Source organism: Engystomops pustulosus, chromosome 6 (genome assembly GCF_040894005.1).
Source record: "Engystomops pustulosus chromosome 6, aEngPut4.maternal, whole genome shotgun sequence".
Taxonomy (NCBI): Eukaryota; Metazoa; Chordata; class Amphibia; order Anura; family Leptodactylidae; genus Engystomops; species Engystomops pustulosus.
The window spans coordinates 138,209,609-138,338,704 of NC_092416.1; the positions used below are offsets into that span (position 1 = coordinate 138,209,609).

General features: G+C 41.8%; 3 protein-coding genes across 6 annotated transcripts; 2 read left to right on the top strand and 1 right to left on the bottom strand.

Moving 5' to 3' along the window:
- Positions 1-33,691: 33,691 nt before the first annotated feature.
- COL1A1 (collagen type I alpha 1 chain) lies at positions 33,692-52,829 on the top strand. The gene is made up of 51 exons (XM_072111287.1): positions 33,692-33,907; positions 35,603-35,794; positions 36,030-36,049; positions 36,153-36,188; positions 36,531-36,623; positions 36,717-36,785; positions 36,982-37,026; positions 37,141-37,194; positions 37,800-37,853; positions 38,198-38,251; positions 38,780-38,833; positions 38,918-38,971; positions 39,066-39,110; positions 39,422-39,475; positions 39,567-39,611; positions 39,818-39,871; positions 40,122-40,220; positions 40,305-40,349; positions 40,512-40,610; positions 40,834-40,887; positions 40,975-41,082; positions 41,979-42,032; positions 42,263-42,361; positions 42,497-42,550; positions 42,645-42,743; positions 42,832-42,885; positions 43,203-43,256; positions 43,340-43,393; positions 43,712-43,765; positions 43,881-43,925; positions 44,215-44,313; positions 44,624-44,731; positions 44,908-45,015; positions 45,856-45,909; positions 46,004-46,057; positions 46,500-46,607; positions 46,703-46,756; positions 46,874-46,927; positions 47,347-47,508; positions 47,703-47,810; positions 48,139-48,246; positions 48,723-48,776; positions 48,865-48,972; positions 49,772-49,825; positions 49,913-50,020; positions 50,135-50,188; positions 50,306-50,413; positions 50,514-50,787; positions 50,878-51,068; positions 51,193-51,435; positions 51,544-52,829. Exons 1-51 carry the CDS (start codon positions 33,826-33,828, stop codon positions 51,688-51,690), a joined length of 4,335 nt encoding a protein of 1,444 aa, XP_071967388.1. The 5' UTR covers positions 33,692-33,825; the 3' UTR covers positions 51,691-52,829.
- Positions 52,830-63,936: 11,107 nt separating this feature from the next.
- SGCA (sarcoglycan alpha) lies at positions 63,937-88,053 on the bottom strand. 4 transcript variants are annotated; one of them, XM_072111288.1, is made up of 11 exons: positions 88,000-88,053; positions 87,821-87,902; positions 75,662-75,784; positions 71,312-71,454; positions 71,154-71,226; positions 68,871-69,069; positions 67,168-67,327; positions 66,646-66,845; positions 65,164-65,190; positions 64,533-64,750; positions 63,937-64,094 (listed from the first exon to the last, which is right to left on the bottom strand). In XM_072111288.1, the coding sequence occupies exons 2-10, from the start codon at positions 87,879-87,881 to the stop codon at positions 64,561-64,563; spliced, it is 1,176 nt and encodes a 391-aa protein (XP_071967389.1). In that variant the 5' UTR covers positions 87,882-87,902; positions 88,000-88,053; the 3' UTR covers positions 63,937-64,094; positions 64,533-64,560. The 4 variants fall into 4 exon arrangements, with proteins under 4 accessions (XP_071967389.1, XP_071967391.1, XP_071967390.1 ...); XM_072111290.1 differs by lacking the exons at positions 87,821-87,902; positions 88,000-88,053 and adding an exon at positions 85,807-85,831; XM_072111289.1 differs by lacking the exons at positions 87,821-87,902; positions 88,000-88,053 and adding an exon at positions 78,459-78,560.
- Positions 88,054-89,509: 1,456 nt separating this feature from the next.
- Positions 89,510-106,272, top strand: PPP1R9B (protein phosphatase 1 regulatory subunit 9B). Its single transcript, XM_072111292.1, has 10 exons — positions 89,510-90,936; positions 96,430-96,562; positions 101,306-101,426; positions 101,559-101,663; positions 101,921-102,056; positions 102,140-102,295; positions 102,390-102,443; positions 102,827-103,056; positions 103,204-103,300; positions 104,599-106,272. The coding sequence occupies exons 1-10, from the start codon at positions 89,800-89,802 to the stop codon at positions 104,650-104,652; spliced, it is 2,223 nt and encodes a 740-aa protein (XP_071967393.1). The 5' UTR covers positions 89,510-89,799; the 3' UTR covers positions 104,653-106,272.
- The last annotated feature ends 22,824 nt before the right edge of the window (positions 106,273-129,096 follow it).

Here is a 129,096-nt window from a genome sequence, read left to right on the forward strand (position 1 = left end):
AACAGCAAGTTCACCTCTGAATTGCTTAAGAAAAAACTAAATCAAGACTTTGGTGTGGCCATTTATCTGAAAGAGCAGCTCATGCTTGGAAACCCTTCTATGTGGATGAATTACATCAATTCTGCAAAGATGTGTGGCCAAAAAATGCTTGAATGTCGTTGTTGCTGCTAAGGGCAGCCCAACCAGTTATTTAGTTTGGGGGGCAATTCGTTTTTCACACAGGTCCCTGAAGGTTTTGATTACTTTATTTCTAAACTGCATTTTATGTTCACTTGTTTTATGTTTGTCCATTCTGTAAAACTGTTTGGTGATGGGAAACATTCAAGTGGGACAAACATCCAAACGATTATGAAATCAGAAAGGGGGCAAATACTTTTTCACACCACTGTAATTACATTCATGCCTTTCTTGATCGAAAATTGAAATGCTGCTTTGTAAGGTTTTCATGTCTATCTATCTCTCATTCTGTCTTTATGTGCATATACTTTGCCAAAACTGTAAAACCAAGTGACAAGTCTTTTGATAAATGTCATATGGCTATTCCTCTTATGGTTGGTAGGAATGAAGAGCTGCAGGACTTTCCTGATGTATCATATGAGCGACCATACCTCTAACAGGTCATTACATGAATCCCAAAAAGCAAAGCTATGTCTGAAGAGTAATATTCCTAGGCCAGGTGGAAGCCTACACGGTCAATTTGTTGTGTGTAACATGAGTCTATCGTCTAAGGAAATTGCTCATAATATATATGGCAGCTTTATTGCTTATTGTTTTATGTACCTGCCAATAGCCAGGTAGTAGGAGTATTGCAGAATATATAAAGGGGCTTATGTGTAAAAAGCAGGTCTTGCTCACAGGACAGTTAAGGACAGACAAGGCATCAGTGTCAGCACCAATCTAGGACAGGAGAGATTTTGGCTTCTGCTTTGTGCTCGACTCTTTGATATACTGTTAGAAGCCCATCAGCTCTGTTAGATATTACATCACTAGTTGCTAATCATAAATCCAAGAGCTGAAAAGAAGCCTGGTCTGAGATATTGCTTGGAGTGATTGTACAGGGTTATCAGAGCCTTCAGGAACTCCTATTTCCTACACCCCCTGCTGATACTACCCCATTTCTTACTACCTCCACAACCTCACCCACTTTTCCAAAAATTACACTAGACGCAGTCTCTATTTTTTGTAGTGGAAGGCCACAGCTTTATTAACTTTTCTTAAATGACAAAATGATGTGTCAGCTGGGCGAGGCTGTCCTTTCAAGGGGTTGTCCTAAACATGGAATAATTAAACACATAAACATGTAATAATTAAAACACCCACCTAGATAGTATAGAGGGCAAGACACGGGTCCATGTTAACCTTTTACTGCCTTCTTACTAATCGCTCCCCCAATTACAACACTTCCACCACTTCTTTCCCTTCCATGCAGGAGTGCAATGATCAGCAGTCTTTGTTATATTGTCCAAGCCCTGAGGCATCTACATCTTTACTCAAGCGCAGGTTGAAGGGTCCCTGTGCCCTTTCTTGAAGCAGGTGGCACAATGATGTCATCACTCTGCCTACATTATTCACTAGAAGCCCAGACGGAATAGAGTCACCAACAACCACCAGCTAAGTTATGACTTTATGACTTTTGTTACTGGCCAGTGTCATGGTGCTTAATAATTAATTGATAAAAATTAATGAAGCCTTAATCCCTTATGGGTGCATCATTTATTTGTTCATTTTTTGCTCCCCACCTTCAAAAATATATAACTTTTTCATTTTTCATGTACAGAGCTGTGTGCGGGATTCTTTTCTGTGTATCAAATTTTACTTCTCAGTGATGTTATTTATTATTTCATGCCGTGTAAGATGTCATTTTTTGCTAGATGAGCTGATGTTTTCATTGCTACCATTTTGAGGACTGCGCCACCTTTTGATCACTTTTATTACATTTTTTTATGTGATGTAAAATGGTGTAAAAGTGGCGTTTTGGACATTTGGGTGCTATTTTCCATTATGGGATTCACCACCAGGAATAACCATTTTTATATTTTGATAGATTAGGCATTTTTGAACGCACCGATACCTAACATATTTGTGGTTTTTTAATGTTTATTTAGTTATATATAGGTTCTACGGGAAAGGGGGTGATTTAAATTTTTAGCGGTTTTTTTTACATTTTTTTTTACTTTATTTTACATTTTTTTAACAATTTTTTAGACCTTTAACCCTAGATGACTTAGCATAGATGATTCTTTAACCCTAGATTATTCTTACCATATACTGCAATACTACTGTATGGCAGTACAGGCAGTCCCCGGGTTATGTACAAGATAGGTTCTTTAGGTTTGTACTTAAGATGAATTTGTACGTAAGTCGGACTGTAATCCCAGTGAGAATTTTTGCAATTGGATTTTAAAAATGTTGGGTTGTCATAAGAAGCAAGATTAACAATAAATCTTAATTACAGACATCTTCAATAACAGTTTTTAGATAGAATTCATTACAATTTGCCACAGGCACATTGTAACGAATCTTCAGAAGCCATAAAGCTTTGGATCTTACAAAGACCCAAGGCTGTCATGGCAAACGATCCCCGATGACATCATGAGGAGCTCCGATCTCAACAACTATTTCTGCTATGCAACATATTATTTAATGGGGTTTTTATACATCATTAATATGTGGTATACATATTCATTAGGGGGTTTGTATGTAAATTAGGAGGGTACGGTACATAAAGTAATCAAGGGACCAGAGGCAACACTTGGGCAAAAGATCCGGGGCTTGGGACCTGGATCTTTAGCCAGGACCTCAAAAGTCCCTGTCAGCTGTACAGTTTTACCTCTGCTCGGGTAGCATTCCTAACTCAGTCCTCAGGATGCATATATTGTAGAATGCAATAGTGGAATGGAGAGCCATCCACCCTGTTCCACCATGCAGCCTCCGCTGCTATTTTAATCAGCTATGAGATTTGTTTGGTGTAAGAGGCATGGAGTAATCACATTACTATTCTGCGCCTCTACACCAAGATGCTCATGACAGATTATCGGAAGAAGCCTGCACGGAAGGAGTGGAGGTGAGTATTCATTGTTTTTTTTGTTGTTATATTATACAGAGTGGAGACATTATTATAAAGATTGACGTATAATAAGCACAGTATTAAGAGGGCTTCATTAGGACTTGGACAGTGTGAGGACATTACAGAGACAAGGGCAGAGTGGGGACAGAATTAAAACCTTGGCAGACTGGAAGGCTGGGGGCAATATTATTAAGTGAGGGCAGTATTAAGAGTGGGGACGTTATGAAGAATGGGGGCAGAGTGGCAGCATTATTAAAGAGGTTGTGGGAAAAAATATTGTCTCCAGGAGAACGTGATTATGCTTACCTCTGTCCTCTCCTTTCTTTTTTCATGTTGGACCAGAGGTAAGGATAGAGGTAAGTAAACGTTCATTCTTATTTTTACACCACCTACTGCCAAGCTTTTGTTCACATGATGCATTTTGAAACACATGTTTTTTATGTAGCAACATGTGCTTTGCATTTAACACATTGCTACTTAACCCCTTCAGGACTCTGCCTATTTTGTCCCCAGGAAACAAACCCATTTTTGTCTTCTGCCTTGTGTGACTATAGCTGGTGTATAACTTTGGAACACTTTAACATATCCAGGGGATTTTGAGATTGTTTTCTGGTGCTAATTTGTGCTTCAAATTAGTTTAACAATTTGGATGATATCTTTTGTGTTTGGTTATGAAAAAAATGGAAATTTGCCCAAAATTTTGAAAGATTCTCCATGTTCAAAGTACTACATTTTCTACTTTTCAGCACCCAAATGAATTCACTGCCTTTTTAAATATCTGCTTTACGTTGGCTTGATTTTTTTAAGCATCCGCTCATTTTTATAGAATATTATGAGGCTTAGAATTTGGGTGTGGGAGGCAACCAAACCAGGAATTTCTTTCTGATGGTTATTCAGATAACAATTGATAATTTGGTGGAAATTGACCTTCATCAGAAATGGATTAGGAGGCAGACATATGTCTAATAATGGAATCCACTATCAGGAGGGTCACATATGGTATAGTGGCATACCTTAACTGCCTAAGGGGAAGAGCCAGATCATTGCAGCCATCAATTTCCTTCCTTTATGCTGTAAGATTCTAGTAGAGAGGAAAAATTCCAAGGGATATTCAGGAAAAAAATTTATATTCTTGAAAAACTCATTACCTCACCAACTAAACTTAACCTCATAACAAGCCTTAGCGTGATAAACCATGTCCTGTCAAAGTTGAATTGTACCTAAAAAATTTTTGAACATTGTCAACTATGCTGGTTGGCCAAGGAATGTAAACAAAAATATTACCATTCACAAATGTGCAGAAAAGAAAGAGTATTAAAGGAGCTTTCCATATAATAATGATGGTTGTGCATCACGAGAGGGGGTGGAGCCTGACACACTGATTAAAAGGCTGTATCAGAGAGTATCCTTGTGTCATGCTCCACCTCCTCGAGCCTTCCATAAACATAGTGTTCACATAAATGTTCTTTTAAAATAATTTTCAGCCCGTGCCTGTCCATTATGAATAAGGGTAAGCGACAACTTTGCTAGCGTTAGCGGAATTATTTTTATTTTACAAAAATGGGGCATTAAAATTCCCATGTACACATGCTAAATCACCTAAGGATGTTTCATTTGCTGAAGGACACCTATGTGTAACAATAAATACTATCAGGTTCTTTGTAGGGGCAATTATAAGAGGAATATGGACTGGGTGTAAGACATGACCTTAAAAATTGAATGAAGGAGAAAGAAGGTGATTTGGCTTGGAATAGATCTTAGATCCTCAAGCTCTGTATACAAGTCCTGACAGTTACGTCTAATGTTCCTGGTTATATTAATGCCGACAGGATACGCACAGTATTAGGGAGTGAAGTTTAGTAAATTCTTTACTTTTTAAATTTATAGCATATCAAGGAAGGAAAAGGATGCCAGAACCCAAGAAGATGTCACATTGGTAAGAACACAGAAGTTGTCCAGTCTCTTACTTTACCCCAGTCATGTGACATACAGCCATGTGACCACTGTATCCAGTCACTTGGCTCAGCAGTTGGCTGTACTGTAGTTTACAGCCTTAGTCCCCATTCACACTGCTGTATATACAGCCGGAATCTTACGGCTGTGTATAGATACCCATAGATGGCAATAGGCAATAATAGGGGGCTGTACGATATCACAAACATGTTCTATCTTTCCCCGTTCGTACGGCCATGCTCACATGCTGTATGCTCCATACGGTAGTGTGAATGGAGCCTTAGTCTCTTGCATGTAGGGCTACTTTGACAGTCTTTTTCTAACGAAGATCAATTTGGGACCAAAAAGTTAAAACATTTGTTGACAATTTTTTATTGATTAATTCTAAATTATTTGTGGATTCCTATCGATATGATTGTGGGGGCTGGCATCACACCTCTACACTGATCCCATGTTTGGCTTGTTGTACAAGCACAGAGAATGGAGCTGGAAACATTAAGCCCCATGTTCTGCGCAGTGGTACTCACTGCGGCTACTTTTATGGCGCCCAGCCACGACAAAGAACACGCAGACAACTGTTTCCAACTTAGTGCACCGGGCCGAACAGCTGATTGGTACAGAGCTGGGAAGGCCATCCTGTGGATAAATCATGAATTGTAGTTTTTTTTTGGAAAAAATACTATTGGCGTACATCAAGATCAAAAGGCTTTTGCATAGCCATAGCCTACTTCCCCAACATGTACACCGTGTAAAATTACATGTAGATGTCATTTCATATGGAATATTTACAACGTATATTTTTCCTTAGCAACTATAATAGGCAAAGTGACTGTCCAACCAAGAGTACAGCCATGAGCCACATAAAAAAATTTAATTAATGCAAACCAGTTATCAACATCATTGTATTCCATGAAAAAGGTAAGTGGTTCATGCAATACAAGTATCATTGTCCCATATTTGCTTCTGTCCCATCAAACCACATTGGTTCTTCCTGATGTACTAACTTTTAACCTCTGACCATCCAATTGCTTTTGTGTTCCCATATTTGCTTATGTTGAAGTCCCACAGGACATAAAACCTTGTGCAAGTTCAAGAAGACCTGGTTTTGGACCCTTCCTTCATGGTCCACATGATAACTGCCTTGTCTTCTGATGTATATGCTGATGCAGGATTTCCTTAACCGTTTCTCATGCAGACAATCTATTCTGCATTATTCTTTGTGAATTAGGAATAAATAAAGGAAAGTAGGGATTAGAGGGGAGGGTTTCTTGTCTTTGAGTTGTGTCCAGTATGGATAAACAAAATTAATTTCAAATCCTAGACAACTCCATTATTTCTCTCCTTACAATAAACACATTAGTAGTTTTAATTATTACTGAATTACTACCCCTCACTGAACCTTGTTACCTATATACCATTTTTTCTGGGCATCCAGAAGTGGAGATTTCAAAATACACAATTGCCTATCTGGCAAAGATTCCTGGTTTACTTAGTTCTTGGCATCGAGAATAATTCACTGTATACCGTCTGTATACGCAGAACGAGGGGGGTTACAATAGAGGAGAAGATCACAGGTGTTGCACAAATGAATCCTCTCTATTCGTCTTTTTTTCAGCTCCAACTCTCTTACCACAATTTTCCAGGAGACAAGATGCTGGGGACAAGCTCCAACCTGTGGAAGCCTAGAGGCTGCTACCGACTGTTCCTTGTGGCTTTAAGACTTGACTTTGAGAAGGGGGAGGGAGGACGGGTGTGCTGAATTTGGGCAAATATTAAGCATATTTTCACTTCTTGGCCTGAGGTTGGATAGCAGAAAGCAGAAAGTTTCCAAATAACTCAGATGAGCTTCAATCCTTTTTATTACTTATCAGCCATAGACTGTGCACGGTTCTCATTTAACGTCTTCCTAATGTGTTATTGGGGGTGATTCCCATCATCGCCAGCTGAAATGATAGGCTGTGGCTGCCACGCATGATGGTGTATAAAAGTATTTTATGATGAGGTGGCTGGACCTCCCCTTTCATGAAGAATGCAAGTTCTGCCCTTATTCCTGACACAATGACAACCTTCATGTGTCTAATTCTAGAGCGATGCTAGGCTCTCTTTTGTTATTCTACTCCCTGCATTATAGCCATCTAATGCTTCATTATACTAGTCCCTCATTATAGTGCGTCATATAAGATATGTACTTAAACATTCATTATATATAGAGAGAGATATAAATACACATAGTAGGGAAAATAAGTATTTGATACATGCAAATTGTGCAAATTCAGGGATTTGAAGGAGTAAACATTTTTTATCGTAGATACACTTCAACTGTGAAACAGAATACAAAAAAAATTAATCCAGAAAACAGAGCCAGCGCCAGGTTTCAGTAGGCCCCTGGGTGATAGAGCCTCAGTGGGCCCCTTTGCAGTGAACACACGTGGCGGCATTAAAAAAGAAACTAAAGCAGTCCCCTGTTCCCTAAAATATTCCTTAGTTTATCATCCCAAAAAACCTTGTTATGGTTATTTTACATAAAACCCCCTCATAGTTTAATTATATACAGACCCCCCTCATGGTTATATTACATGAAGCACCCTCATGGGTTATATTATATACAGCCACCTATGGATTCATTATATACAGCCCCCCTCATGAACCCATGGATTTATTATAATATACCTCTCACCAGACACTGCCAGGCTGCCGGGCACAACTCCTCCCACACTCTCCCCACCACCACCTTCCCGGTGCTTGCTCTGTGCTTTGGACCCCAGCACTTGCCGGGTGCTGGCGATAGCCCTGCCAGAAAATCCCATTGTATGATTTGATCACCTACCAACCATCAAGAATTCAGTCTCTCTCAAGCCTACAAGTTTTTCTTTAAGTAGCTCCTCCTACTCTGCACTTGTTTCAACTTTTTACCTGTATAAAAGACAACTCTCCCCACACTCAGTCAATCAACACTCCAACGTCTCCACCATGGCTAAGACCAAAGAGCTGTCTAAGAATACCAGGAACAAATTTGTAGATCTATATACAAAAAGGGAAAAATACAATTACAAGTACTGTATAAAAGAAAAAAGGTTCCAACAAACATACACAGACACAACAAACATTTAATTTAATAGACACAATTATCTAAAACCTTGTCAGACAATAGGAATGACCATTTGAATTGGTTACTTTTAATTCACAAATTCAGTAGCTTCCACTAAATTCACTATGTGGGAGAAACACAAGATCATTGTCAATATTCCTTGCAGGTGAATAACTGGGTGTCACGGGTGACCCCCGCGATCCATGTCTCGGATCGCGGGGGCACCCGTGTCCTGCTGTGCCACACAGCCCCCTTTCTGGATTACAGTCCCCGCAATCCATGTTGCAGATCGCGGGTGCACCCGTCCCCCGCTGTCCTGCCCTGCTCCCCCTCTTCACTCACCTCTCCAGGCTCCTGGCACCGCTATGGTCCCGGCGTGTGGTCTGCGCGTCTCCTTCCTTCCTGGCCGCACGCTCCCGCTGCTAGGGCGCGCGCGAGAGCCCCTTCAAGAATTTAAAGGGCCAGCGTCCTTCTTATTGGCGCTGGCATTCCCGGCTCAGCTCTATAGCCTGGCTACTCCCAGCATCCCCTGCCGGATCTTCAGCTCATTCTTCTGAGGAGAAAGCCTTCTTGAGCGTTTCCAGATGCCTCTGAGTTCCCGTGTTCCCGGTTTCCTATGTTTTGTGGTGTTCCCTTGTTCCGTGTTATCCTGTGGCGGTCCTGTTATCCTGTGGCGGTCCTGTTATCCTGTGGCAGTCCTGGTATCCTGCCAGCCATCCGAGGTCCTGCCAGCCATCCGAGGTCCTGCCAGCCATCTGAGGTCATGCCAGCCATCCGTGGTCCTGCCAGCCATCCGTGGTCCTGCCAGCCATCCGAGGTCCTGCCAGCCATCCGTGGTCCTGCCTGCCATCCGTGGTCCTGCCTGCCATCCGTGGTCCTGCCTGCCATCCGTGGTCCCCGTGTCCCTACCTTGGCTGCCACCACGGGCCTAGTCGCACCCGCGGAGCGACCTGGTGACTCCTGCCATAGCAAGACCATCCCGATTTGCGGCAGGCTCTGGCGAAGGCCAGGAGATCACTTAGACTCCGCTCCCGGGTGCGGCTAAGGTTGTTATCTCCCGCGGTAGTCCAGGAAGTCCACTGTTTATCCCCCGAGATTGTGACAGTAAGATCCGGCCATGGACTCTGCCAAGCAACGGACTATGTCGAGGATCCGTACCTGCTACTGGGGGACCTCCCTAGCACCATCGCCCGGCAGTCCCAAGAGATTGCTGCCCAAAAGGAACTCTTGGACAAACTCGCTGCCACTCTTTGGATGATTGCCTCCCAGCAGCAGGCTCCCACGACTCCTCCCATTGCTGGACCCGAAAATTTTTTGCCGGACAAATTTGATGGCGACCCCAAATTGTGCCGGAGATTTATTTCCCATTGCTCGCAGCACCTTGAACTGTTATCCTCCCAGTACCCCACCGAACGCTCTAAGGTGGCGTTCATCTACTTTCTGTTCTCTGGAGAGGCCCTGGCCTGGGCTACCCCTCTATTGGATAGTGGTGACCCGGACCTAGTCTCCCATACTAAGTTCCTGGCAAAAATCCCGTCCAGGTTTGAACCACCTCAAGTTCGGCTACCTCGCCTGTCCAGCTTGGTCCCGGTGTCCCCAGTGTCTCCACTGCCTCCCAGAGCTGCTCCAGTCACTCCGCAGCTTCCCAGAGCTGCTCCAGCAGCACCCAAGAATCCGCAGCTTCCCAGAGCTGCTCCAACGGCGCCAAAGCCTCCACAGCTTCCCAGAGCTGCTCCAGCGGCGCCTAAGCCTCCGCAGCTTCTCGCAGCTGCTCCAGTGGCGCCCAAGCCTTCGCAGCTTCCCGCAGCTGCTCCAGCGGCGCCCAAGCCTTCGCAGCTTCCCAGAGCTGCTCCAGCGGTACCCAAGCCTTCGCAGCTTCCCGCAGCTGCTCCAGTGTCTCTGCAACTTCCCAGAGCTGCTCCAGCAGTACCCAAGCCTCCGCAGCTTCCCAGAGCTGCTCCAGCAGTACCCAAGCCTCCGCAGCTCCCCGCTGCTGCTCCAGTGGCTCCGCAGCTCCCTGCAGCTGCTCCAGTAGCTCCGCAGCTTCCCGCAGTTCCCCGCAGCTGCTTCAGTGGCTCCGCAGCTCCCCGCAGCTGCTCCAGTGGCTCCGCTGCTCCCCGCAGTTGCGCCAGTGGCTCTGCAGCTCCCCGCAGCTGCTCCAGAGACTCCACAGCTTGCCAGTGTTGCTCCAGAGACTCCGCAGCTTGCCAGTGCTGCCCCAGTGGTGCCCCAGACTCTGCAGCTTGCCAGTGCTGCCCCAGTGGCGCTCCAGACTCCGCAGCTTCCTACGGCTGTTCCGGCCTCCCCTGAGGCCGCTCCAGAGCCTCCACCGGCCTCCCCTGAGGCCGCTCCAGAGCCTCCACCGGCCTCCCCTGAGGCCGCTCCAGAGCCTCCACCGGCCTCCCCTGAGGCCGCTCCAGAGCCTCCACCGGCCTCCCCTGAGGCCTCTCCAGAGCCTCCACTGACCTCCCCTGAGGCAGCTCCAGAGCCTCCACCGACCTCCCCTGAGGACACTCCAGAGCCTCCACAGCCGACCCAGCCTGCGACTTCCCAAGTCTTCTCTGTGCCTGCTCTCCTCCTAAGGTGTCTCATCACCAAGAAGAATTGGAGGAGGCGAAGAAAGAAGAACAGCGGGCTGAAGAAGAAGAGAAGAGGGGCCCTAAGGGGGGGGGTACTGTCACGGGTGACCCCGTGATCCATGTCTCGGATCGCGGGGGCACCCGTGTCCTGCTGTGCCACACAGCCCCCTGTCTGGATCTTGTCACGGGTGTCCCCGCAATCCATGTTGCAGATCGCGGGTGCACCTGTCCACCGCTGTCCTGCCCTGCTCCCCCTCCTCTTCACTCACCTCTCCAGGCTTCTGGCACCGCTCTGGTCCAGGCGTGTGGTCCACGAGACTCCTTCCTTCCCGGCCACACGTTCCCGCTGCTAGGGCGCGTGCGCGCCTCTTCAAGAATTTGAAGGGCCAGCGTCCTCCTTATTGGCGCTGGCATTCCCGGCTCGGCTATATAGCCTGGCTACTCCCAGCATCCCCCAGCTCATTCTTCTGAGGAGAAAGCCTTCTTTAGCGTTTCCAGACGCCTCTGAGTTCCCATGTTCCTGGTTTCCTGTGTTTCATGGTGTTCCCTTGTTCCGTGTTATCCTGTGGCGGTCCTGTTATCCTGTGGCGGTCCTGTTATCCTGTGGTGGTCCTGGTATCCTGCCAGACATCCGAGGTCCTGCCAGCCATCCGAGGTCCTGCCAGCCATCCGAGGTCCTGCCAGCCATCCGTGGTCCTGCCAGCCATCCGTGGTCCTGCCAGCCATCCGAGGTCCTGCCAGCCATCCGTGGTCCTGCCTGCCATCCGTGGTCCTGCCAGCCATCCGTGGTGTGGCTAAGGTTGTTATCTCCCGCAGTGGTCCAGGGAGTCCACTGTTTATCCCCCGAGATTGTGACACTGGGCACCATAGCAGCCTTCTGAATGTGGCCCACTTAAAAAATATACATGTTTGTACACACACATGTGAGTTATAATCACACACTCATATATACACAAACCATTTATATTTATATATATATATATATATATATATATATATATATATATACACACTGTATATACTCAAGTATAAGCCGACCCGAGTATGAGCCGAGTTACCTATAAGCCGATAAACCGATGGTAGGAAGTGCATTGGTCCCAACCTGCCCCAGTATACAGCTAGCCAGTGCATGGGCCCCAGTTTACAGCCTGCAGCCCCTGAATATATAATCTGCAGCCCCTGCCCACCAGTTTAAAGCCTGAAGTCCCTGCCCCCCAGTATATAGTCTGCAGCCCCTGCCCCCAGTATATTGCCTGCAGCCCCTGCCATCAAAGTATACTGCCAGCAGCCCCCTGCCCCCAAGTATACAGCCAGCAGCCCCCTGTCCCCATTATACAGCCAGCAGACCCCTGTCCCTAGTATACAGCCAGCAGCCCCCTGTCACTAGTATACAGCCATCAGCCCCCTGTCCCTAGTATATAGCCTGCAGCCCCCTGTCCCTAGTATACAGCCAGCAGCCCCCTGTCCCTAGTATGCAGCCAGCAGCCCCCAGTATACAGCCCCTCACAAGGAATGACCAGCCTATAAGAAAGGCTCGCTGAATTTCTAGTGTGTGCGCCGCAATCGGCACACACTGTCATGTCAGCGAGCCGCTGACGTCACAGCTCAAGAGACGGCACTACATGGAGAGAGGGAGCCGGAACATTGATGGACAGGAGAGGACCTCCCGAGGGTGCGTCGGAAGGTGAGTACACAGTTTTTTTTAATAGACTCAAGTATAAGCTAAATTTTTTTGTGCTGAAAAAATCGGCTTATACTCTAGTATGTGTCTAGTATGTGTCTAGTATATGTCTTCACTCATACACATTTATTTTACACTGTATAGTTACACTTATACATACAGTATAAACACATCCTAAATACACATCTAATATACACATCTAATATATACACATCACATATACTCACACACGCATATAGCAAATACACACACATACAGCATATACACATATACAGTCATATAGGATATATACACGTACCTACAAAGTGAACATAAATGGATAAGATATTTCAGTACTGCCCTTCTGCTGTCCCCTCTCTCTCCCCCAACATTTCTTATCTGAGCTGCTAACACAGGTTTATACTGTGGAAGAAATGGACTGTTATATACTTATTATGCTGTACAATGCACAGCATAACATGTGAAAAATGGTGCACATCCTCCATTCTTTAGTCTTTCAGGCCAGATGCCGGGGCCCCCTGACACTGTGGGCCCCATAGCAGCTGCTATGGCTACCACTACAGTAGTTATGCCTCTGCTTCCTTGGTCTGAGGAGGACCTGGTCAATGACCTGAGGTAAGCACTTAGTAACACACTATGCCATCATGGATTCAAATTCTTCAGGGCATGGATGGCCCCCTGATTACAGCATATATCCAGGCCTGTTTGAAGTTTGCCAATGCCCATCTGGATGATCCAGGCATGGAAGAACATCATATTTTGGCCTACAAACTTCTTCCCTCAAAAGGAACATTGAATATGGGTTGTGGCTGGGTCTTCCGGGATGACAGTGACCTAAAACACACAGCCAGGGCCAGGGCAAGCACTACATGTTTCCGTTTTTTTAAAATGTAAACATTTTAAAAAATTTTAAGTACTTGATTCTTTGTATTGCCCTATCATATAAAATATCACTAAGACACATTTAGGCAATGTTTAAAAATGAGGAAATACTCAAGGAGTATGAATACTTTTGCAATCCTGTAAATCCAGTAAAGATTTTATAGGCTTTAAAGAACATTTTTTTTAAGGATTTTGTAATTTTGAAGCCTATTTTTTTCATATTAAATGAATAAGGTCTATTCTGATGCATGGAGTACTGCTCTTCCTGTATGATAAAAACGCAGTGAGGCCACCACTTGTAAAGAATGAGGAATAAAAACAAAGACATTAAACCCTAAAGAGAATGGAAAATCCAACCACCTCTCAGTGGTGTCTGTACGACTCATAGTAATACGAGGCTAACATCTTCCCTACGGTGCTAGATTCTTTTTACAGTTTCCTTTATGAAATAGCAATGTGTCTTACTGTCTGTAAAAAGGTCGTACGTTAAAGAAACTATTTTGACGTTAATATTCTAGCTGGTCAAGAGACATCACAATATGTGGTGACTTAAGTAAACAGTCAGTAGTTGGTATATTTTATTTTATAAATTTACATTTTATATAACTTTTTCCTGCTCTCACCTCCCAGAAGTTTTCAAGGGTTACCTATCTATAACTGACTCCATAGGATCTCCCCATGGAAACAAAAGTGGCTCCCTACTGGAACAGGGGTGTTTAGAATTAATTATCTACATTTTTAATCTATTGACTCACAAATAATCTAATGGGATCTCCATTGTGTTTGTAGCAGCCAACCATCTGTAAAGCAGGATCTTGAACTTAGTGGTTGACCCGCTTGCTGGTCAGGTTAGTGTCACAGTGGCGATTGGGCTACGACCAATTCTCCACAGCCCACAGTAGTTGACATCAGCCTAGTGTAGGTTTTCTAGATGCAGATGGGCAGCTTAAGGGACATTTTCAATGTTTACAATTTTCCAAATGAACTGTAGGCTTATGCCACTTAAATGCAAGGTCTCCTTCATCCATGTGTGGGACTGCTTCTTGTTCAATTCACTTATAACCTAATACCCTAATACCATTGGGCAATATTGCTTCTCCAAATCCAATATCTCTAGGGGTCATACACATTCTGAGGTCTCTTCAGTGTGATAGCTGTGTGAGGCTCCTTGCACATGATGTATGCTATGCCTGGGCCAGGACCTGGGCATACCATACATTTGGCTGGAGAGAGGGGTACATTAATGGTACATTACGGTGGGCAATGCGGTCCATTTATATGGATCGACGTATTGCCCATTGAAATGAATGTGGCTGTATGTTACCCGTACCAAAATGGTATGATATACGTAGCATAAAGCAAAATTTCCTGAGTGCAGGCAAGGGGCCATAGGGTACAAGAAAATAAGAAAGTCTAGAAAATTGCACTAGAAGGCTTTTTTTAAAGGCATTCACCTCAGCCGTGAAACACATCGGCCAAGTTCCTTCCGTGTTGCATACGTTTTTCACAGGTGCTTATACAATATAGCTTCTATGAATCGTTCAGCGAAGCTTACATGATGAAAGGGGAGAATCCATTGGAAAATAATAATGTGGCCCATATGTGGTTGTTGTCCCTGGGTTACAAGGAATAATGTCAAATAAACACACAGTAAATGTAATCCAGAACTGGAGTATGAGGAAGTAATGGCAATATCTGATACCACTGGTTTCACTCACAGGTCATAACTAAACATTACAGAGACTCAGAGCATATGTTACTGGGGCCCTAAAGGTTCTGTTCTTCAAGAAATAATACATGATCTTCCACTGAACCAAACTGAAGAAATTGGGGCACATTTAATTACCCGTCCCTTGTGCGATCCCCGCTGTGCGTTGTCCAACGATCATGGACTCCAGCGCGATTCACTAAGATTGTGCTCCCGATATCCTACATGTGTCACTCCCCGCTCAGGTCCACTGGAGTTCTCCTTCTTCTTCCCGTTGCATGTAAGAGCATAACTTGCGACACAAATTCAAATGTTAAATCCCGCGCTCAGCTGGAATCCGTCGAATCGTCCGATGGCCTTCCCCCCCGATTTATGTCGCATGAAAGCCAGCGCGTGCGCCACAATCCCCTTTTAAGTGTGGCGAAAAACGGTAATCATCCATGGACCCTTAGTAAATGAGCCCCAATATGTTGCTCTTAGGTAAGATTTTAAATGGAGCAATACACAATACTCAAACTAGGTATTACATCCCAACATTGGTGGATGAGGCAGCATTTCACCTTCTGAACACTTAGTTGTTAGATCATTCTAAAGTGGACTAGCCCTTTAAGTCCTACCAATGTTATGTGCCAAGACGCCTGGTTTATTTATACACCAGCTGTAGTCTGGAGACATCTCTACTAACTTGTGTGAGAAGTTTTAAACACTAGACTGTATCCTTCAACACTGAAGTAAGCTCAGATCTTACTTCATCAGAGAGTTTACATCTTGTAGCCCCTTTCTCTTCCTAGCAACAGCGAGCTCTCTGACCATCAGCAGGGTCCCACCCCTCACATATTATATCCCAGCTGTAATCTATAAAACAGTACTTTCTGGCAAGAATTCCAGAGTTGTGGGATCTGCGTCTCTAAACCCCCCCATCCCCACCTCCCCCTTTAAATCCCAGTGCTGGCGGCTGGTGCAGTGATATGGAAAGTATTACTTCTCCATATGCAAAGCTCAGACCCCCACACACTGCACACATGGTAACTATAGGAAATGTAGGCTTCAAAGGGTTAAGTAGCAGTGTGATGTGGCTTGAAATGTATATGTGACGTCAACAATCCTGATGGGCTGGGGCAGTCTGGTACAGTGGTGGATACGTTGTACACTGGTGGACATTTGTAATCACTTTTGGGAGCCCCCTACTGACACCCATCTTTGTGTAGACAGCAAACGTTTTTTTATTTCTTCCATGTAAAATCCAAGTTTCCTATAATCTCCACGTCTCCATGTCGGATCTCCCCTATAACTTTATGAGTTGTTTTCTAGACTCTCACCTCCCCCCTCTCCTTTCTAGTTCTGCGTTTTACCATTCTTTCCTTTTTCTTTATTATTTTTTGTCTTTCTCCACCCTCACCCCCCCCTTCACTTTTAGTCTATAATTCTTTTTTGCCTCTGTGTCTCTCCCCCTTCCTTCTCGTTCTGCTCCTGAAGAATCTGGAAAGTCAGACACAGTGGAAAAAGTGATGGTACAGCCCTCGGCTAAAATACTTCCACATCTCTGGTCCAAGGAATAACCTGCCTCCTGCCACTGGTCCATATAAAAAGGAGCATACTCCTTTGTCATGCATTTCAATGACAATAATGCATTCTCACATAAGAAAAATGCCATTGTTATAATAAAATCCCTCCCCCTACATCCATATATTACATACTATACATGTTGAGCGCAATTTTGGGTGATTGGGTCAATGGTTTAGACTCCAATCATGTACAATTATGTACATGTGTATGTAGAGCATTAACAGATATATGAGGATTTTATGGGTGACGGTCCTTCTCAGTATAACATTTGGTGGGTGGTTTGGGTGGCCATGGACCCCTCGAAGGCTTAGGCCCTGGGCTACCACCCAAACCTCCTATATTATAATCCACTACTATGTGTTAACAATGTCTGTAAAGCTGTCAAATCTGCCCTTATTGCGCCTTAACTCTTTGAAATAAATTTACATGTAGTGATCTGACTATGTCCATGACATATCCTCATCTAATAACCTAGTTCTCATTTTATTCCTGGCAAAACCCCAATTTGTACCCTCCCACCAGCCTTGAACACTGCACTAAAATAATTATTTGTTGTATGGTTGGCCACAGCTTTCATTAACATCAAATGGTTAACATAACTTAAACTCATTAAGGCATAACTTAGTATACAACCTGCAAGCTGGGAAGCAGTATGCCAACTGCTGGAATCCTGGTGGGCAAGCCGGCCTTCAAATTTACCCGCAAAACCATCAAATCCTCAAAATATTGTGACGTAAAGAAGACCTGTCACCAGAATTTTACCCCTCACACTAGTATTGCCTGCTGGTAGAGGGTGACAAGTCCTCCCCACATCACCTAGAATTAGCAGCCAGTGAGGCACTGTACCTTAATTGCAGCCATTTTTCTCATATTCAAATTAGCATACTTGACTCTTTTACTCAAGAATTTGACTCTCTTTTTTCTACCAGGCTGCCAGACAGCTCTGCGTCTCTACAAATCACTGCTCTGCCTCCTTGTACTTAGGGACCATCTGCTAATATTGGACTATAAACATGTAAAACTCTATTTACTTATAGGAAATATTGGTGTAGATTTACTTACCTGGTCCATTCGCGATCCAGCGGCGCGTTCTCTGCGCTGGATTCGGGTCCGGCCGGGATTCATTAAGGCAGTTCCTCCGCCATCCACCAGGTGGAGCTGCTGCGCTAACAAGCATCGGAACGCGCTGGAATACACCGAGCTGGGCTAAGTGAAGGTAAGTGCAACCCCCGCGACAGATTTTTTTTTTAAATGCGGCGGTTTTTCCAAATCCGTCGGGTTTTCATTCGGCCACACCCCCCCCCCCATTTCCGTCGCGTGCATGCCAGCGCCGATGCGCCAAAATCCGATCGCGTGCGCCAAAATCCCGGAGCAATTCAGGGGAATTCGCCGCAAATCGGAAATATTTGGGTAACACGTCGGGAAAACGTGAATCAGGCCCTTAGTAAATGACCCCCATTGTGTCAGTTTTTTCACACGGTGCCTTGTGTTACATTCATGTCATGTGACCAGGGTGATGTCATCTAAGGTACTTTATACTTTACATTTGCAAAATCTACTCCATGTAAGTATCTGATCAGATAAAATCACAACATGTCTCCATGGACTTCTAATCATTCCCATCCTCCATAGAGACTGCTGCGATTTCATGTGAACAGATACATACATAGGGTAACATTTGCAAATGTAAAAAGCAGGGTCAGCGCCAGCACTGTGCATACCTAGGCAAGTAATATAAAATAGCCACAAGGGGGCTGTTTGGTATGATAAACTAGGGAATATTTTAGGGAACATGAGACATGAGACCACCGGAGTTCACTGCAAAGGGGCCCACTGAGGAGCTGCCGCACAGGGGCCTACTGAAACCTGAAGCCGACCCTAGTATAGGACTTTGGATGAAATCACCCTAGTAACATGACATGAACTGCTGAATAGTAAGGAGGCATAAAGCAAAGGGAGGAGTAGCAGCATTGTGGCTTAGTGGTTAGCATTACAGCCTTGCAGCACTGGGGACCTGGGTTCAAGTCCCAGGGTCAACATCTGCAAAGAGTTTGTATGTTCTTTCTGTGTTTACATGGGTGTCCTCCGGTTTCCTCCCACACTCCAAAAATATACAGGTAAGTTGATTAGATTGCAAGGCCCATGGGGACAGGAACCGTTTTGGCAAGTTCTGTGCAGCGCTGCGTAATCTAATCTGTGTGTGCTATATAAATAAAGAATTATTATTATGTGAAGGGCTGGACACGCCCCCTTTGATGACAGGTTATATAAGATAAAGTTGATGTAAGGGAAACAATTTTTAAAGGAACCGGTCACTAGCTGTATTTGTGAAAATGTAGTGACAGGTTCCCTTTAAAGAGAACCTGTCAGGGAGATTTGGGACACTAAACCACCCACTTGTTCTTATAGACCAGTGGTTTAATATCTCAAATGACCAATTAGTTTTCCCTCCATGGCTTGTAAAAAAAAAAACTTGTCCTCTTACCTTGGTCTGTAGCTCTTGACATCTGCTCAACCACGCAATGAAGCTGCGTTCTACATCCTGGCTTTACTGTGCATGTGAAGGAGCTTGTACAATGAAGCCGGGATGTACTGCTCAGGATTCACTGAATCACTCCACACGCACGGGGCACACCAGAGATGGGTCTGATGTGCCTTAGTGGACTCATCTCTAGGTCTAAATATAGAGGTTAGTTTTATTTTATAGCTTCCACTCTTAAATTGCATTAAGGACACTGAACCATAGTTGATTTAGGGTTTAAAGTTGCCCTGACACTCACTTTAAAGGGGCATTCCCATCTGGGCATTGACATTTAAATTAATTCATTTGCCCTATATATACATTTCTTATATGCTTGTTATTAAAATTACCAGTGTGAAGATAATTTCCAGCCATAATGGAAGACAGCTGTCCTTGGATATGACCATCACTGCTGGAGGAAATGTTGTCAGTTAAAAACGAGATAGTCCTCCTTGGATAGGACCACCATGGTTTACATGGGTAAATATTTTATATAACATCCAACTGGAGAAATGTATGTTCATGGCAGATGAATAAAATTAAATATGAGTACCCAGATGAGAATCTTGGTAAATTAATTTTATTTAATTTTATTATCTCTTGAGTTATCTCGTCCTGTGTTCATCATCAGGTCTACATAATCTTGTTAGCTGCAGCATAGTATATAGAATTTTTGACACAGCTGTAATTACTGTTCTATAAGGCAGTTATAGCAAAGAACTACAGTGTTCGCCTACATGCACACGACAAACCATGTACCATGTGGCATAATACAGTCATAGCAAAAATGTATGAGTGACACTAAACATTCATCCTAGAGAAGTCAGCCGTAGAGTTTTGTAGTGCAGACTTATGATGTACTATAGTGCCTACAATCATTCATCATCCAGTATTATACTGCATTTCTAGTGTCATATAGTATATATAACACAGATCTAAGGTTACAGCTCTAGTGACATAAAGCATTCATCATCCAATACTTTAGTGTTCTAATGTGGTTTATGTTGGTACTGTATATTGTAAGTTCCCTCATTCAGTGTATAATATACTCTTACAGCAATATATTGTATTGTATTGTATTCCTACAGCAGGTACGGAAAGTATTCAGACTTCTTTAAATTTTTCACTCTTTGTTTCATTGCAGCTAATTGTTAAGATCAAGAAAGTTTTTTTGCTCATTAATGTACACTCTGCACCCCATCATGACCGAAAAAACTGAAATGTAGATAATATCACGGGTTATGGGGAAAGAACATTTGTTTCATTCTTAAAGGTTGGACTTGATGGACTTGGATCCACACCTGGATTTGGGGATCCTCTGCCATTCTTCCTTGCAGATCATCACCAGTTCCCTCAGGTTGGATGGTGAACATTGGTGGAAGCCATTTTCAACTCTTCATAGATGCTTAATTGGATGTAGGTCTGGGCTCTGGCTGGGCCAGTCAGGAATGGTCACAGAGATGTTCTGAAGCTTCTGCTTTGTTATTATAGCTGTGTGCTTAGGGTCATTGACTTGTTGGAAGGTGAACCCTCAACCCAGTCTGAGGTCCAGAACACTCTGGAAGAGGTTTTCATCCAGGACATATTTGTACCTTTCCTTGACAGCAGTGCCGCATTTCCACAGACGTTACACCACATGTTATCGCTTCAGCCATGGAAATCCGTTTTCTATTGCATGTCCAGAGGTAGGACTGAAACGTTGAAATTAATATTTGGATTGCATTAATAAGTGTGAAATATTCCTCAATAAAAGAAGATTGCATAAGAATTCTTGAGTGCCAGGCATTCATTTTCTGAATAGGACTGAGGATGGTTCCCTAGCTTGTGCACCAAACCTTACCCTTTTCCATACAAGGAGTGACATGTATTCAACTATTATCTCTGTACTTGGCCACATACATCTTTCCTTCAATTGCAACAAGTCGTCCTGTCCTCGCAGCTGACAAACACCCCCATAGCATGATGCTGCCACCACCGTGTCACTGTTGGGATTGTATTTGACAGGTGATGAGCAGTGCCTGATTTTCTCCACACAAATTGCTTACAATTAACACCAAAAAGTTCAATCTACATCTCATCAGACCATAGAATCTTATTTCTCATAGTCTGGGAGTCCTTCCTGTGTTTTTTTCCACACTGTATGCAGGCTTTGCACTGAGGAGAGGCTTTCATCAGCATACTCTGCCATAAAGCCCCAACTGATGGAGGCAGCAGTGACAGTTGACTTTGTGGAACTTTCTCTCATCTCTGGAGAACAGCCACAATGAGTGTGGGGTTCTTTTTTACCTCTCTCACCAAGGCTCTTCTCTAACGATTGTTTGGCTGGATGGCCAGATAAAGAAAGAGTTGTGGTCATCCCAAACCTCTTCCATTTAAGGATTATGGAGGCCACTGTGCTCTTAGGAACCTTGGCAAGATCTGTGCCTTGTTACAATTTTTCACTGAGAGACTTGGGCAGTTCCTATGACCTCATGATTCTCATGTGCTCTGACATGCACTGTGAGCTGTGAGGTCTCATATAGACAGGTGTGTGCCTTTCCTAATCAAGTCCAATCAGTTTAATTAAACAGAGCTGGATTCCAATGAAGGCATAGAACCATCTCAAGGAGGCTCAGAAGGAAATGTACAGCATTTGAGCTAAAAATGAGTGTCACAGCAACGGGTCTGAATATTTATGATATTTCATTTTTTTCTGTTTAATAAATTAGCAAAAATATCTACATTTCCGTTTTTTTCTGTGAAGATGGAATGCACAGTGTACAACTACAAATAACTTTTTTGATCTTACCAATTGGCTGCAATGAAACAAAGAGTGAAAAATGCAAAGGGGTCTGAATACTTTACGTACCCACTGTATATCTATTCCATACAGCTCTATGATATACAGCTATAGCGTTATATTGTATTAGTTAGAATCATAGTGTACTATTTTAACATATTGCGGCACATTTACTTACCCAGTCTGGAGGAAATCTGGAAAGTGCATTGTCCAACGACAATGCACTGTGCTGCGAATCAAGAAGATTATGCGCCCGACTTGCTGAATATGTCACTTCCCCGTTCTGGTCCGTCGGAGTTCACCATCTTCCTCCCGGTGTATGTAAGTGCATGGCTTGCGACACAATTTTTAAGTGAAATCCTGCGGTTTGTCTGAATCCGTCGGATCCTCCAACGGCCCGCCCCCCAAATTGTATCACATGAAAGCCGTCACGATTGCGCCAAAATCCTATTGCGTGCGACACAATAACCTTTTAAATGCTGTGCAAATCGGTAATCGTCAGGATATCCGACGTTTGTGCAGTCCGTGCACCCTTAGTAAATAAGCCCAATGGAAATATCATTCAGCTCTAGTATTATAGCAACACCAACTCTTTATTGTTCTTTTATCTTATGTTTGATGAACCTCTATAGTGTACTAGTCCATCATTATATTGTACAGGTGGTCCCCTACTTAAGAACACCTGACTTACATACGACCCCTAGTTACAAACGGACCACTGGATTTTAGTAATTTGCTGTACTTAAGTCCCAGGCTACAATAAACAGCTATAACAGTTATCACAGGTGCCTATAATTAAGATGTATTGTTAATCCTGATTCTTATGACAACCCAACATTTTTAAAATCCAACTGTCACAGAGACCAAAAAAATTTTGACCGGGGTTACAATAATAAAGTATACGGTTCCGACTTACATACAAACTCAACTTACAAACAAACCTACAGAATCTTGTATGTAATCCGGGGACTGCCTGTATAGCTTTCAGAGTGCTTAATAACAATGATGTATCATACATATATGATTCATTTTTGTCACCTAGTTACCCTTATACACCGAGGTCACTATACAGTATTTGCCAAGTGATTGAGTCTGATCAGCGCCAGTGATTCATGTACTATATGGTCTAATACATGCTGGCACAGGCACGCTCATACATTGACCCTCTAGGCTCCAGAACACATACTACATTGTTCTGCTGGTGTGTAACCAGTGTAAGTGGATGTGCTAATGGTTATTTTAAGTTTAATTTCCCGTGTCCCTGGAGTCACTGGGATAAGACTTCCACTTTCTGTTAGACTTTTGAGTAAATAAACACTGCTTTGCACATCTGTATCTGCTTAAGACTACATCTGGCACAGACAACAGACAGTGCAGGTGTAATGTGCCCATTTGAAGAAAGTGTAGCTTCCCTGTGCTGATAAACATCCTAGTGTCTATCTTATAGAGTCAAGAAAACAGTTGCCTTCTTTTACTATCATAACGGGATCCACCTTTCACCAGACTCTAACACTATGGACAGAAAAATCAATAGTGTTCAGTGCATTTAGGGGTCACCTGATTTGAAGAATAGGCGATTTGTCCTTTATACACACCCATATATTCCAGTGAAGAATTACATAATAGTAAGGAGTGCAATGCTGTGTCTTAAAATCTAGTCTACTACTTCAGGTAAATCGGTTTTCTAAGAATTATTGGGGGCTTTGCAAGAGGTGGCAAAAAAAATTAAAATAACTCTAAAGACTATATATACCTTGCTCCCCCAGTGGGGCAGTACTGTCTCCCCGGCACCTGTTCCCAGTTGGAAGTGTGAGGGGGTAACAGGACTCACTTCAGCCAATCGATTGCTTGCTCTGACCACATCCGTGATCCAAGGAGACCACAACTTTTCCCAGGTATTGTAGAGCGCATAAGAATTATACAGTACATACCTTGGTTTCAATATGCTAATTAGTACCTTGGCACAACTGGGGCACTGCTATGGCACACAGAGCACCACTGTCACTGCCCGACCCCTACTAGCTCCGTCTTCTGCTCCTGCATCATGATGCCCCATCCCCCAGTAAGTGCAAGTGCATGAATACTGCAGAAAGTCAATGCATGTGCAATGCCCTGGGGAACAGTAATGAAGTCTTATAAGAGTGTGTATATATATATATATATATATATATATATATATATATATATATATATATATAAAACCACTCCAAAATTGACATGGAATGTATATGTATATATATATGTGTGTGTTGAATGGTAGGAGGTAATAAAGGTAACGGACATCAAGGATCTGCAATTGTAGAAACACGTTTTATACTTAGGACTTGTGCAGAGGTTAATATACACACTCCCCTGTTGTAATGTGAACTATCCGATTAGGAGGAGCTGAGCGGTACCAGTCTCTTACCACTACTCAAAAGAGACTTCATAAAAAGCACTCTTTATCAGAATGCACAAGAATAGACCAGGTGTGGTCAAACTCTGCTTTAAAACAGGACTTAAGAAGTATTGTCAATTATATATGAACATGTATTTAGTGCCTACTGAAAAAAACATTATGGGACCCCAACGGTAATGTGGGTGAAATATCTATGAGCTGAGAAATCCGCTGGTATGGGAATGATAAAACCTATTACTTCTTTCCAACATTTTTCCCCCTATTAAACACTATTTTTGCAACTAGAAATTGAAGTCTGGTGGCCAATAAGGAAATTGCTAGTGTGTTAGCAGGTATTATCATTGTACCACCAAAAAAGTGATATTGTTTGATAGATATTCTTCTTCTTGTTATGGTAGAGGTGTACAGTATAATGCAGCAGGTGGGTGTCTGTATACATAGCCTGAAGCTTCCCTACCGCTCCAGCTAAATATGTTTCCCACATGGCCAAGGAACGCTACAGATCAGGCAGTAGTGAAGGGGTTAAACCTGCCCCTGGGAGAATTCCTCACTGATGTGAATTCCTCCTGTGCTGTGCACCCCTTCCTCCTCAGTGACATAATGTAATGAACTTTTAACTATTTCTCTCCTGTAGCCGTTCCGCACCAGTAACCCACCATAATATTGAAACAGAACTTGATGGCAACTTTTAACTAACAGTGAGGGAGACCTGAAGATCCCTGGAGGGCCAACGCTTAGGTCTAAATGCAGATTTATAGCCCATTACAAATATCACTGCATGTTAAAAACAGATGTGAACTTCTGCAATTTCCTTCTGATCGACGTTGTACACAAACCCCAGTGGAAGCAACAAGACTTCTCTCTAGATATATCAAGAAGTTCTGCTCAATTTGTCTCCTACTGTCCCGTTTGCTCACATTTCCAAAAGTTAGACAAATTAAAAGGAGTAAGCAATGACAATTTTAGCATAAGGGCTCATGAATACAGCAGCCTACAGCATCCCTACCTGGACTCAGTAATGTATTACTCTTGAGCCTGCTCCTCCATCTGTTGTAACATGCCCTGACAGCAACAGAAGCCTCCGAGCCCCATGCGAAATCTATTAAAGCTCCCCTACTTTTCATGTTCCATATTTGATACTAGTGTCCTCCAAGGTACCAGAGGGGGCTTATTGGGCCTTAAACAAAGTAGCAACAACTACTATAGAAAAAAACAGTAGTATAAACAGGTGCTAAAAGGTCATTTTACAAAAATATTTAAATAAAGCAAAGGCATATGGTCCGCAGTATAACGGGTTTTGATCCAGCTTGATCTTTGCTCAGATACAGGATCAAGTATTTATTCTGAGGAAGGACCACTTCTACTTAAGTGAAGAACCCTCTTCTTATGGCGCTAACGCCCGTTTATACTGCTGGGGGTTTTTTTGCCTTTTATCTATACTCTTCTCTCTTATTGGTACCATATAATGGTTACGGTTTTGCCCAGGCGAGCACCACTGTTATACTGGGGTATTTGTAATGTTTTGACAATGTTACCTGAGGTGCCCCCTTCTGTGTGTTTTTTTTACTATAGCTACACTGTTGAGACTGGTAGTTGTAGGTGAGCAATGATTGTTTATTTTTTTGTTACCGCCAAATCTGCTATCGTTGTAGGGATTTGTTGTTACGGTTCCTGACCGGCCAACAATAAAGAACCCCTCTAATATTTTTCATGAAGTTGAGGTCCATAGAAGGTCTGATAGCCAGAACCAAATACACCTTGTAAAAAGGTTTGCACAACCACCTTTAGAAGTAATAATCTGAAGTAATTTGTTTCTATCAGTCCCTCACATCAATCTGGAAGAATTTTTGCCCACTCTTCTATATAATGTTACTTCAGTTCATTGAGCTTTGAGGGCATTATTTAAACAGAGATCTCTCAAGGTCTTGCTATAGCGTTTTAGTTGGGTTGATGTGTATACCTTGACGGGGTCAATGCATTACCTTAATTCTTTTCTTTTTTGTCATTCTGTTGCTGGTGTGTTTGTACGATTCTCCTTTTGCATGACCCAGTTTCATCTAAACTTTAGCTGCTGGGTCTATGATACTTTGGTATACTGAGGAGTTCATGGTCAACTAAATGACTGCAAGGTGCTAAAACAAGCCCACTAGGGTTATTGATAGTATGAGGTGTTTGGTTTTTAGCAAGCATAGAATTATGCATCTCCGGGGGCAGAGCTGACCGCTGTGCAAGATGGCAGCATAGAACTGGATCTCCGCGCTATACACATGAAAGACCCGCAGTAAACTGGGCAGAAGTCACTGGCAAATGGTGAAATACAGCGGCAGCGGTCCCGGAAACAACCGGGGACAACCCGATCGCCCGCCAGTCAGCGGACACAAAGCTGGGAAAGAAAAATCGAGACCAGAAGTTCCCGCTTGCACGCAGCACAAGATGGCGCCGAGTCACTCACCTTTTGATGCATCAGAACACTCGGACACGCCGTCGGACTCCGAGACCGGCTCCTCATGCTTAGAGATATCCCAAGCAGTGCTGCAGAAAACAATCACGGCAGCGCTGGCTCCGGTCAGAATTATGCATCTCCACTTCTTGGTCTTGTCTCTCCAAACTCCATTGTCTCCTACTGTCTTGCGGTTGGTTCATATACATTTAATTTTCAAACTTAAAGGACACCTGTCATCAGGTCTGTGTCACTAGTCCTGTCACTACTACCTGTTGGAGCAGCTCACAAGGATCCCATCCCAGCCTTTATCTAGTTATTTCATACATTAATCATTGTAAAATCATCTATTCTTTATCATATAAATGAGGCTGGTCACATGGTCAGAGGCAGTGATGTCACCCGTGTTACCCCTCCCCTTTCCTCCCCCTGCTCATGTCTGTGTGTAATGTATAGTAAAGCATGGCTAGTATCTGTACTTTATCTGCTGACATGCTGCATCCTCCTAATATACAGGTGAGAAACACAGACATCAGCTACACATGAATCTGACATGTTCTGCTGTAAAATGGCTGCCTGGAGCTGCTGTATCTCTCCTAAACACACACACATGTACAGACAGGCTGCAGGGGGTGTGGCCACCAGCACCAGGAAGCACATCATTATACAGCCTCACATCATTATACAGGCTGTCAGTCATGCACTGGGGGTGTGGCTGTGCCTCCCACTCATGAATAGAGTGGACAGCTTGAATATGCTAATGCTTCATTGGACATTTCACAGGTCATTTGCATACAGCTTTAGGACCTCATTGCTTAGGTTTACAGGCATGTAGAGGGACAATGAAGGGATAGAGGCAATGCTCTCTAATGGCAGTTTATGAAAATATATTTAGTTTAGGGGGGTTATTTTGCATGACGGGTTCTCTTTAAGTCCTGTTCCATGTATTTTTTAGAACTCTACCAAACAAGCCATTCTTTTCAGTCTTTTTCTAATAGTTCTGCCATGAACTTGAATCCCAGATGTAACACATGGACTGTTTCTCTGAGGCTTGTATGTTTGTAAAAATGACTTTAAGTGGTTTGAAAATGTCCTTGTAACCCTTCCACATTGATGGGCAACAACAATTGCTTCTCTTAGATTTGCTGAATATGTTCCTCCTTGGCATTCTAGTAACATACACCTGTAGGCTCCAGGCCAACATATTTCTTTTTATAGAGTTGGTCACACTGGCTGATGATCAATTAATGAATAACATTTGATGACTGCTACTTTCCCTCTTCACTATGTTGTAAAGAGTATAAGTATACTTAAATTTTCACACACATCTTATGCATTTATTCCTAGATTTTGGTGAATTGATAATACTATTATTTACTTTGTCATCTGTTGTTCTTCTGAGGTTTCACTTACTTTTAAGATCTCTTAAGACAGCATCACCATGACTTGTAATACCATACATAGGGTGTACTTTGCTTTTCAAATGATTGTACAGGCAGTCCACGGGTTACGTACATCTAGGTTCTGTAGGTTTGTTCGTAATTTGAATTTGCAAGTAAGTCGGAACTGTAAATTTTATAATTGTAACCCCTGACAAAAATTTTTTCTGTTTCGGTGACAATTGGATTTTAAAAATGTTGGATTGTCAAAAGAACCAGGATTAACAATAAAGCTTAATTGTCCACCACTGGAGTTTAGGCACAGAAAATATGGAGTCCGTCTTTTATTGGCAGAGGTAAAATAAGGACAACTTCAGCCACTACTTCATGGAAATAGGGATAGAAAGGCTAGACTATACGGGCACTGACCATCACTATAGGAGTAACTACCGGAGCATATACTGACTCAACTCCAAAATGATAAAATCCAAACTTATTAGTACAGACTCAACAATATTGAGAATGCGTGATAAAACAGTGTAAAATGATATTAATAAATTCTTCTAACGCGTTTCGGGTCCAACGATAAAGGTTTGTACAACCACCTCTAGAAGTAATAATCTGAAGTAATTTGTTTCTGTCAGAGTTATCAGTCCCTCACATCAATCTGGAAGAATTTTAGCCCACTCTTCTATATAATGTTACTTCAGTTCATTGAGCTTTGAGGATTCCCACCTTTGAGAAAGGGTCGTTGGACCCAAAACGCGTTAGAAGGATTTATTAATATCATTTTTACCCTGTTGTATCACGCATTCCCAATATTGTTGTACTAATAAATTTGGATTTTGTCATTTTGGAGTTGAGTCAGTATATGCTGCCGTAGATACTCCTATAGTGGTGGTCAGCGCCCGTATAGTCTAGCCTTTCTATCCCTATTTACTTGTTACCACCGGTTTACTTTTTTGGAACCGGTGTTTTTTGTTTTTTGGCTAGTGGTGCAGCAGACCGTGATCACCCCATTGGGAACTGTTGTTTATTATTCATTCCTTACCTTACATTATTACCCGAGGCGCCGCCCTCCATTGTTGTTTTTTGTCTTTATCTTCACTACTTCATGGAGGCATTGATGCTCATGGCAAGCATGTGAGGTAGATACTGGATCCATTGCCAACTTTTTAACTCAACAATGAAGATATGGTCCAACATACGATATGATATGGTCCATAACAACGATAACTTATCAGACCTATGTCTATAACTCATCATATCCATAACTATAAAGCAATATAAACATAACTATAACAAAACAAAACACCGATAATGATAACTCAGCATACCCATAAGTATAAAGATGCGCGTATGGCTGGCTCAACACAACCCATTTGGGTATGGACCACAAAAAATCTGTGTATTTCTACGTGTCAGATCCGTAGTTGATTCTTGTCTGGTCTTTGAGTCCAACTATTACCTCCCTGGAAAAACTGAATGGACACAGACGACATGAGAATTTTTTTGGTACCTCTATAGACCTGCATGGGAGAAACTAGAGTAAAAATGAATTGCTGTGTCTATGTGAATGACTTTACTGACTACAATGGGTCAGTTTTTTTCCTAACCAGCACTAGGATAGAAAAATGTAAAGAACCCCTAAGCCATAAATGTAGCACATTCCAGCGGTAAATAATTTCATAGTAAAGATTATAATGTTGATAAAACTGACTTCTAAGAGGTTTCACAGTTCACATCATGCACATGCTGCAAAATCTCAGCACATTCTTTGTACTTTCTAGCAGGTGGCACCTAAAGTCCAGAGTAAATATTAAAAATGAATAGAAGAGAATGATATTGCTGCAGGTTTTAAGATTTTTTTTAAGGTTTTTAAGGTTTTAAGATTCATACGTAGTTACATACACCATGTATGTAGATAGATATGAGATAGAAGCAGAGGAGAGTTCTGTAGAACAGACATTCCTTCCTCCGGTCTCTGAGCAGTCAGACTGCAAGTGGTGAGGTGGCAATGTCTGTTTTCTGCTTCTACATATAGAAAAAAAAAATGCATTCTTTTCTTAGCTGTCATGCTTCAAAAATTAAAGACACATCTTTGCCCTGGACGGCTTCCAGCCACAAGAAATCATAGGGAGGGCCAGGGAAATGATCGTGCAACGTGTCTGCGTGGATGTGTGGGGCTGGACCAAGCTTTACTTGGATGGGATTACTGGGCTGTACTGTGGTTCTAATTACACTTTATACTATCACACAATAGTCATAGCGGAGAGCACCATCCCCCCAAATACAACGTGTCAGCGAGAGGGGGAGGAAGATCTGTCTATCCAGCATTTTATCAATCAAGAGAATGGGTCTATTTCACTGTCTATGTATCCAGGATCTATCTATCTATCTATCTATCTATCTATCTATCTATTGTCTATCTATTGTCTATCTATCTATCTATCCATCTATTGTCTATCTATCTATCTATCAACCCATTATTCATCTATCTACCTACCTTTCTGCTATCCATTTTTTATTTATGTATATCTAATATCTGACTATCTCTATGGCTATCTATATATGATTCATCTATCTATCATCTATCCAGGTATTAATGACGTCAAGTATCTATCTATCTTATAACTATCATATCTCTATTTTCCTTTCCTTTATTTTTCCATCTCTTATTCATCTACTCAATATTTTATCTATCCATTTTATAGATGTTAACCACTTCAAATTCATTAAAACGGGGTCTATTGCAAGGTTGGTGTTCTCAGACAAAATGAAAATTAAAACATAATGGTAAAAAAATAGCAGTAAATATGTGGGGGGGGATTCTTCAGAGCTTGTTCGCCCAAAAAGTACAATCCTCAGACATACAAGCTCTGAAATAGGTGCAGTTTCTGGAGTGTGGCCAGAAATAGGCCTATTTCCCCCCTTAGGCCACCTCCATGCCTAGTGGGCGTGGACTGTCATAAAAGGGGGTGTGGTCATCGGCAGAGTGTGGGCACCTGCACACTGCCCATAGCCTGCACCAGTAACTAAAGTGCAATTCTATACCAAGTACCTGTCCAATCTATCAGGAGGTGGGGGAAATACATAATACTATAGTGTGCCAAATTCCAGTCTTTGCTAAATCACTCCATGGTGTGGATGTAGGGTGGTCTCCTCAAAGAGATTGTCTTTTGAAGAAGGTACCTCTAAATGACTGATATTTCTAGGGTTCTGTGTGCTCACTGCACCACTGTACCTACTATGATAATTCATTATCATTAATTGTTTAATGTTGATTGTGCAATGACTACTCAGTGACAATTCAGTGGCTAGGCATCCACAAGCCTGTGATTTAGTTATTGGAAGGAAATTTTCAGTTCTTCTCAATAAAGTGACATTTTGATATCTGTGGAAAAGAGCGGCTTAAGCATTGCTATTCGGGGTGTTCTGCCTCTTTGGTGGAGGTACAGACTAATAAAATAGATTGTATTTCTGATGGGTCTCCAATACCCCCCAATACCAAGACACTGTAATGTGCTATATATGATATAACGAGGCCCACATAAGTCAGCCTGGGTTTCTCTCTCAAAAGTGTGTGATATTAGGAAATTGGGGTCCTGACATCAAGGTCTTTATCCCTGGACCAGAGTAAAGAGCAGTTACATGGAGTATCTATAAGCATCTATAACAGGAGGACATGTCATCTCTTGTACTACAAGGACAACCTCATTGTAAAGTGTAATGCTTAATTTGGCCCTGTGATGAGAAATTAAACATAGCTTAGTTAACTGTAGCTCAGGCTTTGGTAGAAACTCTTAGTTGGATAAGCATTGAACATGTAATGGCCCCTAGAAGCCCAGCAGGCCCTGTATTTTGGCAAAGCTAGACTTCTACTGGACTGATCACGTTAGGAACTTCACATTTTTGGTTAATATGAGGCCTAACCATTATGACTGTCCTGTATAACAGTTCCACATAACTAAGTGACCCCAGAGAGTTTTGTGAGACCTTTTAATCTGGGGCCTAGAAGACCCATCCATGCCTTACAAGTGCATATAGACATCATTTTGGGAGGCCGCATCCTTAAAATCTTCTCTATGAACCAGTATGGAGAAATCCCAACATGCTTGAGGTCACCTTTACAGTCTTTTCACAACAGGTGTTCCTTGAGTTGACCTCTTCAATATTAAGGAGGCTGCCAGGTTGGTGAATGCCACCAACCATATAATATATTCATACAGACTTTATAACTGGGTGGTCCATAAAAAGGTAATTTAGTGCTTCAGTAGAACATGCCAACCACTATAGACAACCCCCCTAATATTGAGATGATTACCACAACTTCCAAGTTCTGACCCCCAATGAACAGCTGATTTTGCCAGGGAAAACCACAGGCAGGCAGGCATTTTCCTCATGCATTATGTATAAACCAAAGCCACAAACCCAAAACCCATCCAAAACTGAATATACCCAAATAAAAAATATATAAAATACCCTACAAAAAAAGCCGTTTCATTCTATATCATTGTCCAGCAACGAGGACGGTTCATTGAGCAGTCACTGGCGGGTAAACACTCACTGCTCCCTATAATTGCTGCCTGTAGAAAGCAAATGACATATTTCATATATCATTTTTAAGCATCCAACGTGGCTCTTTTTAAACAGAAACAAATGTGAGCCACTGCCAAAAATAGAGAGGAAAAAGTAAGACTTCTTATGGATTGTCTTAAAACAGCACATTTAATAGATAATAAATAATAATTGCAGACAAATGGCGCAGAGCTGACCTGGTCACTTGGTCCCTGCCTTAAAGGTTCACCTGTGTTCTTATGGGAATGCTCTGGTGTGCCAAATGACAAACTAAGCTTTGCTACTTCTGTCAAACTCAACACTACTACAATTAATTTAAGGTTACAATGTATATTTTATCTCTTCATTGTATTTTCTATATATATATATGTATATATATATATTAGTTAATATTGGTAGCAAATGGAAAAAATAATTAAAATGTACACAAAATTATTACAATCATATTCTAAATAAAAATTCATAAATTCTTTTTAACTCATCATATACAGGTACAGATTGTTATACATTGAAGTTTTTGAACATAATGTACCTGCAATGGAAACTATATCCCCATTTGCAGATGTAGCAGAGCTGGGTTTGCTATGTAACTTCTTATTCTAAATGAAATAAAATCTAATGCTACGTGGAATAACTAAACTCATTACTTCTACATCTAAGCAACTCAGCCCTGCTATGAATAAACTTCTACTTTGCCATGGAAAACAATAGATTGACCTCAAGAATTTGGAACATCATAAGGGGGTTCAGGATAGGATGATGCTACTACTAGAAAGCACAGAGAATAATAGTATAAGGGGACCCCAGATCTAATACAGTAATTAAGTTCAATGTAAAAGACAAAGTATCTTGTCTCCTAAGAAAGACGAAGCTAGAATAAGACTCCTCAGGCTTCTGCACAGGGAGGAGCTGCCTTTGTTTGAAGTGCTTTTTTTTCTTAGGAGTCTGTGTATGAGATTGGTATTGGTTAAAGGGCTGGACCAATGTTCCAACCTTAAAAAAAAGGATAGAGAGTGCAAGATCCCAGGACCCCACCTCTCAAAGTGGAGGATAGATATAAAAGGGGACCCTGTCCAGCTGGGACACAGTAGGAAGTTTCTGCTGGGGTCTGCACTGGAGATATACCACTAAACCTACCCCTGTATGACTAGGACCTAAGAAGATCTAGGCAGGACCACAGAGAGTCTACATGTCTAATATCTAGACATGTTCAGCTTTGTGGATACACGATTACTGCTGGTAATAGCAGCGACCATCCTAGCAGCAAAATGTCAAGGAGAAGATGATGGTGAGTACAACACTATTACCTGTGCAGGTCATGGATGGGCACCTACATCTGCAAGGATGGGTGCACCTGAAATGTCCACTTGTAGATGTAGATAATGTGGAAGCAACCTGTTGCTCTGCAGATACTTTCAAACCTGATGCAATACTGGGAGTTGTAGTTCTACAACTCTCACAGAGCTACATGGGGCTTTTCTATGCATGTGGGTAAAAATGCTTACTAATAAATTTGGAAGTTTTAAAAAGAAATTGTGTTTAATGCATGTATGTACTTGATGGGTTAAATGTGAAGGTGATGGGAAGGACCTATGTAAACTTAGGGGTGGGATTCCTCTTTATCCTCTTTTCCTGTATGAGTTAATGCATTGTTTCTATTGAAAACATATTATCTCATGAGTGTGTGCTTGGAAATTGGGCTTGAGGGATAGAAAGTTGCATGTGGTTTTCATTACATTCTGTTAAACTCATCATGTGAGAAAGGGGGGGGTCTGAATAATAAAACATGGTAAGGAGTGATTCATCTGGGAATGTTAACAGCTTCCAGTATATAAAAGTCTAGACATAACTTCAGAACTCCAGCATCAGGATGCTAACTTACCATACTGGTCCAAGCTGCTACACTGCTGCCACCTAGTGGCCACTAGAGGAACTCCAGGCAATGTGCAAAACCTATTGTCCTTGGCCACAAGTCGTAAGGGTTTATAACATTACTATTGCCACTTCTTTAGTTATTCTAATTTCATTTTAATTCTGATACAGATTAACAAATAAAGTCTAATTTTATCTTATTTTTAAGTTTTATAATTGTTTAAAGACAACAGTGAATCACTGCCCCCTAGCGGTGCTGTGATGTAAAGCAATGACATGAATGGGTGTGGTACAAAAAAAAGTTCAGTACCTATTCTTTAACACCTGCATGGTGCTTTTGAGTCTTTTGTTTTACATTTCTGCATTACAAAATGTATTATTTATTATAATGTATAATGTATTAATAAAATAATTTGAATTTGTAAAAGAATTTTAGGAAGCTTATTATAGCTTGAGGCGAAAGATGTGAATATGACACTTCTGTCCTTGTGAGATGATGGTTGCTAGCACCTATTAACATTCCACTTGTACCTGAACATGCCCCATCCTGTACATCTCCATCTGCTCGAAGGCCGCAGGTTCCGCCTCCAGCACAGGATCTCCCCACCAGCCGCTGCTCCCACCCAGAACATTTCCACCTTCTCAGATTCCATTATTCCTCCTCCCCCTTCTCCTCCACATTATTCCCCCTCTTTTGTCCCTCATGGAGCCTGAGCACTTTTGATGTACATTGGTTTGGAAGAGACCCTAGCCTGGAAAACACAAATCCCTTCCAAATATTTTGTTCTCCTTCCTCCCACTCTTAGTATTTTTGGCAGCTTCCACCCTTGTCACTGTGCCTGGTTGATGGGAACCAGATGATAACTTTTTTGCTCATGTTCCTTGCTTTTAAACCAGATGTTGTTGAAAAAACCCAGCTGTGCTCTCCCTGCACTTTAACCCATTCCATGTAGCCCTGGCAGGTTAATGTGAATGTTGATTTTCATGGTTGCTAGAAGGGATTTGCTTCCTTACAGGTGGGATTCCATACTGAATTACTGGTCCCATTGCGGGCAATTTCTAGTATTGATTCTAAATGATCTAATGAATCCCTCCAATTATATCTTTGCAGCCACCTATTCTGAATGCACCCATGAAGGCAATAGGTATAGTGATAGAGATGTATGGAAACCCGAACCCTGCCAGATCTGCGTATGCGACAACGGAAACGTACTTTGCGATGAAGTGATCTGTGAAGAGATTCCCTGCGAAAACCCCGAAATCCCATTCGGAGAATGTTGCCCAATTTGCCCCGACACTTCCTGTAAGCAATAAATATCAACATTCTCTTTCAGTGCTTTGTTGTATAAGGTTGTAGCCATTGTAGGCCTTGAAGATTAGTAGATATTAGAACATATGACGCCATATTGATTTTTTTGTGGAAGCATCTAATAGATTAGAAGCAACATAGAAATGATATGATCATCCAAGCAACTCACAAACTCACATGTGTGTGGATAAACTGATTTTTTTTCTCTCTCTTTCTCTCTATCCAACAGATACTCAGTCTCAAGTTGAGGTGAGTAATGTTTTTGGGTACATCTCATGGATCATTTTGTATATATTAACTCTTCTAGATTTACATTCAAATTTCCTCAACATTATCTCTTTTTCATCACTAGGGGCCCAAGGGAGAGACTGGCCTACAGGGAGAGAGGGTAAGTGCCAAAGTTTAGGCCATGATCTCACAGTTGGTCATATCTTACAACCTTCTATATAAAACAGTTGACAGATGTACTTTATGTCAAGGCTATAGAACCTTCAACAGGTCCTCACCTGCAGGATTCTGAACTTTGCCCTTAAAAAGTCTTATTTTTTTAAAGAAACAAAAAACCACAGCTTAGAATTTCTATCAGTTACTTCACTCTGTCCAGACTTGTACCTTAAGACATTCCAGACTTTATGAGACTATAACTATCAGTAATTACTTCATGGTTCTTATGTGTAGAGAGTGATACCTTAATACCTTCTAGTAACATTTAATTTTGTCTTTGCTAAAGGGACCACCTGGCATACCTGGCAGAGATGGCATTCCCGGAAACCCTGGAGTTCCAGGACCCCCAGGCCCCCCTGGTCCACCTGGCCTTGGCGGAGTAAGTGTTTCACCTGATTTTACATGTTTTACCTCTACTATTGTAGGATAATGTCCATATCTAACAGAGGCATCTTTCTTTCCTTCTTTACAGAACTTCGCTCCTCAAATGTCTTATGGTTTTGATGAGAAATCTGCTGGTGTCTCTATGCCCGGTCCAATGGTAAGATGTTACTTGATTTCTTAGCATTTCTCAGTTGGTACAATCGAGAGATATGATTCTTTACAATGGTTGCTATGGTCACATCATAGTAAAGGTAGCTCTAATGTTGTGTAACTTAATATTATCGAGAATTCCTCCTCTAGGTTCTGTCATTTCAGATCCAAACTAAACTCCTCTCCTTATTGTTTCATCTTAGGGTCCAATGGGTCCTCGTGGTCCCCCTGGCCCATCTGGCTCACCTGTAAGTATCTTCAGAATCTGGCTACACATTACGTTTAGACCACTTATCACCCCGCTCTTTGAGCAAGACATATAGTAAATGTTATCTTACCATACCTTTCTTTTACCTTTACAGGGACCTCAAGGATTTCAAGGACCCCCTGGTGAACCCGGTGAACCTGGTGCCACTGTAAGTATCTTTCTACCATTTAGACTAGACACAATATTTCTGAAGCAAAACTTGTAAATTGGATTTGGAAAAAGTGAAAATGCCATTTCCAATGATATCCAATATGCCCCATGTACTAGGCCTCAGACAATGTCAAAATGCAATTCCTTCTATAACCTGCTACTTGCTGCACCTTTAAATATGGAGGTAGTAGCATTTCAATGAAAAAAGGCTACAGGCCTAAAGACTTCTACAAATTGAATTCCCTATTTTATACACAATGGCCTTTAGCAAGTTACTCAATTATAGTTTAGGCCTTCTTCTCCCACTGTCAGTGAGGCCCTAGACCCAGCAGTTTAGTAGCCATTGGTTATACAATCGGAACCATATATTATCCACATATAATTTTAGATCTTATTTGCAGCATATTTTTTTTATTTTTAAAAATGAAACCCAACCTGACAATGAGCCCTTGCTATAGACAACTTGGTAAACCCCATACCATTATATTTAGCTGACTATTAGATTCATAGGAAACCCCAGCATCAGGACAGGCTATACTAGTGCTTTAATATAAGAGTTGTGCCCAAAAATATTTGTTTAAACGAACATATCATCTTTTTCAGGGTGCTATGGGACCCCGTGGACCCTCAGGACCCCCAGGAAAGAACGGTGAAGATGTAAGTATCTGTATGCAATTGGAAGCCCATATAGAGAACTAATAATATTATGGAGGCCGCCAACAGAACATTTTCTAAAACTATAATGGCATTTACTAGAGATGAGGTAGTGGTGTAGTGCTTAAAGAACTAAAGTAGGGCTAGGTCTTGGCACATTGGTACAGAGTTACCTTGTAATGTTCCAAATATTAACATTTTGTATATACCCTACACTCTAGAATAAGGCCATGGATACAACAATAAATTCCAACAAACCTTGTATACAGCCAATGATGAGCACAAAACTGTATCTATTGTTCACATTTTGATTTCCTTTATTAATAATCTGCTTCATTTTCCAATAGGGTGAAGCTGGCAAACCTGGCCGCCCTGGTGAACGTGGACCCCCAGGCCCACAGGTAAGATTATTACAACCCTTTTAATGCGGTCCTTAAGGAAATCAATAAGATTAAGAGTCAATGGAAATAACAAGATGCTATCTGCAATCAACCATCTGAAATAAATGTATTCTTTGCTCTAAAGTAGAGGTGTTCCCTGACTTAAGGACACCCAACTTACAGACAACCCCCTACTTACAGACTGACCTCTCAGCCAACTGTGACCTCTGGTGAAGCTCTCTGAATGCTTTACTTTAGTTATAATCATTTTTCCTGTGACAGCACAAAATTTTGAAAATCCAATTGTCACTGGGACAAAAAAATATAGCTGTCCCGACTTACATACAAATTCCACTTAAGTACAAACCAAAAGAACCTATCTTGAACATAAACCAGGGACAGGCTGTAATGACACTTGAATGAAATTCAAGTAGTGACTTTGGTGGGCATTATTCAATGGCAGTGAACACACCACTAAGACTTGTGTGACTTTGTATTATCAGTGATAGTACCTCTTCTGTACCTAATATTTTCTTCATTAAATTCTAGGGTGCCCGTGGTCTTCCAGGAACTGCTGGTCTTCCAGGAATGAAGGGACACAGAGTGAGTTCAGCATGAAAACATCATCCATTTTTAGTAAGCCTTAAGGGTGCAAAGTCTTATGCCATTCTTCTTCTCCATACATAGGGTTTCAATGGTCTTGATGGTGCCAAGGGTGACACTGGTCCTGCTGGTCCCAAGGTAGGTCTTCGCTTATATCCTATCATGGGTAATAGCTAAATTACCAAAATATTCAATTTGATGATCCTAATGTCTTGTAATCTGTCTGTTTTAGGGAGAACCTGGTGCCGCTGGTGAGAATGGTGCCCCTGGACAAGTGGTGAGTAATAATTCTAAGATAATGGACATTAATAGTGTTATAGTTGTGAGTACAACACAACCTAGATTATTAGGTAAATAAAGCAAATTTGCTTTAGGTGATAAAATAAGTGTGTACATTTCTAGTATATATTTATGTTATATTTCACTTATGGCATAAGGTTGCTCTTTTGTCCAAATTCTACATAGGATAAAAATGTTGTGGTAAAAATAAAGAACATCAGAATAACAAAGGTTGTCTATGATGGGTTTTGTCTATTTAGGACAATTTGTGATATCATTCATGATGCTATTCTGATCTTTGTTGATTAGGGTCCTCGTGGTCTCCCTGGTGAGAGAGGTCGTCCCGGTCCCCCTGGCCCTGCTGTAAGTAAATTTGGTCTTTACCAAACCTTCATGGCTTACTGAAGAATCATCTTAATGGTATTAAAGATAAGCATCTCCTTTTGCCCTTTAGGGTGCTCGTGGTAATGATGGCTCTCCTGGTGCTGCTGGTCCCCCTGTAAGTAGCCTTGGATTACTATGAATTTCTAGGATATGTGCTTTTACAAATCTTATGATAGTTGATATATGATGTATTCACCTGTTTTAATACAGTAGATCTGTCTGGGTCTAGTCATTAGAAGCTATCAATATTTCACATTTTCCGTATTTGAAATGGAAGCAAATGTCTACCTTGACTTACCATTTCTATTTCCTGTGTTTTAGGGCCCCACTGGCCCAAGTGGACCTCCTGGATTCCCCGGTGGTGTTGGTCCCAAGGTAAGATTTTATACACCTGCAGATAACACAACAATATTTTCTGAATTGTATTCATGTTTAACATAGTAGCTGTAGATAGGTAAGACATAAATATCTGAACAGAATAATATACTTCTAGAACTAAAGCAAGTCAACGCCCTTAATATCTATCAATACATGCTAGGTGGAGAAACTCCTGGTCACTTAATCCACATCTTAGAATGATGATATAGTTTATGCTTCACAATGACCCATATTCTTTACCATTCAGGGTGATGCTGGTCCCCAAGGATCTCGTGGTCCTGATGGTCCCCAAGGTGCTCGTGGTGAACCTGGTGCTCCCGGCCCTGCTGGTTCTCCTGGCCCATCTGTAAGTGTCTGAGGAACCTTCAAATTCAGGATTTTAGACTTATCTCCCTAACAACACCATTTACTGATATGTTCTTTATTTTAGGGAAACCCTGGTACTGATGGTCAACCTGGTGCCAAGGGTGCCACTGTAAGTATCCATTATGATCTGTCTATTTTCTCAGTTTAACCTCTGTTTCTCTGAACAATCTGACCACAAAACTATTCACTCAGCACTTTCCATCTTATCTACATGTTCTAAATATGTTACTGCAATCCCTAATATGTTGCTTTATTTTTTAACATAATATAGGGTGCTCCTGGTATTGCTGGTGCTCCTGGTTTCCCTGGTGCCCGTGGTGCTCCTGGACCTCAGGGCCCTGGTGGTGCTCCTGGTCCTAAAGGCAACAATGTAAGTATAACACTAACAATATATGACCATTCTTCTAAAAACATAGTCCGAAATACACAATTGCATTAGTTATACACATGGCCAACCACTATGATTGTCTGTGTATAAATTACAAGTAGAGTTAGTAGATCAATACTGAAGATGATCTCTAATTCTGTGTAGCATAAGACCTAGGAAGATTATGTTAAACATAGTCTTACATATTGCTTTATCTCTATTGTAGGGTGAGCCTGGTGCCCCTGGAAACAAGGGTGAGCCCGGTGCTAAAGGAGAACCTGTAAGTATCATCTTCACTTATACCTTTTCAAATGAAACCATCTGATTAAGGTGGAAGCAGAAGGCTCACTTTTTAAATCTTCTGCAGGGCCCTGCTGGAGTTTCCGGACCCCCAGGTCCCCCTGGTGAAGAAGGAAAGAGAGGATCCCGTGGAGAACCTGGACCTTCTGGACCTCCCGGACCTGCTGGCGAACGTGTAAGTTACCCAAAAAGTCCAAATTATATACTGTGGTCAACAAATACTGACCATTTTACATTCCATCTTCTCATTTCATGTACTTTACATATCATCTTACTTATGGAAGGCCTACATAAAGTGTATGACTAAAAAAGTCACACACATGTGAATATTTAATGTTTAAAGGGATTAACATCCCATACCAATACAGTATTCACTTTCCTAATAAACAGTATATTTCAAAATGCATCAGAACAGGTATAACATTGGATCCTTGACTTGATATTCCACAATATATTGTTGACCAAATTGTATAAGGTCAGGGAACACTTTCCAGTCACCTTGTTAAGAGAGGTCTGAAGTTATTGAGTGCTTTGTTATAGAAATAAGATCTCTCTAATAAGAGAGTTCTCAGGGTAGCAATTTAAGGAATGCAGTGTTACATAGAGGTTACATCATGTAGGTAAACCAGTGATGTCATCTCTTTTTTCTACTTCCTGTCTTCATGTAGAACATTTTGGCCCTGCCCACAAAATGGCAGCCATCATTGAAGAACAAGAGGCCTTGAAATATTAAAATGAAATTCTATGAAATTAAATTATAAAAGGACTTGCCCAACATCAGTGAAAGCCTAAATAATTATGACCTACTGTAGTACTGTTGTCTATGGAGATGAGATTATCTTCTTCACTCATTATGATGTAATTAGTTTTAACATATAAATACAAGATAGAATGGGTGTCAGTTTACTCTAGTAATAAATGATTGGTTTGAGATGTTGCTGAATTTTAGGCCATGCTTTACAAAATATATATAAAATTCAATTTTTATTTTCCTGTCATCAGACTTTCTATTTTGTTTCTATCCCTCCATGAAAGAATTTCTTTATTTGACCATGTCACTTTCTCTTATAGGGTGCCCCTGGTAGCCGTGGTTTCCCCGGTTCCGATGGTGCTTCTGGACCCAAGGTGAGACTCCATGGACTTAATGATGGCATAGTAGTTTAATTTATTGGCCCAAAAAGCTAGAAATATAAGACTTAAATGACTGCTGACTATCCACAACTACTTTTCAACTGAATAAGGTGTAATGCCACCGATTGTATACATGACTTTTTCCCAATGGACTTGGTATTGACACCTCTAAGGCTCTGGGTTGCCAACTCTCAATTTTAACATTGATTATTTCTCTATTTTAGGGTCCCCCTGGTGAACGTGGTCCCGTTGGCGCTGCTGGTCCCAAGGGATCCCCTGGTGAGAGTGGCCGCCCTGGTGAGCCCGGTCTTCCCGGTGCTAAGGTGAGAGATTATCCCAGGACAAAACACAAAAAGCCAAAAAAGGCTTCTTACATAATATTAAGCAAGCAGACTTATAGATCTCAGTTTATCTGTAGAATACAACTTTAAATCTTTCTTTCTTTTCTGCCTTCTTAGGGTCTGACTGGTAGCCCTGGTAGCCCTGGCCCTGATGGCAAGACTGGTCCCGCTGTAAGTTGTCTTCTTTACCTTCCATTGATCTTAGCTATACTTCACTTAGATTTGCATTCTAACTTTTGATTTTTAATTTCCCACCATGACATAGGGTGCCCCTGGTCAAGATGGCCGCCCTGGACCTCCTGGCCCCCCTGGTGCTAGAGGCCAATCTGGTGTCATGGGATTCCCTGGACCAAAAGGTGCCGCTGTAAGTATTTTAAAATTGTTATTGCGTTTCTTCACAAATCTTCCCAATTTTGTATAAAATGTTTAATCATATTCTCTATCCTCCATAGGGTGAGCCTGGAAAGTCTGGTGAGAGAGGAGTTGCTGGTCCCCCAGGTCCAGTTGTAAGTATTTCAGATGACCTAAACTTTACATTCTGACAACCTAAAAACCTAAGGAGCCAGATCATAAGAATCAGATCATAAGGTTTACAACATTATGTAAAGCTCAAGACCATAACCATCTTTATAGAGTTTCATTCACATATCCCTGTATCAAGCTCTAGGAATTCTTAAGTAATTGTATTATAGGCCGCTAATCATCCACACCAGATACCAACAGCATAACTCAGCAGTAAGGCTTTACCAAGTAGTTATCTGAAGAGTAGGTTGATATCCATGCTTGCATCTTCAATAACACTTGTTTGTTCTACCTCTTTTAGGGTGCTGCTGGCAAAGATGGTGAAGTTGGTGCTCAAGGTCCCCCTGGCCCTGCTGTAAGTATTATCATTTTCCACCAATGTTCACTACTATTATGGATTTTCAACCAGATGTAACCATTATCTGTAATCCTTTTTAGGGCCCTGCTGGTGAAAGAGGAGAACAAGGTCCCGCTGGTCCCCCTGGATTCCAAGTAAGTCCTTTTGCACAGAACATGGCTGCTAATTGTCCTTAATTTCCAGGTCTTGTATCTAGGCCCACAGATGATATTCTCAGCCCTACATAAGAGCATTGTGCATACATTGCATTTGTCCTCTGTCTTGGATGGTAATCATGTTGTGGCCACTTTCAGTAGTCCTGATATGCTGGCATTACCATACACTCATAATAGGAGTAATAGTCCTGGAAATTAATATTCAGATATTAGCATCCATGCTTGAAAAGAAACTTAACTATTGTAACCTTTCACAACAAAAACCACAATATTAAAATATTATTTTTCATTTCATAGGGTCTTCCCGGATCTCCAGGTGCCCCTGGCGAGAGCGGCAAACCCGGTGAACAGGTGAGGATTTATGTCTAGGATGAATGGAACTTTTTGCTTTATGCAAAGCAATTTGGACTATACCTAAAATAATTATGTTGATATCATTATATTAACATTGTCTTTTTCATCATAGGGTGTTCCTGGAGATGTTGGTCCCCCTGGTCCTTCTGGCCCCAGAGTAAGTATCATGTCTTTAGACATTGATTTAGTAATGTCCAATAAACATTCCCTCTCTACCACTTTCTTTGTAAACGAAGGTTGGTCTACAATAGTAGGGTGCTGTATTGAAGTGCAAATAAGCTACTGCTTCCTCTAAGGATTGATATTACTATTCTTCAATATCAGGACCTTAGTACAGACCTTAGTAACATACTGTACTTTGTACTTAGACAATAAACCATTATTAGTGTAAGTACCTGCTCAGGAGTTAAAATTGACAATTGACTTACTACTTTTATCTCATTTAGGGTGAAAGAGGTTTCCCTGGTGAACGTGGTGCCCAAGGTCCTCCTGGCCCTCAGGGACCCCGTGGTTCTAATGGTGCTCCTGGTAACGATGGTGCTAAGGTGAGTTTACCTGCACATAGATGCAAATTAAGGGGGGACATTGTATCCTTGGAGGCCTGTTCTTTGATTTTGGATAAAAGAAAAATAGCAGAGCTTTACATACAGATATGAAATGTATTTAATACATTATGTTAGGTAAAAACCTTTAAAGATAAAATTGATATAATAGACTAAATTAAAAAAAAAGATCAAATATTTATAAATAGACCATTTTATGTTGTTACATAAGGATCTTTTAGCCAGTATTACAGAATTATAATGAACTGTTATGTTGATTTCCTTATGTTTTCTTATATTTTTATTATAATAGGGTGAAGCTGGTGCTCCAGGTTCCCCTGGTGGCCAAGGACCCCCTGGTCTTCAAGGAATGCCCGGTGAGCGTGGTGCCGCTGGTCTGCCTGGTTCTAAGGGAGACAGAGTAAGTGGCAACATATGGTTTAATAGATTATGGATCTAAATTGTATTTAATGGTGTCTTAATCCACGTGATCCTTCTACAATCCTCTACAATTCTCTTTTCTATATGTTTTTTTCAGTATTCTTAGTATAAACTTTACATTATATTCAATTATTAAATCTATCTTCCTTCTTACAGGGTGATCAAGGACCTAAAGGAAGCGATGGTGCCCCTGGTAAAGATGGAGCTAGAGGTCTGACTGGCCCAATTGGTCCACCTGGACCATCTGGTGCTCCTGGTGACAAAGTAAGTGAATTTCAACTACAATGAAACCTCTCCAAAGGATCATTTGGTGCATCCATTTTATCCAAGTCAAATTTGATTTCCAATATGCAAACTGTGCATATTTTTGGGAGGACCAAACCCCAGGTGCACACCACTTTTCAATGTGGGTGGTCATCTCATAGATTTTTCACCTAGACCTCTCCCAATGAACAAGTGTTACATTTGGGTTGTGTCTATGCAGGAGTAATGCCCTCAATTTTCCCACAATTAAATACACAGTTTCAAAAAAAACCACACTATATGCGAAATTCACAGCAATATTGGACCAAATGTCCTGCAAATTTACCTTAATGCTCTGCAAGATCCACACCATAGATCAACTTTTTGGCAGGTGTTTTGGCAGCATGTGGATTAAATTTTGTTTCAATTTTATCTAATTTGCTCCTACTTGTAAAATTTTTCTAAATTTTGTAGCAAAAAAACTGTATGCAGCCTTTGTGGATATACTACAGTATGCACCATGTGGACATACCTTTACACATTCAAAAGAGGGTCCCCAGCCCATATGCAGAAAATTATATGGCCAGAATTGATATTTTTTGAATGCTTGTGATGTTAAATATTTACTAAATAAAATGCATACAAAAAGTTGCACCATAAATAATTCTTTTTTGCATGAGCAGCCTTAGCTGGGCATAAAGTCTTTTTTCTTCCCCATGCCATTTATCCTCTGGTGGAATTCTTTGAATATTGTTGTCCCTTAAGCCCTTGTCCATTAGGCTCAAGCATGTAGTTGGCCATGGTTATACAGTACTTTTCCAGTATTCACCATCGATAACAGTCAATTATCCTTCTTTACAGGGTGAAGCTGGCCCCGCTGGTACTGCTGGCCCCACTGGTGCCCGTGGTGCTCCCGTAAGTATCTTTTAGAAAAATAAGTTTACTACTACCATCTTCAGGATCAATCATGGAATACCTTGTGACAATGGTCTACCTGTCTCTTCTATAGGGTGAGCGTGGTGAGCCTGGTCCTCCTGGCCCTGCTGGATTTGCTGGTCCTCCTGTAAGTATTCTTGTTATATTTTGACCCTCACATATAACAATTTTATAATTTCAATTAGCAACTTATTTTACATTGCTCAACTGAAACTTTTACAAACAGTGGGTAAACATATCCTTATTTTTTGAGAGTTGTCCTTATATTATGCCAATATAAGTACAGACTCACCAAGAATCTACAGTTTTAAATAAACCAAATAATTAAAAATCTTCAAATAATTTATAGGATTACTATTATAGATCTCAATTCTATCTGATATTTAGCATTGTACATATATTTATATAAGTATTTATATCTAAAAGTTTGACCATTTATTTGAAATCGATACCAAATAAATTTAGTAAACCTTATTGTAGTAAATAGGACTTCCTATAAAGTATTAGCCATGAGTACTTAAAAATTACAGAGCAACTACCCATACTGACCTTTCCTTCTCTCTCTTTAGGGTGCTGATGGTCAACCTGGTGCCAAGGGAGAACAAGGAGATACTGGTCCCAAAGGTGATGCTGGTCCTCCAGGCCCTGCTGGTCCCACTGGTGCTCCTGGCCCTGCTGTAAGTTTACATCTAGTTCTATAACCTCTATATATAATTATTGTTATTCCCAATATCTATAAATTCATGCCAATATATCTACTCTTCTTTTTTAGGGTGCAATTGGTGCTCCTGGTCCCAAAGGTGCTCGTGGTGCTGCTGGTCCTCCTGTAAGTATATGCTACTAAATGTATTGATAATTATTTAATGACCCAAAGATTTCTTCAATTGTAAAACTATATTTTGGAATATAGGAGCCAATGTAATCTTGGTTTTCACCTTTGTAGGGTGCTACTGGTTTCCCTGGTGCTGCTGGACGTGTTGGACCCCCTGGCCCCTCTGTAAGTACCATCTTTTGCCATAAGTGCACTCACAATTACACATAGAAAGAAATGCACCAATGCTGCTAATGTCTAAAGATTTTACCTACACTATATACTACAGCTTTAGTGATACAAAAGTAGTGAACAAAGTACTATTGACAAAAGAAATGGATAGGAACCACAAATCTAATATTTAGGCTAGGCCCACAAATTGATACCCGAACTTTAAACACCAAACAACAGTAACAAAGAGAGCACCAAGCTGCCTGCAACCCAACCAGATACAAAAAGTACTTAGTACACATTTTTATCGAGTTATTCAAGTGCACTATCCATTTTATGGTAACTTTTTTGAGTAGGTCTCTACACTATTATTTACAGTAGATACAACTCTACATGGAAAACAACTTACTTAAAACAACCTTTTACATCTTTAGGGAAATGCTGGACCTCCAGGACCACCTGGCCCAGCTGGAAAGGAAGGACAAAAAGGACCCCGTGGTGAGACTGGCCCTGCTGGACGTCCTGGTGAACCTGGAGCTGCTGGACCTCCCGGACCTTCTGGCGAAAAAGGTTCTCCTGGTAGCGATGGCCCTACTGTAAGTATCCACCTCATTATACATTTAGCCCTTTATAAAAATGAATTCCTTCATGAGTACTTGAAAAATACTGCAGGCTTTCGGCCTACAGTGCACCTACTTTGCAGTACATATATGTATATCCTCTGGAGTTTTATTCTCTGGAGTATTTGTTTAATATATATTCCTAAAGCACATCTGATTGTTATGTTTAGGGTCCCCCTGGTATTCCTGGACCTCAAGGTATTGCTGGAACCCGTGGTACAGTTGGTCTTCCTGGACAGAGAGGAGAAAGAGGTTTCCCTGGTCTTCCCGGACCCACTGTGAGTATCAAATTTAATGAGACACAATCATTTACATTTACCATCAGGTAGGCCCCAACATGGGTGCTGATTCCACTTGTTACTGACCACAACACATACAGTAAATTACATTATGTTAAATAATTTTACATCAAATTTTGGACATAATATAAGATATTTGGATAAAATATAACAGATCTTTATGTCCTTCATTATAACATATATGAGAATACAAGGCTAAAATCATCACACCATAGATTTGAATATGTTGAATTATTACTTACACATACACATCGTTGATCTTCATGTAGTATTATCTAATTTGTTTTTTTTCTATCTTACCTTTTAGGGTGAACCTGGCAAACAAGGCCCAGGTGGTCCAAGTGGTGAACGTGGTCCCCCAGGTCCTTCTGGCCCACCTGGCCTTGCTGGACCTCCTGGTGAACCTGGTCGTGAGGTAAATCTTTTATTATATTAGTACATTTATAAGGTTTTGCCACACATTTGTCATCTATAGATGTCTGATAACTGGGGTTCCACACATCTGAGACCTTATTGATCACATAAATAGGGGTCCCGAGAACCCTTTCCTTCTAACTGGAAGTTTGGCAGTAAGGAGAAGTTTGAATTTAGAAGGCATGTCTGCACCCTGAGATCCATTGAGTTTTATGCTGATTTTTCCTCATCCAGTGTGACCACTGCCCCATCAAACTCCTCCTTTGTCAATATACCTAAAAAAGATTCAGATGTTATCAGTAATAAAATGTATAGTACAACATAAAATCAACCCACAAGAACAAGCCATTTTACATCTTCAGAGCTGTGGTTTTTAAACCAAGAACCCAAGTGATGATATATTGCTTATGAACTTCCTGCAGAAGATCAGATTGTGAATTAGCATTTCCTTACATATCAAATGTTCTTCTTTTGTAGGGATCTCCTGGATCTGAGGGTTCTCCTGGTCGTGATGGTGCTGCTGGACCTAAGGTAAAGACCACCCAAATTGGAATATTTGATTCAACTGACTGTATCTAATAAAAACTGTCCTTTAATATGACTACTTCTTTCTCCATAGGGTGATCGTGGTGAGTCCGGACCTGCTGGTCCTCCTGGCGCTCCTGGTGCCCCTGGTGCTCCCGGCCCAGCTGGCCCTGCTGGAAAGAGTGGTGATCGTGGTGAGACTGTGAGTATGCCCCTTATTGGAAAGTAAGCCTCAGATCAGATTGAACATACAAATAAGAGAGAAGTAGGCATCATTCAATCTGGCCATAAGTTTACTGTGACACTGGACATAGGATGCACAATCAATCTAGGAATATTCTGGAAGCATTCTTATTTAGGCCTGCGTTTGTCAGCCTAAACCTTCTTTCCGTTATTGATAGGCTAAAAGTATAGTTATTTTCCAAATATTATCAATATTATTTACGTTGAAATCATCCATTTTGATCAATTTTATGTTATGCAGGTACAGCTACCTATGATGAAGAATTGCTGATGCTGGTTTCATGTTTGGTCTATTGCATCAGTTAGATAAACATTGTCAACCTGATGCAAACTTTACATATAAACTTTAGAGATATCTGAGCATAACCAGCTTGATATGAGTGAAGGAGTAGTTTTAGGTAATGCAGAAGTGACACTTGAACCCTGGGGTACAAGAGAGGGACAAGAGACAATCTTCCCTATTAAAGCCAACCTTGTTTAATAAATAGAACACCATGGGTTGGGATATGTTACAGATCTAGCACTGGGGTACCAAAGCTGCAATTTATACTTCTAAACCTGAGAGAATTTATTTGGCAATGGATCATCTAGTGGCCACCATTAAATCTGATGTTTCCGCTATAATAAATTCAGATTGGGTCTTTTGAAGACTACTTACACACAACATCAGAAAGGTTACTGACCAATCTGCATAAATAATATTAATATGTTGTCCAGCTAGATAACTCCCAGGTTTTGTTTCTCTTTTTCTTTTGTAGGGTCCCGCTGGTCCTGCTGGCCCCGCTGGTCCTTCTGGTGCTCGTGGCCCCGCTGTAAGTAGACTGACTTTCTCCACTAGTTCTTATTTTCAGCACTCTTTTAATACATTCCTTGATCACCCATATATTTTCTGCTTTTAGGGACTTCAAGGCCCACGTGGAGACAAGGGTGAAGCTGGTGAACAAGGAGAAAGAGGCATGAAGGGACACAGAGGATTCAATGGTCTTCCCGGACCACCTGGTCCCCCTGTAAGTGCCAGTGGTAACTGAATTATACCTATTCTACAGGTTGAATCTCAATGAGGAGTTTCTTCCTCACAAGTTGTAAACCTTGAAATATAAAAAGACCCCATTTTATTTCAGGGTCATTCTGGTGAACAAGGTCCATCTGGAGCTTCTGGTCCTGCTGGTCCAAGAGTAAGTATTTTTTTTTCTTTGCACTTCTCTGTTAGCACAGACAATATAATTTGTGCTAAGATGATGTATGCTACACGCCTAAATTTCAAAATTAACTTTGTGCTTTATCAATACTAGGGTCCCCCTGGCTCTTCTGGCAATCCTGGTAAAGATGGTGCTAATGGTCTGCCTGGTCCCGTTGGTCCTCCTGGTCCACGTGGTCGTACTGGTGATGTTGGTCCTGCTGTGAGTATCCTTTTTTCTTTAACTTGTAGGCTAGTCAAATTATGATGTTGACATCATTTTCCTTTGACTAAACTTTATTGACTTCTATTACAAATACTAGGGTCCCCCTGGACCTCCTGGTCCCCCAGGTCCTCCTGGCCCCCCAAGCGGTGGATTTGACTTCAGCTTCATGCCCCAACCTCCTCAAGAGAAATCTGATAGACACTATCGTGCTGATGATGCCAATGTGATGCGTGACCGTGACATGGAGGTAGACACCACCCTTAAGAGCCTGAGCAAACAGATTGAGAACATCCGCAGCCCTGAGGGTACCAGAAAGAACCCAGCCCGCACCTGCCGTGACCTGAAGATGTGCCACTCTGACTGGAAGAGCGGTAAGCAATTGAAGATACAGACATTTGTCTTTACCCATTCCATATTTTGCTGACCTTACTTCATATTGTCATTACTCCTCTTTTACACAGGTGAATACTGGATTGACCCCAACCAAGGATGTACTCTTGATGCCATCAAGGTTTTCTGCAACATGGAGACTGGAGAGACCTGCGTGTATCCTACTCAATCCACCATCCCACAGAAGAACTGGTACACTAGCAAGAACCCACGTGAGAAGAAACATGTCTGGTTTGGAGAGACAATGAGTGAAGGATTCCAGGTAATTAAAGTTCAACAGGATGGGTAGCTCTAGAAATTATGGAATGGATTAAATCAGGACTATCAAATATGTCCTATTGAAGACCAAATAGGTTACATAATAACCCTATCTTATTTTCTCATAGTTCGAATATGGCAGTGAGGGATCTGACCCAGCTGATGTTTCTATCCAACTTACCTTCCTGCGCCTTATGGCCACTGAAGCTTCCCAGAACATCACCTACCACTGCAAGAACAGCGTGGCTTACATGGACCAAGAAACTGGCAACTTGAAGAAGGCCCTGCTCCTTCAAGGCTCCAACGAAATTGAGATCAGAGCAGAGGGCAACAGCCGCTTCACATACAGTGTCACAGAGGATGGCTGCACGGTAAGTTAAGGTCTAAAAACTGGTAGAGAACCTCAAATCTGAAAATGTTATTAACTTCTAATGTATTATGTAAAAGTTAGATGCTAATAATCATTGTTTCTTCAACAGCAACACACAGGACAATGGGGTAAGACCGTTATTGATTACAAGACATCAAAGACATCACGCCTGCCCATCACTGATGTTGCACCCATGGATATTGGAGCTGCAGACCAGGAATTCGGAATTGAGATTGGACCAGTCTGCTTCGTGTAAAAACAAAACACAAATTCCAGGACAGGAGAATATCTCATGCGGACTTGAAATTGATGTTCCTCTCATCTCTAAAACTTTTCTTGTTTCCGTAAGCATTACACGAAAAAACAGATAGTCATGCTTTGAAGAACATCTCTCAAAGGACAGACCATGCCCGTGTATGTTGTGTTCACGGGATGGAGAATTATCACCTTTCTCAATATCTGTGCCCCTGTTTACATTGGCCTTCCCAGAACCTTGAACATGTTGTTATACCTTTGGAAAAAAAAGGAAATTATGACTGTCCCCGGATTTGAGAGGAGAAAGTTGGATCAATGATCCTAAAGTAGAAGAGGAGTAAACAAGATCATTTCATGTAATGCACCTTTTTTAAGAAAAAGAAAATGTTTTTTTTGTTTTTCATTTGTTCAGGTGGCAAAAAAAATAAATATGAAAAAATAAAATTGAAGGTGTGTGGAGAGTGTTTTGAAATCATGAAAGACTTGAGTTTTGTTCTCTGGGTGTGAGTGTCTACTTTCACTTCTTCTCCATCATTCTTGAAGTTCTTCCTCCATGATGTGCCATCCTTGTCATACTGAAGGTCCCACAAAATATCTTGATATTGGTGGCTCTTACAGTATTAGAAGGGTGAGCAATGTAGAGTATTAATGTGTGTTTTGTATTTCCTGAGACTACCTCACTGTTATGTCCCATTCATTTGGTGCTAAGGTCTCACTGCTTCTTTGATGGTCTTCTCCACAATCGCTTCAGTTTGGTGCTATTCAATAGAAGGGATCTATTGCCCATATTTTTCCTCTAACCCTCCCCCACCAATTAAAGGTGCTACTGTCTTTCCATTTTCCCAACTCTTTTAAACCCCTTTCCCGTGAACACAAGGTCATAAGGTCCTGTCTGTCTTGGTGTAATTCTCACCTTCTTGTTTTGCTTTGTCTTCTTTGTCTTCACCATTGCTCCTTCTCGTTCTCTTTTTTCATTCTTCATTTTCCATCTTTTTGTCCAAACCAAAACGAGACAGTGATGCCATGGGGTTTGAACTGAAAAACCAAAGGATCTGTACCTGTTTTGTTATTGTATAATAAATTGAGATGTTTTTAATTATTTTGATTGCTGAAATAAAGCATGTGATATGGTCCAAAACAGTCACTGTGATCGGTGGTCCTTCTCTATCCAACACTAATAACTCCCAATGAACTATAACTGGTAATGTAGAGATATTGGAGGATATTTATATAAAGTGTCATTACCTCCACTGGTTTCTGTTTACCAGTTGGTAAATAGGTACATATTTAATTTTGTAACACTTAGCAGATAATATTTCTGCCCCTGGGTCTATTTTCCGTCTCTGGGACCATTTTCTGTCCCGAGTGCCACAAATTTGTTCAGCTGTCGGAGGATGTAGCCAACATTGTCCACCAGATTATCAGCACCCAAACTTCCACAGGTGGAGAACTGTGAACTGTTTGTATCCCACTAGATCAATTTTCTTTTGATCTACTCTCCACCACTTTCCAGCGCCAAAAAATGAAAAAGACAAATATTAATTGTGTAAAAGTTTCCATTCCAGGGAAAACATGCCCCTTTTCATAGCAGAGTGGGAGGATGTGGAAAACACTGACACTGACCACTAAAAAGTGGATCGGAAAGGAGAACAGGTGGTGGGAGCGCCACAAAAAATGCAAAAACCCCATAGTAGATGTCTAACATTATGTTCTTTATTAAAGTCATAGGAGTGATTACCTTTGGCTAATACGTCTTGAGTAGTCAAATGTAAATTAGATTGCTGTGAGATTCTCATGTCCAATCATGGGAAGCCAATTAACATTGGGTAAACGGAATAGTTGTCCATTCAACACCATCATGAAAGACTGAGATGTCAAAAGAGATTCCCCTTTGTTAGAGGTAGCCATCTTGTTTTCAAGAGGATCAACTCAAATGAAATCAGGCTGAGGCTAAGTGCTTAGAAGTAGCTAGCTAGCATTGGTTTATGTAAGGATGCGAAATGCTCTTACAGACCATAGTCAATTAATTGGGGTTCTTCTATAGCTAAAAGCCAATGATTTGCAAACAATCCATTCTTTGTAGACTTCAAGATTATGAGTGTATGATTTTTCTGCCCAAATGTCATTTTCATCAGACCAGACAAATCTGTGTCTATAGGTGGGCTCTACTGTCCAGAAAATGTTCTAATGATCAAGGTTATCTATTCAGGACTACTACACAATCTGATTAAACTGACTTAACTGCAGGTTCCTTCAAATTGATGTGTGGTGCATCCAACTAGGCAATGTTTCCATGAGTCCTGTGTGCAATCCCAACCAAGGGCAAGGTATACCTGGAGTTTTTATGTTCTTCACAAGGTTTTCTTCCTACACACTATAAATGTGTTTCCTATATAGGTGGCCCTAGTGTTAGTGGTTATTTACATCATTCTAAGGCAAAGAAATAAAATTCTAAGGTACACGATAGGTAGAATAACACGGCTGATTATCAAGTGAGTAAGTATATGATTGAAAAGTTGGCACTGAATGACATCACAGTAGACAACAAACAGTGTATAGAAAGCCAAGGGACAACATGCTACTCTATGGCATCCAAATGGTCATTGAATTTCTAACAAATAAAATGGCGAGCTTCCCTATGATCAGAACCCCAAAAACTGTACGAGATAATTAAACGCATTAATATGCCATCTCTCAGTGGTGTAGGAGGATCTGTAGGTATATTTAGCAATCAATCTTTAGACCTGTCATGTTTGTATCTGTAGATCCGGTATATAAAGCAATTCATCCCCTTGAGTACAACCGATATCACTTGCCCTTAGCTCTGATTTTTAGACTTTCCATGAGGAAATGCTCTGATCACCATAGAATTCACTTACTGTTTATAAAATTAAGGGAAAAGATGAAGGTGGAAGCTCATGGACTCTAAATTTAATGTGACTCAGTGACATGGAGGATTTCTTTGTATGTGACTTTCCCACTTAAGATAGTACTGTAAAATATCCCATAAGGCTTTTGCCCATCTCTGGATCAAGACAGTGGAATTATAGGTTGTGGTTGATTGACTTGTGTCTTTTTTCAACCTTATGAACTATGTAATATGAAAATAACAACTTTTGTAGTAGAGATGGCTTAATCCATCATACTTTTTAATACTATACAATGCATCAAATTTTATTTAAGGAGAAAAGATAAAGATTCATGATATAGTGGCCATCACGCTGCCAAAAGAAACAAAGACATAGGAAAGCTGGCTGGAAGATGATTTTTTGAGGCAAAACCTATAAGGCGATTAGTAAATGCCAAGATTTTTCACCAAGAATTCTTCATAAACAGATTTTTGTATCACATCCGCAGCTCTGTCTGCCTCTCTCCATTGCAGCTTTTCTCCATCTGATCCCTTCCCTCCTTTCAATCCCACAACAATCTGCCAGACAGGGAGAGATTGCAGAAATCCCATGCAGCACACTATTGATTACAGAGCCCAGTGACTGTGTGGTGTATGGGGGCCATAATCTGGTCGCAAATCATACACAGCCCCCATAGTGGCCGTGGGAATATACCTTGAAGAAATTAAGCTCAATCACATTATTGTAGACAGTGCCAAACAACAATTCAAGGGGATGTGATGGCCAGGTATAAAAATTTTCGGAACCTAAAAAGTGATGAATTAAGCCTCTAGAGAGGTATAACTTGAAGCTTCTAGATCTCTGACCAAAATTGCTAAAAGACCCCACCTACCATGAGCCATCTATAATACTGATGTGATTGAGGGTCTTTTATCTTGAATGCAAATGCACAGGGCATGGTGCAACTGCTACGTCTACTCCCCATGCCTCTTACGGAAAAAATTTTGTGACATCAGAACAGAGGACAGTGGTCTGCCAACCAGTGTGACATCATTACAAATTTCTGCATGGTGGCCCCACTTCCCCTTAAAAAAATATCTACATATTAGTACACACACATTTATATAATCACACACATTTATACACTTATATACACACATTAAGTTCTACACATATTAATACACTCTTAAACACACACACACAAGTATAAACTCATACGCACATAGTAATGTAAATATATATATTTAAACACTCATACACACATTTTATACAAACTCATAAAGTATCTGTCAAAATACAGTATGTACACATCCATACATACACATACAGTATATACACATCATATACACACATAGGGGGGAATGTATCATAAGCTGGCACTTGAAAACTGGTGGTGAAGCAGTAATCATTTCCCCCCATAGTATATACAGGTCATATACACACATTCTGTATAGTATATATGCATTAAACACAATGGGGGCATTTATAAGGGCTTCTGCTCCTTGCCAGTACTAGCATTTCAACTATTTCCCTTCTTTCTGCCACCTCCACGCCAGGGGGGCATGGAAGGGCGTGAAGGGGAAAGGCAGGGTGGGCCGGAGGGTGGGCCTGCCATAGTAATAAACACTGCACAGCAACCCACTCACTGGACACATAAAGAGGCTGGAGCCTCTTGATGTATCCAGCAGTGCTGGATGCTCAGCGGGGTTACTATACACCGGCGCACAAGCCCTGGCATGTAATAAATGACTCCCGAATAGTATATATACATCATATACTTAGACATACAGAATATATGCTCCCTATGTACACATAAAGAAAGAATAAGCACACCATATTCACACATACAAACAGTATATACATATCATACATACAGTATATACATACCATATATCGTATACACAAACCATACATCATATAAAGTCCATATACAGTCATACAGCATATACATAAACACACACATACAGCAGATACACACACAGGTACAGCAGATACATACCATGAACACAAATATATATAGTAAATACTTATCCTCGGTGCATTGGTGCTCTAGACCTCCACTTAGCGTAGCGTCGGGAAGTCTCATGTGACGTTATATGACCTCGGGCAGGAAGAAGATAGGACGGCCCAGACACACAGACACAGAGGTGGACTAAGGGATGGGCAGTAGCATAGACATGGAGGGACTCGAGCACGCCTCCCGGGCACAGAGGACCCCTAAGCATTGCGGCTGCGGCAGCCACTACGGCGGTAGTTACGCCATTGTAGAAAATTTAGCATCATAGTTAAAATGGAGGAGATGGGATATAAGTGCCAGTGGCATATTAAGACTGCCATGGGCCCTGGCCCTTCCTATATATGATACTAGAATCAAGCTTCTTAGAGAATGGAGGTTACATCCCTTCTGCCTGCTTTCAATCTGCAGTTTAAGGACCTTTGGAGGACCTTCAAAGGTCCTGACATGGCTCCTGTGTACATGTGTATTGAGAGTAGGAAAAGATGTACGAGGATTTCATAGGTGAAAGTCCTTGTATCAAATTTGGGGGGTGGTTTGGGTGGTGGCCATGGACCCCAGGCCACCATCCAAACCACCTATATTATAATAAGGGCCTCCATCATGTTGGGTCTAGTGGGACTATGTTCAAGGGCCCCCCGTTTTCTAATAAAAAGGGGGGCCTTAGGAGCTCACGGTGCCAATAACCCCCCGTGCAGTCTGACGCCATCATTTTGAAAAAAAAAATCACCTTTTGGCTTCTTCTCCCCGGGCCCGTGGTTCCATCTGATTAGCTGATTAGTGCTCACTTCTTCCAGTCTCCATTTGTCATAATACAGACCAGTCTAAATCACCATCTCCAGTCTTCAATCTGGAAAAGAGGATATTACCCCAAAAGACTATGTTTGCTCTTCAAAACAAATGATCGAGTGCTCCAACTTTTGATGATCCGGTACTGTCGCTAAGGTTGCTCTAGAGAACGTACCTGAAAGGGAACTGTGAATAGTTTAAACGGACTTGAAAGAAAGCAGTTTAAGTAAATAAGGAAAAAATTGGTGGTTAAAATAAAGTAGGAAAATTTGAATTGTGCAATTTTTTATGGTGTTGTGCAATGTTTTTATGATGATGGTATAAGATAGGAACATTTTTTGGTGTAAATGTGTTATAGTGAGATACAGATACATTAAAGAAACAGGAAATATGCAAATACTTTGCCCCAAATGAAGCCATTGGACCCCTGATCGTCGTGATCTGTTGGGGTCTCATCACTGAGACCCCACTGATAAGTAATTTAGGCCCTATTCTGTGGATAAGGCCTAACTTGATTGGTGGGAAAGCCCCATTTAACCCAAAAGATCTTTGCACTATGTTTTGCCCAGTTTTTATTAGAATCAATAGCATGAGTATAGACACTGGTGTGAATTAACCCTCGCAGCAGTACTAGATCATCAAAGGTTTTAGCACCGAATGATCGTTTTTGGAATGCAAATGTCTTTCTCGAATTCTATAGTATTCTCTATAATCCTCTTTTCCCGATGGAAGACTGGAGATTGGGATATGGACTGACCAGTTTTATTACAATTGAACATTGGTAGGGGGGAAAACTAATATCTTTTTCATTGTTTATGTGCTCTTGCAGAGCAGAACCTAATTAGTGGCTCCTCTGCCGAACTAGCATCAGGGATACACTATTGTTTGAGAAACTTTCTTTTTATATGGCCTACAGAGTGTATAGAAATAATAACCAATGTATATTTAGCTCTCTCCAGAGCCCTTATACAGCACTACACCTCCCATCATTGCTGATCTCTGTTTATGTACACAGGCTCATAAGTGCTGTCATGTCAACACTGCAAGTTGGCTACAGTCTAAAGACTACAGCAAGAGGCTGGAGGCGACATACACTGTAGATGCAGCACGACTTCTAAACCTCTGTATACACATACTAGGTCATATTAGGTACTGCCCTGGACCGCGAGAGAGGTGAGTATAGGGTGTATTTTATCCCCTGGTGTCCATTTTAAAAAATAACATTATCCAGGACAACCTCTTTAAAGGACATCTACCATCAGATTACCTCATGGTAGATGCTTACTACTCATCTTCCCGTCCCCATCAGCAGTAAACTTCTAGCATATTTTAGAACCTCCGTATTTAGTAGAACAAAATCTCTATGAAGTTCACTGCTGATGAGGAAGGGGTTGGGAGGTGAGTAATAAGCATCTACCATCAGGTAATCTGGTGGTAGATGTCCTTTAAGCACTCATGATTGTGTAGTGGAAGGTGCTGGAACAGCGCTGCTAATTATAACTCCGTTGGTAAAAGTAGGGTGCTTTATTATCCAAACAGCCATTCGATTCGGGCTTAAAGAGGACCTGTCACCTCTAAAAACTAAAGTACGCAGCTCCTAGTGCTACAGCATATGCCACAGAGTTACACTGCTAGAAAACCTCCGATAACGCAAACACTGCAGCGCTGTACAATTGAAAAAGCGGTTGGGCGAATTCATTAGGGGGCGGGATTAGGGGTTGCACAGCTTGGACAGGTATTGAACAGGTGTCTGCGCTGGGATTTTGGCGCACACGATCGTTTTTTGGCGCAGCTGCGCTGGCTTCTGTGCAACACAAATTGGGCGGCGTGCCACCGGAATATCCGACTGATTTGGACTGAGTGCGGGTTTTATCTTTTTTTAAATTGTGTCGCAAGCCCAAGCACTTACATGCACCACAAAATAGAAGGTGAACTCTGTCAGACCTGAGCAGGGTAGCGACACATGCAGGATATCAGGCGCACAATCTTAGTGAATCGCGGCACAGTGCATTGGAGTCGGATAATACACTTTCGTATAGTAATAATAAATATACGTACAGGATAGGTTCTTAAGTTTTGTATTTAAGTTGAATTTCTATGCAAGTCAGAACTTTATAATGGTAACTCTGTTTGGGAACATAGTGGAACACATCCATGATATGTATTCTATAATAAATGTGAGTTAATTGGTAAAAAAGCATTGATGTCATTAGGAGACATCAATAGTCGCCATATTGAGATATTCATAAAATATAATACAATATTCCTCAATATAAATATATACCGTAATTGTATAATTAGAGATGGAAAGTGGGTGAACATTTTATGGGGCTCCAAATGAACATGTACCTCAATATCTAGGTAGCTACAGTAGCTAAAGGGCCGCTACTATCTCCGTGTATATGTATTACATGCTCTTTTAGAGCTTGTCAAGCTGAGCATGATTCTCAGGGGGGGGGAGCTGTGAGAGCAGCATTTTTCTCCTTTTCACAATTTGAATGTATTTCTCAACAGTATTATACGAGACGCTGTCCTTTTGTTGTCTCCTTTTATTTTTTCTAGTTCAGGAATGTTTAGTATACTTGCTTGGGTTGACATGTGACTTCTCATTTATTAAGTATAAAGCAGCTCATTTTGTATTGAAACTGTATAACGATATAAAGCTATAATGAGCATAGAGTGAGCTTCTTAGGATAGTGTCATTAGAGTAAATAGGTAAAAGCTTTATAAGTTGATGGCGCTACCCAACTTCCTCAGGTACAGAAACACATCTTTCCTAAAATTTCTGAATTAAAAATGTGTACACTGTTTACATATAGGACATTAAAACTGCAATACACAGCATATGTGAGCTCCTCCACCTAAGTACAAGGGCCGTGTGTGTTTGCAGTAGTATAAAGGAGGAGGGAGGCGAAGCTTATGCACAGCATTCCTTGTCTCCCTGCAACCCTCTCTGGTATGAAGAGCATGGTATAATGGGGGCATTGTACCCTGAGCTCCACCCCTGTGATGACACCTGAAGGGAAGAATGAATAACATCCTGAACATTTCAGATTAGACAAGGCCAGAAAACGAAGCACAAGCAAGAGAAGGGTCTTACATGGCAGTGCTCTACAGAAGGCACAGACAGGACCCCCAGAGCAAACTCTACCGGCATCCAGAAAAGTCCATACCATGGATTGTGCACCCACCTGCAGAAATATACACAACTGGATATAAGGATTCACATTAACATTCACTGGATAATTGGCATAGAACATATACAACCATCTGGATCTATATATGAATTATAAAGATGTGAAGGGTCACTCATCTATGTGACACACTGGAGAAGATTATGGAGAAGCAACTGGAATTGTGGCATGGATTATATATAGAAATATTATATATGGACCACATGGGACCTGCAATCATTTTGGCTTCAGAAGGAAAGGCATGTATTGTGAGACCCCTGAATATGTTTCTACTGGCCACCAACAAAGACTTCATGTGAGGAGCTATGAGATTATCAATGGACAAGCCTATGTGCACTTCTACCACACTCCCATCAGAGACCTCTGTTGTCTACCAATTTCCCATAATGCTTTGAGGTAAAAGAATGGTCCTCCCATCAGCAATAATGGTAAAGCTACATCTACATCTACATAGTCCTCAACTGAACATCTTCTCAGCTATTTCTAGCAGTAATTATTTTACTTTTTAATAGTATGCATAAATTCTTCATTAATGTATTCTCAGGTAAGTTTTCCTATTTTTATCAAATAAAATTGGATTTCCTGTGGACATACATCAATGTGTAGTTTTTTTGCTGATCCAAACACTTAACCTCAATCATCTGCAGAACGAAGGAGCAGAGAGGTTTTCTGGTACAACTCACCCACTTCACTATAGTAGTGAGACATTGTCACAGACCATAGTGCAGTGGTGGCGAACCTATGGCACTGGTGCCAGAGGCGGCACTCGGAGCCCTCTCTGTGGGCACCTAGGCCATCACCCCAGAAGGAAGTTCACCAGACAGGACTCAAAGAATCTTCCTATAGAATCTTCCTACAATGATAGGCGAATTTGCCCTCCTCCTTTTAAATGCATTGGTGTCTTTAGGAGGCTGAACAATTAAAAGTTGTCAAAGAACGAGGAGAAATAAATTACTGCTTAATTTGTTGCCCTGGCACTTTGCCATAAATAAGTGGCTTTTGGTTGAAGTTTGGGCACTCAGGCTCTAAAAGGTTCGCCATCACTGCCATAGTGCATTGACTGATACTGATAGGTGAGTTTAATTGCCTAAGGTGTAGTTCCAAATATGGCCATATATGTGTGGATGTTACTGTTTTAGGTGCTACCTATAATGGGCTACAGTACTTTGATGACTTGATGACCACTGACACATATTGATGGTCCATCCTAAACATAGACCATCAACGTATATGACCAATATACATCTTTAACTATTTAATGTTCTAGAGCTTTTTATTGGACATTGGGGATGTTTAAGCTACTAACAACTACTGAATTATTATATTTTATAAATGTATTCTGGAAACGAGGCCCCTTGCAGCTCACACCAGATACATCTGAAACAACTCCCTTAAATGAAGTAGCAGTGTATTATCATGCAGTTTACTAGACAGGCAATAGTTAAAGATTCATTTTACGTAAGATTTGGTAGATTATTAATGTTGGACTTTTTCCATATGTGAACTTTAGACTAAAGCTTTCTAAATAAAAGACCTTTTTGTATCACACTGAGAGGACATTGTGTGTCTGAGAGGGAGTGGGTGTCCTATATAAACAGGAAGCATCAGGGAGGCCGTGGTGGAGGAGGGCAAAGGGCAGTGAGATGAGAAGGAGGAGAGCATCTAGAGACTCAGAGAAAAGGATACCCAAGAAGAGGAGGATTCTTACACACACAGAATTCTGGTAAGATTCAATGTATGACTGAGGGGAAAGAGAACAAATCTGGATAAAGAGAGCTGGAAGAGAAAAATATCTTAAGAAGAAGAAGAACAGAGTTGGAGATTGTAATAATAGTTAGATCCAATGTGTTCCACTAGAACTCTTAGCACTTCCTAAATGCCAGTAAAAGGGGTTTTTAAGCAGAATAGGTTTGGGATCTGAAGAGGAATGAGAGAGGCCTAACCTGAGACATCAATGTGATGGGTTATCTTCCACTGTTGTGAAGCTAGAGATCTCAGGAGTGACAGCCTGAGGTCTAAGAGCAGAATTATAGTGAGGTCAGAAGTGATGGGAGAAGGATCTTCAAGAAGACATTGCTGTGGTGTGTCTACAACTAACATGTGTGCACCTAGTAGTTACTTAACTGCTGCTACTAACATTATACCGCTGTAAGGGTATGCCGGGTGTTGCTAATCTCTGGATCTATTTTGAAGACCACAGGTCTCAAGAATAAGGTCTAATGAATGGGCACTAGAAAATGTCAAAAAGTCTGGAGAAATAATCTTAAGAGCTTCATTTATTTGGAAGCTTAAGGCAACAGGGAATGTTTACTAACACCATGGACAGTCTTGAGGGAATTGATAAATCCATACAGGAATTCTGGGAAATGAATCGTATAATACTATAGAGGGATGAAATAATGGCTGAACTACACAATTGGAGGACACGGAGGATTGCAGTATGTTGTTTGATGAGGTAAAATGAATATCTGTATGTATGTATATTTATTTACTGGATGATCATATATGATATATAATTTGGTAAAAAAATTATAGGGTCATTCATATGTATAGTATGGACATAATTCAGTTCTTCCGTGGTTCTTTGGAACTTAACTTAGAACACTCCAGAGTTGTAATTTAGGTTCACTAGGAACACAGGTAGTCCTGGTGCTGGGGCCGCAATGAAGACCCAAATCAGTGATCTTATGTAACCATATATGAGTTGTACTGTCAGAATATATAATAAATGTAAATGATAACGGATACATCATATATTACCATTTTAAAAACATAAACTGCATTTGTTAAAGTCTTAAAGGGGTCATAAAATGAGATAGTGGGGAGCACCTCCTATTTCCAGAAGGTCCCAATGGTGAATGATTGAAGGATACTTATTTACGCAAATGGGAATGGAAGAAGCAAGACATCTAGGAGGTTCACATCAAGTGTACGATGAAATGTAATTGAGATCAAAATAAAGCTTAACATTCATTCATGGTCTTATAGGAACGTTCACCCTACAGGTATCAATGATGCATCCTCAATTAACCTTTCATAGGTCAGGATCCTACTACTTGTTACCCCCATTCTCTACTGAGGATCTATTTAACCAGACTTTTTAACACTTCAAAGTTTATTGTGAGAAATGTTCTTTCCACCGAATCACATACACTAAATTGTAAAACCTTATCACCTTACCATATCATGCTTGTTCTATATATGTAAAGTAATGATACAGAATACACCTATACATTGCATCATGTAGTATGAAGAACCAGCACAGTATATTAGTTTACTATGCTAATTTAATTTAGATAAAGGAGCAGGTAAAGTCAATGTGTTGTATGTATTCTGTGTCTATGCCAGTATAACCGCTAATTTATTACCTGCTAAGTTAGAAGAAAGGTGAGACAAGTCAGTAACCTTTATACAGTATATCCTGAGGATGGTAACTTTATTTAGCAGCCTATTACTGTAGCCATTAATTCCAGACAGACTACAGTAGGAAAACATAATCTTGACAGATTATTTCCGGTGCCAAGAAGCATCGTCCAGACCGACAGTTTCCGGATAATTCCTAGAAATATTTTAAAAAAAATAAGAGTTACCCTTGATAAAATATGTACTTCCAACACCAGTAGTGTTCATTGGGAGAGAGAGAAGGTGCTATGCAGTAACTTTGGTTGGCTGGGATCTCCATGACAAGAACTGAAGTAACTATCCTCACTGTAGGCTCACAACTATAGATATAACTTTATATAGCCAGCACATTGGATTTCAGGAAATATCAAGTTTTGGGATAGAAACTGGGATGATAGTTTACTTTTCTAATTTCACAAACAAGAATTTCCTGATTTATTGTATAAAAAGAATAAACCTACCTATTTCCTGATTTTCCCTAATAAATGTTGTGTCACATGAACAGATCCGTATTACTGTGTATTTATATGTTATCAGTCTGTTGATACAATATAATATACCCACTCACTTACTGTTGCATTCGTTGGCTACTTACCTTGCTGAGGAAAGGATCTGGAGAACATTCATTGCTGAGACAGGATCAGAGGCACATGAGCACTATCACCTGACAACTCCATGGGAGATGTCCTCTGTCCTGTGCGCACGTTAAACATGGGCAGCGTGGAGAGGGGTCGAGGAACATCCCTGTTGGCAGCCATATGCCGAAGCTCTTCCGTGTTGGAGAAGATTGACTGTTGGTGAACTAGCTGGATTCTGTGGATCACACATGGTATATGAGAGCAGTGCCAACCAAGATGAACATTGCTATATATCAAGCCAGGATTGAAAGCCAAGTAAAGGAGACCCAGTACTATGTAGTGTAAAAGGAGCTTCAGTAAATGCTTTGTAATACCATTTATTAACTGTAATAAGTTTTCCTTTAGCAAGAAATGAAGACTAAGCGAAAAAATCTGTGAAAGTGCACTACAAATATACTAAATTTTCTATCTAATGAATATAGACAAGGTAAAGCTGCACAATAAGTCTTGTAGCACAGCACTACTAAGGGTAGGGAAACCCTATTAGAAGTTTCATGAGGATAAGGTCATATCAAAGCAGTGAATTGCTGTAGAATATATTAATTATATTGGAAGAAAGTTATTACGGAAGGACATTCTGCTACTTACTCAGATGTTGCAGCGTCTCTTTTTTGCCTTAAAATAAAAACAACAGTGAGATTAGATATCAAGTTGTACAGAAATAGTGTAATAATATATTGTAATGTAATAATCGTCAGGCAGCCACCATTCTATCCATATGATTAAACAATCTTCTAGTGCTCTTTGCTTAATTGCTTTTCTTATTTCAATGATGATAATAATTATTATTCCCCTAACATTGATCATTGCATTACCTTAGATTGTAGTGATCCCAAACACCTTGCCGGTTATCATGAGATGTAATATGATACCAATGATACCTAACACCAGGTCACAAATCACTAACACTGTGCCAATAATCATGATGCCTTTGCCTTATCAATGATATCATCAAACATATCATCAAAGGTCTTACTTCCTAACCCCAAGACATCATCATAAATCCAAAACCACCATGGACAAGATCGGCCAATGATCAACATACCTTCCTGCATGCATGACCTCCAAATAGACAGTTAAAGGGAACCTGTCACCAGGGACCTCATTTTCACTAAAGACATGTTGCAGAAGCCCATTACAGCTGGATTGCAAATATCCCCTTTCTCAGCGTTTGCATTACAATATAATTGTGTGTTATAACTTACCTTGCAGCCTGACAGAATCCTCTGTGTAGTCCCAGGGGTTGGGCTTTGGTTTGGATGCATTTCAAAAAACAACATGTGACTTGTTGGAGCTGATGTTGGCCCCCAACTTAGGCCAACGGTGGGGCTAAGAGCAGCTCAGACAAGTCACATGTTGTTTTTTTTAAATGCATCCAAACCAAAGCTAACCCCTGGAACTACAAATAGGATTCTGACTTGGAGCATGGTAAGTTATAACACACATTTATATTGTAATTCAAATGCTTAGAAAAGGCAGATGTGCGCTGCAGGTGTGATGCGCTTATGTAACCTGTCTTTAGTGAAAATGAGGTCCCTGGTGACAGGTTCCCTTTGATGGGCATGATCACCAATAAGTCCTTACTCACTGTTTTCATGGTTTAGCCCTTCACCACAATCTATGATGCTACTTCTTTTATCATCATCTGCAGTATTTATTCACATGGTTATTTGGAGCATTGACTTAAATATTGGTACCAGCTAGGTCACATTCAATACTCTCACGGATAGCAGTATCCGCCCAGGAAGGAAAAGCAGTTCATAATCCCTCTTTATCATATAGACCTTCTCCAAAGTTTTCAGTGCCTTTAAGGAGTATGGCACTAACAAGTAGCAGTCTATCTCTTATGTCCTAATCTAAAGCACTTTCTCCATGCTAAAGATGCTCTCAGCAGGTGCCCAGTTGGACATTTATAACAAAATTGCTTAATTGAATGTTCAATCCTATAACAGAGCCCCTGACAGTTTAAACCTATTGGTGCATATTATTGGAAACAGGCAAAGTTCCTAAAAGGGGTTCCATTTGCTAGAATTAACTACACGACCATTCATTGTGTCACTCAGTACTTACACCCCTTCCCTGCGGCAGCACATGATGTAGGACAATAGCAGGAACAGCAACAGGGCAATGAGAACGGGGAGTAGCATAGTCAGCAGGTAATCAGTAAAGTAGTCTGTTTCACTTAATTCATCGGAAGGAGGGTTAAATTCTTCATCCCATGCCAGCGGCTCATAACTAGGAGGCATAGGAGAGGACCCTGACTCATCTACCTGTAACATAAACCAGTAAGGAATTACTCAGACAACACATTGGATACTGGAGTACTAAATGTACCAGAATATCAAACTTGATAGAAAAACATTGTACATTAGCTGACAATATATAGGAGGTTAAAAGGGTTGAAACAGATTCAGACTTAATGTATTGATTCTGAATCATAGGTATTTTATAATTTTTTTTCTTTCTTTAAGAATTATATATGAATATATAAAAAATACTTATTAACACAAACATCTAAAGGTACAGCTTTCTGTACACTATAGTGTGAGCCTATGCCATCTGGTGGTCATATTCAGTACTACAGCTACTCACCAAGGTCACATTGCACCAGTCAATGTTGAAGTCATTTGCCACTAGGTCAGGACATAACAATGGCCTCCTCCCTTCCTTACACTGCTGTCGGATCTGCGGCTTTTGGGTCTCATAAAGACATTCAGGGAAAGGAACAACAGATGCCACCTTCACAAATACCCTGTACACAAGCAGAGGAGTTCACTGCACACATTTACAGGTCCGATTTAGTTGTATTCTATACATGATAATATGCAAATACCTCCCCCTGGTGGTGGTTATGTGCAGCCATATTTATAACATTTATTAAATCAGGAGGGCAGTGCTCTTTGAAAATTCAGTGTAGTTGTAACTTTATCTGTAAATCTATTGATATGTTGCCTACAACAGAGATGCAGAGATATGGAAATCCGGGATGCATAATTACATTATTAGGCAGGATTCCCATTCTGGAGTACAGAAGGCTGTATGGCAAGTCAGTGATCATTCAGTGATATAAGATGTCACCCAGCTTTCCCAGATAGAGATACGGGACAGAAAACCAAGTGTTGTATAATGTTCAGTTGACATTTTAATGAGCAAATGTTAAATGTCCTATAAAGATGGCATTCTTGGCATTGCCCACAATGTAATTAGGCACACTGTCAAGTAAAGGGAGCACGGACTTATGTGGATGGCAGTGACATTAATAACAGTTAATGCAACATGGGATTACTTTCTGGGAGTGGGAACATTAATACTGCACAGATGTTGCTGCTATGAGGATTAAATGGATGCTGCAGAGGGACCTCTAACCTCTGCTTCCTGGCGAAGAGAAGGTTCATCTTAGGGCATTGATCTCCTACCTGTGATGACACAACTACAAGTATGCGATGACAGCCGTATGCTGAGAGACCACGGACATAGGATTGGTTAAAGGGGATTTCCTAATTGAGACTGAGATACAAGGATGTTTTTCACAAGACTAGGGGGTTTTCTGGTACTAGAACCAAAAAATATGCATTGACCATACTGACAAACAGTTCTGTGTATCCAGGGGTGGACTGGGAATTTAAAGTTCCCTAGAAAAGATTGTAAAAGTGGCCCCATTCTGTGGGCGGAGTCAAAACAAGTAGGCGTGACCATGTGATGTGGGGGGAATTACTAAACTCCACACAAACTGTTGATAAATGGTCTAAATCAAGATGTACAGCGCAGAGAGACCCCCACTGCCTCCCTTATACAGGAATAACGCTTCTTTTTTAAAAGAACAGAACACTTATATATACACAAAAAAACTACTGCAATACCTTCTCCAATAGACAAGAATGTATAATACTGCCCCTGAGTAAAATATATTATAATACTGCCCCCTATGTACAAGAATATAACTACTATAATACTGCCCCCTATGTACAAGAATATAACTACTATAATACTGCACCTAAGTAAAATATAATATTATTATAGTCGCAGCAGACGCGCACAGAGCGGTCACTGCCGGCTGGACTGCATCATGTATCGGAGTTGCGAGGGGTGTCAGAAAGGTGAGTACATGGTTTATTATTTTTAGACTGGCCACACCAGCCCCAGAGCAGTCGGCCCATTAGGATTTCCTCCGGTGAATTATATGGCCAGTCTGCCCCTGCCCGTATCTCAGCCCCGTGGACCCTGTGACATCTAATCATGGGTATATGATGCCTTTATGATCTGTGAGAGTTGTTGCTTGTCACTTATATAAATACCCCTCTTTTAGTCCGGGCAGTGGTAGCGGTACTCTTCCCCCTTTGTCCAGCGCTGATGTGACATTGATGACAAAAAGTCGCTGGGTATCCCAAAGTTCCTGCAGAGGGACCTGGAAATCGTGGCGGGTTTCAGGTGGGAGCATTTCTTCCACATCAACATTGGTGACCAAAAATTCAGCTTCATATGGTGGTGGCACTTCTTAAGAAAGAGACATATCAATAGTAGAGAAGAAGGACAAGGCTAGTTAATGAAAATGGGGCAATGTGGCCCCCGTCACCAAGTATATAGTGTGAATGTTTGCCTTAGAAGAAAGGGGTCATGGCTTATTAGAAAAAGGTGTTGCTTAAGACAGGCAAACATTTTGGCCTTGAAAAAGTGTAACACACTGGGGCAAATTTACTTACCCGGTCCTGTCGCGATCCCGCGGTGCATTGTCCGGCGAGGATTCGGGTCCGGAGCGATTTACGTACCTTGTGCGCCCGAGTTCCTGCATCCGTCGCTTCTGCGCCGAGGTCCGCCGGAGTTCATCTGCCTCTTCTCGGTGCTTGTAAATGCGTGTCTTGCTACACATTTCTGATTGTTATATCCTGCGCATTGTCCGAATCCTTCGGGTTTCTGATGCGTGCAAGCCAGCGCCAATGCGCCAAAATCCGATCGCGTATGCCAAAATCCCGGGGCAATTCAGCGCAAAACGGAAATCGTCGGGAAACTCAATGAAAATGCGTCCGACGGACCCTTAGTAAATGAGCCCCACTCTGCACTATTCCCAGTGCTGTTTGCACTGTTTTTGATAAATGTGCCCCAATAACTTTTAATAATATATCAGCAATTATATCAGTCATTTCATTCAGATATGAAAATCTTATTTGGCTTAATTTGGGGGTAATATTGGCACAATCATGCCAGGTGATACACTTTTGTGTTTCTCATCAGGGGAAGACAATACAGAAGTTTCCCACAAATGAGTACAGATGCCTCATTAAAATCCTGTCACTAGGAAAGTCACTAAAATGGTGACAGGTTCCAATAACCTTTGTTATCCTGATTATAAAAAAGTGTTTGTCAGCATTCGGAAACATTTCAGTAGTTTATATAAGTTTAATTCACATTACCTTGCTCCCTGTGTGGTGAGTTCCTAGGGAGGAGGGAAAGCAGCTGCAGCCTCGGTCAGTGTCCTCTCCTCCACACTCATCCAGCTTGCTCTCCTCTCCCCACTTCCTGTCATGTGCATTGAGCAGACAGGGGTGGGGGATTGGGTTGAGGAGAGGAAGAATGCATGAAGAGACACAGGCACACTCAGGTTGGGACTCGCCGCTTGTTTCTGGCAGTGAGCTAAGTAATGTGCATTAAACTTGTATAAAGTACTGAAATAATTCACAATGCTGACAAAGGCATTTTTAAAATCAGTATAATATAGGCTATTGGAACTTGTCACCAGCGAAAAATTACATTCCTGCTGACAGGTTCGCTTTAAGACAAAGAAATATATTAAAGGGGTTTCTTACTATTAGAACATTGATGATTTATTCATAGGATAAGTCATCAATATCAAATCTATGGGGTCACAAGGACTGGCCTTCAGCACCAAAATCACAGATTCCACAGTTGTTTCACATGATAACTTAAATTAGTGCCATGTATTATAAAATTTCACCTAGGGGGTCCCTGGACTACTAATACGAAGCCCTTAAAGGGTATTTACTAATTACAGATAGTGTATCTACAGGACAGGGGAAACATATCTGATCACAGGAGGATCTAACTAACGGGAACCCAGGGATTGTAAAATTGGAGGATCACAAGTGAACAGGGGATAAATATCTTTTATGGAAAGCCCCTTTTAAGAAAATCTACCATCAGGAATCTACATACAGATGTAAATTTGATGGTAGATTCCTCAAGGTATCTGTGCAGAACAGAGTAGCCTTAGCTCCCAGAGCTCGGAGGTGTTAGTGTACATCAGTTGCCCTTCAGGTAATGAGCATAATTCTAAGATAACAGTAGACAAGGTGACTGGACATATACAGTTTAGTCACCAAAAATAATGAGAAAAATCCAGCTTCCAAAACTTAGCAGAGCAATTTTTTGATTAAAAATCTGCTTTCTTAGAAAAAGGTTACAAAACATAAATCTGACATGTTTTCACCCTAAAGGTTCTTTGTTGTAGCCAGCTGGAAGGAGGAGTCTACCATCCGATCTATAGATCCCTGATGGTAGACTTCCTTTAAGTTGCATGGATGTTTGATTCCCCCAGTAGGACTATCATAGTGTAAGCCACTTACCTGTTGCAGAAAGAATGTTGATAATAATCTTTTCTCGAAGGATTTCAAAGGTCTTCCTGTTGTATACAGTTACCTGATGGACAATTGAGAAATACATCCAGGGAATTAGTAAATATAGAGATATCCAGCATCTCTACACCTTATCATAACGTTTGTACCTCTATGACATGCTTGTCAGGCGTGGTGGGGGAGCCATACAGATATGCACTGTGCCAGGGGGAGCGCTGGCTATAACGCAACCATCTTGGCAGGTCAGGGAACCCCAACAAATTAGCATGAAAGGTAATCGGGAGCAATTGACCTGTTAATACAAAAGAAAGCAGAATGCTACTGAGGCAATCACATATGGACATAACATGACTATGAGGAAAGGCATCTGCCGGCAGGATAGACCACACATCAGGTGTGAGAACCGGTTTCTATTTTCATCACTCACATTTTCAGATGATAAGAAAATCCCTTTAAATGATTTGCAATTATAGCAATAGAGTAGAGCGCCCTCTATCTGCATTGAACATACAGCGATCTTCTGTTTCTATAGTAACAGATGAAGTCGTGGGATCACTACTCTCCGGCCACATATATGCACTTCTTTGTATGAGCAGCAGATGGGGCACGTTTGATCCTTATATTTCTTTAAATAAACAGCACAACATTGAGGATGATAAGAAGACATTCCAAGGGGTTTTTTTTTTACATATGTTAAGACAAAAAAAGAGTTGTTGTTTAAGGACACAAAAACCAAGTGTCTTTTCATTATTAACCCTTTAGTGACCAAGCTCATTTGTGCCTAGATGACCAAGACCTATTTTTCAAAACCAGCATGTATCACTTTATCTGGTTATAATTTTAGAACGCTTTATCTTACCCAAGTGTTTTTTACTTTGTTTTTCCGTTGCATTTCATACTTCAAAATAGTGGGACATTTTGGTTGATATATTTAACATTTATTTATGAAAAATGGTGAATTTGGTAAACAGTTAGAAAGAAATTGCTATTATTAAACTTCAAAATTTTCTGCTTTTCAAACTTACTACCGAAATTAGTTACTAACAAACATTTACCATATCTCGGCTTTGTGTGGGCATCATTTTATAAGTGTCCTTTTGTTTTATTACGACGCTAGAATCACAAATCAAACAGCATTCTCTCAAATTTTCAAGAATATTTTGGAATCAATTATTTTAGGGACCAATTATTTCTATAGGAAGTTCTGTTAATACAAAACCCCTCATATATCACCCTGTTATATTAACTTCACCCCTTAAAATATTCAAAACAGCAGGTATGAAGCTTGTTAATCCTTTATGTATTTTAAAGAAATTCAAACATAATGAAGGATTGATTTGGAATTCACTACTATTTATCATTAATATTTTCATTTAGCCACAAAATTTACCCACATAAACTGAATAAAAGTAGAAAATGCATCTAGGAATATATTGTGCAGTTTCTTCCAAGTAAGAGAACACCCCATATGTGGATGTAACCCATTGTCAGGGCACATGGCGAAGCGTGGAAGGGAAGGAGCCATTGAGCTTTTGTAGGCCACAGTAGTTTTCAGGTGCCATGACGTGTTTGTAGAGCCTCTGAGACAATGCACTGCCGACAATGCACTGTGCTGCGATTCACTAAGATCGTGCACCCGATATCCTGCATGTTTCGCTTCACCCCGCACAGGTCTAACGGAGTTCACCTTCTTCTTCCCGGTGCATGTTATAAGTGCACTGGATGCAACACAAACTGAATGTTAAATCCTGCGCTCAATCCAAAATCGTCCGACGACACGCCCCCCAATTTCTGCCGCATGAAAGCCAATTGCGTGCGACACAATCCCCTGCTAAATACCTGTCCCAGTGCCGCAAATCCCTAAAATGCTGGGAAGTCCGACGGAAATATGATCTGCAGACCTAAAAAAAGCCCCAATGTTACAAAAATATGTGATCACGAGTGCAGCCTTTGGATTGCGTTTCCAAACTTGGCCTCAGGTACCACAAACCTTTATCCCAGAGAATTTGTAAACTTTTTATCATGTGGTATAGGAGGAATTTTAACCCCTTTTCTGCGTAACACATTGTACTTCCAAGTGATGGTATTTTATGTTCCATGCCATCTACTGGGAAGTGGAAATACAATACAAAACCGCTTTCGCGCCATTTTCTTGGGGGCCCTGTTTTTTAAGTCTTTCACTGTAAACTCCAAATGGCATCTCTAATATATTCATTGGTTCGTTACGATCACAATGATACCAAATTTGTATAGGTTTTATTAGTTAATAGATTTTACCAAAAATTAAAAAACTTTTTGTATCCCCATTTTTTCCAGGACAAGCTGATGTATTTATTGCTACCATTTTCGGGGCTGTGTGACCTTTACATCAATTTTTATTACATTTTTTATGTGTCGTGAAAGGAAAAAAAAGTGCTGATTCAGACATTTGAGCTAATTTTTCTACAACGAGGTTCACTGCCAGGAATAAAATGCATAACCTGCATTTTTATAGATTGGGAATTTTTTTAATTATTTATTGTTTCATATGTTTTAGGGGCTTTTGGGACATTTTAAGGAATTTTATTTTTTATTTATTTTTTGTGTTGTTTTGTACTTTTTTTGTTTTTTCAATACTATCATATGAACTAGTGATCATGTGATAACTAGTACATACTAATACACTGCAATAACCATGTATTGAAGTGCATTAAAAGTGTCAGCCTATGCATCAACAAATGATGACCAGTGCCTGGTTTTCTCCACACATACCGCTTAAAATTATAAGACAATCGTATTACCCATAGTCTGGGAGTCCTCTTGGGGTTCATCTTTACCTCTCTCACCAAGGTTCTTCACCACAATTGCTTAGTTTGGCTGGACGGCCAGGTTGAGAAAGAGTTGTGGTCGTCCCAAACTTTTTCCATTTAAGGATTATGGAGGCCACTGTGCTCTTAGGAACCTTGAGTGCTGCAGCAATTATTTTGTAGCCACATCTGTGTCTTGCTACAATTCTTTCTCTGAGCTCCTTGGGCAGTTCCTTAGACTTAATGAATCTTATGTGCTCTGACATGCACTGTGAGGTCTTTTATCAACAGGTGTGTGCCTTTCCAATCAGTTTAAATAAACACAGCAGGACTCTGATGAAGGAGTAGAACCATCTTAAGGAGGATCAGAAGAAAATGGACAGCATGTGACTTAAATATGAGTGTCACAGCAAATGGTCTGAATAATGATAATTATGTGATATTTCAGTTTTTCTTGATTAATAAATTAGCAAAAATATCTATATTTCTTTTTTTCTGTCAAAATGGGGTGCAGAGTGTACATTAAATAAAATAACTTTTTTGAATTTACTGATTGGCTGCAATGAAACAGAGAGTGAAAAATTTAAAGGGGTCTGAATACTTTCCGTACCCACTGAAAATTTACTGATTAGAAAAGGACATCTGAATATATCTATTTTATTACCAATCTGATCTTGCATGCATGCATTATTAATTCTGCAAGCATTCATGTCTGCACTTAGGGAATTTTGGGAAATATAAAATGTTGGATGCTTTCTATTGCCTTCCAGTTGTTGGATTCTGGTTCTCTACTGAAGATATACTGCCTTCTATGGAAGCTAGAGATATTTACACTCCAGAGATGAGCTGAAATTGATGCCAATTGCAATGCTGCAGATTTGTTGTAGATCTTGCTAGCTGTATGCTGGTGCCTTTATTCAGTAAGTTAACATCTCAGGAGAGTATTCATTTGCTTCTGAGGGTAACAAAGCAGTGTGCACGCATGACTATGACCCTCTTCAAAAGGGATGCCCAGGACCCCTGTGTTTATCTTTGAGACCCCCAGAAACTTAAAGGAGTATCTAATTTGCCACGGGATAGGGTAGGGAAAGTTGTAGGGGCGACTGTTCACAAGAACTGACCCCAAGGAATCCAGGGGTCAATAGTGGATGGAGCAGCAGGTAGGTCATGCTTCCTGCTACTCCATTCAATAGTATGGGAAACTGAAGAGCTAAGAAAATATGCAAACTCGGTAAACCCTCTTTAAACATATCACTGCTAGCATTTACTGGAAAAATTTGGTTACTGTGAAGCCTATGAATTACCTTAATCACTACTAAACACTCGTAGGGAAATTGCTAATAAGTTAATTCCTCAAAATGCAGTTTACAGAAGATATTTTTTTTAAAAGGGTCTCCACACAGTAGGGCAGATTTAATAAGCTGTCTGAAAAGTCAGAATATTCTTAGTTGTCAATGGCAACCAATCACAGCTCCCCTTTAAAATATTCATGAGCACTGGTAAAATGAAAGTAGAGCTGTAATTGGTTGCCATGGGTAACTAAGAATATTCTGACTTTCAGACAGCTTGATAAAACTGCCAGTGAGTTGATGATCAGCGCTACCGCAAGAGCAAATAAAAGACTACACATTTCCCAAAGCATGCCAAATGTATTGCGCTAGGGTGTTCGATTTTGGAAATCAATAATATTATAGGGATGGATTTATGACTCACCAGATTTATTCAAGAAGCGCTGTTGGTACTCCATCATGTCCAGCTTGTGTACAAAAAATGTGCCCACTGATGGGTAGACATGCTGATCGCAGAGACAACCAAAGAAACACAGCCAGAGGGGTACTGAGGAGAGGAGGAAAGAAGAAATGTAACCTCTACATGGGTATTACACAAAGAACCAGATCCAACTAAGCCAATGTACAGAGCACTCTGAAAGTTAATAATTCTCTTTGTTGGTTAAACTCTGTGTTTATTATATTGTATTTGTTTATTGACCTATGAAAACTCTGACAGAGCATCCACTTATATGGTTAGGACCAGATACATTGAGTGCCAATCCATGATGAAAACCCACCTGTCCGGCACTGCCAGGAGGCTCCTGGCGTACAACTGCGATATTACCAGCTACTGTTCAGGCTTCACTGGTCCAGCCAATAGCAAGTGCCCGCGGCCATGCCCCCTTCACTCCCCTCCACGACCACTTGACGTAAAGGTGTCGTAAAGTCGAAAATAATCACCTGGAACCTGGAAGTTCACTAGGCATTATATTTATTTCAGGGCTTGTACGCTAGAAAAATGAAACTTTGTCCAGAAACAAAACACACATGAGACTTTTAAAGGTTTGGAAAGATGAAGGTTCAATTGCATCTAGCTGCAGATATAGAAAAAAGTAACGGAACCCTTTGGAATTACCTGGATTTCTGTAGTGATAATTAAAATGTGATCTGAATGCTATCTAAGTCACAATTATGGGAAGATTGTATTATGACTAATGTATTTAATGCCAGTCTTGATATTCCGGATGCCAGCGTAGTGAACACCAGATATACTAATGATATTTCATAAGCAGTAAATGAGGTAGTACTATAGTAAATACAGTGGGTCCGGGGGTTTATGCCCCCTCGCCACCCAATCACTCCTAAAGTTGCAAAAATGTTGGATTTGGGGTTTTTACATGCAGGTCATGCTAAATTCTCCCACATGTATCTAAAGTAATAAGAAAGGCACCAACAGAACACGGCAGCAATGTCTGGGTGCGGTCAGATATGGCACTTGTATTGCATTTACATATGCAAACGCATTAGGGCGTGGCTTGACCCGATCACATATGCGCTTCCCTTAAACAATGCATAACACCGAGTGATTGTTAACTGATCGCATGTCATTCAATGAAAACTCATATACGATCAGTTCAAGCCCTGCATATATGAACAAATATCTGTGTTTTAATTACTTCTCCAAGAGCTTATTGCCAAAGAGTGTTTCCACATAAGGAGGTAAATAGTAGAGATTGGAAGTCCGAATTTCACTGGTGTTTTGCCCATTGAATAAAGGCACAAAAAGCCTTGTTATTGACCAATCCATTCCTATGTAAAACAGCTTTCAGACCTCAGAATATGTTATAAAGACTCAAAAGTATTATTTATTTATTATTATTGGTATAAAAACTATTGAAACAGAAAATTATTGCATCGCTAAATCTTCCAATACTTCCAGTGGTGTAGGTACAAAAAAATTGTGCAATATGCAATATCGAAACTATTGCAATATCCAAAAATGCGCAAAATGAACATACCAAAAGAAAGTATCTCCAAAACAATCACACTTATGTGAAATCAACCTGTACAGTTATGAATCAACATGGATTTGGAATCAATTTATCCTGTGCAAATGGAAGAAACAACAGTAGCAGAAATTATGGGCAATGAGTAATATAAGTTCAGACAATAGAAACTTTGTAGTTGATCATAGTGCAAAATCATCGATGTTGTATACATGAGATACACTATATATTTGTGGCATCATTGTTTTGAGATAGATAGTCCAAAGAATAGGCAGCACTGCAGAATGTAGTGAAATCAGGGTGTCTTTCCATGTTGCATCTTTTTCAACGTCGCAAGATGGAATAAAGACACTACATTCTGCAGTGCTGCCTATTCTTTGCACTGCCGATTGGAGACCTCTGCCAAAGGTTGTACGGATTTTGCACCCACATCTTTTACTGTGCTGCTCTGGAATTTTCTATAGATAGATAAAAATAAAACAATTCAGCTGCACCAGTTAAGAAAAATCGGGTGCTCAACCTTCAGGTTTGTTAAATCCTTTCACATATAAAAATCAAAAAATGGTGGCACTCCAAGTTCAGTGAAAAAGGAATTCTTTTATTCCAAAAGTGCATAGATAGATGGATGGACAATTGGTAGACAGATAATTAAAAGATAAGTCTAGATAGACAAATAGATAATGATAAATGGATATGGTTGATAATTATAGATATAGATAGAAAACGTATTCATGCAATTTGTTTAAACATGAAGATTCACCAGGATGTTTAATGGCCTGTATAAGTGTGCACATCATAAGGAATGATATATCGATAAGTCTGCTCCTTCTGGTTAATAGAAGCACAGGGACGATTTGCCACTCAATGTACTGAGCTGTTTTCTAATGAATCTAGTCCATAAATAAGTTCTTTAGGACACTTATAAATACACTCACATTCGCCCACACATGTGTCAATTTATTTATATCCCACAGATATATATAGAGAACTGTCACATCTAAAGCTGAGGTTATACCAGGCAGAAAAGAAGGAGATAAATGTTATAGATCAGGCAAAAAGGGAATGATGGGCAGAGCAGGCATTAGTGGTAAAAGAAGTTTGGAAGAATCATAAAGAGGATTACAGAAAAAAATAAAGCAAATGTAAAGATAATAAGATAAATAGCAAAAAGCACATGATAGAAGTTATAACACACACTACATACAACACACATTCAGTACGGCTAGGACATGCCTGTCAGAAGGGCCACACTCCGAGGTGCCATGTTTGCTGTGACAGTAGAAGGGATGGACAGTAGAAGAGTGACAATGTCAGCTGGAGGGGAGGAGAGACATAGTCAGTGGTGACACATGGACAGAGGCATGCCAGGGCCTGGCCGCAATAACCACAAGACGTATTATCTAACATTCAAGTGTGAATATGTCTACACTAAGTAAAATGTAAAACAAAGTAAATAAAATCCAAAGTGACATCACTTTACACACTAGATAGCAATAAAAGGCTGTACACTTTGAAAAACCCCTTAATTAGGAGGTACCCTCAAAAACAAATTGATCACAGTTGTATTAATACAGGGTCCCAATGATCAGAAGGAAGATACAGAGTCTGGCAATAAGTGTAACATTTCCCTGCAGCTCCTCTGCTGGAAAGATGAAGTATTACATGATGCAGAAGAAAAATTAATGTACTGGGTCCTCCAGAAAAAGACACTCTAGATCAGTGGTTCTCAACCTTTCTAATGCTGTGACCCCGCAATACAGTTCCTCATGCTGTGGTGACCCCAAACCATGCAACTCGCAGTAAAAACACAGTAAAATTTCGGCTCTGATGGCTTTAGGCGACCCCCGGTTTTGGTCGTTCGACCCCCGCTGGGGTCCCGACCCACAGGTTGAGAACCACTGCTCTAGATAATTGGGTCAAGATGTTGAGGGGTGTTGTTTGCACTCTCATCCATGCTTTACCCTGCTACTTGACTACTGTATTTTAGCATAAGCTGGTGCATTGAAATAGACCATGTGCATGTAACAAAATCATGAACTGCAAGCAACTAAATAACCATAGAGACAAAGATTATCCTACAAATTCCAAATTAGTGCTCAACAACGAGACCTGTTGTCATGGATGCTGGACCGTCACATGCTGTAAAAGAAAGTCAAATTCATGCTGTTGACCTCGTCTTGAGATAAATGGAGCTTTGTCGGCTGACTCACTTTCTCTATTTAAAATATGCAGGGGACGTAGCCGGAACCAAAGTGCTTAATAAGTCATGCATATCGACATTCATACCCTGTACAGCTAATATAAGGGTCCGAAAACATGGTAGTAATACTGCAACAACTATTATATGACCAGTGGAGCATCAATGACCAACGCCATCTCTATAGGGAGGATGGGTTGCTATACCGGACAGAACCCATAGACAAGAGTGTCGCTTTTCAAAAAAACATTGAAAAAAAAAGACCCTTTTATTGTTAAACTTCTGCTTCTAATAGATCTGAAATGTATTTTCTCCCACAGTGACAGCCTTGACGTTGAAGAAAATATTCTAATGCTCATCTCCTTCAGAATCCTGACAAGCAGCAGACATATATACATTGTAAAAACCCATCCATTACAACAGACAAAGAGCTTTTCAGAAGAATTAGAAACAATTTTCCAACACAGCAAACTAGTGACGTTTCTCATGTGTAGGAAAGGTGGAGGAGTAGCTGAGAAAGCGTTGACACACGCCAGCGGCTGCCGCAGCAATAACAGATGGTTGTCACATAGCGGTCATAGGGCCAGCGCTGTATGATGTTATCTCTGCAGGGAGTAGCTATACATATAGTTAGGATGATCAAACCTACCACATAAAAAACAAGGACCACTTGAAAAGCTTTAAAAAGATCTTCTGTTCTGCCAACATCCAGAAAATATAGGAGGAGCAAGAGCCACATTTCCACCAGCCCTATTTGCTTGTTACTGCCATTTTGCTTGACCCCAGTTAGTAACCAGTTCTTGTAAAAATGTACAGAGCAATCAAAGTAAAACTGATATAATTGTGTCTTGCCTCATGCAGGACCTGAAGGGATGCTGCTGCATGACACAAGGAATCGGCCTTTGGCGTTATCAAACCACTGGGTGATACTTTCCTTTGTCTGGCATAAAATACACTGCTCATAAAACTAAAAGGAAAGCTTGAACAACACAATGAGGCACATGGATCTTTGTTTTTTGTCTGCTGCTTTTTCTTTTATCGCTTTCTCTTTGGACTGTATGTATCGTTGTCTCTGGTTGCCTGTGATACATTGGTCTATATTGTCTCTTTCTTAAAAACTGCATTTGTCTCTTTTTTGCCAGAATTGCAGGCGCCATGGGCAAAGTTTGCACTGAGCTGGAATCTGTGTATGCCTGTGGGTGGGCAGTACGGTGGCTCAGTGGTTAGCACTACAGCCCTGCAGTGCTGGGTTCCAGGGTTCAAGTCCCATCCAGGTCAACATCTGCAAAGAGTTTGTTCTCTCCATGTTTGCATGGGTTTCCTCCAGGTCCCCCAGTTTCCTCCCACACTCCAAAAACATACTGGTAGGTTGATTAGATTGTGAGCCCCATTGGGGATAGGGACCAATTTGGTAAGCTCTGTGCAGCACTACGTAATCTGTGTATGCTATATAAAAATAAAAGGAAGGAAAGTAAAATGGGGCTCACAATATAATCAACCTACCAGTATGTTTTTTGAATGTGGGAGGAAACCGGAGGACCTGGAGGAAACCCATGCAAACATGGAGAGAACAAACTCTTTGAAGATGTTAACCTGGATGGGACTTGAACCCTGGACCCCAGCACTGGAGGGCTGTAGTGCTATCCACTGAGCCACCTTACTGCCCACCCACAGACATACACAGATTCCAGCTCACCGAAAACTTTGCCCATGGAGCCTGCAGTATTGGCAAAATAGAGACAAATGCAGGTTTAAAGAAAGAGACAATATAGACCAATGTATCACAGGCAACCAGAGTCAACGATACATACTGTCCAAAGTAAAAGCAAAAAAAGAAGAAGCAGCAGACAAAAAACAAAGATACATGTGCCCCAAGTATAGAATTGAACGTAAAAGGTTGCTAATTTGCTCAAAAATGGGTGAAAAAAGGGACAAATTAAAGAAAACATCTTTATTGCAATTGCAAAGCTACTACTACTACTTAGGAACACTGCAAAAGACACACTTACCAGCAAACTTATAGACACCTGGGTGCACCTGTAAAAAATTGTGCCAAAAGAAAAGAGCAAACCAAAATAAAGTATCTCCAAATCAATCATACTTTTGTGAAATCAACCTTTCTAGTTATGATTCAAAACAGATTTTGAATCAATGTATCCTGCTTCTGTGCAAATAAAGGAGTGGTTCTTTAGGTGGTGATCACAGACCATTTCTCTATTTTCATCCCCTCTGGCTATTGCTTTGGTCACTTTTGTATTTGTCATTGGAATATTTCATTCATTGAGATTAAGAATGTGGTATTTTGGTGCTCCCTTAATTTTGAGCATTGTAATTTGAGATTTATCCAAACTATAGCTGATGGTCTTTGCATTTTAATATAGAGACCAGATATTTATGCCATACATGGTAAGGCCTACACTTCCACTTGCACTGTGATGGGGTGCAGACTACAGGCGACAGTGGCGCAGATTTACTAACCCGGTACCGTCGCGATCCTGTGGTGAGTTGTCCGATGTGGATTCGGGTCCGGTGCGATTGACTAAGATCGTGCGTCCGAGTTCCTTCCTGTGTCGCTGCTGCGCCGAGTTCTGCCGGAGTTCACCTTCTTCTTCCTGGTGCATGTCAGTGCTTGATCTTGCGACACAAATCCTTTTTTAAATTCCGCGGTTTGTCCGAATCTGTCGGGTTGTCCGACAGCCACGCCTCACGATTTCTGTCACGTGCAAGCCGGCGCCGATGAGCTACAATCTGATTGCGTGCGCCAAAATCCCGGGGCAATTCGGCGCAAAACAGTAATATTTGGGAAACCCGACGAAAGTGCGGGGTTTGGACCCTTAGTAAATGAGCCCCAGTGTGTTCCATGTAATTATATAATATGACTGGATGCTGGACTCAAGCGTCTGTACTGAGGAGACACAGCCCCTATGTAATTGCACATTGTCTAGAGCTACCAAACTGTGTATGTGCTTCTCTCTATGTGCATATAATAGTTGGCAGCTGCTGCAACTGAGGAGCTGGATCTCCTCAGTACAGAAACTTGAAGGCTTGGAAACAGTACATCATTACAGTTAAGTGGAACAGTCTCAGTTTTGTACAACAGGGGAGGATTTAAGTGTGAGAATTCAGCAGTAATTGCTTTTTTTTTCCTTCTGGATAGCCCTTTTAACAAAAACTAGGCCATGATGCAGAAGGATTGTGAGAACTCGTGCCAGTTACATTGAGAAAAAAATAAGGAACATCCAGATGCTGCTAATCAAATGCCTTTGATTAATTGATCATCTGAAAGTGTGACCACCTCTATTAAAGCAGAAGTTTTTGCAGTTTGCTGATCTAGTGCATTCAGACTAATGTATACCAAACTATTCTAGACAGGTAACAAAAGGAAATAGGGTCGTCCAATGCATGTGGAATGTTCTTTATTGAATCTTACGCGTTTCAGATCTATTGAGCTCCTTAGTCATAGACTATCTATGACTAAGGACCTCAATCGGTCTGAAATAAGTAAGATGTACCACTTACCAATAACTTGGCTGTAATTTTTAGTGCTTTTTATCATGGTTGAATAAAGAACATCCAACGTGCATTGGAACAAGTGAGTGACGATCCTATTTCCTTTTGTTACCTGTGTACTGAAGAGAGTGGAGGGCGTCCCATGGAGTCGCTTTTTTCTTTGACAAACTATGTGAGGCCATCTATCATATAGCTAAAGCATGTCCAAAACTGGGTCATGTAACAGGACAATAATCCCAAGCTCACCAACAAATAAAAAAAAAAGAACCAAGGTATAGCGAGCAATTGCCCAGTCAAAGTCCAGAACTCAAGCCAATAGAGACCTTATGGGCTAGTTTACACAGCTGATTATAGGACAGATTGTCTGGGAGAAAAAAACAGGTGCAAAATCCACCTCCCATTAATTTCATTGAAGTGAATCTGCCAATTCCATTTTCTACAAGCATATTTCTCCATTTGCAGCAAAAAAAAGCAACATGCCCTATATTCCACTAAAAATATAGGACATGCCGGTCAAAATCTAATTTGGAAAGCCAGACATGGAGATTATGCTGCAGCCGAACTCTGTAGTATGACGTACCCTAAGAGATCTGTGTGTAAATACAATGACCTGAAGTAACATTAAATTAGAGAGGGCCAAAATTCCTCCATAACAACAGGATAGACTGAAAAATATATACAAAAATGTTTACTACAATTTATTGCTAGTGAAGGTTGTTATAGAAGATATTGATTTACTTACGGTAGTTTTTAACACATTTGCACTTTGGTTTCATTTTTGGCAAATAAATGACAAAATGGTGGAATCTGTATTTACCTAATTTAAGACCTTTTTTGATCATGTCCTTATTGTGGAAGCCAAAGTTATCATAAAATATTTCTTCACAAAATTTTATTTAATACTAGATAATGGATAATAATGGAAATAGAATAATAGATATCCTTCTCACACTGATCCCCAAAAACCTTTGTGCCCGGATGCCAATGCCATTACCAGACAACAGACATGCCCCCTCCTCTCCTCCTCTGATTTCTCTCCTCCTTTCCACTGATCACCATCATCTCACCCCCTGTTGTGTAGGAGGCACAGAGTCACTTGACAGACACAGTGTCCCCAGGCAAAGTGACATTAACCTGCATGTGACCTGACAGACAGTGAGAATGGGCGTGGGGAGGGGTACCGGCTTCTGAATGTGCAGAACAGACAGAACATGAGAAGGGATCTTATTAGCATATAAACTGAAGGCAGCTTGTGTATAATGACTGTCACTACAGTCGTTTTACAGATATTATTTATGTATCCCTGATATACTATGCCGACATTATTTCTGTAACAACTAGTCCACAAACCCTCATAGGAGTCCCTGGAAATAGAGTTATAGGTTGGATTTAAACCCAGATCCCCCACTGCTGCAAAGCAACAGAACTATTCAGGCCAAGAGGAGTCCAGTAAAACAAATTAACTAGATGTATCCTCCAATACATTACATGGCTTATCATTGGGTAGGCCCATAATATGTCATATCCCATTCTGTCCTTCAGTAAAAAGTATTTGCAGTACCACACAAAGCAAGATAGTGAGAACGGTGCAGTAGAGAGAAATAACAGAATGACGTCCCAGGGGCCCACCGAGAATAATTACTCACTGTACTGCTAAATGCAAATTTTACTTGACCTTATATTGCAAATTCCTGAAACTGTATAGACAAACATTTTTTAAGATGTCTAGCACTTGCTTTTGACTGGTTTTGTCATGGGGATCTTGTAAGTATCCTGGACTCACACCCTGGCCCTTAAGATCTGTGAGCAAACCCATTCTGCAACCAGGGCCGGCGTTAGGGGGGTGCAAACTGGGCATTTGCACAGGACTCCCTGTCCTAAAGGCGCCCCCTGCATGTGAACTTTTGTGGGTAGATGATGTATTGCTTTTTTAATACCTCTTGGAAATAGGTATTAGGAATTTCTCCTATTATCTATCTGTCCATATATCTTTTATCTACCTATCTCCTATCTATTATCTATCATATCTATCACTTATTTATTATCTATCCATCAATCAATCTTCTATCTCTCTTCAACTGTTTCTTTCTCTCATATCTTTCTATCTATATATATATATATATATATATATATATATATATATATATATCTTTATATTTATGCATCTATCCATCTATCATCTATCTATAAATCTATATCATCTTTCATATTAATCTTAAAAGATACAACTGTATGCTCTCCCTGTGTATGTTACCTTGCACTGTTCTCAGGGCCAGGTCTGGATATATGGTGGTCTAGAAAACAAAGTGTTAATCCTAAACAGAACACACTCACGGTGGTCACCACCTATAGTATAGTATAAATGCTGGATATATGGGGGCCCTTAGAAAACATAGTCACCCTCCCTGTCCATCCAACTTAAAATGGCATAAATCCTGCGAAACAAATTATTCTGCCCCCCCCCCCTCCATCTCACTCGATAACCATGAACTGGGGCACCTGGCACTGCCCCTAGTCCCAGTGTATAACTGTGAGACCACCCCGAGCTGATATGAGGGATTCCCACCCATATAAAGGCTACAGAATCGGCTCTTGCTATATATATAACAGTAAATAACCACAAGATGGCTGCCTCTACGTGGATGTTTGCATTTGCAGCCTCTAAAGGAACCATCACCACACAGATTTTTTTCGAATTAACATAAACAAAATCTAAAATTAACATTATTTTTTCCCCTTTATGAAGGCCAAATTGTCATCCACCTACACAACAGAGCACACCACATGCACCGGGGGAAAAAGCAGAGCCATGCGCATGCAGTGCTCAAACATGTCACAGCCCTCATTATCCTGCTGTCAGCTCTGCTTACAAACCTGTTACCATGCAACCCAGAGCCTGTCTCTTCCACCCCCACTCTCCTAAACCTCCCTGCTGTCTCCACAAGCCCCCCACCCTCCTCTCCTCCAATCCAGCTGTTCCCTGCATGCGCTGCATTGTGGGGGATGTAGTTTTCTGCCAACCACATGCGAATCCAGACACAAATACATTATCACTATAGTCCCCAGTGATCTATGGCGGAAGCCAGTACACGCAGATAGCAGCAGGAAAAACCTCAGGCAGATATGGGAATGCAAGGGTTAAGTGAGTAGGGCCTACAGTAAGCATTGCTGCTGGCTCTCACTACTGCGGATCAATGTTCCTCACACTGCGGGATGGGATCAATATGTACAATTCTGTCTGCATGTTAGGGGGAAAAAACATTTCTCCTCTACCTACATAGAAGAGCACGACACATAATTGTCTTTGTGTGAGCATCAGGGTAGCTCTGCGGGTACGACTTTTATCATTCTAATTCGCAACCTCTAAGGTGACCGTGGCAAATGGTTTCCATTGCTATGAAGAGGTTATCTTGGTGTAATCGTGCTCATCATATCAACTGAATAAGCTGCAGGAGCAAATATGGGCCACTACCTGTACTACATCGCCACTGCCATATTATATCATCGGTCTGTCTCTGACTGTCCTGGTGGGACAAGTTTTTGGCCCTGCTGTACCCTTTATCTGTGCTGGAGACACAGATAAAGTCATATGCTAGAGTGATGCAGGGAGCCGCAGCTGCAGGCACAGTGGGGCACATTTACTAAGGCCCTTGTGCCAATTTTCCTTCAGACTTTGCACGTTCTTTCTAGTACAAACTTCTTGCACAGGTATTTATGAAGTGCCTGCGCCACATTTGTATTTTGCACGTGACCCTTTTCTGGTGCAGCTGCACTAGGCATCATGTGACACAAATTAGGGGGCGTTCCAGTGCTCAGTCGGTCCGTGTGCCACATGTATCATGCAAAATCCGATAGAATTGTGTTGCATGCCCCATGTTAAAGGTCAGAGCAGTGCAGGGGGCGCCAGATTCATGAAGAGTGTGCGCCAGAAATCTAGTGCAGTTTGCACTGTTCTTAGTAAATGTTCCCCAATGTGTTGACGTCACTGTGACTGCCAGCTTCATAGCCACACATACCAGCAACACAGAAGGAAGCAGAACTGCTTAGGGGGAATGGGGAGAGGTTTCCTACTTATGCCGGGGGCATAATATTTTTCGCAATGAGCAACATCCGTTGCATCTTTTACCCAACTTTCCCTGCCAAAAAAGTTGATCAACACTACAAAAGATCACCATCATCAGAGGGATTCATGGATTCATGATCAGGATCCCTGGATTACTTTTGTTTCCATATGTAAACATGTTTAGTGTGAAATTGTTCTATTAGAATTTGTCCATCCCCACATTTTTCAATATTAAATCAACTTCTACTGTCTATTATCTAATTTAATAAGCAAATATGCCAATAAGTGCTGAATTTTCTTACAGCGCCACAAGAAGGGGAAATAAAGAATTACTGAGTACCTGTCATCTATATTTTTTCTATGTACTACTCTTTCGATAGACATAGGATCCTGAAGAGACACTCACATATTAATTTCATGCATACGGCATAGGGTATACAAAGATAGGTTTTTTATCTTAACTGGGTTGTCAAGGTAGTCATACCAGCAATACCACTGCTGTACCCCCAGAACCAAACCATACACCCCAAGAACGACACTACAACCGTCTCTTTGGAATGGTGTGGTCATAGCAGCAAAAGTTTTATGAACAGAACAATACAAATATTATTAAATTTTAAAAAAAAATGACCACAACTAAGATAATCCTTGAAGCACCAAAAACAGATCAATGTGCCCAGATCCATATACTAAACCATTATTTACAACCAGCCACCTGCTCCGGTTTAGTGGTATCTCCATCCACGCTAAGTGATTCTTCCATTGCACATTGACTCCAACCTGAACGAGTCACGCCTTGCGCATTGACCAATCAAATATTCTTACCATAAATTTGGAGGTGGACCATACCCTGTAGCTCCACCTCGCCACCAATTTCCACCAACATCAAGGACCCTCTGACTGGCCACTGTGACAGCAAACATGAAATAACATTTAATCAATAAGGTTATACACACACCCTGTAACTCATTGACCCCCCACCCCTTTTTTAAACTACCAATTACCCAATCCACGTTGGTCACAACTAAGCAACTTAGGTAGAGGCAGGTGGGTTTTCCTCACCAACTGACAATTCTGCATGCCCTTGCACACTATTGGCCACAAACTCCCAACTCACATTCAAATTACCCAATCCCCTCTTCCTACTACTCCGCTCAGGGTTCCAGTCTCTGCTGGACAACCCCAATCTGTGTGAAACAATGGGGGTCATTTACTAAGGGCCCGAATCGCGTTTTGCACCGATTTTCCCTGAATTGCCCCGGGTTTGTCGCGAATGGACAGTGTAAGTAAATGTGGCCCATTGTGTTTTTTACTAAAATTTACCTCGGTTATGTAGAAAATGTATACTTTTCTTGACATGTAAAACAATTAGGTCAATAACCACTGTACAAAATTAAAGTTTTACCAGCGCTATATAATTATCCATTACTTGTGGCAAATGGTAACCTCAGCTTTGCTACGTCTGACTATTTTTGTATGTACCCATCCTCCCTGGATGCCACACTTGATCATGTAGCTCTATGTCACATTGAAGTGAACTAGATGATCGCCTTTTCCAGGTCACCTATCTATGTCATCCTTATATCTGTGAGTAAGCATAATCGCCAACCTCTCCACGTTATCCCCCCGATAATATGAATACACTTCTTTCTTGTCACCATGACAACATCGTAAGTTCATATCAACATTAAGGAAACCTGCATTAGGGGGTCTTATATTCAGAGCCCTTTTCTATTTTCTACAAAAGAGCATCCTTATAATCTGGAGGACCCAGAAATTCTCTGCATATATGGTCAGCTCATTCATTTTGAATTGTGTAATGTTTTGTTTGCCCTTAGGTGAAGCTGCAGGGAAATTAGACATTTGCCCATCAGGAGGACACCCTGTGATTGGGAAACCGCTTAAAATTTGTTATCTTCATGAACGTCCAGTAATAATAAGTGTTCCTTCTAGGACTGAAACACAATCAGCTATAAAGTTATGTTAATGTGACAATACATGTGTAAGTGTGGGTGTTCTCATACAAAGCAAACATTATAATGCTAATAATAACAGCTAGGAGGGGTGTACCATCCTTCAGATGAGGCGAGAAGTTTACCTCAGATGGCACCCATTGCTGCCTGTAGTGAGCTAGCAGGTTCACAATTAAAAAGGAAATTCCTGATGACTTATGGTAAGGATTTGTTGCATAAAAAGTATGTAAAGAAGTGTGTAGGTATATTAATATATACACTTTACATATGCAGATGTATTATCACATATGTCCACAAACACTATATATATATATATATATAGTTGTGTCATATATGCATACACTTGAAGGGTTTCAAAACCGTTATCTTCCTTCATCCCTTTAATACATTTTGACAGATGGATCACTCTATTTTTCCCCGTAATCCCTTCCTCCCTCTCTGTTTTTGTTCAGATCTGGTAATCCTTCTCTCTATAGGACCCTGCGGGAACCTCTTCAGATTGCAGAAGGCAGGAAAAAAGGGAGAGCACAAGAGAGGGGGAGTGATACACAGAAAGGAGGGGGGTCACAGAGAGAAAGGAGGAAGGAGGATGTTGCTTTTCGTGATGCTAGTTTAGGCCAGGATGCATCAGCTACAGTGATATGGTGGGTGACTGTGTTTTTCATAGCTCCGCTTCATAGCTGCACTGCATATTCCCTCTACTTCGTTCCATAGAAGAGAAGATGCTTCACTCAGCTTGATGTGACAGACACAAAAAGGAGGAGGTTGGAGGAGGAGGAGAGAAGAGAAGAGGACTATGAGATCTGGGTACCCACGTCCTACATCCCAAAAATGATGAAGACAGAGGGTAAGACCCCAGGTGGGGGACCCAGGAGTTCTTCTCCACACAGGAATGCATATGAGGTGGGAGTGCAGACGCTACGTGGTAATAAAGATGGGGCACCTGAGGCAGAGTCCGAGGAAGCGCGCAAATCAAGGTGCAAATATGGTTCCAATGTGCACCGTATCAAGAACATGTTCCTGCAGATGGGGACAGGTCCAGCAGGTAATGAGAATGACACTAGTAAGGCCAAGGAGAAGCCATCCCGACTGACTTTGCCGCGGGCCGGCAGCCTAAATGAAAACGTCAACCACAGCGCCCTGCTGAAGCTGGGTACCAGTGTCTCAGAACGGGTAAGCCATTTCGATACAAATGTGGACAGACAACCTTCCAAACTGCAGGAGGCACGCCGAGTATTCGAGAGGAATCTCCAAGAAAAGGAGACTACCAACAGAATTTTCCTGCGAAAGGAAAGAGGGGGGTTTCAGGACAGAAAACTAGATGTTGTAGTGAGGTTCGGTGGGAGTACAGAATCGCTTGACAAGCTGGACACGGATGCTGTCTCACCCACAGTCAGCCAGTTGAGTGCAGTTTTTGAAAATGCAGACCTCCGCAATAACATTCACAAAGTTCCCATCAAAGGCCCAACTGGTCGGCGGACAAGACTTTTCCAACCAGAAGCAGCCAAGGCTACAGAAGAGAAAAAGCCCATTGGAAAGGTGGTTGATGCTGCTCAAAAGCCGAGCTCTGTCCAAGAGATATGTAAAATAAAACCAGTGGAAGTAGAAGAAAGTGGAGAATCAGAGACAGATGTGGTTAAGGAAACAGAGGCATCAAAAGAAGAGGGCACTGCTGTAACTCAAAATGGAGGCTCAGAAGCCAAGGGGGTGACAGCTAGAGAAGCAGAGCTAGAAGAAGAGGTTGAGGTGGCAGAAGAAGATTACAAAAGGGAAGACTGGTCCGAGGTCGAAGTTATAGAACTCAGTGCTTATAGTGGACTTGGGGAGGACTCAGGGGGAAGTGGTTTGGATGAAGATGAGGATGGATTTTATGAGGCGGTCAACAGTTGTCAAGAGATTGAGGGTCTATCTGAAGAAGAGGAGCCAGTGCCCTCCCGGAAGATACGCTTTAGTACAGCGCCCATCAAGGTAAGACCAACATCATTTTCAGTCCTACGTTCTCAGCTCATCTCTGTATTTTGAATATATAGGCCATTACAACACTTTCCCATTGCCCTTAGAAGGCCACGCAATCCCACTCTCCTTTGCTAAAGATTCCAGGAATGGTGCATGCTGTATGTTGAGGCATGTGGAGTTTCCATGACACCAGCATGGATATAATACCTCGGTCGACACAGACAGGCTTGTATCTGTTCTTCATCTAGCACCATGGACATTGCTATTGGCTAAGCAAGTCTGCCTATATACGTATCTGTCTACATAAGCACATAGCCATATTCTGGGGAGGAGGGGGGCTTGGGTTTCTCCACTGTAATACACATTCAGCTGTTTGAATGGAGGAAGTGTGTGTGTCTGTATGACACTTCCTGCTGCGGGGACAGTGGCAGCCTGGCAGGGTGTGTGGGGGGAAGGGAGTCCCCCACGCTTCCTGTTATTGGGGCTATTGATATATGTAGAGGTTCCTGAACGCTGACTACAGCTGCATGGATGGAACCTAGCATTATACACTAGTCCTATAACAATTAACATGTAAAATGAAATGTCATGTCAAGGGTCTGGATGGGTAGTGATAACATAGACAAGATGCCGTAACCAGAAGACTGAGGCACATCTAGTTTCCCCATCCACAGATAACTCCATTAGGACTAATCACAAACCTGTACATAGATTACGTCTGCAGTTATTGTGTCTGAGCGTTCGGCTACAATACAATTCTGAATCTAAGACAAAGAAGTATATTCTCATAGATGTCATCTGCATGAGGTCTACAGCATTATATGTGTCGACAGAGCCATGATCCGATCACATGCAAAAGACTATTTGATTATGTAAAAAGTGTATCCCATTGAGAATTGTAGATGTTGACAGATGTATCAGGGTTCAATTTAACCCTTTATGGCATAGTAGCATTGAATATAATGATCTAGTCCATTGTAAAACATGGCTATGAATTATAACTAGGACCTGTGGCAAAAAAAAATCCCTGCTCTACTACATCCCTGTAACATGTGAACAGTGTATTATTAGTTACTTACTAATTATTGATACAAATGCACAATATTGATAAAAGTATACAGCCACATTAGGTTAGGAGTAGTATTAGTGATTGGTTACTGTAATGTTTTGGGGTTCAACAGGTTGTCTAAGAACTTCAGGTGGTACTCGAAGGAATCTGATGTGACCAGAATGAATTCCCTTGTTGTAGTTGGTTTGACTTTGTTTTGATGTCACCTAGTAAGCACAAACCTATAGAGCAGATTAATCCATGACTGGTCAGCAACATCTTCTTATTGGATCAGCAAGGAATTGCCATTTGTCTATAGGTCACAAAGTAACCTGATGATCTGAAATTATGACGTGGGGGACCATGGACCAGTGGTGGTAGAAATGTAGGTGTAAGAGATGTATGATGTACATGTACAAGACTTTATCATGGTCCTACTCATATACAGACTGTACACAATACTGGCATAGACTTGAAGTGATATATAATTAAAGATTTTTTGGTTTTAGAATAATGGCCTGTGTGGTACCCAAAAGGTGCCATTTAGGGTTTAGACTTGAGCTGATCTCGAAGGAAAGGTATTTAGTTTAGAATACTGCCCTGTGTGGTAGCATTTCTTCACTTTACCTTCCTCCCCCATACAGTGTTTAGTATTACAATGTACAAATAGCCCTACCAGATAGTATGGCGCCAAAATAACAGTGTAAGCCGTCACAACCATACTTAAGAAATAAATAATCCCAGGTATCCCCTTTTAGTTTTGGTGTGGTCTGCAGTACAACAACTACGGAACTAATACCTCTGTCAAAACATTACCATAACACTGTGTTAGGATGTGGTGATTTTAACCTGCAACAGAAATGGGACCTGAGACCAAATTTTTTTTGTGGAGTTCCCTCATCTATATGTAAAACCCAGGTGCAGTGTTGGACTGGCACATCAAAGTACCAGAGGATCCCAACAAGGGCCCAGGCTCTGGACCCCTGAAGTAATGCAGCAGACATGCAAGTTTGGTCTATTTCCTAGGGTTCACGAAGAGTGGGCCCCAGTCCAATACTCCCAAGTAGATGGTCTAATCACCACAATCCTATGGGTGCAGGCTTGAGGTGATTGCTAATGAAAGATATTTAGTTATAGAAATGAGTCCTGTGTGGTACCATTTGTTAGTACTCCTTCTCCCCCATGATGTTACAGTGTAAAAATGATCATGCCAGAAAGTATGGCAAAATAACCATGTCAAATGTCACAACCATACCTAAAAAAAATAACTACTTTCAAATAACACCTTAAAAGGAATCTGTCAGCAGAAATGGACCAACCACTACCAATATGTTGTCAAACGTGACAACACCTTCATTTTCATTATGCATCATTCAGAAAATTAGGGTTGAAGTGAGATGTAAATTGGTTCTATAATGTCAAGGAGGTGGAGAATTTAACAATTAAGTCAAGTTCTCCTTGCCCAAGAATAAATACCTAACAGTAATTGAAGGCCCTTCATTCCTGAAGTTTGGTGAATAATGTCAGTCACGGCAGAGGGGGTGATCTGAGGTAGGGAGAGCTTGACATTACACAACTAATTTACGTCTCACTTGAAAACTGCTTTTCTGGATGATGCCACTACACTGCACCATGAAGGAAACGTGATCTGGAAGGTGTTAAAGGGGTTGTCCGAGAGTTGTGAAAAAAAACTAAAGGTGGCCGGAGGGGGCTACTTAAAAAAATAAAGATATAATTACCTTCAGGCGCCCTCTGTTGTCCCGTTCTGCTGTTGCTCCAGTCCGGGCGCCATGTAAACAAACATGGCCGCCGGGAGCAGTGCTGGACACAGCTTCCGGCCAGACCCGACAACCTTCCGGCCCCCATACACAATGCTGTGAATAGGGACGGATAGGCGTGGCCGGCATGTTTGTTTACATGGCACCCGGACCGGAGCGAAAGCAGCGCGGGACACCGGAGGGCGCCGGAAGGTAAGGACATCTTTATTACTTTAAGCAGCCCCCTCCAGCCACCTTTAGTTTTTTTTTCACAACCCCTTTAAGCTGCTTCACAACATATTTTTTTTTGTTCAATTTCTGCTGACAGTTTCCATTGGATAGATATTAAAAAACAAGGAACTTATACTTACCTCTCTCCTTACCTCTGATTCAGGGAGGCACCTCCTTCAGTGCTGGTCTTGTACAGTATACGGTGCAGATTTGCATGTTCCATTGACAGTGCGCACCTACTGCAGCCTTATACTGGTCTCAGCCGAATGCCTCTGAGGCCAGTGCAAGGATGAAGTGGTCTTGTGCATTAGGGTGCAGTGGGTGCTTACTGTCACATGATGTCACATCTGAAGTCTGATGGTGACAGGAGGTGCTGTGCTGTAATGGGGCACAAGGACAGGGGAAAGGTATTCCTGTAATAAATAATCCTAACCAACCCATTTACCCTTAATGTTTCCACCATACACTGCAACCATAATACACTGTTGAATTCTATAAAACACATAAATGTAATCATAAATTGCTATTTATGGATTTAATATTAGTGCAGTGTAATAAATAATAATATTTGTTGTGGTCTCTGAAAAAAGAGGCCACATGGGCAATTGGTCAATAGCTTAGATGGGTTGATTTGCAGCCACTCTCTGACCTAGCATTTATCTCTGACATAACACTGTACCACAAGAGGAAAATTATACTCATGGTCCAGGAGGGTCTAATATGTTGTAAAAGACAAAATAATCACAAACCACAGTAGCACATGATCAGCCAACTTCCGTGTACTCTGCTCATGGATCCTAATCTGGCTGAGCCTCGCTGTTGTGTAAAAACATCAGCTCAACCAAGGACCCTCTGGTCCTCACCATAACTGCACTCTAAATGCATAATGATCAGTGAATATGGGAATAATGCAAGTGGTTTATGTGATACTAACTGATATTACCTGCAGACAGTATTGGATTATAATATAGGCCACCCAAACCACCCACCAAATTTTACCCATGAAATTCTTGTAAATCTGTTTATGCTTTCAATACACATGTACATAAGAGCCATTTGAGGACCTTTGAACGTCCTCCAAAAGTCCTGAAATCAATGATTTGAAATCAGGCAGCAAGCAGTTTGAATAACATATGTAGGAAGTGAAATCAAGACTTTTATGGGCTATTCTATTCATACAGCCCAGGTCCCATGATAGTCTTAGGCTTTATTCACACGACCGTAGTGGGGACATATATATGGCTCCATAGATGGCAATAGGCTCCCAGTGGCGGTACGTGTGGCTCCGTACTACACTGTACACAAGGTACATTATGTACAATCTATTCAACATCTCCCACTATATAGCATGCCACCTGCAAATACAGCACTATATACAATCTGCTGAGCTACTCCTGTTTTTAACAGGCTACCTGCAGATAGGACATTGTGTGCCCCCCCCCTATATATTAAACAGAACCTTAAAGGGGGACATGTATCACTTCTATTGCTTTGCAACTTTTTGCAAGACTTTTGTGAGACTTTTCGCAGTTTGAGACTTTTTAAGCGCAGAATCAAGCAGAGTGCAGAAAGTTACCTGCCTCGAGGATTTAGTGCAGATGTCGTATTCATCTCTGTAGCCCAGATGATTGTTCAACTTGTGAGCCTTTTATGCTCTGAAATTGTCCCATTCTTGCGCCTAATAAGTCCCTAGCAGAGCATTCTAGACCCAGACTTACTTTTGGGAGCTACTATTTGGGACCAAAAAGTTTCACAACACAAACTCAACACAGTCTCAAAACTGAGACTAAACAGGCAACTCATCACATGTATAACAAGGGGGAAAAACTTAAGATACATTGCAATGATTGAGTAGGCCAACCTCAAGAAAAGTGGAAGCCGTAAAACTATGATACATGAGCCCCAAAGTGTTTCTTTTAACCACCTTAAAGGAAACATTGCCAAAACACTAGGTTGTGGTGTGACTTAGGAGCAATGTTTGTTTTGGGATTCCCTTTACATATGAGCTAGTTGGATGGTCTTATCACCACAATCTAGATCCAGGCCTGATAGGTTCTCACCTATGGTTAACAAAAGTTCCCCTTCTGACTCAAGGGCACACAGCATAATAATCTCCAAAGTCCACATAACAAAATTTAAGTGACAAATTTATACTAGAGAATTTCAAAGCAAGTGGTTATGTCTACAGTATATGATCAGGTGGTTGCTATGCATTTATAAACACAAGGGGACAGAAGTCTCCAGACAGTACGAGAAGCTGGAAATATCAGCGGTGCCATCATATACACAAGATACCAGATGATACAACACAGTTCAGAGATAACCAGTCCTTTGTGTACATGGCCATAATTTACTAATTCTCTACCCTTTATGTCAATTTTTCTAGTGGAATTCCAATAACATAAGCAAATGATATTATACTAAAGCAAGATGATCTTCTGTGAAACTAATAGTCCTTAACCTCTACAGGTGTTTAGCACATACTCCAATGAGGAATATGACAGACGTAACGATGATGTGGATCCTATGGCTGCCTCAGCGGAATATGAGCTTGAGAAGAGAGTGGAGAGGCTGGACCTCTTCCCTGTAGAACTGGAGAAAGGTATGGAATATAATACATTTGTTAAAATGTGTAATCCCACTCCCAGAGGTGTAACATGAAATTTCAGGGGCCTTGGGCATATTTAGAACTGATGTTAACCAAGTGTTTCCTATAATACTGGAATTTCATTATGTACTAGAGCCCCCATAGGCACCAGAGTCTAGGTCCAGTTTTTAGATACAGGGTTAGCAAGCTGCAACGTGTTGTTCTATTGACTGAAACAACAGATGTGTGTTCTGTTTCTGTGGTCCGTATGTTATCAGCCTGTAATCTGTTACTGAGCCTTAGGCCGGCAGCACACGTGGCATTTTGAACCCGTTTTTGGTCCGTTTTCAAGCAGTCCGTTAAAAAACGCATGCCTTTTTGACCCGTTTTTATTAAGATAATTGGGAAAACTGGTCAAAAATGGATGTTTTCAAAAAACGCATGCATTTTTTAATGGACTGCTTAAAAACGGCCCAAAAACGGGTTCAAAACGCCACGTGTGCAATCGGCCTTAGGGTGCAGCTACACGGTGCGTTTTTGGTCTGTTCTTGGCCTGCTTTGGACCGCACCCTAAACATTCCCTGTTTTTAAATTGTAAGTCATACGTTTTGGTAAATCCACTAAAATAAAAACAGGTAAACGATGCCCAAACCACTTAAAGGGTCACATAATTATGTTGCCAAGCAACTCATCCGCTAATAAGGATGGCACATGGATTACACTTGTTTGGCATCCATATTTTAAATATTCTATGGGAAGTTTCAAGCCGCAAACAAACAGGAAAAGCACCTGCTCTCAATTTCCTACTTATCCATGAAAAACAAGTTTCTTTGTATGTCCTTTGAAATGAAAGTGTCAGTGACACATTAAAAAACATATAGTACATGGATGAAAACAGGAGTCATGTGTATATAGCCTTAGAGCAGGTAAATTAATCTTTGCATCTTTGCCCCAGGGAAAGGAAATTCTGGCTGTGATTCCTCAGTCAAAGATTAGAGGAATGGAGGCAGTGATAACACAACTAACAATTATTGGTGGACTACCTCCCAAATCAGAAGTTTTCTATTTTCCATAATTTAAGTGAAATATGGCCAGTACCAAGCTGTCAGCAAACTGGTTCCTCAAAAAAAGTGCAGTGTATGTCTGCCCTTAACTGAGGTCTCTAATTATGTCAACACGCTATTGGCTGGGATGCTTTGTGCTGGAGGGCTTGTGTTTTCTGCTTGTGGTATATTACTCTAAAATCTTGGGCCATACATATACTGAATACCAGTATTATATCATAGACTCATTAAGAATTGTGGCATTAAAAGCTAAATATATTCAAATTTGCATTTTCTCTTCTAAATTGTTCAAACCAAGAAGCAAGCAGTTTCCTTTTGAGTCAAAACCAATTTATATGTGTTTCACCACAAAAAAAGCCCTTCCCCAGTATGGACGTCCTAATGTAGTAGACACATTTGTAGAAATGTTAATATTTAATGAGGACTTTAACACACATTAAGCTACATCCATATGTTTTATTGTCTTTAAATGGGAAAACTATGGACTAATTCTCCACTTAGACTGTCCAAGATAAAAGTAAGAAATAGAATCCAGATCTGCTCTTATTATGTTGTGTCTTTTAACACTCAGCTATGAAGACCATATTGTTGGAGATCTGCAGTGATGGTTAACCTTCTGGAAGGATCTCCCAACTGTACACAGGATCTTTGGAGCTTAGAGTTCTTGGGTTCTGCATTGGGTTATAGGGCCCTCTCTTACTAGGACCCTTCTCAGCTTAGTTTGATGGGGCGGCTAGCTCTATGAAGAATTCTAGTTGTTCTATTTGAGAATTATCGAGGCAACTGTGCTCTTGGGAACCTCGAGTGCAGAAAACACTTCAATGGCCCAAATGTAGAACTGCTGAACAGAACTTAGCATGTCAGTTCAGTTTAGCTGCTCAGTTTGTGGTCCAGTTAATCTGGCACACACACGGAATAAACTCACTTAGACTTCCAGGCCTTAGACTTCCACTTGGTTTTCCTTGGTGTAAAATTCCATTACGTTTAACAAATATTGCAGTTATCCTACCACACAGCACTAAGGCCTTATTCACATGACTGTGACTTTTTCGTCAATGTTTTATAGCAAAGTTTGCAAGAAAATGTTTTTCAATAATTCAATAGATTTCTAACTATTAACTTGCAGATCACAATTTACTTATGGCTTTGTTATGATATATCCCCATGCAAGTCATGCAACACTACTTGCCTGTACACTTAAGTTTTGAAAGCCAATAAATTATCATTTAGATAGAGTATAGAGTAGTCACAAGGATGAGGGTTTTTTAGCCATTTTTTGGACCTTAGATGGGAAATGAAGTTGAGATTGAAAAGGGGCTTATAATGTGCATTCCTGATATATCCACTTATGGCTTTGGCACAGAAAACTGCATCAAAAACTACATATGTTTCGAATCTAACGGAAGACAATTTGGTTTCTAGCTTTATTTTTGATTCACTGTGATCCCTCCCCCCGACATAATGTTTAATATAATTGTATACTGGTGATGTCATTAGCAGGGGCGGATTAAGACTGCCCTGGTCCCTGGGCTGTATAATTATCATAGCCCCTACAAGTGTGGAATCACTTCCTACATATGGTACTAGAATCCACTTCTTGGGGAATGGAGGATGCTTCACTTTTCCCTGCTTTCAATCTGCGATCTCGGGACCTTTGGAGAGCCTTCAAATGGCTCTTGTGTACATGTGTAGTGAGAGCAGGAACAGATGTACAAGGATTTCATGGGAGAAAGTCTTTCTCAGTACAAAATTTGGTGGGTGGTTTAGGTGGCCATGAGAGGCGATAGGCATAGGCCGCCTATGTTATAATCCACTACTGGTCATTAGCTTTCTTCTTACAGATGATATGATTAACAGTTAACAGTTTTATTAACAGGTTTATTGACCCATAGATAGGACATCAATATCAATTTGGTAACAGTCCTAATTGTCATACCCTCGATGCCAAAATCAACCCAGAGCCCAAAATACAGCTCCAATATCTGTGTGGTGGCCACAGCTTCTATTTGGCCACCCACCTATTTGATATCCATGACCTATTATATAAATCCAGTATCAGTATCATAGACCTGGAAATTCTCATTTAATTCCATATTTTGTAGTTGTTTATTGCTTCGTACTCAAGGTGACCAATAGCAAGCCCATAGAAGTGAATGTGGACATTGGCTAGCTGTAGAATATACAGTTAGTAATGTCCTAATTTTCTCATTGTGTGCACGAGCCCTTCCTCTGCACTTCCCTGCATCACACAGACAGTTGATTGACTTCAAAGAAAACTGTGTAATGTTTCATTTGTACTGTGGGGGCGCTGCAGGGAGACTAAATGCTTGCTGCTTTTATCCAGGATCTAATCTACATGGAGGCTAGGATAATCCTTTTCTACAGTATTGCATTTTTTCAACTTACCGGGGATTTAGAGGCAGCTCACTTCCCCTTAATAGTTAATATTAGACCAATAAATCCAAACCGTTACATTACTCCTGAAATGTTGACATACACAAGTTTACATATGTAGATTGTGAGATCGGTCACCTCCTTCTATATACAGCAAACTTTCTTCTAAGAATGAATGAATGAGAGCAAAACTGGCATTTGTTACCAATGAGATAAAGCAAAATTCATTGACAGTGAGACATTGGTATGAGTAAGAGGTGTGCACGCGGGATGTGTGAAGAAACGTCATTGAGCTATATATACTAAGTATGAACACATAAGAGTGAAACAGAAGGAATGAAAGGGCCTGGAATTATATATATCTATAAACAGGGGTTGATTTAATCATAACATAAACTTTGTATATACTTGGGGTACCCTGAAGTTCAGGGGAACCTTACACACACAGGGGTTGGATGCAGCCAGATTCTACTATTATTAAAACAGATAATTTAAAGAACAAGAGAGAAGCTGATGCTCCTTGCATGCTTTATACTGTATCTGTGTCCAGGGGATGCCAGCCATAGCAACCACAAACTGTGATAGAACGCCTCACCCTAAACTTTGGGTTATCTTATCTGGAAAACTTACAAACATGAGAACATACCAGATCTTTGTGACAATGTAAATTAACAGAGAAGGGTAGTGATCTAGTATTGTCATCTACTGGACACATCTTTATTAGCCAACATATTCCTCATGACTATATTTCCCAATAAAGTGGCCCTGGAACCCACAGAACTTGTATGTTACCTTCTGTTAGGCTTCATGCACACAACCATTATTGATACTCCAGATCACAGCCACGATCTAGATCTATGGCACCAGGTTACGATGCAGCGAGCACACTTTGTCTAACCACACCATGACCTAGCTGGGCAGCCACAATGAAAAGGATAGGATATGTCGCATTCACTCGGTCCCCTTTACCCTCTTCTGCACCCGGCCACGTGCTCAGCTGGGATCCGGCCTGGATGAGCTCACGGTTGTGTGCATGTAGCCTTACACTGTGATACTGTATAATAATACCATACTGAGCAGTACCATACAGTATGATGTAAATATCAGTTTAATACGCAACAGTTATATACTTTATCATTTTGTAGTTTTAAAACATTCAGTCATCTAATTTTTGTCCAACCATTGGAACTGTCCTACAGATCATAATGGAAATGCACAGTTTTAGGTTATATTCTTTCACTACTATTCCATTGATCATACCACTTTGACAGCAATTAATTTCTCTCAACTTCCCTTGCAGACTCTGAGGGTCTTGGAATCAGTATTATTGGGATGGGGGCTGGAGCTGACATGGGTCTTGAAAAACTTGGAATATTTGTCAAAACTGTGACTGAAGGTGGAGCAGCTCACCGGGATGGAAGGTATTGTTCTAGTTTATACTGCTTACCCAGAGCGTTCCTGTAGTATTCTTATCATAGTAATAAAGAATTCATCTATTCTCTTTGTGATCTGAGTAACTTTGTGTAACAAACATTTGGAATTTTCTCCAACAGGATCCAAGTGAATGATCTTTTGGTGGAAGTTGATGGGACAAGTTTGGTTGGGGTTACACAGTCTTTTGCAGCTTCTGTTTTGAGAAATACCAAGGGACGTGTAAGGTGAGATGCACTTTGTCATTGGTAGTCCAATTTTGCATCCTAGATCTTAAGTTCCAACCTCTATAACTCAAGAGTATTCCAGCAGTTTTGTCATGAAGTTCTGTCATATTGTAGGATGGTGGCACTGCTCCTCATCATTTATCCCTCAATTTGAGATAGTAAGGCAAATAATATCATGTTAATGCCTGATGTTTTTTAGGATGTCAATTTACATATAACTCATTACGACTGCATCTCATAATATTGATCTTTACCAGGTTTTTAATTGGTCGGGAAAAACCAGGGGAACAGAGTGAAGTTGCTCAACTCATTCAACAGACTCTAGAACAAGAAAGGTGGCAAAGGGAAAACATGGAACAACGTTACAATCAGTGTAATGAAGATGATGAGGAAGTAAGTGGAGACTTCATATTATGACACAAGAGCCCATTCATATATGGCGCCACCTAATCCAGTTTGCTTTTGTGCTTGCTCAGACAGGGGAATATGCTACCGATGAGGAAGATGAAGAGATGAGCCCTATGTTTCCCGGTGGTGATCTAGCAATTGAAGTTTTTGAGTTACCTGAAGGTGAAGATGCCTTGTCCCCAGTCGAGATGGATCCTGAGAAACTAGTGCACAAATTCAAAGAGGTAAAATCATGTGTATCATATAATGTCTATCTTGTCAAGTGTTCTTGTCCACATGGTGTAGTGATTCACATTTGTTTTTCATTTATGTATTCAGTTACAGATAAAGCATGCTGTTACAGAAGCAGAAATCCAGCAGCTCAAGAGGAAGGTAAGACAGTAACTGATTTGTCAATCTATCACTGGGTTAGGCAACCAAGTCCATCAGGAGTCCTATGACTAATACCCATATCCACCATTGGACCAGTAGGTACATTTTAATTCTTCACTCCATCAAAGAACAACAAGGGGATTCAGAACTAGTTTACAATTGCCCAACCCAAAAGAGGCTTTGGCATGCTTATTATTCTGATGATGTCTACAGGTGAAGAGACCCCTTTAGTGATTATTTCTTCTCAATAGATATATTGTTATTATATACAACCCCTTATATGTTAAATATAATGTCATAAACCTCTGAATCGGGTACATCTATTTGATGCTGAAACAATAATACTGGCATCCTTTCTAACACATTTGACTCCCTTTTTATAGTTGGCTGGGCTGGAACAAGAACGTTCTCGTTGGCGGATGGAGAAAGTTCAACTACAGCAAAGTGTCCAGGAGAACAGGGATCGTGTAGAGAAGCTGCAGGGATACTGGATGGAGGCTCAAAGTTTATGTCAGGCTGTGGATGAACATCTGAAAGAGACCCAAGCTCAACACCAGGGACTAGAGCGCAAGTACAGTAAAGCCAAACGGTTGATCAAGGAGTACCAGCAAAAGTAAGCAATGTCGTTGCAACCACCTAGGGTTGAGCTTCTAGCCTTAAACTTAACCTTCTTTGAGATGAGTCTCAGGTTTTATTGACAATCTTGAAATCAGGATATGTACATTGCTCTATAACAAATTACTTATATTTTTTTTTCCAGGGAACTGGACTTCTTAAAGAAGGAGGAAATGCAGAAGCAATCACTGGAAGAAGTAGAAACTGCACATGCAGCAGAGATTCAGAAACTACAGGAAAAGGTTCTTACAGAAATTTTATATAACAATTGTCATACATGATCATGTATAGCCACAATTTGGTTTTTAAAGGGTACATGTGGGCAATATATTTTCACAGCCTTGCACAGCCAAAAGCAATATATATGGAGGACACTGCTCTCTATTTATCTACTGAGAAAGCAATCAACTTCTGTGATCACATAAGTTGGACTTCCTAAGAATAAGCATAGTCTAATAGTTGAGGTATGAAGTGTAGCCGGGAGTCTATCTCCTACAGTTTTTACACTTTCTTTGTATACATAATGAATTAATTCCTTTAACCAAAAAAACATCATACTGCAAAATCTTAAAAGGGTTGTCCACTTTCAGCAAACAATTAAGCTTACTGTTGTTATGAAAAATTATACAATTTTCCATTATACTTTCTGTATCAATTACTTTCAGTTTTCTAGATGTCTGATTGCAGTCATTAAACAAGAAGCTTCATTGTTTACTTCCTGTGGAAAAAAAAACAGTCCAAGCTCATGTGATGTATGTGGTCATGTGATGTCACACAGGTGCACGGCTTGTTATATCCCTGTTCATGTGATGTCACACAGGTGCACGGCTCATTATGTCCCTGGTCATGTGATGTCACAAAGGAGCACACCTGTGTGACATCACATGACAAGGAATATAATGAGCCGTGCACCTGTGTGACATCACAAGACCAGGGTTATAACGAACCGTGCACCTGTGTGACATCACATGACCAGGGATATAACGAGCCGTGCACCTGTGTGACATCCCATGACCAGGGATATAATGAGCTGTGCACCTGTGTGACATCACATGACCAGGGATATAATGAGCTGTGCACCTGTGTGATATCACATGATCATGAACCCGTTTTTTCCACTGGAAGTAAATAATGAAGCTTTGTAAAGAATGAGGAATGGATACATAATATATATTGGGATATTGTATGACTTTTCATTACACAAACAACATCAATTGCAAATGAACAACCCCTTTAGGTGTCTGTGGGAAAAAATCGTAATCACAGTGGAGGAAAGGTTGGAAATAACCCAGAACAAGTTACATGTTTAGAAAATAATTGTAGAAAGGCATATGAGGCCCAAATGGTAACATATGAGTATGTTTACTGCCAGTGTTACCTCACATATCCCTACTCCTACCTATTATGCATTTATTTAGTCAATGTATGAAACACCATTACTACCAGGAGCATCATTCCCCTCCTCTGGTGCTCTGGTGTATTTTATATACTTCTGTATGACATCTCATGTAATTCTCTCTACCTTTTTCTCAACCCCTAGGTCTCGGAATTAGAAAAGAAACTTGCCACCCTCCAATGTTCCACTCCCACTTAGTTTGGATGTAATGAAGGATGGGGAAAGTTGGGCAGGTGGTGGACACTGCTTGTCCTCTCCTGCAAAATATCTGCCCCTCCCTCAGTGATGGAACTGCAGCCAACTGCCCCCTCCCCATACCCCAACAAGTAAACTGGGGGTTTGGAGTACTATTTACTGGGATGCTGACAAGTGATTGTCATTCTTTGTTGATTTCCTACTTGGCGACAATGAATACCCCCAGGAAGTATCGGGGCTACAGCGCCATGGCCTGTGTCTTCATACCAACCATGTATTTCTGTGGACATCAGGTCTCTGTAATGGAAGTTGGGTTGGAAAACCTCCAGATATTTTATGAAGTGGCCCCAGTGGTTGTAAATTAATGAGGACATTGCAATGACTGGGGGTTTTTGGTCCCCTAGTGGCCTAAGCAGTGACTGCAGCCTGTCTACCTGGATTTTGCGTGTCTCTGTGCTGTGTTTGTGCTGGTGGTCTCTGTCTTTTTTCCTGCCCTTGGTATCTCAAGAACAGTGTGATCCATTTACCATTTCCCGACCCAAACTATTATTTCCATGTGTGATTCACAGACTCCTCTTTCCAAGTGTGACTACGGCAAGTGTGACTTTTACCCACATTGGATGACGCCATTTTTTGTATGAACCAATATTAACCTACCTACCTAAGCTCATTTGAGGAGCCTCATTTGCTTTGGATAGGTTGGTAAATACTCGGCTCGGCCCACAAAATGGATGATTCTTGTGTAGATATTAGTTACAAATGATTGAAGCATCTAGAACATGCACTTAATTCTAAGGTGCATAGTATGCAAGGGGTTCGGTCTGTATACCAGGATGTATGCGTTAGCTTTGTTTTACTATATGTCGTACTTCTGAAATGTATGCATATTATAATATCATATATAATAGTATACATTTCACCAGAAGTACCCACATATTGTTATTTTTGGATGGCACCTAATACCCTTGCCAGGAGGTGTATGCACGACTGGATTGTGCATTCCACAGAGCAGCGACAGTGAGAGGTTTGTATGTGTGTTGTGTGTGTATACAGATATATATCCATTATAAATCTCTATACACAAGTGTGCCAGCTTGTCACATCCCAGCTGTATATAGCTTTCTATAACTGTGAGTCAATCTCCGCCGGGTCTTGAAATCTCTTAATCTGTAACCGCAGATGCAGATAAAATGCAGTGCTAGTAAAGAAAAGCCACTATTAGTGGCAAGGAAGCTGCCGGCAGCCATGTTTGTAACTGGTTAACCCTTCCTGTTACAGTTGATGACTTATGGAAGCAATTTGACGAAATAGCCTGATGGCATTGGGTTGGCATTTGCCATTAAGACGACTGGCACTGTCTGTGAAGAACAGGGGTTATTTGTATATTTTGAACAATGGATGCATGGGGTGAGAAGGACTGCCACTAGGGGGAGTGAATGAGTAAGGAGGTTGAGTGATACTGTGCCAAATTACTATCTGTCTATTTATTGGTCTGTAACAAAAAGAGGGAACGAAGGATGGATATGCAACGGTGAACTCATTGCAGGGAGAAGGAAATGGAAGTGTTTTGAAGATTATGGATTGGATTCAAATGAAGTTTGACATTAAACAGACTCAAATCATTCTCATTTTGTCGTTATTGCTAACACTGGCTATTGCCAACAAAAAGATATACTTAAACCTGCCCTCACTCTGTAACGTGATCTAATCGATATTCTGGTATATAATCCTCATTCAAATCCCAATTAGCCTACAAAACCCAGATTGTCTTTTGTTTCCCTTTGTGTACATCAAGGATATAGTTGTAAGGGGTGCTGCATTAGCTGTTGCTCCTGGGCCCCAGTGCCTAAGGGCCCTTTAGTGAGAAGACACTGATATTATTAATGACACATGAAAAGTGTCCACCAGGGTCTTTACAACACCACTTTTCTTGGGGTTATGAAACCTCTTCACTTGACTTAAAGAGGTCCTGTCACCCCAAATTAGTGCCCCCATCGAAACATACCTACTGAATCTACTTTCTAATGCTGCCCATTTCAAAGCCCTAGCATTAATCAAACTTCAGTAATACGCGCTTAAGAATTAGACACATAACATACACGATGTCTGATCGACGGACCAACAGTCCGGCTTATTCATCAGGGGGGCGTCGATCAGACATCGTGTATGTTATGTGTCATATTCTTAAGTGCCGATTACTGAAGTTTGATTAATGTCAGGGCTTTGAAATGGGCAGCATTAGAAAGGGGCTGGGGAGTAGATTCAGTAGGTATGTTTGGATGGGGGCACTAATTTGGGGTGACAGGTCCTCTTTAAAAACTCCCTCGGCACTTTCCTCTCCCTCTATGACGGGAATTCCTTAGCCTGGTAACATCCTCAGATTCCTTCTTGCTCATTAGCATAATTTTAAACATTAATTTTAGAAGGAAGGAGGCCTTGGATAAGATAAATAAGCAGATTACCACAGTCACAGTGCCTTGATCTATGAGTAAGTGACCCTGGTATATCATGCTTGATTGTGGAAGTAGATTTCCTTTAACAAGCCACAAGCAAGGGACTAAAGAACTACAGGAAGCTCCCAATTGTCACAGATGCATTCACGATCCTTGTTGCAGATCGCGGGCACGGCGTGGTGCTGCGCTCCCCGGCCCGGACTTAACTCTCCACGAGCCTGCTTCCCGACTAGGCTCCTGCTGCCGAGGCCGCCTGCTCCCACTCCTAGGGCGCGTGCGCACCCTCTCTCTCAGCCTTAAAGGGCCAGTGTCCTCCTGATTGGCACTGGCTAATCCGGCTCAGCCCTTATAATCCAGATCCTCCCTTCCTTCCTGGCCTGATCTTCAGCATTCTACCGGAACTTCCAAGGTTTCCACACCTCGCTTCCCACAGTGTTTCCTGTTGAAGTGCTTGCCTATCAGCGTTTTCGGACGCTCCTGTTCCTCCGATTCCAGACACCTCCGTGTTCCTCCAACGTTTCCAGACGCCTACGTGTTTCCTTTCTCCAGCGTGCCCAGACGCTCCTGGTGGCTCCCGTCTTTCAGCGTTCCCAGACGCCTCCAAGCCACCAACTCTCCTCCATGGACTTCTTCGTTCCTGCCCGCCTGGGTCCTGTGCCAGCTACTGCCTGCTTGCCTGCCGTGAGTTCCAGCTCATCCTTCCAAGCTGCACCCCGCCGCAGCAAGACCATCTCGCTTTGTGGCGGGCTCTGCTGAAGACCAGGTGCCACTTAGACTCAGGTCCCAGGTTGCAGCTAGTACTCTCTCCATCTCCCGCGGTGGTCCAGTGGGTCCACTGGTCCACAGACTCCTCCCTCCAGACTCTTCCCATAGAGACTTTCCTCCCGGGTACTCCCAAGTACCATCCTGTTGTCTGTGTGACCGTAACACCAATCATCTGTAAATTGTTTTTCTAGCACAGAGATGCACAAGATCAAGATGAGCCCTACATCTTTTCTGGCTGCAATGAGTGGAAATGGGCAAAAGTGGCAGCTGTCAATGCAATAGAGACTTTCTGCTACACAAATATCCTTCTCCTGTATCCTAGATATAGGAAGTTACATGACACTAATCAAAGTTGAGTAGAGAGCCAGATAACAGATAAACACTTGTGCTCAGCCACTTTCTTTATACCTGGCCACTATTTATATAGCACTATCCCACTCATAGTGCACTAGCCATGTAATTTTTTCGCAATAAATAAAGAAATAGTAAAAGGAAACTACCCTTCCATGTAATTACCTCAAACAGAGAACAAACAGAGTTGCAAGAAAAACCAAGGACGCAAGTGTGAATTGGGCCTAAACAGGATAAGTCCTGTATATAATGCTTTAATTAAAGGCTATAGGCACCTTTGTGCAAGAGAAATCAATAGACACATATGGTGCTAGGTTCCTGTAGTACCATAAAATAAGATCCACTGAGCAGTTTTTTTGCTCTGAGCTTTTCTTGTCCTGCATTCATCAGTCATTTCCAAATTGCAGCTTTTACATTCAGAGTTTGGCTGTGGGGCAATCCTTAGCACTGATCACACTATTGTCCATCTGGTTAGATCTCACATGAAACAGCACAGCTCCTGCTCTACTCCTCATCACTTCTCCTTTCACACGGCACAGCTTATACATTATAGATAACGCAGAAGATTGTGTACCCTTTACCCCCCACCCCCCGTATTGTGCTGCTATACAAAAACTGAGAGATTTATGACAAGATCTTGTATTTTATCTTTTACACTGCTAAATGTGGGAGAGGAAATACTGAGCAGTGAGTGAGTGTTAAACATAGAGGGGGAGCAAAAAAAAAGAGGTGGGCCACTTAACCTCATGTTTTTATAATGTGTTTGTATGTGCGGAGGGCAGGATATTACCAATCTATTAAAAGCTCTGCTTTCTTGATATGTAAAGTGAAGCCTCCTGTCCAGGGTCGGCTACTGGTTACAGTAGTCCCCTGGGTGACGGAGCCTCAGTAAGCCATTTTGCAGTGAACTTACATGGCAGCATTATAAATTCAGAAATTCTCCTGTTCCCTAAAATATTCCAGAGTTAATCATTCCAGCCCCCTAATGGTTATTTTACTAAAAAATTAAAAAAACTCACCCCCTATGTATTTCTTACGCATAGCCTTATGTAGCCCCCCCACCCCCAGCAGCCCTGGGTCCAGGCACTTGCCTGGGTGTGCCCAGTGCTGGTGCTAGCCCTGCTCCTGTCTTTTGCCTCATCAACCAGGCATTCCTGACTATAAAGTGGCTGCAGATGGAGGGTCATGTGATCTCTATTAGAGATGAGCGAACATGCTCGTCCGAGCTTGATGCTCGGTCGAGCATTAGGGTACTCGAAACTGCTCGTTGCTCGGACGAATACTTCGCCCGCTCGAGAAAATGGCAGCTCCCGCCGTTTTGCTTTTTGGCGGCCAGAAACAGAGCCAATCACAAGCCAGGAGACTCTGCACTCCACCCAGCATGACGTGGTACCCTTACACGTCGATAGCAGTGGTTGGCTGGCCAGATCAGGTGACCCTGGGATAGACTAGCCGCTGCCCGCGCTGCTCGGATCATTCTGTGTCTGGATGCCGCTAGGGAGAGAGCTGCTGCTGGTCAGGGAAAGCGTTAGGGTGTTCTATTAGCTTACTGTTAGGCAGGAGTGATTCTCAAAGAACCCAACAGCCCTTCTTAGGGCTACAATAACGTTCTACTTTTTTTATTTTAATTTGCATCTAGTACCATTTTGTGAGGAATTAGCAGGGGGACTTGCTTCCGTTGTGTTTAGCTCTTAGTGGCACACATATCCATAGCAAAGACCGAAGTGGGAAAATTTAGTAGGGGTTGGATTTCAATTAGGCACTAACTCAGTGTCATCTCATCTGGCATAGTAGTGTGCTTTGATACTTGGCTAGAAAATAGCCATAGGAGAATACAAAGAGCTTACTTACGCATACAGTAGCGTTCTATATATTTGATTTCTGGTTGATCTGCTGGTGGCTGTACTTTCTGCAGTGCATGTACTAGCCAATTCTGAGCAATTTGTAGTGAGACTTGCGACCGCTGTGTTCTGCGCTTAGTGACGCACATATCCATAGCAAAGACCGAAGTGGGAAAATTTAGTAGGGGTTGGATTTCAATTAGGCACTAACTCAGTGTCATCTCATCTGGCATAGTAGTGTGCTTTGATACTTGGCTAGAAAATAGCCATAGGAGAATACAAAGAGCTTACTTACGCATACAGTAGCGTTCTATATATTTGATTTCTGGTTGATCTGCTGGTGGCTGTACTTTCTGCAGTGCATGTACTAGCCAATTCTGAGCAATTTGTAGTGAGACTTGCGACCGCTGTGTTCTGCGCTTAGTGACGCACATATCCATAGCATAGACCGAAGTGGGAAAATTTAGTAGGGGTTGGATTTCAATTAGGCACTAACTCAGTGTCATCTCATCTGGCATAGTAGTGTGCTTTGATACTTGGCTAGAAAATAGCCATAGGAGAATACAAAGAGCTTACTTACGCCTACAGTAGCGTTCTATATATTTGATTTCTGGTTGATCTGCTGGTGGCTGTACTTTCTGCAGTGCATGTACTAGCCAATTCTGAGCAATTTGTAGTGAGACTTGCGACCGCTGTGTTCTGCGCTTAGTGACGCACATATCCATAGCAAAGACCGAAGTGGGAAAATTTAGTAGGGGTTGGATTTCAATTAGGCACTAACTCAGTGTCATCTCATCTGGCATAGTAGTGTGCTTTGATACTTGGCTAGAAAATAGCCATAGGAGAATACAAAGAGCTTACTTACGCCTACAGTAGCGTTCTATATATTTGATTTCTGGTTGATCTGCTGGTGGCTGTACTTTCTGCAGTGCATGTACTAGCCAATTCTGAGCAATTTGTAGTGAGACTTGCGACCGCTGTGTTCTGCGCTTAGTGACGCACATATCCATAGCATAGACCGAAGTGGGAAAATTTAGTAGGGGTTGGATTTCAATTAGGCACTAACTCAGTGTCATCTCATCTGGCATAGTAGTGTGCTTTGATACTTGGCTAGAAAATAGCCATAGCAATAGGATAGCATTGTTTGGTTTTAAAAACTCAAAAAAAAACAAAAAACACAAAAAAAAACAAAAAAAAGTTAAAAAAAAAATAAAGTTATAACTCTCATTTTAAAAATGTTTAACCCGAGGGCTAGGGGTAGAGGACGAGGGCGGGGACGTGGGCGTCCAACTACTGCAGGGGTCAGAGGCCGTGGTCCTGGGCGGGGTGAGACACCACCCGCTGATGAGGGAGCAGGGGAACGCCGCAGAGCTACACTCCCTAGGTTCATGTCTGAAGTTACTGGGACTCGTGGTAGAGCACTGTTGAGGCCAGAACAGTGCGAACAGGTGATGTCGTGGATTGCTGACAATGCTTCGAGCAATTTGTCCACCGCCAGTCAGTCTTCCACGCAGTCCACCCATGTCACCGAAATCGCCACTCCTCCAGCTCCTGCACCTCAGCCTCCTCCCCCCCAGTCTGCCCCCTCCCAGGAAAATTTGGCATTTGAACCGGCATACTCTGAGGAACTGTTTTCTGGACCCTTCCCACAGTCACAAACCACTTGTCCGGTTGCTGCTGAGCTATTTTCCGATGCCCAGGTTTTCCACCAGTCACAGTCTGTGGGTGATGATGACCTTCTTGACGTAGTGGAAGTGTGTAAAGAGGTGTCCGACGATGAGGAGACACGGTTGTCAGACAGTGGGGAAGTTGTTGTCAGGGCAGGAAGTCCGAGGGGGGAGCAGACTGAGGGATCGGAGGATGATGAGGTGACAGACCCAAGCTGGGTTGAGAGGCCGGGTGAACACAGTGCTTCTGAGACGGAGGAGAGTCCTCGACCAGAACAGGTTGGAAGAGGCAGTGGTGGGGCCAGACGGAGAGGCAGGGCCAGAGCTGGTGCATCAGCGCCAAATGTGTCAACTAGTGAAGCTCCCGTGGCGAGGGCTCTTGCGGCGAGGGCTAGATCTTCAGAAGTCTGGAGGTTCTTTAAGGAAACACCGGATGACCGACGGACTGTGGTGTGCAACATTTGCCAAACCAGGCTCAGCAGGGGTTCCACCACTACTAGCTTAACTACCACCAGTATGCGCAGGCATATGAATGCTAAACACCCCACTTAGTGGCAACAAGCCCGTTCACCTCCGGCCGTGCACACCACTGCTCCTTCCCCTGTGTCAGCTGCTAGTCAGCCCCCTGCCCAGGACCCTGCCACAAAAACCCCATCGTCGCCTCCACGATCCTCCACAGCATCCACCAGCGTTCAGCTCTCCATACCCCAGACGCTGGAGCGGAAACGCAAATATAGTGCAACCCACCCGCACGCCCAAGCCCTTAATGTGCACATTTCCAGATTGCTAAGCCTGGAGATGCTGCCCTATAGGCTAGTAGAGACCGAGGCCTTTCGCAGCCTCATGGCGGCGGCCGCCCCTCGGTATTCGGTCCCCAGCCGCCACTACTTTTCCCGATGTGCCGTCCCAGCCCTGCACCAGCACGTGTCAGACAACATAATCCGTGCCCTGACCAACGCCGTTTCTGACAAGGTCCACCTGACCACGGACACGTGGACGAGTACTGCCGGGCAGGGCCACTATATATCTCTGACGGCACATTGGGTTAACTTGGTGGAGGCTGGGACCGAGTCTGACCCTGGGGCTGCTCATATACTGCCGACGCCGAGGATTGCGGGGCCTACCTCGGTCCAGGTGTTTCAGGCCTACTATGCCTCCTCCTCCTCCCACCCCTCCTCCACCTCCTCCTCCGAACTACCATCCGTGGGCACGGCGCCATCAGTCGGTAGCTCTAGGCACAGCAGCAGTGCCGTCGCTAAGCGACAGCAGGCGGTGCTCAAACTGCTGAGCCTAGGCGACAAAAGGCACACCGCCCAAGAGCTATTACAGGGCATCACGGCGCAGACTGATCTGTGGCTGGCACCGCTGAACCTCAAGCCGGGAATGGTTGTGTGTGACAACGGCCGTAACCTGGTGGCGGCTCTGCAACTCGGCAGACTGACACATGTGCCATGCCTGGCCCATGTGTTAAATCTGATAGTTCAGCGTTTCCTCAAGACATACCCCAATCTGTCTGATTTGCTCACGAAGGTGCGCCGCATCTGTGCGCATTTCAGGAAGTCCAGCCCAGATGCTGCCACTCTCAGGGCAGCGCAGCGCCGCCTCCAACTGCCCGCTCACCGACTGTTGTGCGACGTGCCCACGAGGTGGAATTCAACACTGACCATGTTATCCAGAGTTTACCAGCAGCGCAGAGCGATTGTAGACTGCCAGATGTCAACTTCCACCAGAACTGGTAGTCAGGTCAGTCAGCTTCCTCAAGTCTACAATGAGGAGTGGACGTGGATGTCTGATATCTGTCAGGTGCTGAGTAACTTTGAGGAGTCAACACAGATGGTCAGTGGCGATGCCGCCATCATCAGCCTCACCATCCCGCTGCTTGGCCTGTTGAAAAACTCTCTGGTCAGCATGAAGTCGGAAGCTTTGCGCTCGTCACAAGAGACAGGGGAAGAATATTCCCTTGTTGATAGCCAAAGCACCCTCAGGTCTGTTTCTCAGCGCATATCGGAGGAGGTGGAGGTGGAGGAGGATGAGGAGGAGGAGAATGTTGGCGAGACACAAGAGGGGACCATTGTTGAGTCCTTTACTGTTCAGCGTGTATGGGCAGAAGAAGAGGAGTTGGAGGAGTTGGAGGAGGAGGAAATGGACAGTCAGGCCAGTGAGGGGAGTGAATTCTTACGCGTTGGTACTCTGGCGCATATGGCAGATTTCATGCTAGGCTGCCTATCCCGTGACCCTCGCGTTCAAAGAATTTATTCCAGCACCGATTACTGGGTGTTCACTCTCCTGGACCCACGGTACAAGCAAAATCTTTCCACTCTCATCCCTGCAGAGGAAAGGAGTGTGAGAATGCATGAATACCAGCAGGCCCTGGTGCACAAGCTGAAACAGTATTTCCCTTCTGACAGCACTAGCGGCAGAGTGCGTAGTTCTGCGGGACAAGTAGCGAGGGAGAGTAGGCGAGCAGGCAGCTTGTCCAGCACTGGCAAGGGTACGCTTTACAAGGCTTTTGCCAGCTTTATGTCACCCCAGCAAGACACTGTCACCTGTCCCCAGTCTCGGCAGAGTAGGGCTGATCTTTACAGAAAGATGGTGAGGGAGTACGTAGCTGACCATACCATCGTCCTAAATGATCACACAGCTCCCTACAACTACTGGGTTTCAAAGCTGGACATGTGGCACGAACTGGCGCTGTACGCCTTGGAGGTTCTTGCCTGCCCTGCCGCTAGCGTCTTGTCCGAGCGGGTTTTCAGTGCAGCTGGTGGCATCATCACCGATAAGCGTACACGCCTGTCGACTGACAGCGCTGACAGGCTGACGCTTATTAAAATGAATAAAGGCTGGATTTCTCAGAATTTCCAATCTCCACCAGGTGAAGGAAGCTCAACCTGAATAATTGATCCACTCCTCCTCCTCCTCATTTTCCTCCTTCTCCTCCTCTTTGTACAGTAAAGCAGAGGAAAATGGCTATTTTTTGACAGGGCCCACTGGCTCTTGCTATAGTACTTCATGCATTTAATTTTTCTGGAGGGCCACCTACCCGGTCCTCTGTTTGAAACAATTTTTGTGAGTGCCACATACAGGCACTCAATCTATTCCATTTTACTGCAGGGCCACCTACCTGCTCCTCTGGTTTGAAACATTTTTGGGACTGCCACATACAGGCACTCAATCTATTCCATTTTACTGCAGGGCCACCTACCTGCTCCTCTGGTTTGAAACATTTTTGGGACTGCCACATACAGGCACTCAATCTATTCCATTTTACTGGAGGGCCACCTACCTGCTCCTCTGGTTTGAAAAATGTTTGGGACTGCCACATACAGGCACTCAATCTATTCCATTTTACTGCAGGGCCACCTACCTGCTCCTCTGGTTTGAAACATTTTTGGGACTGCCACATACAGGCACTCAATCTATTCCATTTTACTGGAGGGCCACCTACCTGCTCCTCTGGTTTGAAAAATTTTTGGGACTGCCACATACAGGCACTCAATCTATTCCATTTTACTGCAGGGCCACCTACCTGCTCCTCTGGTTTGAAACATTTTTGGGACTGCCACATACAGGCACTCAATCTATTCCATTTTACTGGAGGGCCACCTACCTGCTCCTCTGGTTTGAAAAATGTTTGGGACTGCCACATACAGGCACTCAATCTATTCCATTTTACTGCAGGGCCACCTACCTGCTCCTCTGGTTTGAAACATTTTTGGGACTGCCACATACAGGCACTCAATCTATTCCATTTTACTGGAGGGCCACCTACCTGCTCCTCTGGTTTGAAAAATTTTTGGGACTGCCACATACAGGCACTCAATCTATTCCATTTTACTGCAGGGCCACCTACCTGCTCCTCTGGTTTGAAACATTTTTGGGACTGCCACATACAGGCACTCAATCTATTCCATTTTACTGGAGGGCCACCTACCTGCTCCTCTGGTTTGAAACATTTTTGGGACTGCCACATACAGGCACTCAATCTATTCCATTTTACTGCAGGGCCACCTACCTGCTCCTCTGGTTTGAAACATTTTTGGGACTGCCACATACAGGCACTCAATCTATTCCATTTTACTGCAGGGCCACCTACCTGCTCCTCTGGTTTGAAAAATGTTTGGGACTGCCACATACAGGCACTATCCAAATTAAATTGTCTCCATAGCAGCCTCCACACGTTGTCTCCATTGCTACCTCCAAAAGTCGTCCATATAGCTGCCTCCATACATCGTCCCTTTATCAAACGAGGTGTGTCAGGCAGAAATTTGGGTTGTTTTCATGGATTCCACATCAAAGTTGTTAACTTTGTCGCCACCCTGCTGTGTTATCCACAAAATATACTGGCAAACTTTTACCATTTAGGGATATTATTTCAGCGCTTCTTGCGCATCTGTTTACATTCCCCTCACCCGGCATATCCTAAACTTATAAGAACGCTACTACACTTGATCTTATACAAAAGGTTCTTAGAAGTGCTGTTTGGGGAGTAGCCTAGAGACAGGGGCTTGAATTGGCGAAAGCTCGCCTGGCAGCGGAGCGCCAGCTCCATGCGCATCATGCGCTTCTTGCGCATCTGTTTACATTCCCCTCACCCGCCATATCCCAAACTTATAAGAACGCTACTACACTTAACTTGGTGCAGGCTGGGACCGAGTCTGACCCTGGGGCTGGTCATATACTGCCGACGCAGAGAATTGCGGGGCCTACCTCGGTCCAGGTCTCAAAGGCCTACTATACCTCCTCCCACCCCTCCTCCACCTCCTCCTCCTCCGAATTACCATCCGTGGGCATGGCGCCATCAGTCGGTAGCTCTAGGCACAGCAGCAGTGCCGTCGCTAAGCGACAGCAGGCGGTGCTGAAACTGCTGAGCCTAGGCGATAAAAGGCACACCGCCCAAGAGCTATTACAGGGCATTCCACATCAAAGTTGTTAACTTTGTCGCCACCCTGCTGTGTAATCCACAAAATATACTTGCAAACTTTTACCATTTAGGGATATTATTTCAGCGCTTCTTGCGCATCTGTTTACATTCCCCTCACCCGCCATATCCTAAACTTATAAGAACGCTACTACACTTGATCTTATACAAAAGGTTCTTAGAAGTGCTGTTTGGGGAGTAGCCTAGAGACAGGGGCTTGGATTGGCAAAAGCTCGCCTGGCTGCAGAGCGCCAGCTCCATCCCAAGATCCAACTAACATAGTTGCAGCACCTTTAATCTACTACTAGTTCACTGCCTCCATAATAATAATAATAATAATCTTTATTTATATAGCGTCATCATATTCTGTAGCGCTTTACAAATCATAGGAAACAAATACAAATGTAATGTAACAGAGCACAACATTTGTATGGAACAACAGGAGTGAGGTCCCTGCTCGCCAGAGCTTACGGTTTATGAAGATGATGGGGTAACACGAGGTAAAAGAATATTTAATGGTCAAGCCATTCTTCTTAGGGAATAGAAAAAAATATAATAAATGGAATTGCTGTCGCTTGAACCACTCAGCCGTCATCTTATATACCAGGTCCAGGGTGAATGGGACTGCAGAGAAGTCTGGTGCCTGTTGGTTGCTGGATAACAGATGGGAGGACGACACAGGACGGGTTAGTAGAAGAGTTAAAACTTCATGCAGTTAATGAGTGTTATAGGCTTGCCTAAAGAAATGGGTTTTAAGAGCACGTTTGAAACTTTGGAGGTTAGGTATTAGTCTGATAGTCCGGAGCAGAGCATTCCATAGAATTGGTGCAGCTCTAGAGAAGTCTTGGAGACGCGAGTGGGAGGTCCGCACTAGGGTAGAGGTTAATCTAAGATCACTGGCGGATCTAAGAGCACGGGTTGGGCGATAGACTGAGATAAGAGAGGAGAGGTAGGGGGGTGCAGCATTATACAGAGCTTTATGGATGAGGGTTATTATTATTTTAAACTGTATTCGAAAGGAGACTGGCAGCCAGTGCAGCGACTGGCATGAACTGTAAGCATACATGGTCCCCTTATCAAACGAGCTGTGTCAGGCAGAATTTTGGGTTGTTTTCATGGCTTCCATGTTAACTTTGTCGCCACCCTGCTGTGTAATCCACAAAATATACTGGCAAACTTTTATCATGTACCGATATTATTTGAGCGCTTCTTGCTCACCTCCTTTGGTTCCTCTCTGACACCCATTGGTTTGAAGCCTGAGTCCAATTAGGGTATGTCGCCATGCCACTCTCTAGCCTGCTGCCGCTGCCTCTGCCTCTGCATGCCGTCCCCTATAGTGTCAGGGTCAATTATTGGATGTTTTACATGCTATCTAGCTTCATTCTGTCACTCTGTCATGGCCATGCTGTTGCCCATAATTTTGGCATAATGGTGCGATTAAGCAGCCTCAGAGGCATCCATGCATGCTGCCCCTGCTGTTTCCTGTCCATTTCCGTGGTGTTTCCATCCTTTTCTGAGGTTCCCAGGTGTTTGGCCAAGCTTCCCTGTGCAGAGCCTTGGTCCCCTTGAAAAATGCTCGAGTCTCCCATTGACTTCAATGGGGTTCGTTATTCGAGACGAGCACTCGAGCATCGGGAAAAGTTCGTCTCGAATAACGAGTACCCGAGCATTTTAGTGTTCGCTCATCTCTAATCTCTATCTGTCCATGAACAATCGCCAGTTAAAGATCACATGACCCTCCATGGACAGGAATCCCTGGCTGATGAGATAAAATACAGGAGGCTTCACTTCACATATCCAGAAGGCAGCACAGAACTTTTATTAGATGTACTGTATAATGGTAAATTACCTAATATCCTGCCCCCCACACTTACAAGCACTTTACAAAATACATGCGGTAAAGTGGCCAACCCCTTTAAGTCTGGTACTTTGAAGGTGAGATAAGAATATATATGAGTGTTGCTTAAATGTATTGATCTGCAAAAAGTTACTGCAAGTGTCTGCTGAATTTACCATCGTGGGACAAACTGGCTCATGTGCAACCTGCCTAAGAGGGTTACAAGAGCGTCACGGAATAAATAATAGAATTGTTCCTGAAAACAGTTTCCGGTTTACATCTAGTAATAGCTTACACATCAGTTTATAACATAAAGATATAAACAAACCTGCCCTCACTGATATAGTGATATACAGGCAGTCCCCTACTTAAGAACACTTGACTTACATACGACCCCTAGTTACAAACGGACCTCTGGATATTGGTAATTTATTGTACTTTAGTCCTAGGCTACAATGATCAGCTGTAGCTGTAGTTATCACAGGTGTCTGTAATGAAGCTTTAGTGCTAATATAGATTCTTATGAAAACATTTTTAAAATCCAATTGTCACAGAGACCAAAAAAATTCTGACTGGGTTTACAATGATAAAATATACAGTTCCGACTTACATACAAACTTAAGAACTAACCTACAGACCCTATCTTGTATGTAACCCGGAGACTGCCTGTATATTAACGTTCTGTTGTATATGATTTGCAAAACGCTACAGAATATGATGGCACTATATAAATAAAGATTATTATTATTATTATCCTCTTTAACCCCTTAGTGACCAAGCTCATTTACGCCTTGATGACCAAGGCCTATTTTTCAAAACCATCATGTGTCACTTTATCCGGTTATAACTTGAGAACGCCTTAATTTAGCCAAGTGTTTTTGAGTTTATTTTTGTTTTTTGTACTTCAAAATAGTGGGAAATATTGGTTGATACAAATGTTGAATTTATTTATGAAATAGGTGAATTTGGTAAACATTTTGAAAAAATTTGCTATTTTCAAAATTCAAAATGTTCTGTTTTTCCAACTTATTTACTAAGGGTCGCGGATTGCACTTTCATCAGTTTATTCGTTGTTTTCGGGATTTGCGCAGCTTTGACATGTATTTAACAAGTGTTTGCGCTGGCATTGTGCCGCACACGATCGGATTTTGGCGCAGCTGCACTGGCTTTCATGCGACAGAAATCAGGGGGGCAGGCCATCGGACGATCCAACTGATTCGGACTGAGTGCGGGATGTAAGATTCAAATTGTGTCGCAAGATCAACCACTTACATGCACCAGGAAGAAGAAGGTGAGCACCTGAGCGGAGAAGCGACACACGCAGGATATTGGGTGCACAATCTTAGTGAATCGCTGCACAGATAAAGGGGCTCTTTTACTAAGGGCTCCACGGCCGCACTTTTTCCGTTTTGCGCCGAATTCCGCCGGGATTTTCACACAACAGAAATCGGGGGCGTGGTAGACGGTAAACCCGACGGATTTGGAAAAAACACGGAATTTAAAAAAAACTAAGTGTGTTGCAAAATCAAGCACTCACATGCACCGAGAAGAACCAGGTGAACTCCGGCGGACCTCGGCGCAGCGACACCTGTTGGATATCGGGCGCAGGACCTTAGTGAATCGCCGGAAGATCCGAATCCTCGTCAGAGAACGCGCCGCTGGATCGCAACAGGACCGGGTAAGTAAATCTGCCCCAATGTGTGAACTCCTCAGACCAGGTAAGTAAATGTGCCCCATAGTCTTACTATCCAAAGTAGTTGCTAAGAAACATTTACCATGCCTCAGCTTTGTGTTGGCGTCATTTTATAAGAGTCCTTTTGTTTTATTATGAGGCTAGAAAGATCACAAATTGAACAGCATTCTCCCAAATTTTCAAGAAAATATTAGAATCAATTATTTTAGGGACCATTTAATTTCTACAGGGGTTTTGGAAGTTCTGTTTATAGAAACCCCCACATATCACCCTGTTCTATTAACGTCACCCATCAAACTATTCAAAACAACAGGTAGGAAGCTTGTTAACCCTTTATGTATTTTACAGAAATTTAATCAAAATGAAGGTTTGATTTGACTAACATTTATCATCAATACATTAATTTAGCCGGGTAGAGGACGCCCCACATGTGGATGTAACTTGCTGTCAGGGCACATGGCGTAGCACGGAAGAGAAGGAGCCATTGAGCTTTTGTAGGCCACAATAGTTTTCAGGTGACATGATTGTAGAGCCTCTGGGGCCACGTTCACACGTGGCATTTTGGTTGCATTTTGAAACACAATCTAAGGATCCAACTTTTTCCATTTAACTTTATGTTTATCGCTCCCTACTTTCAAAAATCAATAACTTTTTTATTTTTATGTGTACAGAGCTGTTTGAGAGCTTATAATCTGTGTAACAAATTGTACTTCATAGTGACGGTAATTTATATTCCATGCCTTGTACTGGGAAGTGAAAAAACAACTCAAAATGCGGTAAAATTGACAAGAAACCGCATTTGCACCATTTTCTTGTGGGCCCTGTTTTTACGTCTTTCACTATACATTCCAAATGGCATCTCTAATATATTCTTTGGTTAATTACGATCACAGGGATACCAAATTTATGTAGGTTTATTTGGCAAAAAAGTCTCAATTTGGACATTTGAGCGTATATTTCCGTTACGGGGTTCACCGCCAGGAATAACCGTTTTTATATTTTTTTTACTTTTTCACTTTTTTATTTATTTTTTTTTGTTTTATATGTGTTAGGGGCTTTTGGGACATTTTTATGAATTTCATTTTTCATTTGTATTATTTTTTGGTTTTTTGTGTAATTTTTTCCTTTTTTATTTTCACATTACTCATGATGTGATCACTAGTTCATACTAATGCACTGCAATAACCATGTATTGCAGTGCATTAGAAGTGTCAGCCTATGCATCTGCATAGGATGATAGGCAGCTACTCAGTTCAGCCAGGGTCCCCGGCTAAGAAGACAGCACCCCGCGGTCACATCGCGGGGTGCTGGGAGGAGAGGGAGGGAGCCCCCTCCACAGGTACATCGATCCCGTGGTCACTTCATTGACAGTGGTATTGAATGGGTTAACAGCCGTTCCGATCAGGTCTGTTAGAACACCATGGCAGCCCGGGCACTGCTCCTCCCTGCCTGGGGGGCCCGTGCAGAACTTAGGCTAGGCCGACTATTGGTTCTCAGGGTTGTGACACCTCTTCATGTGACTTAAAAACTGTATGAACCCAGAAGCAATAACAGGTCACATGCTTCTTGCATTACTGTAAGGTCGTTAAAGGAAATCTACCATCAAAGCCAAGCATGATAATCCAGGGACATTTACTGGAGGGAGCCGTGCCATTCCCACAAACATCCACCATCTAAATAATTAATAAAACTTTATTTATATAGCGACATCATATTCTTCAGCGCTTTACATGGACTGGTCAGATATCTTAATGGCAGAGCAGCAAAAGGAGCAGTCACCTAAAGGTCGAGCACTTTCACTCCTTGCAAGAAGAATTCAAATATGCATTTTAAGGACCTGCTGCTAAGGAGACCAGTGGTAATGAAGCGGTCAGATTACCGGCCAGATGTATCATTGATAACAATGCTCTGTAAAGCAAAGAGCCCAGGCTTCCTGAAAGAGCATCCCCATCAATAATTTATTGTCACCATGCATATTTTACGCGGTAGCTAGTTTCGTAAGGCCGAGGGACAAGACGCATCTTACAGGTGTCCCCTTCCTGAGGAACAAATGACACAGAAGTCTTATGAGTGCAGGACCTTGACCACATCCGGCCAATTTAAAGGTAAGTGAGTGCTGTTTCTACCTGTACGTTGTAGGTGGCAAAGGTGGTAAACAACGGCCTTATTCTTAAATTATGCATAAAGCCGATGACATCAGAGGATCTCACAAAAGTCATTGAGTTACTAGAAATAATTGATATTCACTGAAGTGAAATAATTTACAAAGGAAGGTAGCAACAACTAGAAAATTGCGGAACTTGATAGATAACTTGAGGAAGGTAAGAGAAGTCCTAAAGCTTGGCATACTATGAACTGAAAACCATGGCTGCCATGAAGATGAAGGGACAGAATGGGCATAATCCGCCCCTAATAATCCTGCTGGGGGATTTGATTGCCATGTGGAGCTTATGTTACAACACACATATCTGACCCACATCTACAGGCACTGGAGAACGGACCGAAAGAAGTGATCGCTGGTATGTGACGAATCTACATAACCAAGGTAAGGGAGGAGGGACATGTCACATCAATTTGGGATAGAGTGAGAAACATGGATAGTAAGGGTTAATAGTAAGATATCAAAGATAATATTAAAGAAACTACAAGAAGCTAGGATGGTATAGAAAGACAGCCAATATATATATAATATAGCAGGAGCAACACCCAGTATATAGATGACAATTACAGAAAGATGCAAAAAGCTTAGTTTTCATCTTATTACAGGGTCTTTCTTTTAGCTTTTAACTTTATTTTGACTGTAGGTGAAATCTAAATATGTAAAAGGACATACAGAAAGGTAGATAGGTAGGTAGGTAGATAGATAGATAAATAGATAGATAGATAGATAGATAGAAAAGTAGAAGTTTAGTCAACCACCAATTGTGCAAGTTCTCCCACTAAAAAAGATGAGAGGCCTTTAACTGTCATAGGTAGACCTCAACTATGAGAGACAGAATGTGAAAACAAATCCAAGAAATCATATTGTCTGATTTTTAAAAGAAATTATTTGCAAATGATGGTGGAAAATATGTATTTGGTCACCTACAAACAAGTTTCTGGTTCTCACAGACCTGTAACTTCTTCTTCAAAGGAAAACTACTATTAAGATACACAAAACCATCAACCTTAACATACTCACCTACGGTCCTCTTTATCCCAACCCCACCAGTGTTCTTCTTTTATCTTGACATGCCGGGATCGTCTGGAAAATAGACTTATAATATGGAGGCTGGAGTGCAGGGACATGATGTCCAGTGCTCCGGGCTGCTAAGAATTCAGGCCTCCTGAGTGATAGATACCTTCCTCTCCCAGCAAAGATTTACTTACATTTTTGTTAATCTTAATGGTAGTTTTCCTTTAAGAGGCTCCTCAGTCCTCCACTCATTACCTGTATTAATGGCTCCTCTCTCCTCCACTCATTACCTGTAGTGAAGGACACCAGAAACACCCGGCTGGGAAGTTAATGTGTATAGCGGAACATGTCTGGTACTTGTGTAGCTGACGTCTGTGTCTCACACATGTGTATAGCAGAACATGTCAGGTACTTGTGTAGCTTATGTCTGTGTCTCTCACATGTGTATAGGAGAAGAGAGCTTGTCAGGTACTTGTGTAGCTGATGTCTGTGTCTCACAGATGTGTATAGCAGAACATGTCAGGTACTTGTGTAGCTGATGTCTGTGTCTCACACATGTGTATAGCAGAACATGTCAGGTACTTGTGTAGCTTATGTCTGTGTCTCTCACATGTGTATAGGAGAAGAGAGCATGTCAGGTACTTGTATAGCTGATGTCTGTGTCTCACACGTGTATAGCAGAACACAGCATGTCAGGTACTTGTGTAGCTGATGTCTGTGTCTCACACATGTGTATAGGAGGAGAGTGTTGTATCTCCTCCACTCATTACCTGTAGTGAAGGACACCAGAAACACCCGGCTGGGAAGTTAATGTGTATAGCGGAACATGTCAGGTACTTGTGTAGCTGATGTCTGTGTCTCACACATGTGTATAGCAGAACATGTCAGGTACTTGTGTAGCTTATGTCTGTGTCTCTCACATGTGTATAGGAGAAGAGAGCTTGTCAGGTACTTGTGTAGCTGATGTCTGTGTCTCACAGATGTGTATAGCAGAACATGTCAGGTACTTGTGTAGCTGATGTCTGTGTCTCACACATGTGTATAGCAGAACATGTCAGGTACTTGTGTAGCTTATGTCTGTGTCTCTCACATGTGTATAGGAGAAGAGAGCATGTCAGGTACTTGTATAGCTGATGTCTGTGTCTCACACGTGTATAGCAGAACACAGCATGTCAGGTACTTGTGTAGCTGATGTCTGTGTCTCACACATGTGTATAGGAGGAGAGTGCATGACAGATACTTGCGTAGCTGATGTCTGTGTCTCTCACATGTGTATAGGAGAAGAGAGCAAGTCAACAAATAAAGCACAGATACCAGCAATGCCTTACTATACATTAAACACAGACCTGAGAGGGGGGGGGGAGGGGAGGGGTAACAGGGGTGACATCACTTTCTCTCTCCATGTACCAGGCTCATTTACATAATAAAGAAAATATTATGTTAGAATGATTAATATATGAACTAATTAGATAAAGGCTTCTATAACAGTGGTGACAGAAATAGTTACAGAGACCTAATGACAGGTGTCCTTTAAGAAAATTAAAAAAAAAATTGTTTCCAATATGGATCCATCACAGCACAGCTTTTATTTTCCTAGAGCAGCTTAAGGAATAAAATGCCAATCTCTTCAACAAGAGGTTTTTATTTTTTAACGCGTACGTACATTAGGGTCAATTCACAACATGGATACATAAGATCCACTGTCACCGACATCCCCTAATCCCCCTACACAGAATATAGGGCATATCACTTTTTTTCTTTGAAAAGGGGACTTTCCAAAGTGACATCCAAAGGAGAGAGATTTTGTAATGCATTATTTTGACAGAAAGTCTCTGCCAGTATCTGCTCTGTGTGTGTGTATATATATATATATACACTGTATATATATATATATATATATATATATATATATATATATATATCTGAGTGTATGTGCATGTATGTCCGCTAAAGGAATCTGCACTGCCACGTTTACAATGAATAACAGAGAGATAGTCAGGGATAGATACATATAAAGTATGTTTTGTTAACTGTTCTATTTTGTTATAGCTAAGAGCAGTTATTTACTATCCCGGGCAACACCAGGATCTAGAGATGGCATATATAAAAAGAAGAACTCCAATAGTAGATGTGAATTTTTCAAGGCAGTATTGACACCTCAACTGTTCTAACTGAGAAATACTGCGTGGGTAAATCATTTCTTTTCACCTAGCCCCAGACATCTAATGCTGCCCTTTTTAGGATTTATTTCAGAGGATTCCTTGGTAAGTCTCTTAGGATAGCACCCACTTTTATTTATGCTGTGCTCCCTGCTATGCCTGTTCCCAGACCTGAATATAATGGAGCTTGTCAGGGATATCATGTCACTTTCCATCCGCCAATGCCACATTGCACCACAGACTGTTGATCATTTTTATGTCTTATGGTTCCTACGGCATTCCACCATGTAATTTATAAAGCACTGGAATACTTCATTCATTCAATGCGATCTGGGAAGTGGTATTTTGGTGTTCCATTATTTTTCTCCAAGGCAATGGGGGTCATTTACATTTCATAAGTGCATCTACATTTTTTATTTCCTGATATTCATTGTGTGATTTTTATTGCAACCAAGTAGATCTGAAGGTATTTTACTTGCATAATCTGTATATTGTGTGGGGGGTATAGGGAGGCATTCACCTTGCTTATCTAGACAGTATAGTCACAGGTGCTGCCTAATTAATAGTGGGGTGTGGCTATCTAATTAGCAGCCTTTATATACTTCTGTGGTCAGTTTGTTTGGTGGTTTGCAGCCAGATCTTGTGCAGTGAGCTCTGCAGATTTTTGTGGCAGATAACTTTTAAAAAAGCATTAGCAAAGCGAGTGTATGAGCTTGGCGGCGAGTGTGCATTGATCTCAAGTGTGTGCAGTGTCTTAAGTGTGACTTACGTTTAAGGGACTTAAGTTTGAGGGGCTTTAGCAGGTAACTTCTGTGTTCTGTGTTACTCTGACTGTAAATTCTTCTTTCTGTGCATATTTCTATTGTAATTATTCCATTAGAATAATGGACTCCATAAGTGGCATTGCTACACGGTGTACATCCTGTGCCATGTATGCTTTCCTTGAACAGCCGTTCGAGGGGGAATACTGCTGTGTGGGGTGTGTGAAAATTGCTCATCTGGAAGCCCAGATTCTGGATCTAAATGAGCAAGTTTCAAGGCTGCGGGCAATTGATAATATGGAACGAAGTTTGCTGCTCCTGGAGCACAAACTCTCTGGGGAAGATGGTTGTGGGGAGAGAAGTATGGAGGTGCAGAGTGAGGGGGCAGCTAGTTGGGTAACATGTAGAAGGCGGGGTAGAGGGAAGAGTTGTAGAGAGTCTAGTCCTGATCTGGTGCACCCCAATAAGTTTGCCAGGCTGGCGGATGAGGGGGATATCAGCTCTGGGGTAGCAATGCTGCAGAAAGATGTGGCCGCTAGCAACCAGGGGAATGTGTGCTCCAGTAAGAAGGGTAATGGGAGCACAGGCAAGGTCAGACAGGTGCTGGTAGTGGGAGATTCCATTATTAGGGGAACACACAGGGCAATCTGTCACAAAGACCGTGCATACCGAACAGTGTGTTGTTTGCCGGGTGCTCGGGTTCGGCATGTTGCGGATCGGGTTGATGGATTACTGGGAGGGGCTGGTGAGGAACCAGCGGTCATGGTCCACATTGGCACTAATGACAAAGTAACAGGTAGGTGGAAGGTCCTTAAAAATGATTTCAGAGATTTAGGCCATAAGCTCAGGGCAAGGACCTCAAAGGTAATTTTCTCCGAAATACTGCCTGTACCACGTGCCACACCAGAAAGGCAGCGGGAGATCAAGGAGGTAAATAAGTGGCTCAAAAGTTGGTGTAGGAAGGAGGGGTTTGGGTTCATGGAGAACTGGGCTGACTTTGCTGTTGGCTACAGGCTCTACAGTAGGGATGGGCTGCACCTCAATGGGGAGGGGGCTGCTGTTTTAGGGGAAAAAATGGCTAGAAGGTTGGAGGAGTGTTTAAACTAGAGACCTGGGGGGAGGGCAACTACACTTGTGCAGGGCAACTAGACGGTGTACATAGAGAGCTGGGAAGAGCCATAGTCCATGGGGGAGGAAGGGGGGCTGGAATGAGATTGGGAAATAAGGACAAAAGGAATATGGACAGGGAAAACCATATAAAGTGTATGTACACAAATGCCAGAAGCCTCACAAACAAAATGGCAGAACTGGAACTCTTGATGTTGGAACGGAAATATGATATAGTGGGTATCAGCGAGACATGGCTGGACAGTAGCTATGACTGGGCTGTTACTATAGATGGTTATAGTCTTTTTAGAAAGGATCGTATAAATAAAAAAGGGGGAGGGGTTTGTTTATATGTGAATTCTTGCCTCAAGCCCGTCTTGCGAGATGACATCAGTAACGCAAATGTGGAGTCCCTATGGGTGGAGATAAGGGGAGGGAAAAAGAATAATAAAATATTACTAGGGGTTTGTTATAAGGCTCCAAATATAGTGGAGGCAGCAGAGGAAATGCTGATAAGTGAAATGGATGCGGCTTCAAAGCATGGTGAAGTACTTATCATGGGGGACTTCAATCACCCAGATATTGACTGGGGGGCAGAAACCTGCAGGTCCTTCAAAGGTAGCAGGTTCTTGTCAACAACAAAAGACAATTACCTGTCGCAACTAGTCCTGGAGCCAACAAGAGGGGGGGCACTGCTGGACCTTATCCTTACCAACAGACCTGATAGGGTATCAAAACTACAGGTTGGGGGGAACCTGGGGAATAGTGATCATAATATCATTGATTTTGTATTACGCTTTACTAAGCATGTTAGTGAAGGGGCAACCAACACTCTAAACTTCAGGAGGGCAAATTTTCATCAACTAAGGGAAGACCTTAAAGGCATAGACTGGGATAATGCTCTCAAAGACAAAAGCCCCCCCCCAAAAATGGGACTTTTTCTCATATATTCTGAAAAAGTCCTGTGTGAAACACATACCTTATGGGAAAAAGCATAAAAGGAACAAGAAAAAGCCTATGTGGCTAACTAGTCTTGTAAGGAAAGCAATAAGCGAGAAAGATAAAGCGTTTAAGGTGCTAAAACGTGAAGGTAGCGATGAGGCATTACAGGATTATAGAGAGAAAAATAAATCCTGTAAAAAGCAGATAAAGGCCGCAAAAATAGAGACTGAAAGAAATATTGCCAGGGAGAGCAAAAATAATCCCAAATTATTTTTCAAGTATATAAATGATAAGAAACTAAAAACAGAGAGGGTGGGTCCCCTTAGAAATAACATGGGGGTCATGGTGGAAGGAGATGAGGAAAGGGCCAATCTACTGAATGTCGCCTTCTCAACTGTCTTTACCCAGGAAAATCCCCTGGTGGAAGACACAATGAGGAATAATGTAAATTCTTTTTATAATGTCAACAGTTTAACCCAGGAAGAGGTACGGCGCCGCCTCGCAACCACTAAGATAGATAAATCACCTGGGCCAGATGGCATACACCCCCGGGTTCTGCATGAATTATGTACGGTGATAGACAGACCGTTATTTTTAATATTTGAAGATTCACTGAGGACTGGTTATGTTCCACAGGAATGGCGCATAGCAAATGTGGTACCAATATACAAAAAAGGATCAAATAGCGATCCTGGAAACTACAGACCCGTAAGTCTAACTGCTGTGGTGGGGAAAATATTTGAAGGGTTTATTAGAGATGCTATCCTGGAGTATCTCA

Excerpts from the sequence above, each read along its gene's own strand:
- COL1A1 (XM_072111287.1), top strand. The coding sequence starts at position 33,826 with ATGTTCAGCTTTGTGGATACACGATTACTGCTGGTAATAGCAGCGACC. Across the intron at positions 36,624-36,716 it reads GTCCACCTGGCCTTGGCGGA|AACTTCGCTCCTCAAATGTC; the intron begins GTAAGTGTTTCA and ends CCTTCTTTACAG. Across the intron at positions 48,777-48,864 it reads ATGGTGCTGCTGGACCTAAG|GGTGATCGTGGTGAGTCCGG; the intron begins GTAAAGACCACC and ends CTTTCTCCATAG.
- SGCA (XM_072111288.1), bottom strand. The coding sequence starts at position 87,881 with ATGTTGGTGGAAATTGGTGGCGAGGTGGAGCTACAGGGTATGGTCCAC. Across the intron at positions 67,328-68,870 it reads CTGCCCGGACTAAAAGAGGG|GGTATTTGTGAAGGTGGCAT; the intron begins GTATTTATATAA and ends GCTTGTGTACAG. Across the intron at positions 66,846-67,167 it reads ACTGGTGCAATGTGACCTTG|GTAGATGAGTCAGGGTCCTC; the intron begins GTGAGTAGCTGT and ends TTTATGTTACAG.
- PPP1R9B (XM_072111292.1), top strand. The coding sequence starts at position 89,800 with ATGATGAAGACAGAGGGTAAGACCCCAGGTGGGGGACCCAGGAGTTCT. Across the intron at positions 102,444-102,826 it reads TCCAGCAGCTCAAGAGGAAG|TTGGCTGGGCTGGAACAAGA; the intron begins GTAAGACAGTAA and ends CCCTTTTTATAG. Across the intron at positions 103,301-104,598 it reads TTCAGAAACTACAGGAAAAG|GTCTCGGAATTAGAAAAGAA; the intron begins GTTCTTACAGAA and ends CTCAACCCCTAG.